Below are 124,481 nucleotides of genomic sequence, written 5' to 3'. Positions count from 1 at the left end.
ACCTTTTTGCTCGTCTCACTGGCCTTTTTAATTAATTGTTAAATTGCATACGAGCTTACCAGAATAGAAATTAATTATTTTTAAAACAGGAATTAATTATTGTAATTAAAATTATAAAGCAGCAAATTTTAATGCAAAAAAAAACGAGTTTCTCTGAATTGGAGAGGAGCAGTCCATTTCTTGTTTCCTCGGAGCTTTTATCCGCTGAATATTTGCCGAATTTTCAGCTATTCGGTTCATGACTCTGCCGAATGTTCAGTATTCGGTTAAGTGCCAAATGTACTATTCGTCGCATCTCTAGTAAAAATGTATATTCAGCTAATAGTAGTAATACTCCTTTAGCATCTACAATCTCTCATATTGCACATTTTAAAACCTCATGTTTCAATAAAAATATTATTACAATAATTACACAGCTACACACACAAAAAAAGTGTCATGTTCGAGAATTTAAACCCATGTATCCTTATGTATTTTGAGGCTCTGAAACCAAATCTGACCTTAGAATTGCGCCATCAGATCAGGATTTCTTTTTATCCTCAAAAAATTGCCAAACATTCCTTAAAATTATACGATCAACCTGGTAAAAAAAACCTTGTACATAAAAGAAGAACATATTAACGTGTCAGCTCAAAAACGAGTATTAAAAACAAACAATTTACTCAAAAATATTTATATGCATCCTCGCGTGTACTCGTCACGTTTCTTCGCAATAGACTGGGCGTGTTTGAGAATGCAAGAAACAAGCATAAAAATAACAAAACGGGCTAAAAATAATCCATGTAAAGCAATGTAAAAGCAATAAATTGTTTTTGTAAAAATAACCAATATGAGAAACATTAAAAATTAATCAAGATTATAACAGCGTAAATAAAGGATATTAAAAAAAAAGAACTTTATCGTTGATAACCAAAAAAATACTTTTTACACATTTTAAATTGATTATTTCAAAATCTATAGAATACTATTATAGAAAACTTTAAGTTCAGAATTAAACCTGCGCATACTTATAAACCCTCTATAAAATCTCAAAATCGGAACGTTAATCCACCCTGTATAAATAAATTTGAATTGTAATTTGAATTTTGCTCTTTCCTAAATAATTTTATAGCGTATTATGAAATATATGTACTACATATATTTTATTATCGAAAGCGTTAATTTGCTATACGCTCACGTCTCAAAGAGATTTCACGTGCGATTTCTTTCGTTACTCAACAATGTAAGATAGTTGAACCGTCACATTAACCGTGATACATTAAGAGGATGCTACAGTGACCGAAAAACTTCCTCAACGTCAGCAATGCAGATTATTTTTCGAGGGAGTCTAGGCTATCGCTCTTTGTCCAACGCATAGATCTGTCTTTATTTTTCGATTATTTCGCCATCTGCGAAAAGACCTATCAACTACAGTCACTGCTCTGCTTGGCATTGTTTACGTGCGCTAAACGAAATTTGTACACATACAGTTGTTTACATGTTAAACTTTTTTGTTAGGCTTTTGACTGGAATAACACACAGTCAGTGTTGTTCGTCAGAGAGTTTTCTCAAGTGCGGCCTGGTTTCATTTCATACATACGAGCTACAGACTGCTAGTAAATGACAAAAATTAACCTCGGTTGACAGATCCACGAGTCAAAAATAAATTTTTAACTTTTTGTTCGATTTTCTCATAAAATTTACCAGGCCGCACTTTGATTTGGTGCATACTTTTATTCTGCAAAAGGATTTTGTGATTTGTAGAGGCAATTCGAAAATTAATGAACACTGTAATGTGTCGGTAATTCCCGTCACTATAGCATCCTCTTAAACAAAATGCGTATTCCTTATATATGTATCACAGAAATGTGACCGTTGAATATGTACACACGAGTGACTCTCTATTCCAAAGAGAAAAATGTCAAATTGATGTTATGTCCAATTATGTCAAATTGATGTTACCACTGACCAAATTTATGTCATTTGATTATAATTGAACTTTTGATTTGAAATGACTGAAACATAACTTTATATATATTATCTTTCTATGTTTTTTTGATTTCTAGAAAATATAGTATATGTTTCTCCTCTGTACATATACATATTATTATGAAAATATATGATAAATACATCTTGAATGACTAATTTCAAACACCGTAAATTTTTTCACCGTATATTTTTTATCATAATTTTGTCACGTGTATTCTGAAATGCGGTACCAATTAATACAATTTATTTAAAAAATTGAAATTAATAAAGGACTCTTGAAATTTAAAACAATTAATACTCGGGAATTAGGCTAATGAGAGTCAGCGCAGATACAAGTGCGCAATCGTATTAATATTATACGAAATTTTTATTTATTCTTGAATTACAATTAGACGAACGTTTTAACTCGTTTTTGAGTCATCTTCAGCGCAATATATAAAGTAAACAGTTCTAGTCGTCATCAGTTAGCAAAAACAGAAGTCCTGAACTCTCGTTAGCCTAATTCCCGAGTACTAACAATTTGTTTAATTGTAGCTGTACAGAATGTTAAAAAAACACATAGAGTATATCATGAAATGCAAGACAAAGATCCAAATCGAAAAGTCCTGAGCCATTTTTTAATCTGAGGTTTCCGTTCGTAGTTATAGTATTAACCCTCAGCTGACACACTAAGTGTCATACATCCAGGCTGTTTACAAAAATGCTTGGCATTTATAAATTGTTCGTGGCATACTCTATGTATGTCTTTTTTAGTTACATTTTGTATATAAAACTGGATTAATTACAAGAACAATTTTTTATCAAGATTAAGAAAAAATCAAAATTTTATCTAATGAACAATTTTGATGTCGATTTAATCATATTTTGATCATATTAGAATTTATTAACGTTATTTTAATATCTTTTTTACTTTTCTATTTTTCTATTTTTCTAGAAACGGTGTTTAGTATGCGCAATGTATAATTGTTTATCGATTATGAGTTATAACTATATACATATTCAGCAAAAAATAAATTACGAGTCAATACAATTTTCATGCTTGTCTTTAATTGATCGCAATCTACTGACTTCCCTACAATATAATTTTTGCATTGTTCAACCATTTTCCAAGAATAGCTCTCTTAAGGTAATATAAGAAACTTCTCACTAGATAGTATAACATTTCACAAAAGTTGGAACGTTTTTGCGTAAAAAAGCATATTTTATTCATATATTTTCTTGGTGTGTTTTTATATTTGTAAAAAAGTTTAGTTCTATAATACTAGAAGTTATCAAAACATTACAGACTTCTTAGGTTTATTCTTTTCCTAGTCAGCGACAAAAAATTTTAGTTGAATTTGATCTTAAAACCAGTTTTGAAAAAGAAAACAAAACATTTGACTTATAGGTAATGGCTCATGCAAAATATGATTATTTTACTACAGTTTTACATAAATAACTTTTAAATGAATAAGTAGATTCAAATAAATTGTTGCATTAATATTGATTAAAGTTTTCTTTATCATATATAATAAATTTGACTTAATTCTTAATGTTACTTCTTTATCAAATTTATATAAATTTATAGATAAGTACTACAAAACGTAAATTTAAAAATTCAAAAGCAAACAAAAAATTAAATTAAAGAATAAGAATTTAAAAAATGAAAATGATTATACAGATCAAAAGTAAATTTAAGTGTTCAATAATCAAAGTAAATTTACAAAATTAAAATTAACGTTTTACATGATTCTTGTTCACTCACCTTAGATTAATATCGGCGAGAAACTATACTATGAAAATTCTTGCAACGTATATACGTTAAAATAAAAATGTTTTTCAATAAAATAACTTATAAAGAAATACACCTAACTAGGCGTGATGATTCGAGGCGTTGACATTCAAATTAAGTGTTAATCCTCAAGTTGGAGGTTTATTTGGGAGTTAATACTCATTTTAGACTACCAAATTAAATATATTTTTTATACGGTATATACCATTTGTAATCGATAAATCATATTTGTAAAATATACTGAACATATTTACAACCGAATTAAAATAAATATCTACATTTATGTATGAAATTATGTCAATGGAAATTTTCGGTATATTTTAGCACTGCAACAATTATTTTAAATATAAAATGCATTATAATAAAAAAAAACGTTGAAATAATAATATAACTCTTTTATATGTCATTTTTCATGCATACATTGTATGTGCACGTATAATGTGCATGTTTTGTGTCGATAACTGAAATGTGATTCATTTACTATTCCCTTATGAAAAATACATCCAACTATAGTGTCCAAAATAACACTCAAGTGAGTGTTAAATCCCAAATAAACCTCCATTGGAATTAACTCATTTAAGTGTCATTTCAGACACTATCCATTTTTCATAAAGGTTAAGTCACCAATGTCCACGTGGACTTGATAATCGAGCTTAAAGGTGCAGGAGCCTTAAAGAGCATTAACTATAGTTTTTAAAAAAAGTACTTTTTTTCAAAAAAGAAAAAACTAGAAAAATTCCGGTTTTTTCTGATAAATTACTGTTTTTATTATATAAATGATATACTATCTAACATTTTTAATACTTATTATATTAATATGATCCAGGAAGTTATAAAATTTTTTTATTAGGGGTTTTATTTTTCCTTCTACTTTCGGTCCATCTTACGGATCGGCAAGTTACAAACTCGAAAATAAATGTCGTGTGCTACAAATTCATATATCGTAAAATAAGGTGATTTTAGTACTGGTGAGATCATCACGATACAACACTTTTTAATTCTAAATTTTATAACATACTTATATTTACTGCTGTCACGAAAAACCGTGATCTAAAATTAATAAGTCGTGTTTTTCCGTGATAGCAATAAATATTAACCCGCTATAAAATTTTTGAAGTTTGAAAAATATTAGATCAAAGTTACCTTGTTTATTATATATTTTGAAAATATTATATACTTATCCATAATATATTTGTTGCGATTCTTTGAAGATAATGTTATTGCTTAACATCTCTGACAGCACAAAAATCTAAAAGCTGTCATAAAGATATTTCTTAGACGCCTTTTGAGCGTCTTTACAACATTTTTCAGATTTTTGTATCGTCAGAAGTATAATTAATTTTATTTAAAATTGAATTAAATGTATACAACCATTTTTTTTTTAGTAAAAGAACCATATATTTTATTAACACATTTAATAAATTTTTCCAATGAATTTCTACTTTTGGGAAAAAATCGAAAAAATCCGCCAAATTGAAAGAAACCATTTTCTTTCCAAGCCAAAACTGTAGTCTTAACCCTCTCACAAAATGTGGCAAAAATGAAAAGCTTGTATCATCACTGTTACCACATCAGTGTTACCACTACGTAAAAAAAAAATTTCTTAGATTTCCATTATAATTTCATTATTAAAGTTCTTGAAGTCTGAACATGAATATGATACCAAAATTTTAAAATTAAAAATGGCAAATGTAATATAACAAATAAAAATTTTAAAAATTAATTAAATTCTTATGACAGTGATTACCCTAAGGTTTCCGAGGTTGTTAAATTCAAAATAATAATATCAGAATTTCCAAATTTATAATGACGGGTCTGAAGTTAAAAAAAGATCAAAATTGGCATTTTAAGGATTCTAGGCGCGCTGAATCAAAATCTTATGTTAGAATATTAAAAGTTAAAATACATATAGTTCAAGGGTAAAATAACAATCTAAAATAATTTGAGGTAGCCGAGACAAACCAAAAATATGAAAAAAATATATCAAACTATAAAAATCTCTAATAAAAATCGAAATCGTTTTGTAAATAATGAACAAAAATAGATGAACAGCATGCGCGATACGATCGACTCGATCAACTCGAGTGACAGAGAAGAAGAGGGTAATATGGCACTCATTTTCATTTTATTAAATAATTTTATTTATAATTAATATTTTCTATTGAAACTTGAACAATTACATTCATCAAAGTGTTGTTTGACAAATTCTAAACTCAAAGTATTGAAATAATATTTATTATTTAGGACGTGATTTGTAAAACTTTAATCCACTGCATAATCGGTGGAAGAAAAAAAGTCGTTGTAATACGGTTATCCATAAAAATTTTTAAAAATTAATTTAGTTTAAAAGAAACACAGTACCCCATTACAAAATTATATATTTTTAATTTTCCATTGTTTAGAATTTTTGTGATTTAGAATTTTTCTGCATTCAGAAACTTTAGAAATTTTATTAGAAATATTATTTTATCCCTGTTTCACATTAAATAACTACTATAAAACGATGTCTCTAATGTTTCTAAACATAGCCCTCTAGAATAATAATCGATTTATCGAAGAAATATTTCAATATGAAATTTTTACTTAAAAACCATATTAACAAAATTCCATGTTATTGTTTTAACTTTGTATAACTCGAAATGTGTACAACTAAATAAAAACTTAAATAATAAAAAAAACATTCAATTGTACGTGCATTTGTGTCATAATACACTCAAAATTAAGAATAATGATGAAGTATGTGTAATTAAAGGTTAAAAATGTACCTTGAAAAAGTTTAGAAATGCTTAAAAGTAAAAATGCCTTATAACAATTATCAGTTATTCTGTATTGGCATATTAGCATCACTAAAAAATGGCGGGCTACTAAACGAATAACTCCGTAAGCAATTGTTAGAATATGTCACCTAATAACGGAGATAATAGGGACAGCCATATTGTCGATAGTAGCCATAATACCTTCTTCTCCTGTATAGCGACACATCGCGGCAAGAGGCAAGACGCGAGCGACACACCAACAATAAATCCGCGGTCTACTCGGATCTGCCTTATTATCCGAAAAAAAATAAAATTTAACAAATAAAAACATAATTAAAACTCAATATAGCCTAATTTCGTGATCTTGGTATGGCAGACAGTAGGATTTATAAATGATTGCTCTAGATTGACATATCTTTGATAAAATTTAAATAAATTATTATTTTCATGTTATTGTTTCAGCAATGTTAGATTTATTATTTAAAATAACAAAATTCTTATATATTTTGATTTAGTGACTTTAACAATTTCAGAATACTAATTTTTTATAAAAATCAAATTATTGTTCCAAATTTTAATCCGTATCGAATCCGTCATTTTAAATTTTCAAATTTTGATATCTTATTCGGATTCAGCGATTTTGAAAACTTTAGAATAATCATTTTTATAAGAATTCAATTAGATATGTTTTCAAAGAATTCTGCACAGTTCTTATAAAAATGTTACTCAAATTAACTGAAATTTTAATATGATGTAAATTTTGATTCACTGATTAAAAGTCACCAAGCCAACTAATCAATAGTTTTGGAGTAACGACGACTCGAATATCCAAAAGTCACCTCTCTATTGTCAGGCAGTATGACGTGATGACAGATGCACGCACACACATCAGTTGTTTAAAGAAAAATTATCTCGCCTTCATTGGCTGAATCGTCCTTCAATCTCGCCTGTTTCGGAAAAAACTCCAACTAGTGAATGTGTATGTGTTTTTGTATATAAGTGTGTAAGTGTGTATAAATAAAAGTGTGAATGAAGACTCACAAAGGGATAAAATGCGCCTTAAGCCAATTTTAATATCGTACAACGGACGGGATCCGACAGCGCACGGTGCGATAGTCCACCAACCAATCATCTTGACTTATCTAACCTAACCAACAAAAAACTTTATGCATTAGCTGCTGTGAGTGATGGTGTGCTGTCGGTCCCGTGTGCTATCGGGATCCGCCCGGTATACACCAATGTTTTTCTAATTACATCCTGTATACATCCTGTATATGCTACATATGTACGTACACACTGTGATGGCACTTTTTTTGTACACATATGCTACATGCACTGCAAAAGGGTTAATAAGATAATTAAGCTTAAATTTTAAGCAAATACTCAAACATAATAATAAAACAATCTATGACGTTTTTTTTATTTTTGGAAACATTATAAGATGTGACACACACACACACACACACACACACACACACACACACACACACACACACACACACACACACACACACATATATATATATATATTTAAATCTTATATAACAAATGCAAAACGGTCCTTTCAGTTTCTTGGTCCATCGTCATTCACCTGTGTATGCAGCGTGCATCTGCATACTCAACAACCATGCGCTATTTTACGTCAACAATTATCTTCCTTTAGCACACACATGCTGTCGCGGATGACATCTTATGACGTTATGCTCATTAAGGTAATAAAAACTGATCCCTGTGCGCACGTTTGTACAACAAATTACTCATCGCTTCACGAGCAGAGTTGACTCTTTTTATAGATATGTACTATATGATGGCTTCAAAGCCCATCGCGGGGGTTCGTTTGCGCACGTTCATTTAGCACACTCAGCGTTCTAATAATCGCTTATGAGCTCAAGCGTGCTCCTTCATTCATCGACGAAGGTGGATCGTTGACTTACAAGCTAGAAAACGAAAATATATACAAGTGAAAAAAGTGATTTGCGTCATTGTCCGACCTAACGTGATCCTCATTACTCTCATAGAGATCGCAAAGCGTGATATTTACATGTGCGTGATATTTACTCGTTAATCTAGTGCAAATAAAAGAAAAGAGGCAAGTTTAATTAATATGCACTATTAAAATTAATTCGCTTTTGTAATTAATACTGGAACGCAAGAGACTGCGGTGAAAATAGTATTTCACTTTCTAATAGTACACCGATCTGATTTTGAACATCTCAGGTATTCGATTAGCTGAAAATTAAAGACGAAGACATTCCAAGTAAATGACAGTCGAGGAACATTGCATAAAAGACAGAGATTTGACGAGATGAAGTTATTTGCGCGACCAAAATGCTTCTCCGAAGCAATAAGATTGGTGACAACCGTCAGATGTTTATTAGGACTTCGTATTTTTGAATATCCTCTCGGTCATCCAAGACCTGTACTCAGTTTGATCTATCTCTTGCTTATTTATGGCCTGTACTGCAGTGGCGCAATGCTTATGGAAGAAACGTACTTTGCAAACGTTAACCTGATGAAACTGGAATATGTTCTGTATCAATTATTGACACACGTCATTAGTACATCTATAATAGTCAAGATGTTGTTGGGCTGGTGGTTTACGAAGGTGAGCAAATAAAATAATACACAATGTCCGATAAAAAAGTTTACAGTATCTCCGTATAAGAAATTATATTTTTTTATCTCTCAACTATCACAAGATAGTTACATATAACTTACATATAATAAACTTTTATAGACTTATGCTTTTACATGTAAAAGTGTATGATTTATGTTGTTTAATACAAAATGCAACAATATTGAATAATGAATTTTTTACAAAAAAGGTTGAATATAATTTTTATTATTCTACATTTATTTTATTGAAATACTTTAATTGTCCTATATCTAATAATTTGCTTATTAAAAAAAATAGTTATACAAGCAAATTCCATTTGTTAAAAAATATATGATTTATTTTATCCAGCACTATATACTATTTACATATTTAAAGTATATATTTAAAATGTAACACTTGATTGTGTTTCCTTATCAGGTTGTATTATATAATATAACAGTATTATCAATATAAACACTTAAATTCAACTTGACTCATAGCTCTATATTTTTACTATAAATTATTGTCTGCTGAATTAATAAATGTTTTCATATATGCATTTCATTTATGTAAATAAATCAATTATAAATGTACATAAAGTTCAATTTATATATCCAAATCTTTATAATAAAATTGAGTCATCAATCAATTTTAGACAATATATTTTCTAGAAATGCTAACATTTTGACCAACATTTAGTTTGAAAATAACGTAAACATTACCAAAAAAATGAACATTTGTTCTGTAAGCAAGGTTGGACAAAAAATATTTCAAATACAAAATATTGACAATTAGTACTGACAATCTTTTTATTTGAAATACAAAGTATAAGTTTGTGTAAAAGAATCTCAATATTTTATATTTTGTAATTTAAATAATAATTACCAATATTTTAATACAATTAATGAGTGGAAAATAGGCTAATGAGAGTCAGCGCAGATCAAAGCGCGCAATCACAAGTATCGATATTGAATCATTTATTCAATTCAAAATTACAAAACGAACGTTTTGACTTGCTCTGGAGTCATTTTCAACAAATGATAGCAACAAAAAATAGTACAGCTAATCGAAATAGAAGCCGTCATCAGTCATCAAAAACGAAAAGCATCCAAGTCGCCAACGATTTGACAAATCCGTAGTGGCATTTTTAATCGTGAAAGTATTGCAAGAGATGACACTTAACTGTATAACTGTCGTATAATTATTTTAAATCTTGAAAAATTATTCTAATTAAGACTATATTTTCTCGTCGTCATGTCGCAAAAAGTGACACTTAACTACATAATTGTCAAATGATTATTTTAGATGTCAAAAAATTATTTTAGTTGCGACTGTATGTACTCGTGGATCCCCATTCGAGTTAATTATAATCGATTTAATCCGTTAAAATGATACAAAGTTAACTAATTTTTTTGTTCGACTCACCGTCAATTTATTCTATATATTTTTTGGTACTTATGTATTTGAATTTGCCTTTGTTTATTTTCAACTGCCTAACCTTCTGCGTAACGTTCAGGTAAGATGTAATGTTCCGGACAGTTAGTACGCATTCGGACTTGAAACCGTGAGCACGTGTTGGTGTGAAACAAGTAACATTTGAATGCTTACTTTGTCATTTCTACAGACAAAACTTATCTCCAGCATTATTAGTTGTCATCAGCTCGAATGGGGATCCACGAGTACATATAGTCGCAACTAAAATAATTTTTCGACATCTAAAATAATCATTTGACAATTATATAGTTAAGTGTCACTTCTTGCGAAACGACGACAAGAAAATATAGTCTTAATTAGAACAATTTTTCAAGATTCAAAATAATTATACGACAATTATACAGTTAAGTGTCATCTCTTATACGTGATACTTTCACGGTTAAAAATGTCACCACGCATTTGTCAAACTGTTGGCGACTTGAATGCTATCCGTTTTTGATGACTGATAACAACTTCTATTTCTATTGCTTGTACTATTTTTTGTTGCGCTGAAGATGACTCCAAAGCGAGTCGAAACGTTTGTTTTGTAATTTTATATTACAACATACATAGTAGTACATTTTATAAAATGTTTGTAATTTACTTTATGGCATTTATTTGTGTGTAAAATCTACGAAGGATTATTAATTTGTGATTATTTATAAATAAAAGTGCTTTTAGTAAGAAAATCGCATTAATTAGTAATATGCCTTATTTTCTATCCATATTTTCTCTTTTGTAAATTGTAAACTATATTTATATTCTATACACAACAATATATGTTTGTACTTTTATTGGGATTTTAACTATGGCCGTTTCACTAAGGATATTCCACGTCTATGTTCATACTACATACTCATATTTGAAAAACGTGGAATTTCCTTATTAGACGGCTATAGTTAAAATCCCAATATACCGAATAAATTTCTATCTACAACATGATTGATAAAACTTTATGGCTAGCAAATGTGTGTCCAGAAAAATTATATCATGTTAATATTTATTGAATTATTTTCAGAATACAAAACAATATGCCACTACTCTCTCTTTTTCTCTATATAAAACTTTTTTACTAGGTGTCTTATAAGCATTTATGAAATATAAAAACTATATGACATGTCATAGATACATTGTTATACAATATAGTTTTAAGAAAAACTACGCATATGACTTATAATAATATCTTATAAATTTTCAGAAATTCAAAGTGTGTCACAAAAAGATTTTCAAAATCGACGAAACATTACGACAGCTTGGATTATCAGTGAAATATGACAACTTATATTTTATTACGATTGGAACAATAACCATTTGGATTACAGGCACTTTCATTATGAGTATTGCAGTTTTTATTGACTTACAAATACGCGCAAACGTATTTACTTCAATTTACATTATACTTGTGTATTCATATTCAATGGCTGTCAATTCTATTAATATCTTTGAATTCTACATATTTGTAAGGTATGTAAATCGCATCTTCAAATTTTTCAGTTTGTATGTTTATAAAGGAAAAGAGGGTATTATGGCTACTGTAGATATTATGGCTATCCCCATTATCTCCGTTATTAGGTGACGAATTACAGTATTATAATTACTTAAGGAATCATTTGTTTATTAGCCTGCCTTTATCCTACGCAGCACAGGACGTCCCATGGACGTACAAATTATTGTTGTTTTATGTCGTTACATCCGTGGACATATCATGGATGTCTTACAGACGTTTAAGAATATCCGTCGGACGTCTAACAAAAGACGTCCTTTAGGCGTCTAAAACACAACCGTTTTTCATCGGACGTTTATAGACAAAATATGAACGTCCATTGCATGTCTTATGTAGGACGTCCATCGGATATCCACTATAGGATAGTTAATGAATCCAAAGTACATCCGTTTTACGTTAATACATCCGTCTTCAAAATATTGATAATTTTTTTTAATGAATCTGTTTCTCGGCTCTTATAGAGGTGTGCACACGTATAATAAGAGTAGACAAGCTACGTCAATTGTTTTTACAAAATTTTTACGAAAAAAAAATGTATTTACAAATATTTTTTTTAATATTGTAAAACCGTTTTTTTAACATTAAATAAAATAAAAATGTTTAAAAAAAATCGAGAATTCTTCTCAAGAATTTTTTCCGGAAATTTTCAAGCGGTCACCCATTCAAGTTGTAATCGTAAAAAATATAATTTTATATATGTTTATATAAATATTATATTTAATTATATGTTTTATCTTTTCAATAACATAGATATCAACTCGATATACATGTGTTAACACAAAATATTCACAGATCAATCATCAGGCATAAATTCGCAGCAGTCTTTTACAGGTCAAGCAACGTTTGGCGAGGTTACGACTTGAATAGGTGGCCACTCAAAAATTTTTGAAAAAAAAATTCTTCTCTGAAAAAAATTCCCGGTTTCTTTTACTTTAAGTAACATTTTTTTTTTATTTAACATTAAGAAAACTATTCTTGACAATATTAAAGTAAATATTTATAAATAAATTTTTAAATATTAGTATTTGTTTAGCGGACATCCATAGGACGTTCACTGGATGTCCAATGAATGTCCATAGGACGTCCTATGGTCATAACTGAGTCGGGCATTTGGCATAATATGGACATCTTATGGACGTCCATCGGACATCCGGTGGATGTCCAGGAAAGACTAATAGACATTCCACGGATATCTAATTTGAAATAATTGAACGTCCCTCGGATGTTCACGTGTTAGACAGGGTTGGGCAGAGGAATCTGACACATTTTAATAACCACTTGCGCGGCCGCTATTAATCGGAAGAGGTTGAAACTCCGGGAGAATAAACTAGACACTTGAAGGTTTTTTTTGTTTATTTACCAAAAATTATATCGGCTAAATGATGGCCGTTACAAGCAATACAATTTTCGAGGCGTTTTTCGAAATGTAACGCGTTCGGAATGTAACGGCTCCTCGACTATCTGCTGAGGGTTCTCCGTAGCATAATAACGACAGTTTTGTTTGTTTACTGTCTTGTTCAAATAAAAATGAGCTTCGTCGCTAATCATTAAAAACTTACGGTCAATTTCTTCGTTGTCCAACAACTCCTTCATTTTTTCTGCGAATCTTAATCGAGCTGCATAGTCGGTATATTTCAATTCCTGGGTTATGAGAATTTTGTAGGGATGAAAATTCATCGCTTTCAACATTCTGCTAAACGATCGACGAGACATTCCGAGAGCTTGAGCATGTTTACCGGCAGAACGGCGTGGACTTCGTTGCAAAGAGGTGCGAACGCGTGTCTCATTTTCAGGGGTTCTTACCGTTCTTGATTGCCCTGGAGGCTTTTGTTTCGTGGCTGTGGCTGTTTGTCGGAAGTTTTTGACCCACAGATTCACAGAATTACGAGAGGGAACCGGATCTTGTGGACGAAGAGAATATTCAATACGAAAATCGCGAATTGCTTGAACGTAGGACTGAGTTATGAAAAAACGCTCGCAAACGAACGCGCGTTGTTGCGGCGGCCACTTCTCCATACTGTTGTGAACTGTACTGATATGTAAACATAAACCTTCAACCATCTATTATTCGCTCCCGGAGTTACAGCGCCCTCTTTTCACTTGGAGGGGAATAACGATTTTTTTAAATGTGTCAGGTTTTTCTGCCCAACCCTGTATAAGTATGTAATGACGTTTATATGCTGATACACAATAACTCACATTTTTACTTTTGAGCACTTCTAAACTTTTTCAAAGTATATTTTAGCATTTAATTATACATACCATACTTCTTCATTGTTTTTAAACTTGAGCGTATTATCATACAAATGTGTGTACACTTGAGTGTTTTCTTGTTATTTAACTTTTTATTTGGCTGTACACACTTCGAATTGTTGAAAGTTAAACAGTAACATAGGATTTTGTTAATACGGTTTTTTAAACAAAATTTTCATATCGAAATGTTTCTTCAGTAAATCGATTGTTACTCTAAAAAGCGATGTTCAAAAACATTAGAAATATTATTTTATGTTTGTTGTTTAATGTTAAACAGGAATAAAATAATGTTTCTAATAAACATCTTTAAAGTCTTTAAACATAGAAAAGTTGAATCAGGAAAATTCTGAACGATGGAAAATTTAAAAAATATTTTTTTACAAAATACTATTTTATTTTAAACTAAACCGATGTTTTTGCTTATTTTTAGGCTAGCCATAAAACCACCACTTTTTTTCTTCTACCGATTATGTAATGAGTCATATTTTTATGAATCACGTCCTAAGTATTAAATATTTCATTACTTTAAATTTAAAATCTGTTAAACATTACTTTAATGAATAGAATCGTTTCAGTTGCAATATAAAATATTGATTATAAACAAAGTTGTTTTGAAATAAAAATGGATGCTATATCACCCTCTTTTCCTCTATTACTCTCCAGATTATATGCAAAACAGCAATATCATAAATATTAAACAGATCAATTAATCAATTTAATACTACTGATGTTGATATGCATCTATAATCAGTAATTGAACTAGCTAAAACTCCCGCACAACATACCGTAAGGTCCAAGGTCAAATCTTAGCTGAGATAATATTTTTTTCAACAAAATATTTATCATTATTTTCAAGGATGGGAAAATTAAGGGAAAAATTTTATAGATACTTGTGAACATCAGTATCTTAAAATAATCAATTTAATATTTGTGATATTACTCTTCTAATTTAATTTAAGAGCTGTACTTTCAAGACTGACAATGAAGATAATAGCGTTAAATTCGAAGAATAAGAAAATGTACATAAACTAATAATATCTCTAAAGTATTTAAACGCAGAAAAGTTTTAAATCAGAAAAATTCTGAACGATGGAGAATTTAAAAAATATTTTTTTACAAAATACTGTCTTATTTTAAACTAAACCAATTTTTTTGCTTATTTTTAGGCTAGCCATAAAACCACCACTTTTTTTCTTTTACCGTTTATGTAATGAGTCATATTTTTATGAATCACGTCCTAAGTATTAAATATTTCATTACTTTAAATTTAAAATCTGTTAAACAACACTTTAATGTACATAAACTATTACATAAAAATGTTATTTGAGCTTAAAATCCTGCTATAACAGTCGCTATAACCTTTTTCTTTTTTAATTAATATAACAATATGTATAATAATCTGTCTCATAATATTTTATATCTTCTCTATCGTTGTAAATGGATTTTGATTTATTGTTTGTTTACGAAAAAAAACGACATTAAATTCTTTTCAATTCATATTATAATATTTAACATTTAATATTATATAATAATGCAGATGCTTAAAAATGAAATTTGGATTGGTCAACCAACTGTTGTGTGATAGTTTATCAAATTTATCAACCAAAGAGAGGAAATTGGGCATCTTTGAAATGAAAGATTTTGCAAAACTCATAAATGTCGAACAACAAAAGCAAATTCTTTCCGTGGGATCGATATTTCGATACCGTCAGCAAATACAATCTCGCGGAATAAACATTTCTATATTAGAAAAGAATCCGGTTGTACCCCAGCTTCCATCCCAAATTGAAAAACAGTTAAAAAATAATCTAAAAAATCCATCTGGAAGGTATAATTCCACGATGACAATATGTCAAGAACGTAAATATTTGTTGCAAGTAATCAAGTGAGTATAAAAAATTATGAAGTTCTTTGTTATGAAATAAACACAAAAAGTACATATAGATTAAATTGCATTAGTTTTATCATTATTTACCACAAATTAAATCACACTCAGTTTTAAAAAAGTTTTTTTATAAATAAAGATCAATTCAATGTCCATTAATTAGGGTATTCAAAATTAGTAATTTTCTGTAGAATATTTAAAATATTTAGTAAAATTTTAAAACAATTTTGAGATACACAAAAGAGTTTTTTTTAAATAAAAATAGTTCTGATTATTTTTAAATGTTTTTAAGACACGTGCATCTAGAGTTATGTAGAGTATCGAAAATAATATGTACTATCCTTGGAGTACAAACAAGTTGGGAGATAGGAATAACTATTATGTTTCTCACTGGTGCTCTTTATAATTTATTCGTTCGATACATTCTGCAACAACATAAAGTCAAAGGTTTGGCAACACAAACATCTACGACGTTGGTAGTGTCTTTTCTTTACATTGTGAAAGCCGTTTCTTTGAATCGCATTTGCAAGAAGACAGCTGACGAGGTATTTTTATCTTATCCATTATTGTTTGATTATAAATTTTGACTAGGATAACATTTATTTGTAGGGAAACAGAACCATCGAAATCATTCACGCAATTTATGGATGCAACACAGAAATGCAGGAAGAGGTTTGTTTTCTGCAATATTAACGTAACCTATTATTAATATTAAGATATTATATATAATTATTGCCCTCAATTGTTTCAGATTCAACAGTTTGGTATTCAAATTTTACAAAGTCCGGTCACATTCACCGCGTTTGGTCTTACTTTGGATAATCGTGTCTTAAGCTTGGTTTGTATCAAGATTGTATACGTTAAAACGTTAATATTATATTAACAATTTCTCAATAAAGCGCCAAAATTTGTGTTTAATTAATTAATGTTCAACTAAAAAATGTCCTGCAAAAATCAAACAGTCTAGAAGGAGGTTAAATTTTCAGGAAATAGAAAAACTTCATATCTTTGAATCATTCATTGTATAAATATAATAATTTTTTCCGAACATATAGATACAAAAACAAAGTTGTAAAATTTGATTAATTCATGTATTTTAAAGAACCATTTAAAGGAAAAAATTAAAAACTTCACGGAAGAAAAGTTTCAGCGTTGCAGCTAATCATGGTTAACTGAAACTGTATTTGCTGTTATAACTAAAGAATTTGCTAATGTTGTTACTGTACAGATTTGTTAGCTAAGTACTTGTTTGCTATGATCATATCGATTACAAACTATAAGTTTGCTATCGTAGCTAACATATATAACTAACACAACAAAAGTGTGTAACTTTTGTTGCTCTCAGTGTCAAAAGTCGCGCCGAAAACAAGATGGCGGAGACGTCAAGAAGAGACACGTTAATGCGCGCTCTTCCTTTGTAAACATCTTTCGACCGGCCACAAGCCACATGCAGGAGCCTGTGGCCAATTGAAAAGAATATTCACAAATGCTCGTTTGTAGCAACTTTAACCGCCACCAAGTATTTGTTCGCGTACGAATTTGATTTCGGTTTTATGTTAACACTAGTCAACCAAGAACTACGAGGTTATAGTTTAGTTCCATCTGGAAGCGTGTTTATTAAATTAGGAATACTATTGTGTCATGGACACAATCTTAGCTCTGGATTCAAGGTTGGATTTGCAATAGCACCTAAAGTATTATCAGAAACATCTAAATTTGCGTCTTCTATGTAAAATTATGTGTTAATCATTGCAACGCGTTTTGCTATAGCTACTCGTTAAATTGACTGTCATAGCTAAATTCTTGTAACTCTTATCTACAACGTCTACAGCTAATTAAAATTGGCCATGCTGTTAAAATTTTAGGTATCCATATGTTACGACTGAAATTTAGCTAGCACACACAAAATCTTGCTGTTACAACTAATCTTTTTTTTCGCGTCCTTGTTTGATTTTTGTAAGAGAATTTTATATTAGGTTTTTTAGAAAGTTTGTTTCAAATTTTCTACGTAAGTCCAGAACACAATATTTTATTCTTACACTAACTATTCTCACACTTTATTGAAGCAAATATATTTCGTTTTGTTCAATGACCTTAGCCCACCTCCCAGGTAGTAGCATAATGACCTTGTTCCTAAACAAAAGGTTCTTACTTACTAAAAATTGATCAAGGAACATTTTTACGGCACTCAAAGACTCGATTTTTTTCACAAAGAAAATTTTTTAAGGAAAGAAATAGTAATAGTCATATGAGGCAATATCAGGAGAATACAGGAGATAAGAAAGAAAATCCCAGTCAAAGGCCAACGGAATTTTCGCTTCAATAAAGTTAATGTGAGAATAAAATATTACGAACTTGCGTAGAAAATTTGAAACAAACTTTCCGAACAACCTAATATTTACTAATTAACATATATTTCCCCACCCTGTGTATATATATACACAGGGTGGGGGAAAAATACCAAAATAGCAAAATATCTCAAAAACTAAGCATTTTAGAAAAAAGTATTTTAGATAAAAGTTATAGTGTTTCAAAAGATCTATTTACTAATATTATCAGTTTGATCTTGGATGACATCGCCAAGGTCAGATCAAAATCACATTAATTTTTTTAAATAAAATACCCTATTTTTGATTCCAGAATCTAATAGCTAGTGTCAAGACCTATCCAAAACTCTACAAAAAAGTTTATTTTTGTTGAGTAGTTTCCGAGTTGCGGGATTTGAAGGCTACAGTGTACTGTAACCTTCAAGCGTCATAACTCAAAAAGTACTTAACAAAAATAAACTTATTTATAGTGTTTCGAAAAGTTTTCGAAATTGACTATAAGAAAATGCAATAAAAAATATAGAATGTTAGGATAGTACCGATACCCTTTAATTAGAAAACTACCGATACTCTAATGTTATATCTTCTACTGCATTTTCTTATAGTCAATTTCGAGAACTTTTCAAAACACTATAAATAAGTTTATTTTTGTTAAGTACTTTCAGAGTTATGACGCTTAAAAGTGACAGTACACTGTAGCTTTCAAGCCTCACAACTCGAAAAGTACTCAACAAAAATAAACTTTCTTGTAGAGTTTTTCTTGTAGGGTTTTGGAAACTTCTTGACACCAGCTATTAGATTCTGTAATCAAAAATAGGGTGTTTTATTTAAAAAAGTTAATGTGATTTTGATCTAACCTTGGCGATGCCATTCAAGATCAAGTTGATAGTACTCATTATTGATCCATATTAATTCTACCGTATAAAGTTTTCTTTTTTTTGTTATAAACAAATGTTATAACGAAGATATAAATTAAATATAACGTAGTAAAAAATAAATATAAAGCTATAATAATATGAATTACGAAAATTAATAACCATTACTTATAGTTATAGAAAGTAAATTTTCCTTAAAATATTAGATTGTGACATAATCAAGAAAATTCTATTTCTGATCTAACTGTAAACAGAATACACAAACTGAGCAGTCAACTGTTGCAAACAAGTTACGTTAACAGTCCATAATAGTCTATATGACACACAACGTTATTTGTTCTATTCACTATGTAACTAATACTTACAATTAGGAGCAGCAAATATACCATATTGGGTATTAAGCTATTATAGGATACACTTTATCTTATATCAATATTATAAAGCGCATATATAAATATTATTTAATGTATAAAGTAATAAATCTTTCTTACTGTTTATTTACAAAATTTTACAAATTGCTCTTAATAAAAACATCTTTTTATATTGCTCTTACATAAATTTTACAAATAATTATTCTTCGCATATGTATAAGGTTTAGAAGAACAAAATTTTAGACTTTGATTAATATTTTGAGAATACGTTAAACAAAATTTTTAAAAATATCTCTGGGCTAGTTTGGTTTTTGTTAAAATTACATATATTTACTATCTACTTATATTTACATTTCTTGTATTTTTTTATCTTTGTCGGAACAAAATTATTCATGATGTGATGCTGTTAATAAAAAATAATTTGACACCATAATTACAAAACCATTTTGAAAAAATGGACTTGTTTGGTTTTTGTAGGAAATCCTTCAATTATATTTAATTAATTTAATTGAAAAAATTCAATAATGTCGTTGTTTCTATTTTTCTAAAAATGAAAAGTTATTTTCATAATTCTATCTCGACCACATTATTTCATAAAGGTATTACATTTATTGTTTGCTTGTTTATAGGTTTTTAAAACTGTAACGATCTATATGGTTATCATGATACAAGTGAGCAATACGCTAGAATCGAACAATGCTGTGGAGTATACACCTTTTTAAAGAATTGTAGATATTGTTAAATTATTACCTCTTAGAGAATTCTTTAAATTATTGATGTATTAAATATATATCCCATAATTGTAAAAAATAAATAAAAACGCATATGTAAAAATAACACTGCATCGTAAAAATAAAAGCTACGTGAAATGGAGCGATAATGCAGTGGCCTATAAATATTTAATTCTTTTACCGTCTCTCCCTTTAAAACCCTGACATATAAAATATTATACGTCGTAATTTATTGAGCGAGACCAGCATCACGCATATTTCTTCCTGTCTGTAAATTTTGCAAATAAAAAATTCTTACAACACAAAATAAATTACATTATACAATCTAAAAAATGCAATATGAAAAATGATGAATGTATTATTTAATATAGTGTCATAAACTGTTGATCAATCAATTTGATGAATTTATAATGAAGCAACAAGGGGATACCCTCGTGACACATTTCTACATGTTTAATTATTTTAACTTGGAAACGCCAACTGTGTGACTGCAAATGTCAACCATGACGAAGAAATATACTCGTATACTGAACGTGAAAACATTACGCGATCGTATAAGCATATACACATCGAAGAAATGTGTATGTACATCAGTTTATATACCTATTCTTCGTCCATCTTCATATTCACTACTCATTTCCCTTTATTGCTACAATGCCGATTGTGTTATCGGACTTTATAATATATTGGATTACACGACTTTTCAAACTTGAAGTTCTTTGCAGTATTTACGATAATTGCTTGTAATTATCATAAACAATAAATAATGAAGAAATAGAAAATTTATGCAATGATAATAATTATAAAAAATATTCCCGAGATTATTAATCAATTACAGAATAATTTCGTCAAACATAACAATATATTAAAAATCTTTCCTATTGCTCTTTCCCATTCCTATCGATTCTGCATTTTACAACTATGTGAATTATACGAGCCTATATTTTTAACCCTCGTACTGTCGTTAATAAGATAGCTCTTAGCTTGATACTTCGCACGATATCGATCTTCTCGATGAAGTCTCCTGGGCATTCATCCATTATGAGATCACGGACGCCCGATATATTTGTCACTTATTTCGCACCGCCCGCCTTGTCATCGTTTAAATTTATCATTATCTATTGCGTAATACTCCCGTGCTCCATCAATAATTGTAATTTCATTATACTTTATTCCCACACGTTAACATTATTGAATGAAGCTTGCTAATCTTTAAAAAATTTAAACCGCCTTGTAATAGTCGTAATATATGGCATCTTCTATATATGTATAGATTAAGAACAAATGAATTATGAATTAAGAACAAATTATAATAATAATGAAAAAAAAGTTTGATCAAGAGATAAATTTTTGCTTTCAATTTTAGTTATTTAAAAAAGATGCCATATGAAAATAATGTAATAAAACAAATAAGAAAGACGCAATATAATAAGAAAGAATTTAATATTGCATTATGTTTAAATAAGTATAGAATTTAAACACTAATATATCTTTTTAACGCTAGCAAAACTTTATTGAAAAAGATAAATAAATAATGCTTTTACAATAATATTTCTTCTGCTTGAAAATATTTTTATTTGATGTATTTTTATTTAAAAAGTGTAAGATACAAAATTACCGAGAATAAATATGACAATAAATAAATAACACTTATTATTTTCGAATTACAGAGGAAATTTTTATAACTTTATGTTTCGCAAACACATTTGAATTTGAAAATTACATTTTATCAAAAAATTTTTTTTCCTTTTTTTATAACTTGAAAAAAAAATTAAAAATTAAAAAAAGTCTGCATAATCTGATGCCAAGTGTTATTATAAACATTGCATTATTTCAAACTGATAAGATATGAACCATGTTTAAGTAATCGTAGCTACCGCTTTGTAAAATAATGTTTAAAACAAATGTATTGCAAATTTGACAACATTTTTTCAACGTAAATTTTATTTTTGAACGAATATACACATTTTTAAAACAAAAATACAAGAAAAATATTATATAATTATCTCTTTAAACAACAGTATATGATGTAAAATATCTTGTTTTTCGATTAGCTAGAGTTGCGTAATCTTTTAAAAATGTCTCTTTGAAGATTTAAAGAATTATAATTGCAATTTTTTAAAATAATTCTATTTTTAATCCGTCCTAATATTCTTAATGTTTTAGAAAAATAAAAGAAAGAAAACTTTGTTTTATAAATTCGATGTTTTTCGAAAAAACTATGATAGTAAGGTACTATTATTTATAATTTTACAAAAAAAGATTGAAAAAAATTCAGATTCTGTCCATTCTTTCCTAAAAATGCAGAAAAGTACAACTATGATAATGATATTGATGAAGTATTTACAATTAGAGGAAAGTAGAAGATAGTATTAATAAAGTAATTGCACAAATGGCTGTTTGTGCAATAACTTTATTAATAATTATTATTTTATATTGAAACTTAACAATTACATTCACCAAAGTGTACTGTAATAAATTTTAAACTCAAAGTCCTAAAATATTTATTATATTCAATATTATTTATAAAAATATAGCGACATAGCATAGTAAATCGAAGAGAAACAAGAATTGTAATATGGACTACTAAAAATTAAATTAAAAAATTGGTTTTGTTTAAAAGATGCAATATTTTGTTACAAAATTATATATTTTTAATTTCCCATGATTTAGAATTTTTCTGCATTAGAGATGTCATTATATCCTTGTTTAATATTAAAGGGAGAAAGTCATGTAAAAATTGATTTTTTTTCATTGCATATATATGTACTAAAACATTTCAAGAATTCAAATTTTAAGTCATTTTCCACCGGAAGGATTAATAACACTTGCAAAAATAACTATCCAAACTATTTTTTTCACATGATAAAAATGAAATTTTATGCAAAAATTCAACATTTTTTTCAAAATTGCGTAAAATTTTTATTTTAGTATTTTTTACTATCGGAATTTAGTTTTTCCGATGTGCAATTTTATCAGAAAGACATATTTATTCGATTTTTTATTTCAGGATGAGATAAAAAAGTACTGCATTGTACGCCATTTGACATCCTCGAAAACCAAGACTTGGAGAGCGATCGTCATTACGCCGCCATATTTGAACTAATTTGGTTTAACAAAATTTTTTCTACATCTACGAATTATAAGAAATATATCAGAAAAGTTATGGACAATTTATTAAAAGTCTTATGCCGCAAAAAAATTTAAGAAAATGAGCTTTTTTTGGCCTATTATGTGACTTTGCTCCCTTAAACAAGAATAAAATGTACCTCTCATGTTTCTGAACGCAGTATTATAGTAACAATCGATTTAACAAAGAATTAATTTAATATGAAAATCTTGATAGCCATATATATTACGTTTAGAAGATCGTATTAACAAAATTCTGTACTATTGTTTAACTTCGTAATACTATTAAACACTTTTGTATTTAACTCAAAACAACCAAATAACAAAATGTTAATTAACAAAAAAAATATTTGAGTGTAAGGGAGAAGAGAATAAGATAACGACATTAAAGTTTGTCAATTTTTCCTAATTTCTGTGATAATGTAAAAATACTCTTTTTTCAGATTCACTAAAGTCTTGTTTATTATTAATAAAAATTAGAAGTTGTTAACCCTTTATCGTATTATATGCCATATACGGCACAAACCAAAAAAAATTTATTTAATATTTTAACTCAATTTTTGTTGTAATTGCATTTTTATCTAATTTTTTGGACAAAAAAGAATTCATGCGGTAAAGGGTTAAACAAAATAGAATCTTTTAATTTAGATTTTCTAGAATATATTTATTTCATCATCTTGCCTCTATGTGCGGGTAAGATGAATTTTAATAATGGGTAAGATAAAAAACAGTCAAGTAAAGTTTAAAACATACTCTTATAAATAAAATTTATTATAATATAATAATCTTATTACTATTTTGGTACAACGTAGTTAAAGAAAAATGTAAATATAACAAAAATATTTATGTAATCTGTAAAATTAAAATTATTAAAATTATGATACACATTACCGTACATATTGCAATTAAAATTACGTTTTATATAGTTAGAATGCTGTGTTAAGATTAAAAAAACTAATGCACAAATACATTACCTTGCCGACGCTCGTCATCTTACCAACAATTTCTTTATTTATTTATTAGAAATACTGCAATATAAAAATGAAAAAACATGAATATGTTTTCAGGCATACAATATTGTGATTTCATATAGAGAAAATAAAAATATTCAATATAATTATTGAATATTTCACACACATTTCTTATAAACAAACACCATAAAATTACAATAATAACAATAGGTGCTTCCAAAACATATTTCTTATTATCCACTCTTGTGGATAGATTCAATCGAAATCAATCTAACTGCCACAGATTATTTATTATCATCTAAAGTTTCTAAACACTGGTTTGTTATTTGTTATTAACTTAAAAAAGTTAATAATTCGTTGTCTTACCCACTTTGTCTTCTTATCGCTCTTTCCCCTGCATACATTCGTGTGATAATAAGCTCAAATTCAAAAAAAATGGGAAAGTACATGTAATTAAATATTAAAATATACTGAAAAAGTTTCAAAATGCTTAAAAATAAAAATGCTTAATCACAAATGTCGGCCATTATGTATCAGCATATAAACGTCATTACATAAAGGCAGGCTACTAAACAAATGATTCCTTAAGTAATTATTATAATTTGTTATTACCTAATAACGGAGATATGGTAATACGAGTGGCCATAATACTTACGCGGTCCACAATACCATCGTTTCCTCTACTTATTAGAGCCTTTATATATATATATATATATATATATATATATATATATATATATATATATATATATATATGAAAGAAATCTTAAAACTATAAATAACACAGAGCATAATACAAATTACCTTAAAAGTATAAAGCTTAGAAGAAAACATTTTCCAAAATTTTTAATAATATTTTTGGGCTAGAACATTAAAAATAAAAATTAAGCAATGTATAAACAGCAAATAAGAGTCAAGCGCGGTAAACAGTGTGCGTAAGAAAATCTCAAATAATTGAGATGCGCCTCGTATTTGCCGTTTATACATTGTTTAATATACATTTTCACGAGTCTCACAATTAAAAATAAAGTCACAAAGACGTTACTTAATATTTTGATAATCTAAGAGAGCAAAATTCTGAAATTCCACGATATATTTGCCGTGGAACGAGAACGACTATTTACGCAATAAGTTCGCAGGCCGATATCGATCACGAGACACGCAAATGAATCCTTTGGGACACGGAAATTACGAAGCATCGTGAAACATCGTTCACTTGAATCGCACGTTCACCACTTCACCACAGCCGCCACCTGTTCGACCACCTTCAGCCGCCCACCTTTGTCGGGGATGACATTTAGTATTACGCTGTCTGCACGTGTGTAGAACACGCGAGGTGACGCAGCCACGACGCTCATCGTTCATTTCTCGATTACGCGTACGTGTTCGGCACGTAAAGAGCGGCGTTTTTCATTGTTATCGAAGTCAGCGAGTCCCCATCATCCGCGAAGATGTTCCAACCGAAAACTCTGCAAGAGATGATCATGCCACTTTTAGTGGCAAACATTCTAGTCGGTATGGGATTTTGGACGAGCAAGAAAGGCAGGCTTCTAAATATCGTGTACTCGGTGATCTGCCTTGTGACTTATTGCTCCCTGATGAAGCTGTCGATGGAATATCTAGGTGACTATTATCTGCACAAGGCGAACAGTCTTGGCAACATGACGTTCCAGGCGATCTTCTACGCCAACATCTGCATGACGTTGTGCCTCATTCCTTGTGGCTGGTTGAGAAGAAAGGTAATTTTTTTAGATGATTGCCATGGAAAATTACTTTTCTGCGTGTGAAAATTTCCATTTTCTAAAATCTAACGATTTTCATACATTATAAACTTTTATTCGTTAAAAGCAGAATCTTGATTTAGCAATCTTTTTATTCTCAAAGATTCTGCTAAAGAAACGTGAATTGTTATTTTTCTTCGATAGACACATTGTGTGAATATTGCACAATAACGGCATTATAAATTGAAAATTTCGCAATTACGATTAGATGATACGTCATACGTAGCAGTTTCATCGGAATAAAATTTCTAAATAATATTTGTCAAAAATTATATAAATCCGAATATTTCAAGTATAAATATTTTGCAATTATGTCAAAAATTGTTTTATTTCAAATTTTGCTGGATTAAACGAGAGAAAAGATTTTGTTTTTCATGGAAATTTTGTACAATAACTTTGTTAATTATCAATTTTTTTAATTAAAAACTTTACATTTACATTCGTTAATATGTTGTTTAATCAATACTAGATTCAAAATTATGAAATATTAATTATTTAAGTTGATTTCGAGATATTAACTTTAAACAGGCCGCATTAAGCCCATTACTTATTGCACTCATAAGCACGCTTAATTCTTAAACTGTAACGTTCAAAAAAAATCATACTATTGGTATAAACAGCAGTCTGATAGACCGCTATCATATTTCCGCTAATTGTATAAGTTCTTTATAATGAAAAATGCACTGTTAATTATTCTAAATACTTATAAATAAGGAAGACAGAAAAAGGTATTTTAATTTGAGCATTAATAAAAAATCTTATATAAGATGTCTCTAAAGTCTGTAGAACTTTACGCGAAGTATTTCGGAAACGCTTCAAAATTATGAAAAACCGCGATGTACATGTTTGATCATTTCGAGAGGTTCCTTGTTTTTAAGGAGGTTATACAATTTACACCTCACTCCCTCCCTTTCTCCCCCCCCCCTCTTAAAAATGCTCTTGTGGGCCTCCAACTTAAATATTTCAAATAAAACTCTCCCTACCGTAATATATTGTTTGAAATAGCATACAAAAGAAAATGTTTGGTGCAAAGCGGTTGACACGTCGACCCCTTTCAGGAGTAATTTAGTCAAAGTTCAAAAAGGTCAATTTTCAAAAAATTGTTACTTCCATTTTAAAAAATTTTAAGACTTCTAAAAAATCCTAAGAAAGTTGAACCACAAGAATTTTTCCAACATTAAAATATAGCATCATATCAAGAAATAAGAATTAAAATGTGTAAATGAGACATAGATGAAAAAATAGATACATGCCCAATACTGCGAAAAAGTAACGTAAACAATAAATGCCGATCTGTGGGACCGCTATTTTGTAACCGTTTCACATTACACATAGCTAATATGATAATGGGACCACTGTAATGTTTGATAAGTACACATATGAAAATACTATAAATTCAGAACGCTTTTTGTGGATGTCAAAGAAATTATTAACAATTTTTAATAGCGGTTTGTTAAAGCGACATTACAGTTTAAGGGTTAAGAGACTACTTAATAAAATCCCATACTGTTGTGGGCTTTATTCGAAATGTGTATGTACAGCCAAATAAAATATTAAATAACAAATAAACGCATAAGTGTACATATCTACTACAATTGTGTGATATTACGCTCAATTTAGAAAGACTGAAGAAGTATGTGTAATTGTAATACAATAAATGTTAAAATATTTGGAAAAAGTTTAAATATGCTTAAAAGTAGAAAAAAATGTCTTATAACAAACGTCGTCGATTATTGGGCATTAGTAAATTAACGCTATTACATAACTGCAGGCTACTAAATAAATGATCTTATAAGTAATCATTATAATTTGTCTTCTGATAATGAAGATATTAAAAATGGTCTATATATCTAAGGTACCTGTGCCAAATAAGGCTTATCTAACTTGTTTTTTGTAAATTCTATTTATGAAGATATTGAAATAAACTAATTGTAAGTTAGAATAAAATGTTGTATTTTATCCACTCACAAAAATAAAATTATCTTTCATATAAAACATTTGTAAATACACTACTCAAAAGAAAATAGGGAACACTTTCCAGACACCAAAAATTAGGCTATTTTCAAATGACTGTAACTCGGTGAAAAATCATCGTAGATAAAAAATAAAAAAAGCATTTTGAAGCTTGAAGATCCAACTTTAACGCTCTATCAGCAGATTTTCAAAATTCTTTTAACTTCCTTGTCTTATGCAGTAAAAAAGCACACCCTGTTTTGTTCCTTAAAATTTCGTATTTTTGACACTTTGCAGCTCGACCAACAAATTTTTTTCGAACAATTCAAGTAAAGCTTCATAAACTACAACATTTTGCCTACAAAATGCTTTTTTTAAAATTTCTCTACGATTTTTTTTTGACCGAGTTACGCTACTTTGAAGCTAAACCTGCATATTTTACAAATGATATCCGTACTCCGTGAAAAATCATCGTAGACAAAAAATCAAAAAACCATTTTAAAGCTCGAAGTTCCAGCTTTAACATGCTGTTAATGGTTTTCAAAAATTTTCTCAATTTCTTAGTACTATGCCCCAAAAAAGATACACTGTTTTTTCCTTAAAATAACGTATTTTTAACAGCCTGTAGCTCAATAAAAAAATTTTTCTCGACAAATCCAATGCAAGTGCCATAAAGTATGACATTTTCTCTACAAAATGCTTTTTTTAAAGTTTTCTCTACGATTTTTTTGACCGAGTTACAAGACTTTGAAGATATACATTTTTTACAGTACATTTTTCCGAAAAATGACGTCTACCGCCGACATTAGCATTACCCAATGTGCACCACGTGGAGGTTGTCGGTCGGATTTTTGCACATCGTGTGTGTGTGTGTGAGTGTGTGTGTGTGTGTGTGTGTGTGTGTGTGTGTGTGTGTGTGTGTGTGTGTATGTATCACAGCAGAGATAAGGACCCCGCAGTTCGTCACTTCTGCAGTATTTAATGACTCCAAACCCTCTCTGCTGTGTGTGTATGCGCTCGCGCGCATGAGAGTTCAATAGTGTGTATTTCCTCCTCTCTGATCAATTACTGCTTGCAAGCGTTCTCGCATATTTATACATCTTGCAATACGATCTTGCGGAATGTTGTGCCAAATTTCCGTTAAAATTTCTCCCAATTCTTCTAAATTTCGCGGCTGTTCCTCGCGACGCCTTAATCGTCGTTCCATTTCATCCCAAATGTGCTCGATTGGATTTAAGTCCGGGCTATTGGCGGGATGATTTAATAGTCTAATTGCGTGTCGTTGAAAAAAACGTCGCGTTATATTCGCCGTATGAGGTCGAGGGTTGTCCTGCATAAAAATAAAGTTCCGACAGGTTCGATTTAATAGCAAAACGTGTGGTCGTAGAATATCGTTGATATAACGAACACCCGTCATTGCCGGAGGTGGCAGGATCACTAGATCACTTCGTCTTGTAAGTGATATACACCCCCACACCATCACGGAACCGCCGTTGTAGGATCGTATTGGCATAACGCAACGTCGATCATAGCGTTCATTTCGTCGATGCCAAGTACGTATACGAGCATCATTGCCATAAAGGCAAAAACATGATTCGTCGGAGAAATATACATTTCTCCAATCCTGTGAACTGTAAACATATAGTCGTCTTAGTCTAAAAAAAATCTCTTTTTAGACAAAGATGACCATATGTAAACATTGCATGCTCAATACAATAAAATTTTGTTTAGTACGCCGGCGATTCTCGCAGTGTGATAAGCGACACGGAATTTTCAAAATGCCGCGTAGACATTTATCGGCCGTAGAAGTTGCACGCATAATTGCGCTTTTGCAACAAGGTTTTAGTATGCGTTATGTGGCGCAAGATATTGGTGCATCTGTGTCCGTAGTGAGTAGAGCTTGGTTACGATATCAAGACACGGGAAATTACACGAGACGTGAAGGTAGTGGTCGTTCTCGATTAACGACAAATAGACAAGATCGAGCCATTGTTCGTTATGCATTAGAAAGACGAATAATTACCGCAAGAAACATTCGTAATGACATTCATTTGCGCCATGTGTGCGAACAAACAATTCGCAACCGTTTGAGAGAAGCCGGTCTTCGTTCTCGTGTTCGTGCACAAGTACCAAGACTCACACTCGTACATCGCCAAGTACGTTATCAATTTGCGCGCGATCACATAAATTGGACCGCTAGGGATTGGAGAAATGTATATTTCTCCGACGAATCACGTTTTTGCCTTTATGGCAATGATGCTCGTATACGTACTTGGCGTCGACGAAATGAACGCTATGATCGACGTTGCGTTATGCCAATACGATCCTACAACGGCGGTTCCGTGATGGTGTGGGGGTGTATATCACTTACAAGACGAAGTGATCTAGTGATCCTGCCACCTCCGGCAATGACGGGTGTTCGTTATATCAACGATATTCTACGACCACACGTTTTGCTATTAAATCGAACCTGTCGGAACTTTATTTTTATGCAGGACAACCCTCGACCTCATACGGCGAATATAACGCGACGTTTTTTTCAACGACACGCAATTAGACTATTAAATCATCCCGCCAATAGCCCGGACTTAAATCCAATCGAGCACATTTGGGATGAAATGGAACGACGATTAAGGCGTCGCGAGGAACAGCCGCGAAATTTAGAAGAATTGGGAGAAATTTTAACGGAAATTTGGCACAACATTCCGCAAGATCGTATTGCAAGATGTATAAATATGCGAGAACGCTTGCAAGCAGTAATTGATCAGAGAGGAGGAAATACACACTATTGAACTCTCATGCGCGCGAGCGCATACACACACAGCAGAGAGGGTTTGGAGTCATTAAATACTGCAGAAGTGACGAACTGCGGGGTCCTTATCTCTGCTGTGATACATACACACACACACACACACACACACACACACACACACACACACACACACACACACACACACACACACACACTCACACACACACACACGATGTGCAAAAATCCGACCGACAACCTCCACGTGGTGCACATTGGGTAATGCTAATGTCGGCGGTAGACGTCATTTTTCGGAAAAATGTACTGTAAAAAATGTATATCTTCAAAGTCTTGTAACTCGGTCAAAAAAAATCGTAGAGAAAACTTTAAAAAAAGCATTTTGTAGAGAAAATGTCATACTTTATGGCACTTGCATTGGATTTGTCGAGAAAAATTTTTTTATTGAGCTACAGGCTGTTAAAAATACGTTATTTTAAGGAAAAAACAGTGTATCTTTTTTGGGGCATAGTACTAAGAAATTGAGAAAATTTTTGAAAACCATTAACAGCATGTTAAAGCTGGAACTTCGAGCTTTAAAATGGTTTTTTGATTTTTTGTCTACGATGATTTTTCACGGAGTACGGATATCATTTGTAAAAAATGCAGGTTTAGCTTCAAAGTAGCGTAACTCGGTCAAAAAAAATCGTAGAGAAATTTTAAAAAAAGCATTTTGTAGGCAAAATGTTGTAGTTTATGAAGCTTTACTTGAATTGTTCGAAAAAAATTTGTTGGTCGAGCTGCAAAGTGTCAAAAATACGAAATTTTAAGGAACAAAACAGGGTGTGCTTTTTTACTGCATAAGACAAGGAAGTTAAAAGAATTTTGAAAATCTGCTGATAGAGCGTTAAAGTTGGATCTTCAAGCTTCAAAATGCTTTTTTTATTTTTTATCTACGATGATTTTTCACCGAGTTACAGTCATTTGAAAATAGCCTAATTTTTGGTGTCTGGAAAGTGTTCCCTATTTTCTTTTGAGTAGTGTATTTTTTTTAATTTTGACATCGAGTCTTATTAAATGCATCTGTTTTTAATGAGACCTAAATCAAAAATAAATTGAAAATAAAGAAACTAAACTTTATCTTCCAAATCTTTTTTAAAGTGTATATTAATCACAAAAATCCCTTTAGATCTACTCTGATCATTAATTTTGTCTGTAATTGATTTGTCTGTATTTTGGAAATTTTTTTGAGTAAAATTTTAAATTCTTATAAGTTAACAGCATTGAAAATCATTATCCTTTGTTGCAAGCCATAACAATAAACATGCACAAATAGGCTTTGTTCATATATAATAAGTAAATTATTTATAAAAAATATTCTTATTTCAAAAAATCAATAAATTTATTTTTTTATAGAAAATTAAATAATATTATAATATGTTGTAATAAACCATAATATATTATATACTTAATAAACCTTGTAATAAATTTATATAAAAATAGCTCATTCATCCAAGTAACAAGTGTTTGTTACACTAAATATACGTGTTGCTGCCAGTTTTATTTTCTTAGCCTATCTTTATTTACTTCTTATGACACATTTTTAAGCATATAATTTAAGCATAAAGCGCGTTTTTTAGTAGTAAATTAAAAAATGAGCCTTATTTAATACACACCCTTATTTGGCTTACAACAGCCATAATATCATCTTTTCTTATAATATGTCATGTTGCAATATTTATACATTATGATTTAAGAATAATTGTGTGCTTTTATTAGCATTTATGTAAATTAATTATATTTCTAAATGTTGTACATAATAAAACACTTTTTTTAATTTTTAAACAATTTCTTTCCAAATTTAATTTTGCAAATATCATTAAAATGATTCGCCATATATTCGTCATAGCTTTGTTGAAATGCTATTTCGAAATTAATTGCGTAGTCAATATTTTATAAAATGTCCATATTTTTATGTTTATTTTTGTAGATGTATCTATTATTATATTAAGTTTTAGAAGAACTTTACGCGTTTTTCTGATTTAATCCTTATAATCAGTAAGTAATTAAAATTTTTAGACTACAATTTCTATTTAGAGATAAAACGAGTCATTCTTTTCAAAAATCTAGTTGGCGATGGAATGGGATATCTAAGAAAAAAGATAAAAGATTAAAATGGAGTAAAAGCAATGATCCCTATTTTTTTAATAACAATAAGTAATAAATGAATATGATTTTACCTTATTTTTTGTTAATAGAATAACTTAATATAATTATTATTTCGATAAATTCTAATATAATATAATTATTATTCTATCAAAAGATAAAAGAAATTATTTATTTGTTAAATATTTGTCAGTAAAGCTCTTTTATTTTTTTTTACCTCCATTTTTAATTTTAATAGGTTTTTCCAGATGTGACACCCCTATCTTCAATTTCCAGAAAAAGCAACTCTTTTTAAGTTAAGTAGTCTAAAAAGTTTGATTAAAACCCGAGTTATAAGAATTTAAAACAGTAAAACGTGTAAAACGGTCTTCTAAAATTAAATGAGTTATACATAATGCAGATTATAAGTCTTATGCAAGATTTTGTCATATAATTTAATAAATGTTCTATCGGGGGGGAATTCAATTTTCGCAGCATATAAAAGCGGCAATAATGCGCATCCTGATGTGCGAGAAAACCATGGAGCAAATGGGATTACAGAAAAACTATCGGAAATTGTTTCTGAGCCAGCTTTACGCCCTCACATTCGTCGTGGTGATATTCGTCATATTCATAGCGGTCAATTATGACGGAATGTTCCCGATAAATACACCTGTGCATATCAGACTCATTCTCATATGTGCCTCAACTTATCCTATTATTTTACTCTACGTGAGCGATGTATCGTTCTTGCACTGGGTCAGGTAAAATGATTTTCCATGAGTGTGTATAATAAACATTCACTAATTAGTCTTTTCTACGAAAAACTTGGCATTAATTAATAATAATTCTTAAATCTCGACTATTTGATCAAACAAATTTTTTCTTGACGTTATTATATTCTATGAATAAATTATTCTTTTTAAATTTATTTTTTTAATGTAATGTTAGCAAATATTCTTTAATTTTTTATTTTATTTTATCTTTATACAAAATTATTTTTTTAAATTAATATTTTTGTATTCTATTTATAATTATGCCATTATTTTAATCGTAATAATTACAAGCAATATATTAAATAATGATTGTTATCCTATTTTGCTCTTGCTGCAAATTTGCTTGAAGATACTCGAAGGTTCGATTCGAGCAGTTGAACGGTCTGCTGCAAGGCATGCTAACAACTACACCCGATTCACCGCAGCATAAGAGGGTCCTGAAAATGAAGGACGAGTGGAATAAGACTTTTATCGCATCCGCGACGCAGCAGGATCGTAGAACCAAGGACAACACTGACGTGATGAGAGCCGTCAAGTGAGATTTTTATTTTAGCACGCGTATAAATAAATTTTTACGTAATTTTGTACATTAAAAAAACTTTCATGCGCATTTTATACATCCACAATTATGTCACTCAGAGTTTGCATGGTAACGAGTCGTTTATAAACTACGTTAACGCTATCTATTGTACATTTATTTTTGAATAATTTAGAAATTAACACATTTATAGCCAATGCCATTTTAATAAAAATTAATGTTTTTATGTTTAATTTTGATTTATGCTGTTTTTATTTTACTATTTCTATTTCCTCATTTAATTATTTTAACACATTTTATTTTAAAAATCATTTCAAAACATAAATTTGTTTAAAAATCATTTTTATAAAAATTTATTAAAATATCTTCGCGACTAGGCGCATGCTTGATGTATTTTCCTAAACAAATAGCAAATTGAATGTGTGTATTACGAAAATACAATTACAAATACGATAATATTTTATTTATTATGTAACTCAGATCGCAAATAAGTTTAAATTGCGTTTTGAATATAATGATATAATAAATGCCTTTTATAAAGAGAGTTTATTTATTGAAATTCAACAAAAGAAAAGTTCAAAGATACAAGTAAATGCTATATTTCTGAAAATAATAAAACTAAAAATAAAAAATTTATCATAATTTTATTTTGAATTGTATTTTGACTACTTTATTATAACAAAATAATCATACTTTTTTTTAAATTTAACTAACAATGTTTTCCTTTTTATTAAAGGCAAGTTCATTTAGAATTAATCAAGTCAACCAGGAGTACAAATGAAGCGTATGGCATACAAATCCTCCTTTCCATGACGATATCGTTTGTGTTTATCACTAGTCTCCTCTACTACGCTTACTCAATTTTTTGGCTAAAGCTTAGTAATGAAGTATTTCGACAAGAGATGATACCGGTCGTCGGTTGGATTCTGTTCTACTCGTCAAAGGTCCTTGTTATAAATCATATGTGCGCAATGGCGAGCATTGAGGCAAGCATTAAAAATATTTTAATACTTATTTATAATCTTTTTAACACATATTTATAATCTTTTTAAATCTCTTTAAAACTTGGTTCCCTCACGACGCAATATTATTTGTATGATATCAAAAGCGAATAATGACATGTAAATTAATGACTATGTATAGACTTATTTTTTAGTTTTCTCTTAAAAATATGATAATTTTATAATTCTACAATCTGTTATATAATAAACTAAAATATTTATTCGATATATCAAGAAGTAGAAGTATAAAATAATAATTTGTCTCAACCGTCAAAAACTGTCGTGATAACAAAATTGAAAGACATATGATTATTTCAGGAATTATTTTACACTTCTTATATCGAACAAATTTCTCAATTTGCTATATTTTTTAGGATTACGAAATTATTAGCAATTAATGTATTGCATTGCATTACTTTTAACAGCATACATCATCGCACAGTAGCGAGTCTTAATATCAAATATCAAAATAATTATTATTATTGTAATAAATTAAAGTAATTTTAAATATTTTAATATTTTTTTGTTTGTTTTGAAATTAATAAAAAACAAATTGTTTTTAATATTTCTACTTTCTTGAGCAATGAACAAAATAGATTAGTTTGTACGTGGGGCATTGATCATGATATAAATGCATGAACTTTTGCAGGCCGCGAATACGGGAGATATAATCTGCGAGCTGTACGAGCCATCAACCAGCAAAGAATTTCGCGCAGAGGCAAGTCTATTTCTTTATGTTAATTAAATAATACGAAAAGCAAGCAAAATAGCAATTAATATGAACATTTTCTCCAGATACGCGACTTCACTCTACAGCTGATACAGAATCCATTAATCTTTACTGCGTGCGGATTCTTCAATCTGGATCACACGTTCATTCACGGGGTAAGCATTGATAATTCTTCTTAAATTTCACGTAAAGCAAAAGACATCTATTAATTTAATTTACTTGATTAATTCTTCGTGACCTTACGTAACACATAGTTGTGAATTCGCACCGCGCAATTTTGACAGTTCATAACTTCGCTTACAATAAATTAAGCTACTTTGAAGTTTTTTTTTTATTTGAAAGAAAAAAATAAAGAATAACATTGCTTCAGTGGTGTAATATCAAAAAAACATCATTATTTTAGTCAAAAATCTATTAAACTGCAACTATGTTAAAAAAAAAACAGAGCTACAAAAAAATGCTAGTACAAATTCGCGTCTGTGTGTAAACATAGGGTTAATTTCCATTCAAATAACGCTGCTGTTCACAAGTAGTTTTTATCTACTTTTTGTTACTTCATGCTTTATTTAATCTCAGACTTTCGCCATATAAATTTTATACCTTTATTTAAGTATTAAATATTAAAAGTTATAAAATTTCATGTAATGTGTTAACATAAATAAAACATGTGTCATGTGAGATTGACAGTCATGACCAATAAAAAACAAAATATTCATTTAAATAATTGTTTAGTGTATTCTCGTTCAATATAATCTCTTCCAAATCCAAGAACCTGATACATGTCAACGTTTTTCTTGGAAACTGATAAGTTGAATCTGATATACAGGATTTATCAAAAGTGTGGAAACCCATAAATAACTTTTGTAAAAATGAAAATATCAAAACACGGTAAAATATGTATTTTGATTTATCAAAAAAGTTACTCTTTGACATGGATACCAATCATTCCTTATCCGGTACGAAGGGATAAAAGGGTGATCCAAAATTTTAAATTAGACAAGGGTCGAGTGGAAGCTCATTTGAAAGGTCTTTTGATAACAAATACACTCCTAAAATTTCAAGTCGTTACGACACCCCTATTCAAAATGGCGGCCGCACAAATATCGAAATTTCATGCACTTAGCGTTATCCAAGATCAACTGCGTGGAAGTGGCATAAATCTAATTTCTTGTGTGTGCGTGTGCGTGTGCGTGTGCGTGTGCGTGTGCGTGTGCGTGTGCGTGTGCGTGTGCGTGTGCGTGTATGTGCGCGCGCGCGCGCGCGTGTGTGTGTGTGTGTGATTTTGTGTGTATGTTTATGTGTATGCATATGTAAACCCTGTATTATTTTGATTCTTATCAAAAACCGTTTACAATAAAAGATTTCCGCAACAGTTTTTATATTTTTCGAGCAAAATTTAATGGAAATATTTACTCATGTTTTTCATCTATCGTAAAAATCAATTTTGCAGAAAAACATGACTTTAGAAAAATAAATATAATTATTGAATGCAAAAATAGCTGAATCGTTTAAATATGTCAATTGAAATGTTACCAGTCAAAACCCTACCAAGAAATACAAAAATTGTATATACGATTCGTTCACATTAAATCAAGACTTGGAACTTTTTTACAAATAAGGAGGACAAAATATTCAGTCTTTATTAAAATGAAAACTTTTAACTTTTAATTATAAAAGTAAAATCTCTAAAGCTTCTATTACTTATGTTATAAATTTTTATAATTTTATTATATAAAATTACGCTTTTTTTCTTGAAAAACAGCTAATATGGATTCTACATAATAATACTGATTAGTAATATTAAATCAGTTGTGTATCAGTATTTTTACAACCTATTATTTCTGCGATTATGTTATCTATGATTGTGGAACTATGATGATCAAAATATTCAAACAGCACTGAAAGATTACAGAAACATTGCATAAACCTTACATTGAAACATTGTAACATTACGTGGATGTTGCGAAATATTTCTGCGATGTTACTACAAAGTTGCAGCAACGTTGAAATGTCCGCCCTGCGATATTATTATAATGTAAGATTACAATAATGTTACGGTGCAATGTATTTATTAAATTGAAATGCATTGCTATACATAGTAGAACGCTTCAAGTTTACACTTTGAGAATATATAAACTATCCAAGAAAAACAAGGAAAACTCGTTAAATTAATGTATTATAAAAGTAACAATATTTTTGGATCTAAAACTCAAATGTAAAAAAATTGTGAATTTACACAATCGCAACGAGCTTTCCTCAGATCTTTCTTGAATTTCTTTATATATTCTCAAAGTTTATCTATTTAAAAAACTGAAGTATTCTGCATATTAGAAAATTATTGTATCTTAATTAAGTTTTTATGTAAAAATGGAAAATATTACATTATGTTTTGTTATTAAATTAACATTGCTATTTCATTTGTTGACATATAATATATAAAATAATAATATTAATTAACATTAACACATACATATTAATATATTCATTATAAGCAGGAACCCTGCCCAAAATAAAATTTTGATCCGGTAACGGTCAGAGAATATATCCAATTTTCGGTTTCGGTTTCGATATTGGTTATGTTACTAATAACGGTTACGGTCACCGGTTAAATTTCAGTCTTTTTTGGTTACGGTTACAGATGCACAATTACCTACTGTAAAATTGAATAACGTATAAAAATGATAACATGTAAAAATAATACAAATACTATATAAATATCATATTATACAAAATTCTTATTTATTGTAAACAACATTTGTTTAATATAAAAGTGTTTATAAATTATTGGAGATTCCGGGTCTTTCAAAATCTCTTTTTTTTGTTTTTGTTTTACTTCAACATTCTCAGCAACATTAATGGTCGTTTTTTGACTAGTATTAATGGTAGTTTTTCTCTTTAAAATAACATAATAATCTTAATCAAATTATCATAATAAAAGCAAAGAAATAAATAAGTAATCCTCTGTAGACACCCCAGTATCGCTATTTATTGAGAACTTAAAAGTAAACATCTACGATTTTAAAAGTGCAATTAAAATTGTCGAACTTTTTTGGTGCTCTAAAAAGGCAGGAAAAATTGAAACATAATTTTAGATTTAAAAATTTAGTTCTAATGTTACAAAGATCTTATTTTTTTGTATTTTTTTATGTTCACAAATTAAAGAAAAAATTAATCTTTAAAATCAACAACGTATCTATGGAGCGTTAAAAATATTGTATTAAAAAGGAGATGAAATATAGATGCCGTGTATCTTCTTTTTTTATTCTTATCTTGTAGAGAGAGAAGTCTACACAGCACGCGCTTTGTCTCCTTTTTTACCTGATTGATCTTGAGTATGATCTTTAATAGCATTTTAAAAAATCTAACCAAAAATCTGACCAAAAAAACTGGAAAAATATTTTTGGTCAGGTTACGATTACGGTCGATTAGCCTGCACAATTAGCCTTCGTTTTCGGTTTTGGTCTGACTAAAATAACGGTTATGATCTAGTTATCGGTTTTGGTCTGGTCAGGGTTCCTGATTACAAGTACTATATCAGTATCAAATCGCTTGATATGCGCAGTACAAACAAGGATATTAAGTAATTTGGTATTAGTACTTAGCGTATTAAAATGGTATAAACCAACAAAATGTCTTTACACAAAGTATCTACACACATATTGATGTGTAGATATTCAACGCACATTATTATTATTTTGTATTTTTGAGAATTTTGTAATATTTCTACGATATTGATAGAACATTTTGATGAAATATTATATTGTATGTCTGAGACGTCTCCGCAATATTACATTGCAACTTGAAATGTTGGAACGTTTCTAAAATGTTACTGGAAGCTTCGGTGCTGTACGGGTACTACCACACCTTTACACAGTCAGTATTACTGTCAATACTCCTACCTCACAGTGGTATTAGTGCTCGAGAATCAAAAAATTTAGATCACTTTTTTATGGAAAAAAAATCGACTGCCAGGTATGTAGTTATAACTGGGAGAAAAGGAGTATTACGCTGCTCATGTAGTAGTTACTTATAACGACGGATCACACGACAGATATTACACTCTTTTGATTATTATCTGGCAGTATTACTGTTCGTGTAATAATTACTATCAGCAGATTATACAGAAGTTATTACACACCTTTATCCATGTGAATATCAGTACCGTATAGAAGCTACTGCCAAAGGATCACAAAATAAATATATACACCTATGGATATCACTGACAATGAGTGTATGACAACCTATGATAATTACTGTTGGTGTAGTAAAGTACAAGGCAGTTTTACTGCTCACTTATGAGTAGGTGTCTAAGATGCGCCTAAAAGCGTGGAGGAAAAAGCGGGGCGGAAGAGCGCGGGGGGGCGACCGTAGCGCCTGCCGTAAGCGGTGAGCAAGGGGGGCAAGATGGAGGGGGTGCCAGAACGTATGTTTGTTTCAGCGCATTGTGTATGAGTGCTGGTGAGCGGGGGGGAGGGGTGATGGGGGGAGCGTAAACGTATGTTCGTTTCAGCTCAGTGCGTATGTGTGAGAGCGTATGTGTTATAACGCCGGTTCTAGAATATTGTGCTTTCTAACGCATTGTAGCCGGGGATAGGAGACGACTTTAGCTGCCGCGCGGAAGTATGGTGCAGCGTGACGTGTTATCTGCGGTTAACCGCATCGACGCTTCTTGCATTTTGATAAGTGTGAGATGCAGTTTTTTTATCGCGATGTAGCGATCGCGATTTATTTTAACGATTTAGGTGTGGCCCGATTTATGATGGCGCGACTACTATTTTGCATTTAGAATTAATTGTTTAGGATGTGTGTTGTATAATAATGTTATTGAGTTCGTTTAGGTCGTGTGTTTTATAACGATAATGTTATTGAAAAAAAATTGCAAAAGATGTGCACTATCATTATTAAAAATTATTAATATGCACCGAAGCGTCAATAAGAGTACCCACAGATAACGCGTCACAATGCATCGTATACCTTCCCAAAAAGTATACTCTCCTATTTATTTTGAGTTAGAATTCGCCTATATAAACAGTGAAATAAAGATGCGCCTCACAATTATCAAAGCGCGGCGAGCATCGATGCGGTTAACCGCAGATAACACGTCACGCTGCACCGTACTCCCGCGCGGTGGCCAAGATTGTCTCCTGTCTCCCCCGGCAACAATGCGTTAGAAAGAACAGCATCCAAGAACCAGCCCCACCACCCCTCCCCCGATCACACACACACACATACACAGTGAGCTGAAACAAACTTACGTTTGAATACGCTTCCTCCCCCTTCCGTTTTGGCCCCCCCCCCACTCCACCCGACGCTTACAGCGAGCGCCACGGCCGATCCCCCTCGCGCGTCTCCCCCCCGCGGAACGCCCCCTGGGCTGAGGCGCACCTTTCCTTGCTACTCTTATATTAAAGTTATTATTACACTGAAAAAACGCGCGCTTATAACGGATCGTTTATTATTCATTGCCATATATGTTTATTACTCAAATAATTAATGCTATTATAAGTACATTATATATGTGTGCTAGAACGACATATAAAATATGCAGTGCATTAAACATCTTATTATTACTACAAATTGTAATTATTTTAATTCTTTTAATTTGGAAATATTTTTCCTGCAATTTTTTAATTTTTTAATTAGATAGATTTTTACAGGTTCGACAACCATATTTGATCATGACTAACCAGATTTTGCAATTTTGACTTGGTTAAGTGGCACGATAGTATATGGATGTAGATGGAGATAGAGTGAGACTGAGTATGAGTGTTTGTAGTATATTAGGAAGTATTAGAAAGTAAAAAGATACGAACTAAAAAGGTAAGAAGGTAGAGAAGACGGGTAATTGGAGGCGGATGTAAGGGAAAAGGAATTGAGAAGATATTGTAAGACATAGGTAGAAGGAACAGGAATAGGTTAGGGTGGACAATGAGGCGGGAGAATCCGGGAGAACCGGTAAGGTAGAAATTAAACATGGAAGGTAAGAAAAACGAAAAGGGCAAAGAGAAAGAATGTTAAAAGAATAGGTTAGAGGAATAAAAGGTTAGAAATAAAGGCAAAAACAGCTATAGGAAAGAAAAGGCGATAAGTAATGCAAGAAATCAGGCAGAATGGTTTATGGAGAATAAGTAACACATTGTAAATGAGAGAAGGATTGAATGAAAGAAAAGGAGATTGGAAGGAATGTATAGAAGTACGTTGAGAAGGATGATATTATAGGAAAGAAGTAGCGAAAGAAAATTAGAACGTAAGGTAGGAAATAGGACCAGGTATAGACATAAGTATAGATATAGATATTGTAAAAGTAAACGTAAAGGAAATGGAAATGTAAAGATATAGTTGAATTGTATAAATAATTGGTTAATTAAGGATCTTGGGTGGCTTGGTATATAAAGAAGAAGACCGAGAGAATTCAGATCACCGGCCGTTGGAGATTGAGGTTACAAAGCATAAAGGATAGAGAAAGAGGTACAGGAGATTGAGATTATGAAGCATAAACGATAGAGGAAGAGGTACAGGAAGAAAAAGAAAAAAAAAGAAATAAAATAAATATATAGGACAAGAAGGCGACAGAGGTGTAAGCAGAAAAAAAAAGAAACCGGAATTTTAGTAAGAATTGGAAAAAAAAGGAGGCTGTTGGATTAAAGGAGAAGGAGAAACAGAGCCGGATTTTTTGCCTTTGGAGACTGTGCTTACAGAGGTTGAAGAAAGATTGTATGGAATAAGACAGCAGAGGTGGATGCAGAAGGGATGGAAGTGCGCCGTGGATCTCCTTTGCAGCAACAAGTTCACACTGTGGGTAATTCTTGTCACGTTGTATTGGAACGATTCCATAAGATGCGTAATTTCTGCATTTCTGCGTAGAGATAATAAGTAATCTCTAGAAGGCTGGGTGAAAAGGAGGCTATAAGAATTATTAAAGATATTTGGTATAAGAAGCAGGAAAGAGAAGAGAAAGGAAAGAAAAAAAAGATGAAAGAAGAACCGAGAAGAAGGAAAGGAGGAACCAAGGAATGGAGGTACAAATAAAGAAGAATGTGAGGATACGCAAAAGAAGAAGTTAATTAGAAGTTAAGATGGAAACAGAATTAGGCATAGCATAGGCATAGGTATAGATATAGGAATGTTTGCGGTGTGGTGCTGAAGTTCGTTCGGATGGACAGACTTGCTGTATAGGGTACGGTGTTTATTTGCCTGGGCGGACTTTTGCGCTGTGCTGTATCAAGGATAGGTAAAAAAATAAGTATAGGGAGGTATAGTTAGCACCGCGAGCGCTAGGATAAAGAAAAAAATGCGTGTAAAGAGTAGGAACAGAGATAGGCTAATATGGAATAGAACGAGGTATGGATGGATGCGTAAGTTAACCCTTAAACACGTACGTAAGTGGATCTGAGAGATCCCATATGAAGTTTCGAACGCTTGTTTTGTGAAGACGGAATGAGATAGAAGGTTCAGACCAAGACGTAAAAAAAGTTTGAAATCTCTTTCGATTGATAGGGTCGATCAACTTTTTTGGTCAACTAGAATTCGAACGGCACGGCAGCAAAGTTTTGTTAGGGTCAATGCGACCCATATAGTGTGTAAGTGAAACTTTGTTTGTGAATATTTTACATAAAAAAGCTGGACAAAATACGTTTGAACAGGTCGGTTTGCAGATGTTACTCGCATATACTCTGTCTAAAGTTGAAATACTATTAAATGCTGTAGAAAAGGGAGTTTTTCCAAAATATATCATGAAACACATCAATTTTCAATTTTAGGTACGATGTAATCAAAAATACCTCATATTTGCCTTGTTACATAAGTACATTTTTTAATAGAAATGGCAATGATATAATTTTTTTTTAAGTATAAATTTTTAGCTTTAAAACGCCGTATTGTAAAATTCTTCAAAGTTTTTTGTTGAAAAGATATGATATTTTTTTTTAGTGGATTTTTAGATGTCCAAAAATACCTTATATTCTCCATATTACATAATTATACTTTTTAAAAGGATGACTTTGCCAAATTTTATTTTGAAAGTGTGACTCTTTAGCTTTAAAACACCGTATTTGAAAGTCCTTAAACGTTTTTTGTTGCGAAGATATGATTTTTTGAAGGAAAAGTGAATTTTTAACCAATTTCTAATTTTTACTTAATGGTTTTGCTTTTATAACTTCACAATAAATTATTTTTTGGCAATGCTGATTGTGCAGTTACACTCTTGAGATTTTGAACTTTTGTTTTAAAAAAAAATCGTAGAAAAATATTGACTGTAATCAAAGTTATAGCTTCTCAAAGTTGAAAAAGTCTGTCAAACTCAAAAATGTGTTTCCGTATTTTACAGGAGGGTTAAGGATAAGGATTGTAAACCAAGTCCCTTTATAGCTTTTTTGTAAGCTGAAGTAAATAAATATCTATCAGATTTTGCAATTTTTAATCCTGTCCAAATAATTCGCTCAAAATGTAAAACATTGTACAATTAGAAAACTTTCACAAATTTTTCATATTACTACGCGTGTAATACTGACAGTAATATTGTATTTAAGTAGTAAATATTACTTAAGTATTACTGACAGTAACATGCGCAGTATTACATTGTACAAAATCTGTAAAATTTTTGCAATTGCATAGTATTTCACATTTGGACGGATTTAGACAGGATTAAAAATCGAAATTCAAATCTGATCAAATACCTGCAGTTATTAAACCTGTAAAAATTTATATTTAAGTACTACTGCACATATATATATATTACTAATGCAATAATATTTAAGCAGTGATACATTTTAGTACTAAAAAATCACATATAACGACAATACTTCTGATTATTCAATTTCCAGTAATATTCTTAGTAATTTTCTATCATATTTCTATATAGCGGCTAGTAATACGTTGGCAGTCGGTTTTTTTCATAAGGGATGTCAATATTCTATTTCAATCCATCAATATTAATCATACACGCGATCAATAATATTGTCAGTTTTTGTTGATAATATTGACCATGTAAGATTACTATAAATGGTTCTACATGCAATAAATAGAAAGATATACAAAAATATAACAACAAATACATACACAAAGTGACAAAAAGTGATAAAAAAAGTGAATAGAAAGTGAAATTAAAGCAATTATTAATTAAATATTTTATTTCTCTTTATTTTAACTTTTTATTCTATTTCTGAAAGCAAAGTTCATATTAGTTCTATATTCTAGTATGTAATATCCACACACGCAGATTAAGATTAAAAATTTAATGGAGATACTGTAAAATCGGATTATTGTAGTGTTACAATTAATTTAAAAAATTAAATTAAATTAAGGGAAGAAAATTAAATTTTTCCATAACTTTCTTTTTTTTTAATTAAATTTTCTTCCAAAAAATGAAGAAAAAATAATTGCTAACATACGAGTACAAATATTTCTTTCAGAAAATAAAATTTAAGGAAAAAAACACGATTTTTTCCGAAAAATACAAAAAATTTCGGCTGTGATAACAACAGACTTTATTGATGAATTACTTATCTATTACAACTGTGAAATAAACCTTAAAATTGACATATAAAACAATAAAGAGATTATTTTAAGGGATCTTTCTCATTGCAAGGGTAAAAAAATTGTTTTTTTTTTTTATTGCATTTCTCAAGTTCTACTTATGCGTAGAATTAATTCCTAAAACAGTTTTGAAAAAAATATGATTTTGAGAAAATGGACATTTTCTAAAACATTGCGCAGGAAAATAGAAGCAAAAATGAAGCGAATAGCTGACAGTGTATTATGTTCAAGAGACCGGTTTCTAATTAATTATCAAAACTTTTAGAATAAATTGGGAAAATCGAAAAGAAGTTAACTTTGGCTCTCATACATAGCTCCATATCCGTAATACTTACTAATTTATCTATTGAATTTCACATATGATTGTGAACGCATTATATTTCACTTATTGTTAGTTTGATTATAATTACTCAAGTAACACATATACGTTTCAAAAACGTTTTATAAACATTTTTCCGAAACGTTTTATTACCAATTTCTAGAAACGTTTCTCATGCGTTAAAATGTCTACTCAGAAAAACGTTAACTGAAACGGTTTTTTTGCGATAAAATAATCTTTAAGTAACCATTATAGAAACGTGTTTTTTACGGATAAAAAAATTTTTTAATTTTTACTTTTTTTAGAATTTCTAATTAATTGTCAAAAATAGTTTTTTAATGTTAAATAAAATAGAAATGTTTAAAGTAAAAAAAAAATTGGGAATCTTTCTCAAAAATTTTTTTTTGAATTTTCAAGCGGTCACCCCCATTCAAGTCGTAACCTCGCTGAACGTTGCTTGACCTGTAAGACTGCTGCGAATTGATGCCTGATGATTGATCTGTGAACACTTTGTATTAACACATGTATATCGAGTCAATATATGTTATTGAAAAAATAAAACATAATTAAAGCATATTATTTACATAAACTTGTATAAACTTCTACTCTTTTACGATTACGACTTAAATGAGTGACCGCTTGAAAATTTCCGGAAAAAATTCTTGAGAAAGATTCTCGGTTTTTTTACTTTAAAAAATATTTTTATTTTATTTAATGTTAAAAAAACTGTTTTTTACAGTACTTTTTTTACAGTATTTACAGAAGAAACGTAAAAAATACGTTTTTTAAACAATGGTTTCAAAAACGTTCTGTTTAAATGTTTTTTAATGGTTCTTTACGGTTATGAAACTATAGATACGTTTTAAAAACGTATTTGAAACTATTATGTGCTACGTGTACATATCATCGCTTCTAAATGAAACGCGGAGTAAAAAGTGAAAAAAAGTTAAATCCAAAAAGAAAATTTTTTTGGAAATCAGTATATCCTTCAAAAGGACACAAACTTTACTTTTTTTCTGCTTCATCAAAGAAACAGAAAAAAGACAGAACAATTCACAAAGAAAAGAAACAAATCTTACAAGGTTTATAAGAAGTAGATCTATTTTGTCGCTCTGAAATAGTGGATTAATGATTGGTAAAAAAAACATTTGGATTATAAGAGAAGAACATCAATTTAAAATTTTAACATCGTTTTTCTCAAAACATTTTTAAAATTGCGGAAACCTCTTCAAAGAAATTGGATTAATCGATTAATTTAAAATGACGCATAATTATAATTATTGCTGACACTATTTTGCAGTTTGTGACCCATAATTTATTTATATTTATCAATTATTTAACTTTTATTTTAAAGGAGTACACGAAAAAATGTTGAGAATCAAAGATTGAGTTTCTCTCACTCTGTCGCCATTTTGTTAAATTTCAAATTTTTAACCCAAAATTGATTCAGCATCTTTATAAAAAAGTATTACTGTCGAAAAAATTACATAGAATCTGCTATTTTCTATGATTTCTTTAAATTGGCAGTAATATTATACAAAATGTACATATGTGTGTGTACACAAGCAACACTTTGACAAATATCCTAATCATTCAAGTTTCTAAAGAAATCACAGAAAATAATAGATTCTGTGTGTAATTTTCTGTGCGTAATTTTTTCAGCAGGGTAACTTATCTAAATACTTTTTCATAAGGATACTGCATTTAACAGTGTTAAATACAGGTAAAAAAGATTTTTTTAAATATTTTTATTACAAAACCGTCACAAAACCAAAATAAAATTTCCCTCAATTTTTGTGTTTTACTCAAAGCGTCAAATTTAATAAACCAGGAGAGGGAAATGGATAAAAAAATGTTGTTTCAAACTTGTAAGACAAGACTTTCTATTAAAACAAATAAAAAGTTACATTTTAATCGGTTTTATAAATTGTTCATGATCCACTTTCAAAAAATAATCAATTTTTAGGTCTTTGAATGAGCAAAATCCCTTAAAAGAAAAAAAAACTCGAAAAAATATGGTAATTAAGGAAAAGATTGGACAAAACCGTTTTTTTTTTCAAAATTTGTAGAATTTTTCCGAACTAAGAACATTAATTTGTTGCTACTTTTCAGGTCATTGGCTCGGTCACCACATATCTCGTGATTCTTATCCAAGTCGGAGATTTACCAAATGGAAATAAGTCACCAAACTCTACTATAACCTACAACGGAACAAATTTTACTATGTCAGATATGTTTACAACCGTAGGTTATCCATAAAGGCAAATTTCGCGTATTTTTCATTTTTCTATTGTTTTGTATGGATTTAAGAAAGATTTGATGAAGTACGTTATCGTTTTTGTGAATACATATATACTGTGGGTTTGCGTGATACGAAGACTAAACAAAGTTAATTCTTTCTTTTTATTGGATGCTGAAAGTCGTTCTTTAATATCCACTTTCCCCCAACGCATTACAAGCAACTAGTTACTGTTATTTTTATTTTTTTATAATAATGATTTGGTAATAACGTTGCACTTTTTTATAATGTTTATGGTATTCTGTTATTTGTCAAAAGTGATTAAAGTATCAGTAAATATCTGAGAAGAATAAAGTCCCCTTTTTTAATTCTATTTATAGGCATAATAAAATTAATTGAGAATAAAATTTTTATTTTAATTACAACAATAAAATAATTAATCTTCCATATAGAATATTTTTAAATAAACAAAAAAAATTTTTTTAATTATAACATTGGACCTTACATGCTTGTAAATAAGGCCAGAATAAAAAATAAAATAAAAATAACAAAGAAACTAAATATTACTTTTTAAATCAGTTTAAAAATTATTATTTTAATTATAAAAATGAAATTTTTCAGGATTTACTCTATTGTTAAACACAATCACAATTATCTTTAATTTTGTCTTTAAATAATCATTTAATCTTTTCAAATTTTTGTTTGACTTCCTATGACATATTTTATGAATATATTCTAGGCAAAAGTACATTTTTGTGTAACTTCAGAAGTCTTATTTAATTACTTTATTTGCAACGACTAAGGTACTTTAGTCTAATCCTGACCTTACTATAATCGTTATGAAAAATTGTAATACTATTATCAAATTGTTATTTAACAAAGTAATGGTAACATTAATAACGTTACTCATAACACTGATCACTTCCTATCCCCAATAAAGAATGTATCTCAAAGCATTATTTTCTTTTTCTATAAATATCATATCGATTTTTGCTTCCGTCAGTTTTTTAAGTAGAAACATAGAGTAGCGAGATAAAATTCTTCGTAGAGAAAAAGGCTGCGTTTAGCAAAAAATACAATTTTGCAACTGTTGTAAAATTCTATTGAATCTGAATGTATAAATTATATTAAAAAATTTTACAACAAACTTGCAAAATTACTTTTTAAACGCCATTGAAAGAACTGAAACGTAGTATGTTGAATGCTAAAAAATAAATGTTCTTTCAACATTAAATTTATATTGAATTTTCTTCATTAATTGTCATTGTTGCTACAACATTGAAATAATATTAAACAAATTATTATCATTTAAAAATTGAAAAAAATAATATATGTACATATTTTATTAAATAAAAAATAAATTTTTAATTAATTGGTATTAATTTTCTATTGTTTCCCAAGTAATAAGCTTTTCTTTAAACTAGTATACATTTGTTTAAATTAATAATATATATATTTTATTCTAAAAATTAAATCTAATTTTAGTCTAAAAATTAATAAAAATGTATACTTAAATTTTGTATGTATTTAAAACAATGTTAAATTAATAAATTTATTGTAATATAATATTTTCTACTGAATATCAATATTATCAAATCAATCAAATTTTAACATATTTACGAGGCATTAATAAATACATTAATTTTTCATGGTATATTTTTCAAAAAGAAGTTTGATGAACAAAAAGTAAATTTGACAATAAATCTGATAGTTTAATTGTTCTATAATAAGTACCTTAATATATATTCCAGTTTCTCGCAAAATATGCAAAAGGATGTGCAAAGATTAATTGAATAATATATTCAACAGTATAACAGAAATAATATCTGTATAACAACTTATATCATGAAAACATTATTTAAAAAACTTACTCTTATATATTGAGCTTTTACGTTTTATCGACATAATAAAAGATTTATTCAAGGACCATGGACCAAAAAAACGTTTTGGTTGGATTGTGGTTTATGAAAATAATAAAATAACTATTCCGATTTTGATCAATAAAGAAAACTGTAATTGTTTGAATTCTAGATTTTTTTTTATCTTGATTACAATTTTTCTATAATTAATCTTTCCTACATTTTTCATTTCTCTATTGAAAAATATAACTTTTTATTTATAATTTTATATTTCTATACTTCCTATTTATACAAGAAGCAAAAAAAAAATTAATATCATATACGTAGTATATAGAATACATTATTACATTATGCATATAAAATAATTTAGTATTTTTTAAGTTTTTTACACTTCCTATAATAATGATTTTTTTGACTTTTTTGACGTAAATCCTTGCGCGGTGTAAATACCAATTAATCTGTAGTTTATTATTTTTATTATTATAATATTTTATATATTTGTATTATTCTTTATAAAATTAAAGATCTAGTGAACGTGAGTTTTTCTGTACCAACATAAACATAGGCGTGACATTGACTGCATATGGAGTACGCACTATTAAATCATTCTACTTGTTTTACATATGACCAATAATAAAGATATAACGACGTAATAGTACTGATAGCACGCCATATGCATTCTGTTTCAAAAATATCAAAAATAGGAGAAAACAAATGTTCAAATTTATACAGGATAATTCAAATATATATTCCACACGAGGATTTACTTTACATATACTGTAGAAGTCAGAAAATATAGAACAAGTGAAGATAATTATTTTGTCACAACCATTCTGTTATATGCTCTTATGTTATATTTTGATTTTAGTTTTTTTTTTTTACTGTATTAACAAAATCAAAAATTGAATTAATTTGTCAACTTTGTGAATAGCACAGTAATGAACTACAATCTACGTAAAATTATTCCCTCTGTAGAGAGTATAAAAGACATTTAAGTTTTTTTTTTTTTCAAATATTAAAAGGTAAGTATTTCATACTTAGAATTTCCCTTACAGTAGGCAATATAAAATTTTTATTATATAGTATATATTAATCACTCTTAAGGAAAAACCTACAAAAATACGAAAAAATACATATTAAAAAAAAGTAATTGATATATTAAATTTTAGATACTTGCGACATATATACCAAACTCACTCTAAATTATGAATCAGAAAGAAAACTAAAAAAAAATCGTTAACTAATTATAATTTTATCAGATCCGTTATTTTTACAAAGAAGAATGTTAAACGGAGGCCATTTTTGTCCTAAACCGACACTTAAATTATTTATTAGAAATTGTTTATGGAACTCTTTAAAAACAAAAAATATAATTATTTGTCCACCAAATATAGAAAAAGTTATAAAAAATCAGGATTTATTACACAGATCTACAAAATTTAGGGGGCGAGGGGTACTTGTACTTTAAACTGTAAAGGATGTATCTATAGAATTTTAATGCGCTAAAAACGATTACGTTGTCCGTTTTTTTCCATCACCCTCCATTTTTTAAATAATTGCAAAAACAATTTTTTTTATTTGATTTCTTTATGATTTTTCTGGCTAAAGAAAAAATGATAGCAAAATCAGCTTTACGGTATTTTACGCAAAAATGTTCCTACAATATTGGAAATATTTTTTCGCAACTTATAAAAATGTTTTATGTGAACTGTAAACAAAAAACTTTGATAAAATCGTGAAAATATAATTTAAAAAATGATAACTTTCAAAATAAAACCAAGTAATTCAAAAGAAAAAAATCTTAAAAAATATTTGACCATTTAGGCTTATGGGTGCTATTACACGTGTCGTACGACAAATGTTTTAAACGTGTTGATTGGCTGCAGAATAGAACATTTCTCGAGTCTCTAAAAATTTTCTATCCTGCAGCCAATCAACACGCTTAAAAAATTTGTCGTGCGACACGTGTAATATCGGCCTATAGCTGTATGTTTTTAGTTTAAATCTTTTTTTGAAAAATTAATTTTCGACCATTTGTTAAAAAGTTATTGAATTTAAAGCATAAATGCATCCCGCACACAATTTTTTTACAGTGTAGACGCAAAAAAGGTGAGACGCTTTGCAGCGTCTGTTTAATTATCCGATCGATTAACGAGGATCCAATGAGATCAGATTCTATCCGACGATTTTCCGCCAATTAGAACGCCGACGGGGATATTGTGTCAATTACACTACCCCTAAGCACTTATCTTGCTCGGCTACTATCCAGATGGAGGTGTTAGCCCGTGAAATTCGGTCCTGCCTTAATTCAATAGCTTCTAACTCACGCAGAGCCTCCTACCCCAATCAATTACACGTACAAGTCGCGTAACGTACAAAGTTTCGCGAGTTTCTTTACAAAGACTTCTTTTCCTCTTTAAATCCTTTTTTGATTTCCTTCACATAATATTAGTAATTAAAACTCAATTAAAAATATTATCCTTATAGTATTCTTGAACAGAAATTTAATACCGCATTATATAAAGTGCAGTGCCAAAAATGCTTCTATTTATATATATATACATATATATAAGATATATTTTTTAAAGCTGTTCTAGCTTTTATTATTAAAGATTTATTTGAAAAAATATGTTATCTTATATAATCAAAATTATTTCCCAAAATTATCTTTTAATAAATTTTACACACATTAACTGTCACCATTATCATATGTTTCACCAATAAATTTTAATATAAACTTTAATATAACTTGAATTTACATTAAATTTATTTTTTTTTATAAATTACAAGTCTTTGACATTAAAATTTAATTAATTGATTTTTGCAACATTATTTAAGATCACGAAAAACATCGATTTTATATATTTATATAAAAATTATTATATATATTTTTATAAAAAGAGAAGAAAATAGAGATCAGCAGATAACGTGATAAAAATGAAAATAGGCAATTCTATTGCTGACAATATGTACTCTTTGCTTATTAAAATCCTATTATATGTATGGAACTTCCACTACCAAGTAAAATATAAAATAGTTGAATTTTTTAAATTATGCTTTATAGAACAAAACAAAACTATATGTTATAACTAATTAACTTTATTCAAAGTCCTTTAACAAAATAAAATTAAAGTATTTTGAGTTCCAGAGTTCAATTTAAAATATTTAGAGTAATTTAAAAATTTTTAAGTATCTTAAAATTAAAGTAGAGTCCCAGACAGCACATAGAAAGATTGCAGCAATAATATAGAAATATTTTTTTGCAAAATTACAACATTATAGCAACATTACCAAATGTTGTTGCAACCTTGCAGCAACGATAAAATGTCCACTTTTAGAAATATTACAACTTAATATTGCAGCAATATTATAATATAATATATATATGAGAGAGTTATTACTCGGAAAATAAGTGTACAGTGGACTTCAGGTTTCAAGACTTCACTAGACTTCAACGGACTACATGGACTTCATCGAACTACGTCAAACTTCATCGGACTTCCTTGGACTTCATCGGACTTTACGGACTTTGCGGAATTTGGACTTCCTCGGATTACACCGGACTTCGCCGTACTTCATCGGACTTCGCCGGACTTCGCCGGACTTCGCCGGACTTCGCCGGACTTCGCCGGACTTCGCCGGACTTCGTCGGACTTTGCAGACTTCGTGGACTTCATCGGACTACGTTAGACTTTATCAGACTACGCTGGACTTTGTCGGACTTCACCAGACTTCGCCGGACTTCATCGGACTTCATCGAACTTTGCCGGACTTTGCCAGACTTCATCGGACTTCATGGACTTTGCCAGATTTTATCAAACTTTATCGGACTTTACGGACTTCGCAAACTTTGGACTTCATCGGATTTCGCCGGACTTTATCGGACTTCAAGGAATTCAACAAAATTTAACGGACTTCTAGCGGGTTGTACACCTGAATTCAAGAATGGCTAACCCCTCATATAAATATTAAATATAATATATGTTAAATAATACTTTATAATGTAATAATAATTAATAATTTTTATTTAAACAATCAATAGAATATATGTACATATACAAGTGCCAAACATTAATGAAATAATTATATAAATAAATTTACAATGTATTTTCATTATAACATTATATTCTAGTATTATATGTAATTTATACTATATTATGTCAAATACGTACTATATATTATATAATATATATTATTAGATTAGTAATATAAGTATATATTTATATTATTTTCTTAATTTTTATGTGTGTGGCATTTGTAATCCCACAGATTACTTATTTAAATTATATTTTACTATTTAAAAAGTATCTTAGAATCACATTAAAAATTTAAATATTAAATCTTACAATTAATTATCAATATAATATTATAAACTTGATTTATTTTTAATGTAATTTTAAAACACTCTAAAAATTAAAACTATTTAACTCATGAGTCATTTGTAGAACTGATATATAAATGCTACAAACTAAAAAAAAATAATGTAAATATTGTATTTCCAAATAAAAAAAAACTTTCAAAAATTAAACACTTTTATGACAAATACACTTTTATTTTAAGTAAAATGAAATTAAATAAAACATTTTTCACAGTTCAAAACTAAACACTTTGTGGCGCTTAACACACATTTAAAATTAAAACATTTTTAACTCTTTGAAAAACTGAAACAAGAAATAAAATATTAATATCTTAAAATTAAATACCTACTTTGTATAAATGTAGCAGTATTAAATTTTTGCTTGTGTAAAGAATATTTTATATTTAAATAATACTCACAAAAAATGTAATCTTTAAGAAATAAAAATGTTTATTACTTCTCATCTCCGTTTTTAAATATTTTTAATTTTAAACGTTCAGATTGAACGTTTAGATTAATTTTAAACGTTAGATTGAAAACAGTAAATTATTTAAATCTAAAAATATTACATATGCTACAAGGAGTCGAGCTTTACCAGTCTCGACTGAGGACGATGTTTTCAGTACAAAGCGTAGCTACGCGCGCGAACGCTGCATGCCTTGGTTAAAGGTTATGAGAGATCAAGGGGACTATTACGGTTCTTAAAACAAAGTGAAAATTACCAAAGTAAGCAAATTTACTAGAATATTTATAACTTCATTGGTCAACAACTAGTGAATTTGCTCACTTTTGTAATTTTCACCTTGTTTCAGAAACCGTAATAGCCCCCCAGTGTGCTACCTTTGCTCATGCATTTCGACCCTACGTTCAGCGCATGCGTCAAGAAACATTTACAAGTGCGCATGCGCACCTTACGGAAATTCTATTTAAGATTACCCATTTACGCCCATGTTTCTGGGAGAACGCAAAAATGTGCTTCTATTGCATAAAAAATATTTTCTTATTATTAAATCTGTTTTGGAAAAGATATTTTAAATTCCAAAGATTTAAAATATTTTTAATTTTTTAATAAAACGGAGGCATGAAATAAATATTTTAATATGTATCATAGAAAAAAACTCATTTGGTCGAAATGGAGTTAGCACCAGATTCGATAATTAAAGACTGTAAGCTTATCATTTAAAACGTTAAATACTGCCTGTACTAAATAAAACAAGCACGTCACTGTGACGTGCTATTAACTCGTGATATGTTACGTTTCAGCAACGTCTCAGCTGGTGTCGAAACGTGATTGCCACGTCGGTGACACGTAACTAACATCCAAATTTCTGGTGACGTGGTAATGACGTGTATTTTGTGACTTATGCATTAATTGCGACTTGAAAATTATTGACCAATTTTGAAAAATTAAGATTGGTTTTTACTGTATTATGTACTTAAAATACTTGCTGGATAAAATGTATAATAGTTGTACATTGAGAGAAGAGAATGATTGCAATTACCATAATTAAACTATAATACATGGTTTTCGGTGCAAACTATAAATTATAGTGATTCTAAACTATAATATTTTACCTTTTATGTATAGTTACGTCTATTATGTTTATATGGTTCCAAATATTGGAAGTTTAAAAAGATTAGTTTTAATCATATAGTAAGTTAAAACATCTTCCACTTGATTTTATTTTCAAGGGAATTCACCAGAAAAATTATTCTACTATAATTAAACATTGGTAAAAAATCTCATAATGCTCCGCCTTTTACACCATTTACGTGTTTCCTTTCTTACGACGTATCATATTTTCTGCGACTTTGTGACCAAAACAGAAACAGCACGTCTCTATTTTGTTCGGTACAGGCAGGGAAACGTTAACAACCAAATCGGCCTTTGCTTATGATAATGTCACATATCATAAAGTTACACACTTTTTTTATGCTATTTTTTATTTATTGCCTAAGTTTATGCTATTTTTTATTTGTTGCTCCTTCAATGCACGGATGCCGGTAGTCTTTTTTGCTTCTTTTCTAATATCATTTACATCTCTATTTTCTTATTTATCTCTTGAATATACACTAACAAACGTCAATAACGGCACAATTTTATTTTTAAAAAACAAAAACAATTTAAAAATGAAAATATTGAGAATATGTCATTACTGTTGTATCGCGCTTTACCGTAATACCTGTAAACGACAATGTTCCATCGATGCTTTCGATGCATAAATTGTGAGGAAACATTGCACACTCGAACGTACAGTTTGGTGACCAAGGGGGACGTAGAAGGCGCACGTTTACATCGAGGATAACATTAATTGGGAATTAAGGGCACGAACGCCGGTGACTGTCAGGAGCCACCTGCTACTACTGGCACTCCTCGTCGAGCTAAGGGGATTGATTTATTGTACCCAGGGGAGAAAGAGGGTTTGCCGAGACCGTTTCGGAACGATCCAACCAATGTCGTACCCTTCTGTTAAATAAAATTCTTAAGAGGCGGATACGTTATCAACGATATTGTTTTCTATAGCTATTCTTCTCCTCCGCAAGCGATCGTATCTTCTGCTTTAAATTACATATGATCATACATTTTATACAGTAGTTTGATGATCAATTTTACTTATTTCTTAACATTGGCTAAATAATCATAAAATATATAATATAAAAAATTATATACGTCAAGTCATAAATCGAAAAAAATACAAGCCAAATATTGAAAATTTAAATATTGGAAATTTAAATCAATATTTTGAGCGTGAAAAGATATTTCTACGAAATCTGATAAAACAAAACATTCAATAAATAATTTCTTTGAATAAATTTATATTTAAATAAATGATTTATTTATCTAATGTTAAAAAATAAGTATGAACTTCAATTAAAATATTATTTTTATTTTTTGACAGTCTCAAATTAATTATTAAGCGAAATATTTATGCTTCTAGAAAAGTAAATAAGGAAACTGTAAAGTTTCAAGAAAAATTATTACGTCTTACACTTATTTTGTTTGCATTATGCATATTTTATGGAACATTAAAATCATTATTAACGGCAAAAGATATCTATTTTTTATGTCAAATATTTCTGTTACAACTGTTTTGTAGAATGATAATTATTATCATAAAACATATAATATAAGAAATATATATTTTAATTAATTCATAAATCAAAAAGAACATAAGTCAAAATATCTATACATTGCAATAATGTCACAGGCTTGTCAGAATTTGAAAACATGTTTTAATAAAAAGCATATAAGCCTTGCCATATGCCGTTGCTGTTATGGTTTATATATTTATTAATAATAATTTGTTTACATTGTTTATCGAATCCAGACGTTTCGACCTGCTGCACCGTTTGGGTCATCTTCAATGTTATTTCAAATTTTAAAACGCTAATATTGCAATCAAATGTACAGTAATTACAGTACATAATCAATAATCTTAAATAAAAAAACAATTATACAAAATTTTTGACCGCAAAATTATAATAATAATATAATAATAATATATTGAAAGTTTAAATTAATATATAATTAGAAGCATGGGTATATCGCTTAAAAATTATAATCTGAGACTATTGGCAATAAAAATTATTGTTTTGTTTGAAATTCATATTTGTAATTAATATATTGGTCAACATTTTAACGGGTCAGAAAGAAAAGAGAATGTAAACGCGAAAGACTCGGTAAGTGAAATCCGTAACGCGCCGGATCAATAGGATATTTCTTTCTCGAGTAAAACATACGGGCTGGATTAGAGATGGAAATTGTGGAAAGGCAAACACAAACAGCAGTCTACGATCCTAATAATCCGTAAACGTCGTTTATCATCCAAAAGCGGATCCGCCCTAACTCGAGACCACTCCTATTCGAGGGTTGCGCGCAGTCGCTAACTGCTGTTTCTTATTCACCCTTATACGTGATACATGCATGTTTGTGTACACATGCATATCTTTGTATTATTCTTGGCATACTTATATGTATCGAAACAAATTCTTTTAGTTTTTTGCCGTAGCTCTCTGCGAGGTGAACAGATCTGATCACATCGCAAAGTTAATTTTATACATATGTATATGCATAAAATATTGCCATATATCCCGGTAAAAAATGTTTTATATATATGGTATATACACTACTTAAAAAAAATAAAGAACCCTTTCCAGACATCAAAAATTAGGCTATTTTCAAACGGCTGTAACTCGGCGAAAAATCATCGTAGATAAAAAATGAAAAAAGCATTTTGAAGCTTGAAGTTTCAACTTTAACACTGTATTAACAGATTTTCAAAATTCTTTTAACTTCCTTGTCTTATGCAGTAAAGAAGCACACCTTGTTTTGTTCCTTAAAATTTCGTATCTTTGATATTTTTGCAACTCGACAAACGAACTTTTTTCGAACAATTCAAGTAAAACTTCATAAACTACAACATTTTGCCTACAGAATGTTTTTTTTTAATTTCTCTACGATTTTTTTTCACCGAGTTACGCAACTTTGAAACTAAACTTGCATTTTTTACAAATGATGTTTATACTCTGTGAAAAATCATCGTAGACAAAAAATTAAAGAAGCATTTTAAAGCTCGAAGTTTCAGCTTTAACATACTATCAATGGTTTTCAAAAATTTTCTTAATTTCTCAGTGTTATGCCACAAAAGATACACTGTTTTTTTTTAAATTACGTATTTTTGACAGCCTGTAATTCAATAAAAAAAATTTTATCGACAAATTCAATGCAAGTACCATAAAGTATGACATTTTCTACACAAAATGCTTTTTTTTTAATTTTTGTACGATTTTTATTGACCGAGTTACAAGATTTCGAAAAAATACATTTTTTACAGTACATTTTTATAGTACATTTTCCGAAAAATGACGTTTACCATAAAAACGTTTACAAACAATAATTAATCAGAGAGGAGCAAACATAATATTAAACACACACACACACACGCACACGCACACGCACACATGCACATACGATGTGCAAAAATCCGACCAGCAACTTCCACGTGGTGCACATTGTGTAATGCTAATGTCGGCGATAAACGTTATTTTTCGGAAAAATGTACTGTAAAAAATGTGTGTTCCTTCGAAGTCTTGTAACTCGGTCAAAAAAAATCGTAGGAAAATTTTAAGAAAAGCATTTTGTAAAGAAAATGTCATACTTTATGATACTTGCATTGAATTTGTCAGGAAAAAATTTTTTTATTGAACTACAGGCTGTCAAAAATTAATTTTAAGGAAAACACAGGAAAAGTCATTTTAAGGAAAACACAGTGTACATTTTTCGGGGCATAGCACTGTGAGAAATTGAGAAAATTTTTGAAAACCATTAATAGCTTGTTAAAGCTGAAACTTCGAGCTTTAGAATGCTTTTTAAATTTTTTGTTTACGATAATTTTTCATGGACATCATTTTTTTTTAATGCTGGTTTAGCTTCAAAGTTGCGTAACTCGGTCAAAAAAATCGTAGAAAATTTTTAAAAAAGCATTTTGTAGGCAAAATGTTGTAGTTTATAAAGTTTTACTTAAATTGTTCAAAAAAAGTTTGTTTGTCGAATTGCAAAGTATCAAAGATACGAAATTTTTAAGGAACAAAACAAGGTGTGCTTTTTTACTGCATAAAACAAGGAAGTTAAAAAAACTTTGAAAATCTGTTAATACAGCGTTAAAGTTGAAACTTCAAGCTTCAAAATGCTTTTTCATTGTTTATCTACGATGATTTTTCGCCGAGTTACAACCATTTGAAAATGGCCTAATTTTTGGTGTCTGGAAAGTGTTCCCTACTTTTTTTTAGTAGGATATATAAATTACATATATTTAAATAATTATATATCAAATATATAATTATATATTAAATATGTCATATACATTAAAATATATATAATAATATATGTATAATAGTATATAATTATGCATGATTTATTTTATAATTATATACAATTATATATAAACGTTTATAATTATAAATAATTATATTATAATGACTACATGAAATTATATGCAATTATTATGTAAAATTGTATATATTTTAACCCGTTGTGGTTACACCTCCAAAAAATAATGTAATGGTTACACTAGGTCCAGTTGACCCGACGCAAAAAAACAGTTGCCATTTGCGTTCCTTTTGATGAATCGACTCAAATCCTTCACGAAAATGAAGTTTAAGACTTCTTCTTCGTAATCAAATCGTTTATGTATCCTTTATTAAATTTTTTAATATTGAAACGACACGAGGAAAAAAAATTTTGAAAAATGCCATTTTGTACTAAAAAATTCCTGAAAATTCTAATTTTTGAGTAAAATCAAAGTTATTACCGGGGTTCTACTCCAGAAGTAGTATATATACTTTTAAGGAAAAAATAGTATAATATCGAGCTTTTCAAAAAGTATATTTATTTTGAAGATTGAAGTTGGTAATTGTAATGAAAATCACGAAATGACATAAATCAATGTTGAAGGAGTAAAATAATGTAAAGAAATTTTTTTTTGCGTCAAAAACTATATATATATATATAACTATATATGGCCTTGGGTCATCTAGATCCAGTGTAATCACAACGGGTTAATATATATGAATATATTTGATATATAATTATGCATAACTTATATATAATTATATATAACTATATACATTGCAATTATGCATGAAACATTTTTTACCGGAATATGTGATCAAAGTTTGATGGTAACTATCAGTTAAAAAGTAATCTAATTAAAAAGTTGATCAATATTAAATAATTAAAGTTGACAACAATTGAAGTAATAAAACGATAAGCTCCTTTTTGATACTATCAATAATTAATACATATGTGAAAGATCAAAACGTCGTTAGTCATTAAATTGTAAACATTGCGATTTGTTATTAAATTGTGTATTTTTATTATGCCATTACTCTAACCGGTCTGGCTCACTTAGCCGTTATACACTAAAGGTAAAAAATTAACAACTTTTAACTTAAAGTTAATTTTAAATGATTTAAATTTTTTATTTAAATTATAACTAATTTTAAAAACATCAATTTTATTTTATTAACTTCTTTTCTAAGTTAAAAATTTAATTACGTCAAAGAAAAAATTATAAAAGAAAATGTATATTCCTACATAAAAAACAATATTTCTTTATTTCATATAATCTTAATTTACAAATAAAACATTAAATTTGTTTCATGTATTTCATCATTGTTTTAAGTAATTTAAATTAAAAAAATTACAAATTTTTAATGTAAATTAAAATTTTTAATCAGAACAATGCTTTTCAAAATTAATATTTAACTTAATTTAATCTTAATGTAACTTTTAATCAAATTAATTCATATAACTTTTAATGTAAGTAATTTTATAAGCGATTAACTTTTACTTAATTTAAAAAAATGTATTAACTTAATATATTACTAAACCTTGTATATGGCCATTAGTGTACAGTATTAGACATCTACTATATATTTTTTCCACGTACACATTTATCTGGACTTTTATCCATTTGTTATTTCTTAATTATATCTTCACTAACATTATAATATACAAGGATTCTTAAAATAAAAAATTAATTGATATTTAAATTTCTGTTAAAATTTCTTCCAATAAAAAACTTTTTTTTTAAATAAGTATAGGACGTAGATGTACACTATAAAATTTAACATAATGCAATTGTTATTTGAATATTTTGTGTAAAATTAATAGTCAATATTTCTTAACATTAAAATAACATAATTTATTGATAAATAAACAAATAACATAAAATGTAATTATAAAACATAAATTCTTAAATGAATATCCTTATAATGAATAAAATGTAGGTACGTATCAATATATTATACATATACATTTACTTAATTGAAAAACTTTCTACAATTTATTTTCAAATTGAGCCAAAGTGTCATTTTTCATAATATCTATGTTAGTGTACAACATACTTATCTATTAAATTAACACAAAAATTTGAGTGGATCGTTTGATACGTATCAGAAAAGTTTCTGTTATATATCAGAAGATTCAATTTTTTTATCAAGATTTGAAAACACTACAAAAAGTAGAATTGTATTGAATCAAAAAATGCTTCCTCATTTTAAGCTCGATGCAAGTTTCAATACGCTAGTGTAAACGCGTAATTATTTATGTAAATGGATATTTTATTGACGCATTATAAAAATGGAAAACAGAAATTTTGAACAATGGTATACAATTTTGTATACAAATGTATGAAATTAAAACACAACGTTATCAAAATATACAAAAAATTAAAAAAGCAGGCGGTGATGATTTTTCATCTTGCACTCAAATCTCATAGGCAGAGTTATTCTCGTAAGGTCGAGAAACGATGCGAGATGAACGCCTAAATCTTTGCAAGATTAGATATTAATTTTTTCATATGGTTCGACAACATTCCGTTTCAATATTATACAAAATTTGAACGTATACTATTGTTTGTAAATTTCTTTCTTGTCCATTTGTGTGAACAGAACATATACTTACATAAATAATTGCAAAATTATACGCGTTCATGTACCGTGTTGAAACTCGCATTGAAAATACAGTGAAGACATGGTAGAAAGACAAGGGTATGCTCTTGCGCATCGTAAGACGGCTAGCCAATGAGAAGCTGTATCTTGCTCACGCTAAGTTAGGTCACATTAAGCGGCAAATTGAACTGTTCTAATAATGGGAATTTTCCAACAAGCGACACAATTGATACAGCATAACACAGAAAATCATTTTATCGTTGTTGTTCAGTAGTAAACTTAATTAACTTTTTTATTAATTAACTTTTTTATTAATTAACTCAATAATATTAATAAATTTTGCTCAGTTTAATATTAATTCAATATTAAATTACGGAAAAGTGCATATCTTAAGATATTTGTTAACTTTCGTGATTTTTATTTATAACTAAAAATTTATTTTTAATTAATTAATATATATTTATACAGTGTAATAATTTATTTTAAAATAATAATTTATACATTTAGACTAAAAAGTGTTAAAAAACAAAATTTTTAACAATATATATTTTTACAATTCACAGTATTTATATATTATAACGAGAAATCAATGTACAAGCAATAAATGTTTAATAAATATTTAAGAAATACTATTTTCGCCAGGGAGATAATAAGCACGAGTGACATTGTTTTGTTGGCATATTATTTACATATTTTGCAGTTATTAATATTTTAAAGAAAACAAAAAAGTTAATTCGATGTTAAATTAATTAAATTTACTTATCATTTTTTAAATCATAATAATACGAAAAATTAAATTTTGGCAAAAATATTCAAGTACATATAAGAGCATCTAATAATTATACTAATCAAATAATAGTAAAGGTAAATAAATTGGTCTTTAACAAGCAGATTAAATGATGTGGCAATCAATACATATTTATTTTGAAGAAACAATATACACAAGTATAATAGTTGTTGCTTGTAAGGCTTACAGAAAGAAACTGACCTACTAATCAATTTTTTTATTTATAAATTTAGACATTTTTTTTTATTTTTTTTTTTTCTGTTTTGTAAGGCAATGGTTCTATTAATTTCTCGTACTCGAATAAATGTTCGAGTACGCACTAAGCACAGTATCATCTCCTCGGGTATCTTTATTGGATGAATTAATGCTTCAATTCTTTTTTTCTTTTTTCTTTTTTTTTCTTTTTTCTTTTATGCATATTTCTTATGATACAACTTATTGTACTAAAAATATTAAAACGCCATAAATTCTACATTTTGAAATATTATGTTACATATAAACTGTTAAGTAAACAAATACTTATATTTCATAAATTAATCTGAACGATTGAGCAATTAATTTCCCCCAAAAAACATAGAAAAATAAAAATAATGTCAATTAGATCAAATTTGTTATTTTTTGGTCAAATCATGATGAAAAATTAAGTTTAATTAATTTTACATTATTCAAATTGACATTATTTACTTTTCTGTTCTCCTTGGATTTTTAATGTGTTAATGTAAATCAATGTCATCTTACCGGTCGTAACATTTATTCCATCTCTGCATACTTTACGCCACTCCTCAGCAAACGGTGCATTTTTCGGAAATGAGAAATATTTAATCACTAAACCTTCTTTTTTAGTTTTCCTGTATGAATTAGTGCAACCTTTTATTGCACAATACATTTTTTCAGAAAAGTATTAATGCTTTCCGACAGTAACTCTACAACGTTATTCGTACCTGCTCCTTGATTTTTCGACAATAACATATGTCATATGTATCACGCATGATCACGCTTTCGATAGCGGACAGCCACATGTTATCGACTTATAGAGTCGAAGCGTTCGTTCAATTTTCGCGCGAATGTGACGTCAGCTTGATACATCACGTGATGCGCAGAGAGGTCTTAAGGCTGATGGCAGAAAGCGAGATGTAAGTGCTTATGTCTAACGATAGTCTGATAATATTTAGTTATAACCCATTAAAATAATATTTTAATATTACTCATCTTGTCTGTTCGCGCATTTAATAAATGAAACATTCAACATAACACATCTTACATCCTTACGGCTTTTCTCTGCCTTACCCAACGTCACGTTACGTTACGTCACTTCTCTTACGTCTCGTTCTCTGCCATCAGCCTAAGGCTCGAACCCCGGAAGAGCATACCCTTGTCTTTCTACCATGGTTGCATCCACTTCAACGATGTGGAACGAAAATGGCGGCGGCCATAGAACAGCTGATTAATATGTAATGTCAACTCAATAGTAGGTTATTCTCGTTTTAGACCATAGGTTAGATTTGTAGGGAAGAATGCTAGGAATTGTTTTATAAATAAATGTAATAAACAAAAATGTTTAACAGTTTTTTAATAATATAAAGAACCAATGTTAATAAGTATAATAAAACGAAAGAAAGTTATATTATATATTTGTTTTATAAATAAAAACATAAATATATACTTTTTAAAATATATTAATATATATTATTATTTAAATAATCGATTGCCTATGGGCACTTTTTGATCCAAAAGACTTATTTTTGAATAACCGTATTTCCGTTTTTTTATTATTTACATAAATAATTTGGCGAATTCGAATATATCGACATAAAACGTAATAAAAGAAATTGCACGGTTTCGTACGTTCTGCACATATTTTTGAAATTTCTAAGTTTTTATAAGGCGCCCATATTTCTATCATTTCTAATAAGTGCTCAAATAATTGAGGATGCAAAGCACATCTATCAAAATGTGCTTGCAAATAAGCTTCAACCAAAGTAATATACGTAAAAATATTGTTAGAAGGATTCTCCAAAAATCCAAACGAAAGTGCTTTAGTATAAAATGAGTTAGAACCATTGTCGTCAACAGTAAAGGCCTTCAAACAGTTATTGCAAATGAATTTTTTTCTTAATACATAAGATATTGCACTTCTTAAGACATTATTAATTACATTACATTCCAATCCATTTGTTATTGGCAAAATATCCGAATAATCTTGATTATTTTCGTATATGTGTGAATACATGCAATCTTTGGCTGAAATAGATGTATTATTTACATTCTCCTTATTCTTATTTGTTAATGAACTCAAGAAATCAATATAATACTCGTTGTCATCATCTGCATAATTTTTTTTCTCTTTCTGGGTATCTATAAATTGGCACAATGTAACGAGGCGGAGACAACGTTCAGCTTGTAAAGCTGTTGGATTTATATTTCCTTTTCGACGCAACGTGGAAAATAAATTTTCAATGGCATCTTGATTTAGACGAGAAGTTAGAAAGAAAAGATATCCATTTTTAAATAAATATTCAGTCAATGTAATAGTGTTTAAAGCTGACATTTTTATTCCAGTTTGAACTGGTTTCCACGAGTTACCAATAATTATATTTTCGATTAAATGTAAAAAATCGTCAATAATACCAATTTTTAAGTTTCTATTACTTGGAGTAATTGCTTCATTTTGCTTTCTGCTGTTCATCGCATCAAACCAAGCCCGTACTTTTCTAAGAAACCAAGCTGTAGTTTTAGCTTCATTATCTATTAATTTCAATTCTATCAATGTCTCCAGAGCAGCAGCTGTTTTTACGTTGAATATATGTGCTGCAGCTGCTACATTCATTTTGTTAAATCCTGTTGGGTTCACAATGTCGGTAGTTATTTTTGGAGCTAATTTTAAATTTTTACGTTGCTGAATTACATTTAATTCTTCGAGATATTTAAATCTAACTTCATTGCATGGCAAATTTTCTGATTCTACAATTGACAGTGCTATTGTAATAATAGAATTGTTAGTTAAAGCCATCCGTAGGTTTTTCAATAAATGTAGTATATCCGGAAATATATAAAAATTATCATTAGGCCGTATCGAATGCATTACAAACGGAGTGTTGTTATTTCTCGAAACTTTAATTCCTAAATTGCGCCATATCGCTTGATTTTTTGGACCCATATCACAAACTAATCCATGGACCTTGTAACCTATTTTCTCTGCTTCTTCGACAATTTCAAACAGTAATTGAGTCATGATATCATCATTTGAAGACTTAGATGTAAGATGCCATGAAACAATTTGTTTCCAATTTTCGTTTAAACCTCTGAGCATAAAAACAACAATAGAAGTGCTTAACTTTTCTATCTCATCACACGTCGTTTGTCCAACAAATGATCCTATGGCCAAAAATGAAAAATATTAAAATGTTTATTGATATGTGCAACGTTAATTGATAAAAAATAATCATTTAATAAAGAAATTATTAGGAAATTACAAAGACGGAAATTTGGTAAATCAGGAAGGTAATTTATGTAAATATATTAATATGTATTCATATGTAACAATGGTAATCTTTTTATAATTATATATAAACAATTTGTACATATTTAATATATATAAACCATTTTTCCATACACTTAAATTATAATTAAAAACGATTATTAAGATATATGTACTTCATAATCATTTTTTTACTTTAATATTTTTTAAAAGCTTATGGAGAAATATTTTTTAATTGATATTTATATATATATATATATATATATATATTGTGTAAACGTGTTGTTTGATAAGTAGACAACTTCCATGAATCCTTTGTTATTTATAAGTAAGGGCACTCGTATTTACAACATAATTTATATGTACAATTAAACGGTAGCAGATCATTGTTGTCCAGTTTACAGTTGTCATTGCATACTTTCTACAGAAGTTATGCTAAGACAATGAATTTTAATTAATTTTGTTGTGTGTAATATATATATATTACACTATAATAACTGAACCTCACTTGCCCAAGGAACACAACATAGTCAAAATGACGTCATTTTGACGTCAAAATTACATCACAGCAGAAAACATCAATATGATGATTTTTGGTTACAAAATTTGACTATTTGTTGACGTCTAGAGATCGTTTTTGTAACATGGCGATCTAATGGCAAATTTTATTTAATTATAAGAATTTTATTTAATTATAAGAATAAAATTAAAAACATGATAATTCTTCAATAAAATATGTAAAATTTATTGGAATATGTGATATCATTATAATTCATATATGTATATAAATACAATAAGTATAATATATATGCTAGCTTTAAATATTAATGGCTCTACAACAGTGTAAAAAAATAATATACTCGCAATTTTTTAAAAATTAAAAAAATTAAAAAATGAAAAATTAAAGAAACTAAAACTATAATATTAATTATTTATCCATACAGCATACATATCTAAAAGACGTTCAAAAGACATTTTGAAGATCTCTAAAAGATATCTTCAGAATGTCCTCTAAACATGTTTTGGATATACATGTTACACTGTGGGTAAATATTAAATAACCAATCGAAATATATCGTAGATTATGCTTGCTTATATATCTATTTTATATATAGTTAAATTGCACATTATATAAATTGCTGCGTAAAACAAGTACTAATAATATATATGTATATATATCACATTTTAGCAATATCTATTTTTATGAAACGCATTTACACCACTCGCTGAGCACTTGTGCTAAACCAGCGCTTCACGTAATTTTCGGGTTTATCTAGATCAGCTGTATTACCAAACTTCAGCAAAATAGTGGCTGGAAAGAAACATATTATTCGATCAATTATAAAATATCAATCAATTACAAAAAAATAATTAATAGAAAAAATCACTTTAAAAGACCAATTCAAATAAATAAAGAAAATAAAGAATAATTAGTGTTAATACAGAATAAACAATTTCAAATAAAGTAATATAATTTTATTCAAATTTAGAAGATATTAAAATTTTTGTTAAAGTTAAATGATATATAAAATAAATTATAAATTAAAAATCAAATATAATCTAAAATAATTTTAAAAGTTAATAATTTAAGATAAAATAATTATAAAAGTTAATTATTTAAGTTAAGAATTTAATCGGATTATAAAAATTACCCTTAAAATTAATTTATGTCAATTGTATGATTCTTTGGATTCTTTTAAAACGTGAAATATCATTTTAGATTTTATTTATCAGTTGTAATAAAATAATGATGCAAAACTAAATTACTCACCTTGAATAGCCTCATATGTTTTGCTGCTATTAAAAGCAATTTTGGTCTTCTGAGTGCCTCCCCAGCTAATACATCTGGCAAGGGAATTTGTAATTATTTTAGGGAGTACAGACTGTACAGCAGCAACCTCTGATTTTAATTTTTGCCGCGAAGACATCTACCTGTACAATATTTCACAGATTTAATTTACACATATAAATTAATTGTGCCAAAATACATAGTAAAAGATGCAAATGGAAAAATGTGTAATTTTAGATAATTAAAAATAGAACAAACTGCTGAAATATTTACTACATATGTAAATGTATTGTCATCTGCGAGAATATTTTCCAAAGTATTCCACTCTTGTTCAGTTCGTAAAGGAAATGCAGGAATTCCGCGTGGTCGCTTCAATTTTACTTCTTCTGGAAAGAGCTTCCTTAAGATACGATCTAATTTAACTTCCATATGGTCAAGCTTGACGCGTATTTCTTCTTGAACTTGAACATTGTTGATAATACAATTGTCAATAATATCCGATGTGATATTATTATTGTCAATGTTATCATTTCTTTTTTCCTTCTTGTGGAAAAAGACGCCAGAATCTGAAAAAAAAAAACTGAATTATAGTTGAAAACAAATTAAATAGTTTACAAATTAAATAACACGTTCTCACTTTCCAAAGATGATTTTACAGCATCTTTTTGTTGACTGTGAAAGAATTTTTTCTTTACACTATTCGCTAACTGCATATTTATTACAAATTATGTATCACAAATCGCGAATACGCGTAGTCTGGCGCTAACATAATATATAATCTAAAACCATCACGAATAAAAATGAAAAATACCTTGAAAACAAGACGGAACACGTTGAGTCGGCTGTTGCACGTTATGGGTTATGGTTATGATCTGCACAAAGACTGGCCGGTCCACGGCTCGACGCCCGACCAATGCGCCCGTCATATGACGTCGCTTGATCAACACGCGGTAAATTCAAATGTGATAACCTTATATCAGTGTATATACACTTTGTATTTTTTATACGGAGTTTTTCTAATAAGCTATATTGTTTGAGAAAGTTTCATTACAAAATTAATTATACATAATACATACCATAAACAGAACTATTATATATACAAAAGTAAAATATACTATATATACTGCATATATAAAAATTATATGCTGAAAAGATTACTACATTGTAAAAACTAATTTATTAGTGCATTGGAATCATATAACGATCCATATTTGCAAATCATCAAACTTTTTACCATTTCTAAAAAACTTTCACGCATAATATTTTGCGAATATTTGGAGGGCCAAAGCAAGTCATCTTTCCGTCATTAAGTAACATGCGCTGTAATCATTTTTTCGTCATACAGAAAACGCGTGACTATTTTAAATCAAAATAAAATCATTTTAATTTTTTGTTGACTTTAGTGTGTTCCTTGGGTGTGCTAACATCATATTCTAATGCTGGTTAAATATCCATCTCATCCATTAAAATAACACAGTCGTCTTGATTCGAAGATTTATGACTTTCTCTTTTCTTTGCCATTAATGAAAAAACATTCCTTAACAAACCAGGTTGAAAATCAATCTTTCTTGTATATCTGCATATTGTAGAATAAGATGGCAATGGTAAACCCAGATCTTTCGTTAGATATAGATAAGCCTTCCATCCAACTGTAAAGAGTAAGTATTGAGATTAGTATATTAATTTTTATATAAAAATGAACAATAGTTTAAAAATTATGGAACTTACCAGCATATCTTATCTGTGTGGCCAATCTTAAACATTGCGGAGTCCAATTAGTCTTTCGCTTGGAAAATCCTGATATAAATTTTTTGAAAATTGGTGATTTTTCTACTTTTTCAGACAATATTGTGTATCTTTTCTTATACTTTTTCATAATTTTTGTTGTCTTAAATCGCAATACTTTTTCATTTTCATATTTGGATTTGAAAGTACTAGCTTTTACTCGTTCTTCCTTTAATTGTTTGAGCAAATACTTGATTTGATTGGTTTGTCGAATCGTTCCTTCTTCATTTGTCATGAACATTGTTTGTAAATTCTGTCCACTTATCTCATTATCCGTTTGAACACTTGCATGTACGGCAATTGGGACTGATAGAGTCTGTTGTTCACTTGGTAAATTCTCAGTAGTAACATTTTCATTATATCCAAAATTGTCATTACATGATAAATCACAATTAAATAAATTAGCACAATTTTCTGGTTGAATATTATGCCCTACAAACAGTAAGAATTGTGTAAAATTATATATATATATATATACATATCTGTTTATAAATTATATTTATGATAATACAAGAAAATAATTGAATTATTTTGGAATTATTACCAATTAAAGATTGAACATTTAATACATCAGAATTAATTTCGTTGCTTTCGAAAATAGTTGGAATTGCATTAGGTTTCAATTTCCGCCATCTATCCTCTCGTCGATTTTCGAATTGCAAATCATCAAAATGATACTATAGAAGAGAAAGCATTTTTTAAATGTTTAAATATATTCTACTTAATATATTCTAATAATAATAAAAAAACCGATAACATATTTACATACCTCACATAACCTAGAATTCTGTGTTGGATTTTTACCACATTTCTCAGCCCACAAATGTCTTCGTTTCTCATCCCGAGGAAACAAAAACATTCGAAAACCATGTTCGCTTCTATTTTTGCAATTTATTGCACAACAACCTGGCATTGTATATACTTTTATTGCACACTCGCTCACTCACACAACTAATAGCTGTAGCACCTACGTACACTAACACTGACTCGCTGTCTCGAAAATGGCGGCCATGCAACGACCTTCTTCCCCTCCAACGCCAATCCACGGACCTTGGTTTAGCATTTCTGTTAGAGAGTACATCCAAGGACTTTGATTCTGTCAATGGGGAAATTTTTCAAACTGAGAAGTCACTTTCTACATATTTGCAGTTCATGATTAATGAAACAACTAGAGCTTATTGGTCGTTACGTTAATCATAAACTGTAAATATGTAGAAAGATAGCGACTTTTTAGTTTGGAAAATTTCCCCATGGACAGAATCAAAGGCCTTGGGTGTATATACATACAAGAGAAATCCTAATCAGCAATTGGTTGCATTAAATACGCATTTCTTGAAATTCCGCGAAATACGCTTCATGTGAAAGAAGGCTTTTAAAATGGCGTAACGTATTTTAGAAGTTACTAAGGGGTCAATCATGTAATTTCACATGGAACTTTTCACGTTTCACTTTTCACTTTTCACTTTTCACGTTTCACTTTTTACTTTTCATTTTTTATTTTTCACTCATAAAGAGTTCACGTGAATCTTTTCACGCACAACGATTATGTATAAATAATGCGCGGAAGTTTAGTTTGCGTTCCAAAATTCACCATTAGAGGCTCTGTCATTGCAACTATCAAGCGATCGTGAAAAAGGTTTCTACCTGCTTTTACAGTATAATTTTTACTGTAAAAATTTTATTATATAAAAAAAATTGTAAAAAAGATATTCATAAATAAATAACAATATTTCTTAGTTATATTGCATAAACTTAAGCCTGCCGCAGACGATACGTTTTTTCTTACGGGATTGCTTACGTGCTCCTATACTGGCAGTCTTACGTGCTCCCGTACTGGAAATGGGTACCCTAACAGCACAAAGTCGACTTTAAGTCGACTATGAGTCGGCCATAACTGCTAGACGTCTGGAAAATGGACGTCCATAAATCGACTTTAGACGACTTAAAGACGTCTATAAGTCATACAATGTCCCACTTTAATCGACAACTATAAGTCGACTTTTAGAGACGTCTTTAAGTCATACATTTGAAGACAACTATAAGTCGACTATAGTTAGCCATCCTACAGACATTCTATGCAGTTGTAATTGAAGGAATATTGAAATTGGGAAAATATGTTATAACATTTTTTACTTGTTTGATTCGTTTTATTTAAAAAAAAAAAAGAAAATTGTTATAATATGTAAAGCAAATATAAATGTGTATATCTGTGTATATGTATTGTGCGCATTTGTTTAACTTTGTGTGTGTGTATATGTATATCACAATAACTTAATGTATATAAAATTATCTCGCATAATATTACTATTGTATACAGATGCATTTGTTAAGAAAAATAATAATAAAAATAATAAAAACTTTTAACTATATTATATTAATGGACGTCACATAAGAAAAAAAATCTTTATTTCTCACCTCTCGTTAAATATCCTGTATACATGTATAGATTCTAAATTTATACAATGTCAATGTAAAATGTTCTTTCTATATAAATTATAGAACTTAGCTAACTTTTTAAGAAATGGATCCTTTGTTGTAGATGCTGCAAAGATAAAATATTCTTTTTTATTTTGCATTCTGCAACTCGAATCTCTAGTGGATAAAGAATGTCACTTTGTTTTACTCAAGATATTGAGGAATAATTTGTTTATCTTGATTGCTGGTACATTCCTTGTGTTCTTTTCTGCAATTAGAATGCACAAATTGAAAGTGATATTATTAAAAAAACAATTGAATCAATCATTTAAAAAATAGTTCAACTTAAATAAAAAAAAAATTAATTGAGCGTCAAAATCAAAATGTTAATATCTATAACAATATTTAATTAATATCAATTTTTAATTAATTTTAGTGCTGCAGTTGTAAAAACTAAACATCTTTAATTCTCTAAAAGTGAGAGTTGTTGACGTATGTTGTTTTTCAAATGAACAAATTAATTTTTGTTTTGAAGACAAAGCTCACTTGTAGTAAATATGTTCAGTTGTAGCTTCTTTTCTCCGTCACGTAAAGTTCTTTATGACTCTGCCAGTTTTCGTGCCACTCAACCTCGACACCGACATAAATACCATGGATTGGAAATGCTTTGGCAGAGAAATCTCGATACACATATGTCCAGTGTTTTTAACTGCTTCGGCACCACTGATCTCAAAACTAAAATATTCGCAATTGATCGTTTAAATATTCGGATTTATATCTAATTGATATGGTTTTACAAAAAAATACATACTATAGTCCTACTTCACGACTCGTCTGTCCCTCAACAACGGCTCACAATGGCAATCGCATATGACCGGTATGGCTGCACACGCTCCGATGGATAATAAAAAATAGCGGAGAGTACAAGAGAATTTTGTATGTCCGAACGGCTGCAGCTAATAGTCTTTATTCAATAAGCACAAGACCCGACAGCACCCGACAGACGGGTAGGATTACAACAACGCGGATTGACTCTTGCAAGAAACTTGATGACTCTCGCTTGGCGCTACATGCAGCAGCGGTGACAGCGGTGCTCGCTTACTACAGTGGCGCTCAGTCGAGTCGATTTCAAAATGTCTTTTTCTAGACGTCTTAAAGTCAACTTTTGAAAGACGTCTGCAGACGTCTATGCAAAGTCGACTTGCAGTCAACTCTGAAAGCCTGACTTAGAAAAGTCGACTTACAGTCGACATATGAATGGTTTTGCTGTTAGGGTAGCTTACGGGCTACGCTACTGGCTCGCGTACTGGATTTTCGTAATAGATCATGTCCTATTTTTCTTACGTGATTCTGTACTGGTTTATTGTGAAAGCCAATCAGGACGCAGTCTGTATAGGTTATACTGCGTTATACCAGCCGTTTGTTTTCTGTTCCTGAACTCTCTAAATAAGTGTACACTTAAAATGAAATAGATAGATGTTTCAAAGTTAGCGAAAGCAAGAAGGAACGTTCCAGTGCAGTCTAGTGCAGGAACAGAAAACAAGCCTCAGGTTATACTGTCGAAGTGTTGTCAAAGTTCAAACGTGAATTCACTTTGCAAACATGACGTCGTGCAAAAATGAAAAGACTTCAAAATAGTTCAAAAAAAGTATTTTATGTTTAATAGAGGCCTACTAATAGGAACCATGTTTATATGCGATAAACAAACCAAATTACCATAATAAGCACAGTAAAAATGAGGCATTAAAGAATGTATTGACTGTTGACTCCATAAACCTCGGCGATATTTATTTTGTTGTCGCAATTTTTCAATAATTAAAAATAATGCAATAGCAATTTTACGACAATGTACAACTGTTGCAATAATTTCATCCATCTCATCTATCTCATCCATATTTAAGCGTGCCGCTTCTATGAAACAAATTTCAGTTGCTCAGCCCGTACGAAAACTCGCACCGTGTGAAGCCACGGCCAGTAGCACTGCCAGTACCATTGCCCGTACGGTAGCAAGTAAGAAAATCCAGTTAGAAATCCAGTAAGAAAAAACGTATCGTCTGCGGCAGGCTTTAATTTACAAATATAATATATATTACATTTATTTTTAATGATCCATATATTGTAACAACTATTTTATTATGTAGTAATCTAATACTCAAAATTACATTGTAATTTAATTCAAACATTGTTTTTTAAAATTAATTTTAATTAGTTTTTTATGTGTGCAAATTTTAAAGTAAATTAATTTCATACATGATCGTGCAGTTCACGTGAAACTTTTCACTTTTCACGTTTTCGCCGTAGGGGAAATGTTGCATGGGCTGTGTTCCGTTTTTACTGGTAGTACTGAAAATTTATAGTTCACGTCACATATACTATACATTTTCAGTACTGGCAGTTAATATCGGAACATAGCCATGATAGACCCCTAGAATACGCAAATTACGCTATGCAAGTTACGCCCCATGTGACGGCACCCTAATCACTGTTTGCAAAAGAACACTAGAAAGTTTGCTCTAGCCAATCAAGGAAGGAAAGTCTGCGCTGCGCGATACGATATCGCGCAGACTTTCGCCGATACGTGATACATGCAATACACGTAGACATGACATAACCCTCCTTAGGCGACGTCGTCGTTGTCGTGTAATACTCTGCCATTATTTTTGACAATGTAAGGTGTTTCTAAAGATTTTGTACACAACGTGATCCTTGACGAGCACCCCGCAACAATAGCTGTCGCACGATGAATCTAAGTAAGACAGAGAAGCTGTTAGCTGCTAAGAAGAAGGTAATCCCGTATTTGGGATCATCGTTGACAACTGCTTTCGCAGCTGTCACGTCACGCGTTCCGTATAATTATCATATGTCGTATGGATTAAATAATGCGCAGCAACACAATGCAGTTTTGCTGCGAAATGCTCCTTATCCATATAATTAAAATAATGACATTACGAAGTGATGATGTTAATTCTTTAAATGTTACAAACTATTGGAATACAATGTTAAAATATTTTACTAAAAACGTTTGTATTAAATTTTTGACTCAGTAAAATTTCAGTTATTAATAAAATTTGAGTAAGTTGTAACTTTATGTGATTGTTGTTACAGCTGAAGGAATTCAAATTGCAAAAACAGTTACAAGTGCAAGGGGCTTTGAATAAACAGCAGGACTCAAATGTAACAGATGAATCTGTATCACAGGTAATTATTTGATAATAATGGAGAAATTTGTATATTTCATACTTTCGAATGTATAATATTAACATAATATTTTAATAGTGCCAAACAAATTGCCAAATTGAAAAGGTGGATGAATTCTATAATCAAAAGGATCAGAATGAAGTAAAGTATATGGAGAAACAATATGGGAAACATATAAACAATATGGATGTTATACAGAAAGAAGAAAATATAATAAATAATTTTCATGGTGCTAGTAACTTTCAAAATACAATCGAAATTAAAACAATGGATAATAATGAGATAGCAGAGAAAAGCTTACCTGTATTAGAGAATTACACGGAAAGTACTGCATTACATGAAAGTGATAATAAAGATGTCATGCATTTGAGTCTTCAACCAGATTTTCAACAATCTCTGGGAGATGAAAGATATAACTTAAATGTTGCTGTGTCTAATGGACCATCGACAGTGCAGAAAGAATATTTGCTAGAAATGGCCTCAGAAGTTGCTCATGCTCTTACTGACAATACAGATCAGAACGAACCACCAAGTTTGTTTGATCTTGATCTGAAATGCCGCAATCAATTTTTAAGTTCATGTCTTGAGGAACAAAAGCAACTTGTAAGTGACTTACATGTTCAAGTTAGTCGTTATGTAAGTATATTATGTACTATGAAGATTGAGTTTTTTTTTAGAATTTACCCTTAAAATCTCAGAGTAGAACAACATATACATTGAAGTATTTTGGTACAATTTTTATAAGATTTACTACAATTATTCAAATTTAATAAAATTTTACTTAATTTGAATAAAATTATAGTAAATTTTATAAAAATTCTTCATTGTAAATTTATACTATTTTATTACATTCAGTAATATTGTATTAAATTTTATTAAAATTATAAAGAGTAAGTATGACCCACAAAAGTGAGTCATGTAGGTATTACGGCCACTTGTATTATTTCAATTATTAAATGATGAATTCTAGCAATTGTTTATGGAATCATTTATTTAGTAGCCTACCTTATGTAGTCGTGCTAATATGCCTATACATAATAATGAACATTTGTTACAAAACATTTTTACTTCCAAGCATTTTAAAACTTTTTCATGGTACATTTTAACATTTAATTACATATACTTCATTCTTCTTAAACTTGAGTGTATTATTATGTGAATTTATGTACATTTAAATATTTTTTTTGTTATTTAACATTTTATTCAGCTGTATATATTCCAAGTTATCCAAAATTAAACAACATGGAATTTTGCTAATATGGGCCTTTACTGAGTTAACAAGCCAAATATGACCTCTTTTTCAAAGTTTTCTTATCGGAATTCGATAAATTAATTGTAGTGTTACTGCTAACCTATAATTTACGTTATATGTATTATAGATAGATTTTTAGTGTTGCAGTCTATATGCAAAAGACTTATGTACATACTCGTACATTTGCACATATTCTGCAATTTTCCTTTACTTTGAATAAATATATAATTTTATAACATAACATTATTTTTTCAATAAAAAACAATTTTTTTAATTTATTCTTATAGTGGATTATACTACCACTTATTTCTCTTTGAGTTATGTAGTGTCACTACATTTTGTACATTAATTTTGAATCTAGAATTTATTGAAAAAGTTCAATAAGTATAATCATTGAATTTTCAATTTAAAATATTAAATATTAACAAAGTTATTGTATAAAATGTAAATGGATGACCACCTTCTCTATTAAATTTCACTAAAGTTATAGTAAGATTTTTTGGTGTTTATATTGTTCTACCATAATTTTAAGAGATAAATTTTGAAAGAAGATTCTCCATATGTATCTATATGAATTACGTCTAATTTCGTTCTTATATGTGAAAATAAAATAGCATAGCAGAGTGGCCGAATTGGAAGGAATTTTAGCCACAAAGGATTCTGAGTTTGATGCCAAACTCGTTCGCGAGATAAATCCTCTGAAGGAGCAGTTACAGGTCCACGCGCAAACCACTGGTATTTTAATAGCGGAAAAGGCAGAGCTTACTGCAGCTTTAACACAGAGTCAGAGGACTGCAAAACAAAATTCAGGTTAATACTTATAATTTGCATTTATAAAATCTCTGAATGGGCAAAATTTATTTTGATATCAGAAAATGTTATTACAATTAAATCTCTACTATTTAGAAGAAATAGAAGAGATGAATGGAAAATTGAAACACAGCCAGCTTCGTATTAATGAGCTTGAAAAAGATTTGGTTCAAATGAGAAGTAATTCTACTGACACCCAGAAAAACGCTCAGCAAGTGCAACAAGTCTATGATGAGCTTGAGAAGAAATATTATGAACTCAGGTATTATACATATAGATATTAAATATGCTTTTACATTGAAATTGATTATTTAATTTGAATGTGTGGCTTTAAATATGTATTATGCAAAATAATTAAAGTTTACATGTTTTATCTGTAGAAAAGAAAAAGAGGATTTGGAATTGGAAACATCAGAATTAAAACAGAAGCTAAATTTAAAGAACACCGAATTTATTACACTGCAACAGGAATTCCAAGAGAAAGCAGCCTTACTTTCCTTAAATGAATTAAGGATACAACAGGTAATTTTCTGTATACAAAACTATTATTACTGAGAATTACAGTTATATGTTTTATCCAAAACCTAACTCTAATTGATTGTAGCTAACTGATACATCGCAAACGTTAGAATCCCAGCATCAAACTGTAACGATATTAGAGCAACAATTGGCTCAAATGAGAGAAACTTTGAAGTTGGTGAATAATGAAAAAGACGAAGCCAGTAAACAGTATCAAAATTATGTTAGACAATTAGATGCACAGCAGGCAAAATTGCTTAATGAGGTACATAGAAATGTTTATATATAATCCATTTATAAAGATAGATTATTTTATATATTGAATAATTGCAGATTGAAAGCGGAAAGAAAATAATTAGTGATTTAGAAAACAGAGAGAAAAGTTATATACAACGTTTATCGGATTTGGAACAGCAATTGCAACACGAAAAAGAGAAAAACGAAGCTATACTTTCATTGCAAGATCACAATGATGAAATTGCTAACTTAAGAAACATTGAGGAACATCTGACTACACAACAGGAAAGACTTCAAATCGCGTTATCCGACAGGGTAAAAAATATGTATAAAGAAAATAACAATTTAGAAAGTATTGCGTTATATGACAATTAGAAACAAAAATGAGTTTTTGTAACAAAATAACACACTTTTAGGATGCAAAAATTGAAATGTTAATAATGGAAATACAAGAATTACGGAATACAAAAGATGATGGAACTGATGCAGCAAAATTAGTACAGGCTCTTGAAAGCGAAAAACTTGGTGCATCCAGAGCTGTTTCACAAAATCAACAGTTAAAGGAACAACTAACTGAAATGGAAAATGCTTTTGTTACTCTTGTGAGTAATAATGCGACACAGTATATATCGATCTAATGTTATTATATTTTTTTTTTTTTAAATATGCATGTTACAGTATTTGTATTTTTGTAAAAATTTATTTAAAATAATTTGAAACAGAATAAAATGGGCTTGTGGGAGCCATACGCGATTATCAATGCGCTAATATAAATATTTTAACTTATATATTACAAAAACTAAAGTTACATAAATGTGGTTGAGGTATCTTAATTATTATTCCATGCCATGTTGTCAAATTAGGATCACATTTATTGAAAGATTTTTTGTTTGAAGTAAGTGGTCTGAAGATGGCTCGAAAGTGAGCTGGAACCTTAGGCTTGTTTCCTATTTCTGCACTAGACTGCACTGGAACGTTCCTTCTTGCTTTCACTAATTTTAAAATATATATCCATTTTAAGTGCACACTAACTCAGGGAGTTCAGGAACAGAAAACAAACGGCTTATAGCGTTTTTTACTGGCGAAACTAGTGCGCACTGGGTGTGCACTCACTGCTGGCAATTGGACGTTTCAGTTCGCGCGATGACGGTGCCAACGAAAATGCCCAATTACCTGCAACGAGTGTACAAGTGCGCACTAGTTTTCTCAGCGAAAAACGCTATGAGAACATATGTACAATACAAACATACATATACATATATATATATATATATTTTTTTTTTTTTTTTTTTTCCTAAAGTCGGAGCATGTAACTTTAGCTTTTTGTGAAATATACAAGTTAAAATGTTTAAATTAGTGCACTAATAACCGTGCATGACTTCGAAAAGCTCATTGTTCTGTTTCAAATTATTTTAAACATAAAAGTCCTTGATGTTTTTATTTTTGAAAATTTATTGTTTTTTAAAAAAAGTAATTATTTTCTTTTTAGAGTAATACTAAGTTGGATTTGACCGAACAGCTCCAAGCTGAACGAAATATTGGTCGAAAATTAAATGCAAGATTGAATACTGTTGAGATGGAAACGGATAATCTCAAAGAAAAATTAAGGGAAAAGGAAACATTATTAGTAGAATTAGAGAAAGAAAAATTGCAAAATGCACAAATTGCAGATCAAATACAACATTATCAAGCACAGTCTCACCATGCTCACACACTGCAACAAGAATTACAAAATGCTTTGGTAAATTTCTAAATGACTAGTAATTTAATAATTTTAATTAATTTATTTTATCAAAACACAATTAATAATTGGAAAATAGACTAATGAGAGCCAGCGCAAGTAAAAGTGCGCAATCACAAGTGTTACTATTAAATCATTTATTCATTTCTAAATTACAAACGAACGAACGTTTTGACTCACTTTTGACGGCTAAAATTTTTTATTTTTTACCTTGAAAATGACTCTAAAGCGAGTCGAAACGTTCGTTCATTTGTAATTTAGAAATGAATAAATGATTTAATATTACTATTTGTGATTCCACACTTTTACGTGCTCTGACTCTCATTAGTCTATTTTCCAATTATTAAATTTTGAGAGTCTGGATGTGTAAGAATATAATCTGTAGTTTTAATAACATAACTTTATTTAGTAATTATAATATATATATATATATATATATATATATATATATATATATATATATATATATATATATTACAGGTATATATAGAAAATTTAAAAAAAGAAAATGAAGATCTCGCGAAAAAACTGGAGAATAAAACACAAGGAGAGACACATTTATTCGGAGAAGCTGTAAACCTTAATAATGGAGACCAGTCTATAACAAATAATGAGCAAAATTGTAATGATATTGTAACAACGCAAAACTTACCACTGCCAGAAGATAGAAATAGTTCAGACAATTTTGGACCTATTGCACAATTAGAAAAAAGGTTTAAGGAAACGATGGAAAAGGTTGCCGAATTAACTGATGAGAAACAGAAATTGGAACATCTTGTTCTTCAGCTTCAAGGTGAAACAGAAACTATAGGTAAATTATACTGTTTTTGATTATATAAACTTCTTTCTAATTTTTGCAAATATTGTAATTAGTTTTATATATTAATTTTTATTTTATAAATTTTAATATAAACTGTATCTTGATATGACGGGAAGTGTATCAATTACATTTAAATAACGAGAACGGTTATACCAGAGTTACCCTAGCAGAGATATTTTTCGCAATAAATTCTTTAATTTTCAGGATACGGAGAAGATAGTAGAGATGCTTGTAAGCATCAAAATTATTAGATTAGCAGTTTTTTTGTGATATTACATTTCTGGATTTTTCTTAAAAACTATGTTTTAAGGCTCCTGACTCCTCAGCCGAGAACTCCGCGTTGACGGTAGCGACATTTCGTCGCGGACAAAATTAGAACTAATACACGTGAAACGTGACAGAATGACGATGAAATGTTATCGTGCATGTCATTTTGTTATTATGTGTTTCATTGTAAAAACATGACTTGTCTCGTATTTACCAAATTCGTAAAAATGGACCGCGAGTAAAGTTTCTTTGAATTTTATACATAAAAGTACATTTTTCACTCCTTTTAATAGCTATCCGTGTGTTTTCCTGTCTGAATAGACGTCACTTTACGTGCTTTTTACGACTATTTATTGACTGCTAGGCGAAAAAAGGATAGTCGTGACCGATATTTAGAAGTGTTTTAAAGCCATCTGATTAGTCTGTTTTATCCAAATTGGCATTATTTACAAATGGCATGTCGGACAAAATTACGTGTCATTTCACGCAATTTCTCGCTTCTGACGTCACGACTTCAATATGGCCGCGGCGAGTACTCAGGAGCCTTAAATCCGACAAGTATGCGGCGTGCAGTTTGAGGAATTTTGTAAATGTTTGTAAATTTACTTAAAAAAGAACCATTGAGCACTAAGATTTGCTTTTAACTGGTATATCCGTTTTTGTTATTTAAATGTGTTTATAAATTTAATATAATGTAAGTTTTTGTTTTAATCCTGTATTTTTTACTATATATATATATATATATATATATATATATATAGTGTATGCGCGTACACATGCACACTCATACTTACGTAAATTCTTCATAAAATTTCTTTTTAACTGCAATTAATAAATTGTAGATTCTAACATGTATATTGACATACGATACATTTTTACAGGAGAATACATTACTTTATATCAAAAGCAACGAGCTATTTTAGGAGATAGATGGAAGGAAAGAGAGCAAACTTTCCGTCAATTAGTGGAGCAACGTAATCAGCAACAGGAACAATTGCATAAATTAAAAGTATTAGTTACCGAGTTGCTTAAAAAACACCCCGAAACACTAACAAGTCCCACAGAAACCTGTATGGATTGTCATAAAGGTAAAAATTCACTTGTATTTATTATTTTTATTAAATATTATTCTGATAATTTTTAAATAAATGTTTAATTATATAAATTGCTTTGATTATATTAATAAGAATGAAGAAAAAAGTAAAATGTGATACATTTATATATACAAACACAAATATGCAAATTTTTTAGATATAAATGCCGACACTCCCACGCTCTCGGAAAATGAAACCCAGAAAAATGCGGAAATACCATTAATAGAAGACAAAACTGCATCAAATATTCTTGATCTTCTTACAGAAATCAAAGACTGTAGAGATACATGTATTATAGAACCTAACTTTCATCCATGCCCATGGTGCTCTGGAAGGCTCATCACTGTGTAATCACGAATGATAAATTGTTTAATCTTTGTTAAAAATAAATTATATTTATAAGATAAATTAGTTATATAGAAAATAGTAATATTTGTATATAGAGTTCTTAGACTTTTTTAAACCTCTGTATCTATTTCTGTAAAAGTGTGGACTAAGATTTTTATCCAAGGAAAGTTGCTTTATAAATATACAGTGCCTTGAATAATTTCTCAAATAAAATTTTTGTTTTTTCTCACACCTATTAGTTAAAAGGCTGGGTAGTTGTGAATGATCATAACACTCTATCACGAATAAACACTTGATATTTTAATGAAATTTTTATTTTGAATAGCATGAAAAATGTACAATACTCTATGCTTTCAAAGCATACTTTCTCAGTGGAAACGCAGAGCGTTTGCGTATTTCTTTCAACGTTTTCCTGCTGGCTTGGTAGGGGGTGAGAACACGACGTAGAGCCCTTGTTTTCTTGGGCCTCAAGTCAAGAGGCTTGTACTTTTTGTTCTTATAAAGAAGGCGCAGATTTCCCTTTTGTTTCTGGTGCATAATGATATACACTCGCGCGATAGCCTTTCTCACAACACGACTGGAAAATAACAAAATTAAAAATTCATAGAATATATGTTGGTAAAATCACAGAATTGGATAGTAACTAATTTAATTAAAAAATAAAAAGTTATAATAAAGTAAAAAAGTTAATAATTTTTAACTTGGTTTATTTTAAATATATTAATTTTTAACTTTAATTAATTATTTTTAAAGCACAAACTTATTTCACATACTTCAAAATACTTAAAACATTTTTAATACATGAAAGAGATAGACAGATGCATATTCAATACTTTATATAACTTTAGAAATCATTTACATTATAATTCAAAGTGCCATAAAGAAACATTGCTTCTTCAGCTAGGACATACTAAATGTTAGACTGTGTTCCACTGTATAAGGTTTTTGTTGGACCTGAACATAATTAGAGCTCTAAACTTAATTTTTGATTTACTATACATACATTTCTGATACACAGTAGTACACAACATTAATATATCCTAGCTAAAAAAACAGCTACATTTTACATGCTCATACTTAGTTTTTTACAATGTTGAGCAGTGTAACATTGTCACAGTTGGAACACATTGTATTGGATTGTGTTATTAGGGCAAGAGTACAGACTCTTGGTTAATGTACAAGATAATTATCTTAGAAAATCACTCAAAATTCATTACTTCCCTTCCTAGGATAATAATAAAGGACTCTAATTAATAAACTTATTTTTTAGGCGACATGCATTATAGAAAAATCTGTACTTCCACCCTTACACTGTCATCTATATTTGTTGGAAAAGTCCTTATAATGAATTATATGAATAGCAGACTTACATTTTAGACAACTTGGATGCAGCTCCTCCAGTTACCTTGGCCACTCGCAAGGTGGTCAATTCTGTCTTGAGCTGTTCAAGTTGCTTCATCAGCTCTCGTTTATCTTTGGTTCTTAACTCAGAACACTTTACTTTCGCCTAAAATAATTTAGTATATGTATTAAATACATTCACGTGCGTGTATATTATTCAACATAAAATTCGAGCAACCAAGTATCCTCTTTATGACTTTGATTTAATATTAATTTTATTTTTGCCGAGACACAATAAGAATACGTGCAACAGAGTTTTCTTTTATTTCTATATTATAAATTTCTAGTTCATAACAATTTTGACGCTATCGGTATTCAATTCAAAGAGGTTATGTGATATAAATCTGTCTTGTGACCCTCAAATTCGGAACTTTCATAATCCATTAATTAGCTTATAGTAATGACATAGCTTTTATCACATAATTAGAATATTAAAATTGTTGATGTACTAAATAAACTTGGATTATAATTTCACGTATACACTAACCATCTTGAAGCGGCTATATTTCAACAAGGAAAAGAAAAGCAGAGGAAGAAGAATAGAAGAGGAATGGCAAAACTGATAAAGCACTATGACCAACGTATATTCTGGGGGTCTATTCTCGACAAATATCGCATACGATATTTCACAGATGTCACTAGAATATCACATTTGGTGGAAAATTTGTATTCTGGGGGTGTTTACGATAACTAATCGGATCTCGGATTGGATTGAACAATAGGCCTGTTCGTGTTGCTGCCCTTTTTGAATTAATTTCTTTGTCGTCTCTCTCTTTCTTACGATCGAATATATATTTATCTCATCTCGAATGCAAAAATTTTTGGGGATTTCAAGCAACTCGAACAAACCTAATGGTACTCAACGTAGTATGCTCAATGCACACAACACGCGTCAACGCGTTACGCGTGGCGAATAGCCAATCATTCTTTCGCTTTCTTATTTCTTGTCATAAAAGCTTAAAATGATTGGCTACCTCGCCACTCGTAACGCGTTGACGCGTCCTGTGTGCATTGAACCATATGCCTCGTGCCCACAGGACGCGGCAAGGCTTACCGCGCGGCAGAAGTTGGCTGAGGAATATTTCGATAGCCAATCAACGTCTCGTTCGCCTGGATGTAATTTCCGCCTCGCGGCAAAAGTTGGGTCGAGTTCAACTTCATGATTGGCTACCATGCCAACTTCCGCCGCGCGGCAAGCCTTGCCGCGTCCTGTGTCCTGTGGGCACGAGGCAGTAGAGTCCTATATAAAGAGAGAAGTGACATCGAACCCCCACCACAACCTTCAGTATTCAATTGAGTCCTCCATCGCCATTTTGGGACCGCTCTAACGTCATCAAACACCATTCGTATCATTCTGCAACAGCTGTGTTCACAATATGGCTGCTCGCTTAGCCAATCAAGTATCAATCAGATTACCAATCAGAGCTTCGGACATCAATGTCGCTTCTCTCTTTATATAGGACTCTACAACGTAGGTATAGAAAATTTCCCTAGGCTAATCGGATTGACGATTGCTGTCTCAAATGTAATCCGATTGATGACGAAAGCGTGGAGACCGAGAAGCATGCTTGAAAAGTAAGTCTCTTTATTTTTTTAAATAATAACACAAAAAATCAAAGATTAAGTTAAAAAAAATGATTTGAATTTAGATTTATTGTAATTTTTTTTGTCTAAACACTGGATTTCGTTTAAATTTCTGTTTGTAAAAATTAATTAATCTATTCTAAAGTTTGTGGTTATATCGGAAACAAATCAAAATTAATAAAACAATTATTAATTATTAGGTACATATTAAAGCATATAATATTTCAAGCATATCATATAGAATTCCTGTTTATTATAAACTTAGTAAACATAACTTTGAAATTATTCAACTACATTATACGTTAATCAATATTAATTTATATGTTAAAAATCAATAATGTTTCTAAAAATGTTCTTTTTATTCTTTTCCAGATCGTAAATAAACTTCAATTCCATGAATAAATAAAAATTACTGGAAAATGGATTTATATGAAGAGGGCATTATTGAACAATATCAATTTGTGCTAACTTAAAATTTGTAAAATCTACTTTTCTTTATTAGTTGTTTATTAGAGAGTAATAATATAAAAATGTAATATACGCATCATATATGCATACAATTATTTTAATTTTATTTATGTATATTCCGTTCTTATATTATTACTCTCTAATGAACAACTAACAAAGAATAGCAGATTTTACAAATTTTAAGTTAGCACAAATTGATAATGTTCAATAATGCCCTTTTCATGTCAATCCATTTTCCAGTAATTTTTATTTATTCTTGGAGTTGAAGTTTATTTACGATCTGGAAAAGAATAAAAAGAACATTTTTAGAAACATTATTGATTTTTAACATATAAATTAATATTGATTAATGTATAATGTAGTTGAATAATTTCAAAGTTATTTTTACTGAGTTTATAATAAACAGGAATTCTATATGATATGCTTGAAATATTATATGCTTTAATATGTACCTAATAATTAATAATTGTTTTATTAATTTTGATTTGTTTCCGATATAACCACAAACTTTAGAATAGATTAATTAATTTTTACAAACAGAAATTTAAACGAAATCCAGTGTTTAGACAAAAAAATTACAATAAATCTAAATTCAAATCATTCTTTTTAACTTTATCTTTGATTTTTTGTGTTATTATTTAAAAAAATAAAGAGACTTTTCAAGCATGCTTCTCGGTCTCCACGCTTTCGTTATCAATCGGATTACATTTGAGACAACAATCGTCAATCCGATTAGCCTAGGGAAATTTTCTATACCTACGTTGAGTACCATTAGGTTTGTTCGAGTTGCTTGAAATCCCCAAAAATTTTTGCACTCGAGATGAGATAAATATATATTCGACCGTGAGAAAGAGAGAGACGACGAAGAAATTAATTCAAAAAGGACAGCAACACGAACAGACCTATTGTTCAATCCAATCCGAGATCCGATTAGTTATCGTAAACACCCACCGGCCTGAGCGTCGGCATCTTTGATGTAGCGGGTGACAAGATCACGTGATCGTAGCCATATTGAGAATTGTACACGCGCTTACATTTAAATGCTTTATGAGCTATAGATGAATTATGTATGTTCCACAAAAAACAAATTTACCCAGTGTAACAGTGCAAATTATTTCATCCTTGTTCAACATTAGTAAACAACAAGGATAAAATGATTAACTGTTTCAAATTATATCAAATTATTATATTATTGTTAAGATACATAATTTTTAAATAACATTAAAGATTATTTTGTCTTATTAGCATACAATAAATTAATTTATTACTGTTTTATTTAATTATCTTTAACAAAAATTTTAAAGTTAAATATTTCTATTAATTTTTAATTATAATAATTTATAATAATTTATATAACACGTTTTGTTTAATTGATGTTATTTTCTTTATTCTTGTGCTTTTGACTGTAATCGAAGTTTTTTGAATTTGTTTATGTTATACCATCGACATACAGAATGGACTGCTGATGACCGTGGTGGGGGTAGAAAGACACATAGAGTGAGAGGCAGACAATACGAAAAACGTTCGTTCTCTGTCTACTAAGTCTGATTGGTTGCTGGGGCCACAACAACCAATCAAACTTAGTAGACAGAGAACGAACGTTCTTCGTATTGTCTGCCTCTCACTCTATGTGTCTTTCTACCCCCACCACGGTCATCAGCAGTCCATTCTGTATGTCGATGTGTTATACAGTTATAAAAGCAGCCATCTTCTCGGCTGCGTTCAGATTCCCCACCAGGGTGCACCCAGACATCATTCTATCCTTGTTTAACATTTGGTAAACAACAAAGATAAAACGACATCACGGTGCACCCGGGTGAGGAATCTGAACGCAGCCCTCTGTGGTATAAACTGACGCATGCGCATTGGAAATTTGTCCCATCGAAAAAAGTAGAGTGTCGGAACTGGTATATGTAGGCTGTGTTCCGTTTTTACTGGCAGTACTGAAAATTTATAGTTCACGTCACATATAGGCTGCGTTCCGATATACACTGGCTGTGTTCCGTTTTTACTGGCAGTGCAGTAAATGTGACGTCATGACAGTACACTGTCACAACTGTTCCAATATTACTGCATTACTGCCAGCACTGCTATAGCATCGTATTTCGGAACAGCATAGTAGCCATATTGCACTGTAGCTACCTCACCTTGGAAGCTGCAGTAGTCACAGTGGCAATATGGCTACCATTCATGACGTCATTGATGTTACTAGATGCTGTCGCAGTGCGCTGCGTACCAATAACGGAACGGATTTTTCACCACTGCCAGTACTGGCAGTTATATCGGAACACAGCCACTGCAAGTACTGAAAATCTATAGTTCACGTTACGTATACTATAGATTTTCAGTACTGGCAGTGAATTTCGGAACGCAGCCATACTATACATTTTCAGTGCTGGCAGTTAATATCGGAACACAGCCCTAGACTGTGGTATACCGTTTGTTTTCTGTTCCTGAACTCCCTGAATTAGTGTGCACTTAAAATGAAATAGATATATATTTGAAAGTTAATGAAAGCAAGAAGGAACGTTCTAGTGCAGTTTAGTGCAGGTATAGAAAACAAGCCTATAGTTATAGTTCAATGTATAGATTCGATGATCAAAGAACAAGGTTAGGTGAACGGATGGGGTCGCTGGTTGGCCGTGTACCAGTAAGCGTGTTTGTAATAGAGTGAAAAAGCGCGGTCAGGATTGCTGATGCAATCCTTTTTATTTCTTGTGCAAGCATATTCTGTATTCCTATTTAAGTCTTTTTGTTTCCCATATAACTATTGAAAACAAGATAAAAATACCTTGGTTACTATGGTCAAATCGTCCCCGCCACGTTGTTACACTGGGGACGGGTACCATTAACGTTGAGAAGAAGAAAGAAGAAGTTAGGTGAACGACTGTGGAGGAAGCGACTAGAGAAAGTGGAGAGCATATATGATATTTCGAGAAGAGAAGATTGGAAGAAGTTTAGAATCATCTATGATTATATCAAAAAAGTGAAAAGAGTAATATAGAATTGGGACTTGTGAGTATAAGCTTAAGATTTGAGGCACTCAGTACCACCGCCTTCGCGTTGTATAATCGCAATAACCATTTCGATTAGGTTGAATACGCGTGTCCCGTGGACACAAATAAAAAAAAAATATTGTTAATTTATCCCTAAAATACTACGTCATGAAGTGATATTTATAATTTAATAATATGTTGTAAAATATTTATAATCTAAATCTTTATAAACATAAATAATGTAATTACTAACCTAAAAGAAAAAAAGTGCGAAATTAAGTATACTATTGAATTCAATCTGCAAGTTTAAATTTATATTTGATACCATTCTAGAATTAACAACTTATTTTTTACAAGCAATTTATAGTTAGATATATTTTAAATTTATGATAAAATTAGATTTTAAGGATAAATGCTTAATGATAATCTTATTGCAGGCTTCAATCTGAGCAAAGTGAAATAATGGGTAAGCATGAAGTTGGCACACCAAAGTACATTGCCAATAAAATTAAAGCCAAAGGCTTACAAAAGTTACGATGGTATTGTCAAATGTGCCAGAAACAGTGTCGCGATGAGAATGGCTTCAAATGTCATACTATGTCAGAGTCGCATCATCGTCAGCTATTGTTATTTGCTGAAAACGCACATCGGTATATGGACCAATTTTCCCGAGAATTTTCAGAAGGATATTTGAATCTGTTAAAGAGGCAATTTGGCACGAGACGAGTGCCAGCAAATCGAGTGTACCAAGAGTACATTTCTGACAGAGGACATATACATATGAACGCTACTCAGTGGTTGACTTTGACTGCGTTTGTGAAATGGCTTGGACGTACTGGACAATGCGTGGTTGATGAGACTGAAAAAGGTTTGTACAGAGCTTGATAGAAACTAATTAAAAAGTTAAAAATTAAATAAAGTTATAAAGTCAACTTTTAATTTACAAGGGAAGATTTTCAACTCGGAAAGTTAAAAGATTATACAATTTTGACAATACATAGAGAATCGTGATATGTAATAATATAACAATAATATATTTTTTTGCTGTTTGATTTCACTTTGGAGAGAGAAAATCAATTTTTCTAAAATTGGCCTATTTTATTTTATTATTAAGTAATTACAATTAAAATTACGAAAAGGAAAATAATGATCATAGCAAGATTTTGAATATTCCAGTGATTTTATATACATTTCTAGTTTTTCAAACTGCACACCATTACTTTCGTTCTTAAAATATAGCTCTTAGAGCTTCTTTCACCAATATAATCTTTCATCAATCTTAGTCCATTGAAATTGACCAATCGCATTTGTTATTTCACACAATAGGCAATGTGAATAGATAATTCCAATGGACCAATTCGATTTGGCAAATTTTTGTTATGTTATCGGCCATTAGCAAATTAATTATGCCACTCAATCGGCATTAAAAGTTTCTCTAAGTACAGGCTTCAAGCTTGAATTTTGTTTTTGAAACATCCCTGTATCTTAAATATTTCCTGTTTTACAAGTGTTTGAAGTTTGGTAAATTTTTCCTAAATTTTTATTATACCGCTTTCTTTGCTGGGTAGTGATATGGTTGGATTTAGAAAAGAATAACTTTTAATTTGGCTGAAAAAAAATTTTTTTAATTTGAAAGAAACGTTGTGTGATGGGGATTTTGTTAAACAAAAACATTTTTTTCTTTACAACTTTAAAGTACTCTTTAAACCGTATAACTTTTGTTAAAAAAGTTTCTTCTATCTCTTATACTTTCGACGATATTTGCCCCGAAAGAAAAATACCGCTTTTTTTCAAAGGGTTGTTTCACCCCTTAAACATAAAATTCTGCGCATATAAAAAAAATATGAGTGTCTTTAATTTTCGTGTTTAACAACATATTTCAAGGAGAATCAAATCGGCGCCGGACCCGTGACAGTTCATAACGACCTTTTCTCAATTTTAATTGTTACACACATCACGATTTTATTCAAATTATTGTATTAAATAATTACATTTTTTCTAATCAATAAATCTCGTTAAAAGAAATAAATGTACTCTATGAAATTTTATTTTATTTCCTTTTGTTAACGAATAATGAAACAAAAAAAATGAGTCAATTTTCAGGGATTGATTTTACTTCCCTTCTTTATAAGATAAATCAAGCAATAAAAAATTTGTTAATAAAGGTTTTAAAAGCAAAGATTTATAATTTTTTGAATTTTTAAGTGGACGAACCTTTTCTTGTTAATCAATTTCGAATGAGTTAATTTTAACTTTAATTAGTTATTTTAAAAATGTTTAATCATTAACTTATTAATCTTTTTTCTTGAGTTAAAATTTTATCTCTGCAAAAAAATTGCAAAAAAAAAGAAAAAGTACATTTCCATATAAAGGACAATATTGCTTTATTATTTTTCATAAACTTAAGGCTCCTGACTCAGCCGAGAACTCCGCATTGACGGTAGCGACATTCCATCGCGGACAAAATTAGAACTAATACACGTGAAACGTGACAGATTGACGATGAGATGTTGTCGTGCATGTCATTTTGTTATTATGTGTTTCATTGTAAAAATATGACTTGTCTCGTATTTATCAAATTCGTAAAAATGGACGGCGAGTAGTTTCTTTGAATTTTATACATAAAAGTACATTTTTCAATCCTTTCAATAGCTATCCGTGTGTTTTCCTGTCTGAATAGGCGTTACTTTACGTGCTTTTTGCGATTATTTACTGACTGCTAAGCGAAAAAAGGATAATCGTTACCGATATTTAGAAGTGTTTTAAAGCCATCTGATTAATCTGTTTTATCCAAATTGGCTTTATTTACAAATGGCATGTTTGACAAAATTATGTGACCGTGTGTTTTTCTGTTTCAATAGCTTCACTTTACATGCTTTTTACGACTATTTACTGACTGTTAGGCAGAAAAAGAATAGTCGTGACCGATATTTAGAAATGTTTTAAAGCCATCTGTTTAGTCTGTTTTATCGAAATTGGTTTTATTTACAAATGGCATGTTTGACAAAATTATGTGTCATTTCACGCAATTTCTCGCTTTTGACGTCACGACTTCAATATGGCCGCGGCGAGTACTCAGGAGCCTTAATTTACAAATAAATATATTAAATTTATTTGGTAAAGTACCTAATTTTTTTATTTTATTTAGGGTAATCTAATTTTTCAAAAATTACAATTCTAATGCCATGCTTTCCAAAATTAACTTGTAATTTGTTTAATCATAACGTAACTTTTTAATTGAATTATTTTATTATATTCATGCAGCTTTTAACATAACGAAATTAATTTTCTGTTAATTTTAACTCAATTTAGTTTAAAAAATATTAATTTATTCAATCTTAAATTTTTATGTTGTCAAAATTCTTTACAATTAGATAATTAAAAACAGATTTATCGGTAAAATTTTAAATTTTATAAAAAATGTGTTATATTGTTTTAGGTTGGTTCATAACATATATCGATAGAGATCCTGAGACTCTCGCTGCACAGGAGAAAAAAGCAAAAAAGGAAAAAATGGACAAGGACGATGAGGAGCGACTGATGGATTTTATTGGCAAACAAATAGAGAAGGCAAAACAAGATACAAAAGAAGCTGAAGGCGAAACATCTAAGACGCCACTGATGCGTCCCGAGAATGATACACCTTTGATTCTCGATATAAAGCTAAAACCAAAACCAAAGTTGCTTCCTGTACTTGAAATAAAGGAGAAGAAGGTAAAGAGTGAAGATGATCAGAATAAATCGATTTCAAGTAAATCAATTAGTGAAAAAGATGAAAAACTGAAAAGATCCAATGATGACGAAACAAAGTCTATCAAGAAATTAAAAAGTGACAATTCTCCTGCGACTGAAGGTTGGCTCAGAGAAGGTTTAATGGTCAAGGTAACTACGAAGAGTCTGGGCGAAAAATACTATAAAGCTAAAGGTGTTGTTCAATCAGTTGGAACAGACAGTTTTGTTGGTAAAGTAAAATTAAAGACACCGGAAGAAGTTAACGGACATATTATACGACTAGATCAAGAATATTTGGAGACAGTGATTCCTGCGATAGGTAAAAAGGTTCTAATTCTTTGGGGGAAATATAAAGGTGCGAGAGCAATAGTAAAGAAATTGCATATAGAGCATTATAGTATAGACATTGAACTCGAAAGCGACAAGAAAATTATAAAGAAACTTCCATATGAACAAGTGTGTAAATATATAGACTGAAAAATAATTATGTATGGAGAAAAAATAATAGGAAAAAAATACTGTATTTTAATATTAGCAGTAACATCCTATTGTGGTCATTGCCTATCTCTAAGAGCACCTGTGTACAACTTTAATAAGTGTCAAGTTTTTGTATATAGAGTATAGGCTTATTCAGACAAATTTGTATAGCCACAAAACCGATAGTCTTATGAGAGTTTATGTGATGTTAAAATTTAGGTTATTAGCTAATAATATACCAATTTTATGATTTATTGTTATCTTAGTATTTTTTAATATTATTATCTTGATGAGGAAAGTAAAAAAAGTAATCGGTATCCTTATGTTAGACATTTATTTAATCTATTTTTTCTATGCATATGCATTGTGCGACTATGCAAATTTGGATAGGTTCTATACACATAAGTTAATGTAAATTAATATTACATAAGATAATATAAACTTTACATGCAATCTGGGAAACAATTTTTTTGTGAAACGTCAATTTAAAGCAAACTTTTTTTTATTGAATATACATTATCGATTCTATTTTACATATTTTATTATACATATCAATGTTTGTACATACAGTGCATATGTAAAATTAGAGTAATTATGGATTTTATCATTCACACAAACAAAATGTTATAATTTAAACATCAAATTCTAAAATAATCGTTTTTTAAAAATTGGATATCAACCGTTTGCTAAGAAATAACAATGTAAAAAATAAAGTCTTATTTAAGAAATAAATGTATATATATTATCTTTTTTTATAAGTATGTACATATATCAGAATTTTTTAATGCGTTTTTTTTACAAAATTCTGTTTGTATGTCTTGTATATATCTTTGTATATCTTTTATATTATTATATATTTTAAATAATACAAACATTAAGTATTTATTTTATACCCAATTACGACATATGAAGAAATACAACTTTTAAAAAGAATTTCCTTATTAATCAGGGATTATTTTTTTCTGAATTACGATATTAACGATGAATCAAGACACAGAGACAACCCGTAAACCTCTCGGCATTCTTGAAAAATATATTCTTCAAAATTGTGAAAATTAGTGGAAAGTGGAAACTGTAAAAACATAATTTTTATTTTTTTTTTTTTTTTATTTTTTCTTTCAACAAAATTATCGTAATGATGTTACATTCAAGGAAAAATTGCAACGTTAAAATAAAGTTCAGACAAAAATCTTATTTATATCATGAAATCATCATGTATTATGCTTCAATAATTTAAAAGAGGATCAAATATATACAGTGTACAGAGTGGACTCAATTACGACGGATTTTCATCTATTCCATTGAAGATGGAAAGAAATGATGGTATAGGCAAAAGTTGAATAGTAATTTCTATTTTTTTATTGACTAATTTTTTTTAATTTTGTAAGTGCAATGGTACATAAAAGTGCATTTGCACTTATTATATTTATTTGATATTTTATCCAATTTTAAACTAATTTTTAAATTATTGAAACTTAATGACCAATGATTTTATTACGATATGAATAAGAATTTTGGGGACTTAATTCCATTATAGCAATGTTTTCCTTTGAGAGTAGCATCATTATAATTTTTTGTTTAAAAAAATATATAAGAAAAAGAACAAACAACCCGTGAATGATATCGAAATCTTCTTTAAAGATTGTACTTTTCTTTTCCAAGCTTTTATATTGCATATATAGTTATAAAAAAATGTATATTTTATTTACTGCACAAGAATCTATGTAAAAATTTATATTATCTAAAAAAAAATCAATATTACATATCAATATTTACATATTAATGTCAGCTCAATTTTGTTTGCAATATTGAATAGATAAAATGAGCAAATGATATCACCGATGACATAAGAGTCTAAAAAAATGATATTATGATGTAAGATGCAATAATACATAAATACAAATAGTTCTATTTTGCAGTAGAACTTTTGCAGATCATTTGCTCACGTATGTACGGCACCGGGAAACATTCTTTATCAAGTAGTATAGTGCGACCATTGACTTTAAATAATAAGTCTCCTAGATGTTTACGACTAAATATGGGTACAGCTGTACCTTCGGCAAATGTTTCTATTTGTTTCTTACCTAATATTCTACTTACAAACACAGCCTTAAATATTTTTTCCGCAGAATCGTGATAAATTCTAAACGGAATTGTTCTACTCCCTACTACGAGTAGTGTGGATAAAGCAAAACTAACAAATAACATGAGTACTCTTTCTGCAGCAGTCAGAGGTCTAAATTTCTGTCCAGCAGCCGGATCTTCTGGTTCTTTCTCTCGTACCGGTGGTTTTTCATATATTAAATATGCCAAGCCAAATGTGCTAGTAAAAAAACCTAGCCATCCAACATGATATGCTGCAGTGGTTACTAAGTTGACAAGTGAATGTTCCCTATATACGAGCCGGTAACTGTTGCTTATGTCGTCTTTTTGTTTATATTTCTGCTCTGCCCAGGCATTCGTTTTGTTAGTAAGTTGTTGATAACTTCTTGCAAAAGTGTTTTTATTGATAGGACCAGAAATTATTTTTTTGCAAAACACAGGTCGACACAAAATAGTAGTTTTACTCATGATGTAAGCCATTCTTGTGAATTACTATTCTGTAACATTAAGTGCAAAAATGTTTATGAATAATCAAAAAGGATAAGATTCATTAAATTATATTAGATTTATTACATTTATTACATTATATCATTATTAAATCAGATTAAATAATATACATATAATAACATCTCAGTACTGTCATTATTTTTTATTTTTATATATAAGATGTTTGACGAGTCAAAAAATTTTTTTAAATAATTCTAAATAAAATAAGATAAAAATAACAAACTTACAATCAAGGTTTTTTGAATTATAAATATTGAAATATTCACATAAAGTGTTTAAAACATTAAACATTATAATTAAACAAAATCTTTCACCAAAATTTTGTTCTTAACTTTATAATTCAGAATATTTAAATATTCATGTAAAAAGTACTTAAAACATGTAAATATTTAAATATTTATAATTGAGAAACAAAGCTTTTTTGCAATTTTGTTATTTTTTCTCCTTATTTTATTAATTATCTAGAATCACTTAAAATTTCTTCAGCCTATTGCTAAACATCTGAATACTTATTCCAAAAAAATTGACGTTTTTTTTAATGGTTAGGAAATAGAATAATATTATATGTTGTAATACATCATAAAAAAATGTCTACTTATTGTTAGTAAATTTTATAGTTTTTTTTAAATAAAAAATGGCTTATTTATCAACTTCGTCACAAGTTCTTGTTACATTAAATAAACATGTGGCTACTGGTTTGAATTGCTTAGCTCCTCTTTATCTACTTTTTATAATACATCTTTTAAGCATATATTCTAAATATAAAGCAGATGTTTTTAAGTGATAAATTAAAAAATGAGCTTTATATAATGCTGGACTCAAATACCTTATTTTAGAATTCAATGATTGAAATAAAACTGTGATTTGTGTAACAAAATTAAAATTAAGAAAAAATCGATGATAATGACAGCAGGATCTTAGTGCTCAAATATTTCTTATGTGATTATATATACATTTTCTGATTTTTCAAAATGCGCATTGTTATTTTCAGTCTTAAAAACACGATTTTTTTAATTGAACCAAAAGAGTAATATAAAAAATATTAAGTTAATAATATTAATATAATATCAATACTGAATGTTACAAGCATCTATAAGAGTTCTTCCTCTGCAAACAAATGATAAACAATTAAATATCTTTCTTATGATTAATTTATGTTCGTTTCCACCAATGTAAATTAATTCTCAGTTTAATCTATTCTTTGCCTATTTCTAATTCTTAAAACTGAAAAAGATATATAAAGAGTAAATTAAATCCAGATTTAATCATTTAAATTAAATCAAGATTTAATTAAAATCAGGATTTTTTATATATATGTGAATTTTAAAAATAAATTCAGAATTCATATATATAAAGAAATCTAGACAAATGTAGGCTTTCTAAAAATTTATAAAATGTTCCAATTCATATAAAAAATTTTAGAAGTTTTTTAAAAAGTTATAAAATCATGCAAAATTTTTACAAATTTTAAAATTTATATAAAAATTCTGAAAAGTTATATAAAGAATTTCAAGATAAACTTTCATCAGAGTTTATCTTCCTTAAAGCAGGTAAGTTTGAATACTAAATATGAGTAAGCATGTTTTTTTATATATAAAAATTATACATAAAGAATTTTATTATAAAGAATTGTATATATAGAACTTCAAGAATTTTATTATATAACATATAATAAAACATAAAAATTGAGTATTGTTCTTGTATTTATCTTTATATTTATCCTTCCCAACATAAAATTATCCTGCTTTGAATTAGTAAATATCTGATCATATTATATGCATACTACTTCACAATAACAAATATACAGTAGAGTTAATAATAAAATAATATTATATAAAATAATCACTTTATATTTCGATAATACAAATAAACAAACAAGTTAGTGGATATCTAACGTGATAAAGAGGTTATGTTTCATTCTAACATGCTCAATTATAAAATTTTGAATTTAATGTTGATTAAAGTTCTTTGGAACTGATTTGGTAAATATCTTTCGACAACGCAATAAAATTCTTTTAATTTTTATTTAACGCTTTATAAAATTGATAAAACCGTACCGCGTGGAACATTACAGACACACAACTATACTATTGCATTGAAATTGAAATTAGGTTAGATCGTATTTACATACTTCCGGCTTTAGTTCAATTACTGCTGTTTGCGTCGTTTTATGATCTCCACGTTTTACCTGTGAGCTCAGTTAATATGTCTCTATTATTCAACGGCGATAACTCCGACTCAGATGGAGAATTAAAGATAAACGCAGAATATGCCAGTATTTACGACAATTTCCGTCAAAAAGAGGAATTACATAAATGTAAGTCATCCTAACCTATACCTTTGCAACTGTGATTTATGGTTCCTTGTAGGAGCCGTAAATCATAAGGAGGAACTAAGGAATTCAAACCACTAGCTATTTGACTTCTGGGGTGCGTGTCACTTTAATGCTTGCAACGCTTTCAGAATTATCTCAGCCTTGTTCCGATTCATATGTAGTAAAGGTTAAATAGAATTTGTCAATTATAAGTCGACAATCTCTTTTATAAGATTATCCCACAACAATGGAATTTCTGTCCAAAAATTAAAATGACTTGATTATAATTCATTTATATACATACAGAATTGAAATGTTCAATAAAATTTGAAAAAAATGCTGTGTATAACGATTGCAGTGTATAACGATTAAGATGTAACAAATAGCAATATTCTTGGAAATATTCTTGAAAATTTTAAGAAAAAAATGATATTTTTCTTGTTTTTATTTTGCTGTATTTTTCTAGATTTTTTTAACAAAAAATTCAGATTATCTTCTATGTTAATGATTTTATGATATTTTTCACATTTAAGAGTCCTAATAATTAAATAATTCATCAATGTAGTTTGATGCCATATTTTTCCATATTTTTTGAAAAAAAGTGGATTTTTTCTTGATTTTTTTTTCTGGAAAATTAAGAACTCTAGCAAGGAATATACAATTAATGTTAAATTATTGCATGAAATTTTTAAAATATGTGTATAATTGAAATGTTCCTTATTTTTACTTTTTTTTTTGTAGTGAAGGCGAGGTATGGAGAAGATGCAGTACTGTCGGAAGATGAGTCTAGTGATAGCAGTTCTTCAGATGAAGATGAGAATGTATATTGATTGTTGGATTGGATAAATTATTTATTGCTCTTATGCATATTGTTACAAATATTGTGTTAGATTTTTTATTTTACTTTTTTTTGTTTCATAAAAAAATTCTCTCTTAACATATATATATATATATATATATATATATATATATATATATAAACTTTTATAAAACAAAAAAGAAGTAAAATAAAAAATCTCTTAACATACATATATATAATAATAATAATAATACTAATAAATGCAAAGCAATAATTGATTCTTTTCAGATTCAAAATCCAGAATTTGATAAACAATTTTTTCTAACATTGGCTTGTTTGAAATCTAAGGATCCTAGCACATATAATGAAAAAATTAAATCCTGTAATGATACTAGCAAACCTGAAACATCAGAAAGTGCTAAAGTGAAGGGAAAAGAAAAAGAGAAATCAAAGAAGGAAAAGCCTCTTTCTTTACGCGATTATGAACGCAAGATAATATTAGAAAGAGATGGACGGTTTAGTAGCAGTGAAGACGAAGATGAAATAAAACAAAAAGTTAAATCTAAAATTCCCACTTATGTAGAGGAACAAAAAGAATTGAAAGATAGTTTTAGACATGCTCTGAAAGATGAGGATGATGATGGAGATAACGATTTCTTAAAGATAAAACAAAAAACAGAAGATGAGAAGCACAAAGTACTTTTAATTCATACATAATAATTTTACATGTATATATGCGTATTGCTTATAATGCTATTATTTCATTTAGGAAGAAGACGCATACAAGGAATGGTTGAAAGGTCAAGAAGTGGAAATAGATTCCAACGACAAGGAAATGCTTAAACCATTGCGTGATTTTTGGTTAGATCCTAATTTAGATCCAAATGAGAAATTCTTGAGAGATTATATTCTAAATAACAAGTATATGGATAAAGAATCTTACGGTGTTGACTTAGAGTACAATCAAGTTGTTCATGACAGTGATGAGAACTTGTCGGAAGATGAGAAGACTATCCAAAAACAAGAGGAATTTGAATGGAAATACAATTTTAGATTTGAAGAACCTGATCAAGAATTTATCAAAAGGTACAGTTTCTTCCTCAATGAATAAATGATAATTCTTTGAATAAATATACATCTGAAACAAAACTTGTAACTGTAAAACCAATATTTAAAGCTAAAAATTAAATATTCAATAAATAATGTTAATCAAAATAAATTATGAAATCATTATCTACAATGTAGATAGATGTTTCATGAATTTTTTTAGATTTTTTTAAAATACCTTAATATTTAAACATTTTTAATATTTAAAAATTGAGAAAATAGTATTGTAAAAATAACAAACTCACGTGTTCATTGAAAAAGTACCGGAAAAAACGTGTTTACTCTGAAAGTTAATTATAATATGAGCTATTGTATAATTTTATATCTGTTCATGAATTTTACGTTTTATTAAGATATCCACGGACGATGGAAAACTCAATGCGGAAGAAAGATACCCGCAGAGCTCAGAAAAGAGCAGAAATTAAGGAGAGAAAGGAGCAAGAGAAACAGCAAAAGAGAGAGGAATTAAAACAACTGAAGGTATTGAAGAGAAAAGAGATAGAAGAAAAGATAGAAAAATTGAGAGAAATTACTGGTAACATAACTTTCAATTTCCAAATATAGAAAATTTATATCAAATTATTCGGCATTATGTTATATCTGTATTAATTGTAGGAAATGATGATATGTGCTTTGATAATGTTGATTTTGATTCTGATTTCGATCCAAATGAACACGATAAAAGAATGAAGGAAATTTTTAATGACACATATTATGCTGGTGGTGAGGATGAGATGCAGAAGCCAGAATTTCCAGAGATCGATGAAGAACTGGGTATTGAACCCAAATGGGACACATATGATCCAACTACAGATAAAATTGACATGGAAGCTGCATATGAAGAAGAACCTCATTGTGAAGATCCAGATTTTAATGTGCTTATAGTGTATTATAAAAGATGTTCGGCAATAGATAGGGAGAAAATTTTTAAGGAGTGATTTAAAATGATAAAATAAGGAAAATTAGAAATGACAAAATTGCGATTAACGCTTTGTTTTTTAATTGTAAAAATTTAAATATTTACATGTGTATTTAGGCACTTTTTATGTGAATATTCCAAATTATAGAATCAAGAGTAACAAAATTTCAAAATTTTATTTTTTTAATTATACATAAATATCCACGTGCTTTAAACACTTTTTTACATAAATATTTGAAACAAAATAATTAAAATAAACCCATGATGTGATAATACAAATGATGTGTATAATACAATTAAAAAGAAAGTCAACAGCACAAGATATAGTAAGAGCTTATTGTTATATCAAACATTTTTTATGGGATTTTATATACACTAGTTCTTTGAACTGCTTGTTACTTTCAGTCTTGAAACATAATTTTTAGGTTAATCTGGAATAGTAAAATATCACAATGTTAAAGTGATAACTATTTTAATAATACTCTGATACAAAGGACGAATTTTTTAATTCATCGATTGAATTGCATTATGCGCAAAATGCAGCTTTTACAGAATAAAGTTGCATTTGCGCATAATGTGATTGATCAATCGATAAATTAAAAAATTTGGCCAAAATGTTAAATATTGAAACAATTTTATTATTCTTGATTTTTGTTATTGTATCACCTAGAATCACTCCTTAAATTATCTCTCACCTATTGTCGGACAGTCTGTATATTTTTGCTAATATATATTGTATAAGAATTTCACTAGTTGTCTGATTATAGATGGATGCGGATTACGACCCAGAATCTCGAGACTTACAATCTGAACTTATTGAAAATACGAAAAAGAGAAAACGAAGGCGGCGCTCTAAATTCGCTGAGCTTATAGCAAAGGAGAAGCCCAAATTTGATCCCAAACAATATCCTTCGTATGCACATTATTTTGATCAATATTACTCATTGGATTATGAGGATATGATCGGAGATTTGCCTTGTAGATTTAAATATCGTAAAGTAGTTCCAAATGATTATGGTTTAAGTATTGAAGAAGTACGTGTCAATTATATGAAATTTTACTATATATTTTAAGAATAAGAATAGTTTAATTTAAAATTATTTATAACAGTAATTTAATAAATATATTTCTACATTTCAAGATTTTAATGGCCGATGATAAGGAATTGAATAGATGGTGTCCCTTAAGACAAACTCTTAAACATAAACCAGAACATGTAGAAAAGAATGAAGTTCGAATATATAAAGAAAAAGCAAAGAATGAAGCACATAAGCGAAAAATTCTTAAGAGCTTATATACGTAAGTATTAAATGGAAATTAAGAATATATATAATATAATATGCTGCTACACGTATGTACTATATGATCGCGTACTAATGTTGTATGTTTAGTGAATTGGAAGAGAAAGAAGAAAAAAACGAATTTGGAAAGAAAGATGAAAAAAATAAAAGTGAGCAAGAAGGAAACGTAGTAAATAAGATAAAAAAGCAGAAACGGAAAAATAAATTAACAGCCGATGGCAACGCTTTGATTTCTAAGAAAATGAAGATAGATAACGCAACGAAAAAAGATTTTCAAATAAAAACAGAGACTAATATTAAAGAAAATAATGATGAAAAAATTATCAATAAATCTGCAAGCCGAAAGAAAAACAGAAACAATAAAAGCTCTCAATTTAATCAAATAAATACTGGAAAGCACAAACCAGATGATGATCCAACCATGTCTTTGAATGCAGATAGATTGAAAATATATGGAATAAATGCTAAAAAATTAAAAAATAAATTAAAATACAGTAATAGACAAATGTAAATATTAATGTTGTACTTGCATAATTGTAATCGTAGTAAATATAAAATTATATATGATTCTATAACATTTGTATAAAATTCCTATTGATACACATACATAGTGTTAAAAAAGTAATGAAATTTAATTCTTTCTGGTAACATTTTGAAAGCTGGTAACATTTTGAAAAGTGAAGTATGCCGAATTAAAAAATACTTCGGGGGCTTTCCAGCTACGACACAAGTCGACACTGTGTAACACAGTCAGTGCTTTCCAGCTACGACACAAATCGACACTGTGTAACACAGTGTCCATTAGTGTAAGAGAGAAAATTTTAGTTGTTTCACTCACACTAATGGACACTGTGTTACACAGTGTCGACTTGTGTCGTAGCTGGAAAGCACCCAGTGTCCATTAGTGTGAGTGAGATAACTAAAATTTTCTCTCTTACACTAATAGACACTGTGTTACACAGTGTCGATTTGTGTCGTAGCTGGAGAGCACCCTTCTTCACTCATGGTAGAAAGACAAGGGTATGCTCTTCCGGGGTTCGAGCCTTAAGACCTCTCTGCGCATCACGTGATGTATCAAGCTGACGTCACATTCGCGCGAAAATTGAACGAACGCTTCGACTCTATAAGTCGATAACATGTGGCTGTCCGCTATCGAAAGCGTGATCATGCGTGATACATATGACATATGACATATGTTATTGTCGAAAAATCAAGGAGCAGATACATACGAATAACGTTGTAGAGTTACTGTCGGAAAGCATTAATACTTTTCGGAAAAAATGTATTGTGCAATAAAAGGTTGCACTAATTCATACAGGAAAACTAAAAAAGAAGGTTTAGTGATTAAATATTTCTCATTTCCGAAAAATGCACCGTTTGCTGAGGAGTGGCGTAAAGTATGCAGAGATGGAATAAATGTTACGACCGGTAAGATGACATTGATTTACATTAACACATTAAAAATCCAAGGAGAACAGAAAAGTAAATAATGTCAATTTGAATAATGTAAAATTAGTTAAACTTAATTTTTCATCATGATTTGACCAAAAAATAACAAATTTGATCTAATTGACATTATTTTTATTTTTCTATGTTTTTTTGGGAAATTAATTGCTCAATCGTTCAGATTAATTTGCTTTCTTATTTTTTGTCATAAAAACGAAAAAATGATTGGCTATTCGCCACGCGTAACGCGTTGACGCGCCCTGTGTGCATTGAGCCTTAGAATATATTTTTTTAAAACTACTAATTCAATAAATCATAATGCTTTGTGTGTTAAAAGATTGTTGAAGACATCGTTCGTATAATAAATTCTCTAAGACTTGAGTCGTCTTAGGGTGCTTTCCAGCTTCGACACAAGTCGACATTGTGTAACACAGTGTGTATTAGTGTAAGAGAGAAAATTTTAGTTGTCTCACTCACATTAATGGACACTGTTACACAGTGTCGACTTGTGTCGTAGCTGGAAAGCACCCTTAAAGTAGTATAGTAGCATTATATGTATATTCATCATTCCAAGATACTAATTCTAATTAACACAAAAGTACTAATATTAATATTATAATTAATAGTTTATTAAATTAAAATTCAATTTTGTTTTGCTTATTTAAGTTAAGAATACATGTGTTACCAATACATGTATTACTACATGTACACAGCGTTTCTTACGCAGGAAATTGGATTCAACCTAACGATGTCTGTTCGAGTTGCTTGAAATCCCTAAAAATTTTTGCACTTGAGATGAGATAAATATATATTCGATCGTAAAAAAGAGAGAGACGACAAAGAAATTAATTCAAAAAAGGCAGCAACACGAACAGGCCTAATAACGTAAAAAGCGTAAAGTAACTAGGTGGAAGCTGAGTTCACCCAAGGACTTTGATTCTGTCCATGGAGAAATTTTCCAAACTGAGAAGTCGCTATCTTTCTACATACTTACAGTTCATGATCAACGTAACGACCAATAAGCTCTAGTCGTTTCATTAATCATGAACTGCAAGAATGTAGAAAGTGGTGACTTCTCAGTTTGGAAAATTTCCCCATGGACAGAATTAAAGTCCTTGAGTGTTCCAGTAAAACGATATCATTGGTCGGCGCAAGTTACGCTTGCGCAAGTTACGCCCCATGTGACGGCACCCTTAGTGATGGTAATAATGTAAAGTTTGTTTTACAATAGAATAAACACAAGACCGTAGGCCTGTTCGTGTTGCTGCCCTTTTTGAATTAATTTCTTTGTCGTCTCTCTCTTTCTTACGATCGAATATTTATCTCATCTCGAGTGCAAAAATTTTTGGGGATTTCAAGCAACTCGAACAAACCTCGTAAAGCCCGTATCAGACCAGGCATTGAAAATTAAAGATTGAAGATTAAAGATTGAGCTTTGGCCAATCAAAATAAAAGGAATTAAAATTTCCTTGTTTTGATTGGTCAAATTTCAATCTTTAATCTTCAATCTCAATTTTCAATGCGTAGTCTGATACGTTAAGCCCGTATCAATAATCTTAAGCCCGTATCAGACTACGCATTGAAGATTGAGATTGAAGATTAAAGATTGAAATTTGACCAATCAAAACAAGGAAATTTTTACTCCTTTTATTTTGATTGGCCAAAGCTCAATCTTTAATCTTCAATTTTCAATTTTCAATGCATAGTCTGATATGGGCTTAAGAGTCGCGCCATCAGGCAATTTTGGCAAAATCCAGTGAGCAAGAAGTATATATACTCTTATCTCTTTCTTTTTTTAATCTAGGTTAAAGAAGTAAAAACGACAAATGCGATTAGTCAATTCCGATAGACTAATCAGCGATTAAGTTAATCGGCGTTAGTGCAAGTGGCCCTTAAGATTGGTTTATGCAGGCCGTAACCGCTAAAGGTTGGTTTATGCTGGCCGCAACCGCTAACTTATGCCGGAATCTGTAAGAAATTGGCTAATCATAGTTGATTATTCTCTTATAAGTCGATTATGATTGGTCAATTTCTTATAGATTCCGGCATAAGTAACGGTTACGGTCTGCATAAATCAACCTTTATTATAGGGTTTGTACCTTTGCGTGTGCGCTCTAATAGCCTATTGGCTTGCCAAACCCCGTGACCCGAATTATTGAACGTTATTGGCTCTCCAGGCCTCGTGACTGCATGTACGGCCCCGAATTGGGCGCTTGAGATAGTGTATCTGCCATCTGTCGGCAGACACGGCCAGCGTGTCGGAAGAAGGCGCGACTCTTCGTGATGGCGGTTTTCATTCGCACGTGCACGAGATTCGTTTTGAGTTATGTTGTAACCGTTGTAAGATCTCTCAATAAAGTGATTTGTACGAATACTTGTGTACATCCCTTCGCCGTGCAAGCGATTGATCGGTCACTGCGCTGCATTTTGCCGCGCGGCAAGCGTTTCCGCGTCTAGTGTGCAGCTCTTACGACGATGAGAAACAAAAAAATGGGGGTGAGTAAATGTTAATATAGAGAGAATTATTACATGTTTAATATAAAAACTATATTCTCTATACATAAATTAGTTAGGCGAATTTTAAATTTTAACATATACTTATTATATACATTTATTATTGTCGGCAACGGTCGTTGAGCCACGTTAGCTAGGCGCTACCGCCGCTGTCGTCATTGCCCCTGCTCCTTATACCCGTATTCATAGCCCTTAAAAAAATGAGGATTTCTTACTTCTGTCTGTCTTTGTTTTACATACGGTAAAACATAGTACGCGAGACAAAGACAGACAGGAACAAGGAATCCTCGTTTCTTGAATGATTATGAATACGGACGTCTCTTCCCACTACGCCCCTGGCCAACCCTAGCGCTACCTTACACCGTATAACCTTACAGTAGGGATGGGCGATTCCGTTCAAAAGTATCGATGCCTAAGAATCGATTTTTAAAAAACATCGATACCTAAGAATCGATTATTTTAAAAAAGAATCGAAAAATCAATGAAAAAAAATTATCAATAATAAAATCAATTAAATGTGAAATAAAAAGGATTTTTATTGAAAATAAATATATATTATAATTAAAAGAGGTTTTTATTGAATAATTGTACTGGACAATATATAAATATACATTATATAACCCTTTTTAAGAACTTTATAGTGTATACATCTATCTCATTTTTATGTACCATATTTTTTATATGCAATTGTAGTTTATTTATTATAATTTAGAACGCCTGATTGCCATTTCTATTTATAGAATCTGAAAAATAAATAAAAGATTATAATGCAAAAATTCTTAAAAATACAAAGTGCGTGTTTAAAAACTTAATCATATCATGCTTGTATTTTATTAAATTAAACTTTGATTAATAAAAAATATGAAATAATTGGCAACTTACCTGTTAAATATTTATATTGAACAGACTGTGTTATTATTAGAATATTTCAAATGCAGATGAAAATAAATGATTATTATTGTTAATCAATATTGCAGCCTATAACATTTTCACTTATTTTCATTCGCACAAGAAAAAAACTTGAATAAATGAAGGAAAAAGGAAAAAAACACAACCTTACTATCAAATATGTACATTTTGATTATGAAACCACCTTAAAGCAAGTGCAGTATATCATTCTCACATTCCATGGCAAGCTGATGATACCCATACCATAATATATCATAAAATTATATAAGTTAGATAAATAAATCATGTAATAAATCATGTAATAATGTATACATGTAAATTTTTTTAAAGTGAAAAGACGAAGGATTTATTATGTTAGTTAGAATATTAATAATAATACAAATAGTATTAAAAACCAAACAGATAAACAAAATTTGAATGCAAAATCATTTTAAAGCACATATAAATGTTGACTAAAACACACCAGTCTTCTAGAGTAAGTGAACTTAAAAATACTAGCATATTCAAGTGCCTACCAGTTAATCTGTTGCGATTATCGCGCTTGATGAGTCCTGCTTTTGAAAACAAACGTTCAGATGGAACGGACGTTGCGATTACTGACAATTGTTTTATAGCTAGTTTGCTAAGCGAGAGAAAAGTTGTTTCTACTCTCTTCCAGTACATAAATATGTCGTCTTTTCTCGAAATCCTTTTTAATTGTAGGTACTGCTCAAGTTCCAGATCCTTTGATATATTAGAATCTACATTAGAAATAGATTTTTGATCTACTTCTAAGGAGTCGTGGAAATCCCATATACTATCCGATATTTTTGTTTGAGGTTCAGGTATATGTTCAGGCGTCTCTGACTTAAAAGCTTTAAGCTTTGAGTTGATCCGTTTTATAGCAGGATAAACAGCTAATGGATCTTCGAAGTGGACTTTTTTAAATCGAGGATCTAATATAGTAGCCATTGCTAATATCGGAAAATGCTCAAAGTTTTTAAATCTGTCTGATATAGCAACTTGAATCTTTAATTTACATTTATTTCCAATTTCTGTTTGAGGATTGACGGCATCTATTTTTTTTTTTCATGCAGTGGACGATCGGTATAATGAAGCTGTAGGTAGGATACGAGTCCCCACTTATCTCTCTTATAACATCTCTTATAGGCTCCATTATTGGGAATACATCCTTCAGAATTTTTATTTCTTCTCTACTTAACACGTCAACAGGATTTGCACAGTCAGACATAGCTACATAAACATATTGTTCCAATTCCAAGTACCTTTCAATAGCGTCAACTTTTGTTGTCCATCGAGTGGGAACGTCTTGTATAAGGCTAAGCACAGTTCCTTCACTCTTTCCTGCTTTTAATTGTAATTCTCTAAGTTTATCTGATGCTGGGATACTTCTTTTGATAAGTGTCACTATAGATTTCATTTGATCAATGATACTAGTTAATTCTGGAAACTTAGTTAGTGCGTCGGGTAGAAGATGAGCAACAACATGAGCAATACAGACAATATGTTTATCTTTTCCAACTATTTCAGTGCAAGCTTTTTTAATAGCTGCTTCGCCATCCGATACTATAGCTGTAAGTTTTTCCGTTGTGATATTAAATTCTTCTAATAATTGTTGCAAAGATTGTTTGAGGTACTCAGCTGTATGCCTCTCGTGAAGTGGAAAGCATCCAAGACATCCACTTTTCATTTTAAAAGACTTCTGAAGGTAATGAATTGTTACTCCTAAATAGCTCTTATTAGAACAGTCTGTCCAGTTGTCACAGGTTAAACAATAACAATCTGCATCTTGAAGTTCTTTAACGAAACCTTGTTTCATAACGTCGTATCGGGATTCGAGTTTTTTTGTCATTGTTTTGTTCGAAGGAGGCTTGTAAAGGGGTGCCAAAACCTTGAGTAGTGTTAAAAAACCTTTATGTTCTACCGTAGAAATAGGAAGTAAATCCTTGCATATCATAAATAAAATTACATTTGTAATTTTATCTGACATAGAACCTTCTTCTTTGAAAGAATCTATATGTTTGAATGCTTCTTTTATTCCATAACTACCAGATGAATCAGCACATTGTTTCTTTGGTGGACTTAATGTTAGTTCGATATTGTCGACTTCTTGAAGTGGCCTTTTTACTGCTGCTTCCTTGATTTTGGTATTACTAGAATTGGTACTTTTTGGAGGCATTTGAAAAAATAATGGATGTTGTGTCTTCAGATGTTTCAGCATGTTTGTAGTGTTTCCACATGCTCTATATTCCTTTTTACAATATATACATTTATATACATCCTTATTCTTAACTTTTTCAACGTGGCTCCATATTGGGCTTGGTTGAATTTTACATTTTGACTTCTGCGAACTTGAACTGCAACTAGCTTGAGAAGCATCTATTAAATAAGAAATAATAAATTCATTAAAAATGATCAATAGTTAAGAAGTTTTGCTCCAAAGACTATGCATTATAAATATCTGAGGAATTTTTAATATTTATTTGCCATACGTACACGTGAGAAAAGTATTTAGTTAGATTAACCAAATATTTGGTGAAATATGGATCATCAAAATCATCTGGTTATAATTTCCAATATTCTAGTTGCATCCACCAAACTATCTGATAATAGATACCAAACTATCAAGCGTATGCTAATTACAACCAAATAATTTTGGCGATCCATATTTTACCAAATGCTTTTTTCAGTGTAATAATTACTTGAGATAAATGCAGTATACATAAACTGAAAAAAGGATTTGTTTGATGTTACCAAACATATATTTATACATTGCGAAATAAATATTTGGTAACTATAAAGAAATATTTAGTTTAGGTAAATATGAATTTTTAACTATAACTATATCATATTCACCTAAACCAAATATTTCTTTATGGTTACCAAATATTTATTTCGCAATATTTAAATATACGTTTGGTAACATCAAACAAATCCTTTTTTCAGTGTACCAACGCTAGAGATATCTATTTTCTCTTATTACTGGAAACAATATTTCGTTGAGTAGCCTTACTAGCACTTTCAATACCTTTTGACTCTATTTCTGTAAGACCTTCAGTACATTTTCCCTCCATATCAATATCAGGAATTTTGACTCGAGTATAATCCACATCATCCAGTGATCGATACATGTTTTCAATTACCTCATTCTCATCGATATGATAATTTTGGCAATACTGCAAGGCATATTCATCATTTCCTTCAATCAGACAATTTTAATCAAAATAGTAGGTTAATTTACAGTAACATATAAATATAATTTAATATTCAATTATACGTACTTTTAAATTTCAAATATTCTGAAATTTTTAAATCCGAAATACTAATTGGCTCATGACTGTTTATTTGAAAGTGTATCGTAAACCTTCTCGCATCCTCTTTTGGTGCTACATTTTTACAAATAAATTTTATTTAAAAAATGTAAATATTTATTATTGTAAGTTGTCAATTTCAACTATTAAATTTATTATTACGATAAGGAAGTATATCAAGAAAAAAACAAGCAAATAAATTGATTTTATGTTTCATACTTTGAATTAATGTAATTATATAAATCACTGAAAAGGGAATTCATTCTTAACTTACGGTCATCCTCATCCATGTGTAAGATGTGTTGGTCATCCATAATTAGACAAACTTCTGGAGAATTCTGAAATAGTGAATAATGCGTGTAATAAGTGAATAATAAAAAAGTGAATAATATTCATTTGAAAAAATATTATAGCATTATATTCATTAAAATTCAATTCTTTATCAATTAATATTAAAGAATATTGGCATATAAATTCTATCTACATAAATTTGTCCATTTGGAAAGATATTACATTTGAAGGTTATGTTACCTTTCTTAGCACCTTATTCATAAATAAAAATCAAATTATTATAATAATTAATGCTTACCTGGACATGAATTTTCGGGCACTGACTGCTGAGCACTTATGTCTTATGTCATGTATGCTAATAACCGCTAATAATTTCCATAATAGTTTCCTCAATCACATTGCGCAGATAGGCAGTTTCGTATTTCGTATATGCTATGTATTAAGCCTTGTGTCCACGATGCTAGAACTCGGCCCGAGATCTCGGTTCGAGAAACGTGTAACCAATAAAATTGCCGCTTTTCCGTAAAATCTGCAAGTTGATTGGTTACATATTTCTCGAATCGAGATCTCGGACCGAGTTCTAGCATCGTGGACACAAGGCTTTAAGCTTGGTTTACATTGGACTTAAACGTAACGTAAGGATTGAGAAGAGAGAAGAGGATTGGTCAATTTCGTTAGATCTGACAGATTTGACCAATCTTCTCCTCAATCCTTACGTTACGTTTACGTTTAAGTCCAATGTAAACCAAGCTTTAGAAAGACCAAAGACATAAAGACTAATGGTATATTCACACAAACTTGCATAAGCGCATAAGCATATGCATAAGGAAATTGATTGGTCCATTTCCTTATGCATATACTTATAGACCAATAAATTTCCTTATGCATATGTTTATGCGCTATGCAAATCCGTCTTGATAGGCCTTAAAAAAACCTCGATTCTTTGTCGATTTTTGGTTAGAAAATAATCGAGTTATCAAGAATCTATCCTTAAAATAATCGATAAAATAATCGATTCTGCAAAAAAAGAATCGAATAATTTTTGAAGAATCGAGAGGAATCGCCTATCCCTACCTTACAGTGTAAGTAGCTGACTTACCGGCTGCCCACTTCATCTGATGTCTGATCACTAATTCACGAAATGGATTTTTCTCCATTAATTTGGCACCCGTTCCCTGAAACCAGTCAAGATGGGGACGATTTAGTCATTAAACAAAATTTTCGGCTTTCAATGCTCAGAACGACAAAGACAATGACAATTGTCGTTCTAGCGGCCGATTGTGATGCAATCGACAAGCACAAAAATACCGCCCGAATGGCGAATAGCAGTAATAGCACGTGTAAGGCTTACTTACTAAAACGCCGTTATCTTTATCCTTGTGTAATGGTGGGCGCGCATTGAGCTGAATGTAGCTAAGTGGGGAAGTATTTCTTTCTCTTGGGCTGCGTTCAGATTCCTCACCCGGGTGCACCATGATGTTTTATCTTTGTTGTTTACCAAATGTTAAACAAGGATAGAATGATGTCTGGGTGCACCCTGGTGGGGAATCTGAACGCAGCCTTGCATTGAGACTATTGAGGGATGTCTTGTTCTCTGTCTCTTTCTATTAGTTCATGCATTCATGGCTGGCTTTTCCATTCTACATATACAATTTCTTTGCTTAAATATCTACATATGAGTGAGAATGTATACAGAAATAATCACGGTTCGTTCGTGTATGTATTCAAACGTGTTTGACCGTTACAAGAATTTTTTTCAGGGTTGCTGACGCAATCATTAGATATTGTGTTACTCACTGCTAGTTTTTTGATTCCTTTTATATTTCGAATATGGCCGTATCGTTCCTGTATTACACTAAGGGACAGATCCCTGGTGAAAGTATTGGAAAGATTTAGATACAGATTTCGGATAAAAATGCATTCAGGCGGATAGAAAAAAAAGAGAAAAAAAGAATATGAAATATAGTTACAGAAAGTTTTTTTTTTGGATTGTTATCGGATTATTTATTCCGATTAAAACTCCAGTTCGGTACGGATTAAGGATTGAAACGAGTCTCGGATTTGTTTGAATTGGATTGACGGATTGAGAAGGATTGAAACAATTATCAGAATAAGTTTTGAGTTCATTCAGATTGGACTTCTTGATTTAAATGGATTGAATGACTTTCGGATTCATTCGGATAGAATTTGAAATTGATGCACGGATTGAAAAGGGTTACAAATTGGAATCGGTTTAGAACGGGCACAGATTTTGGAACTGTTTGTAAAAATTTGTATTAAAATCCTATCCGAAACTTCCACCAAGGATACCAATTATTGATTAATTATATATTAATTATACGTTTTCAAGAACATTTCTCAATTATACATTGTGCGATATTTTGATTTAATAAAATTCATTTGAATTCGATAGAAACATTTAGTAATATTTCTATCCAATCATGACTTTAATATACAATCTCTTTAATAAATAACAAGGGACTAAAGTAACAATATAAACGGCTGAATTTGTTATAATTACTGTAACATTACCATTACTGACAAAAAAAAGTAACGATTGTTACCATAAAAAAATAACAAAGATGGTAACAGCATTACAAGTAATGCATTAATTTCAAACTTTGATTATTATTTACATAGATAACACGTAGTTTACATTGTATTATGCTGATCATTTATATTTTATGTGTAAAAACTCAAATTCTTGATCAGGAGTGAGGTGAATTACAGTTAGAAAAACACAATCGATCTGACGGATATTTATTTATCTAATCTACTTCATTTCTGCACTACCTATGGCAATTTAGACATTGTCAGAATTTATAGACGTTCAGTTATATTAGCGGAAACGGATATATTTTATTTTAGTTAATTAGTCAATTAATTGTACAAAATTATCGAATTAATTTACTCATTCGTTGCTGCTGCTGCTACTGCATTTCCTTTACAAATTCTGAAAATATAAATATTAAATAATAAGTATTATAAACGTAAACAAAATTTTATTTATTGGGCTACCATTTTATCTAATTTATAAACATGAGTTTAATAAAATATTTTTATATAATATAGATTTATTACTTCTATTAAGCTGGATCTTCTACTAGCGAAAATCAAATTTGTACCCAAAAAAATTAGTGCTATTTATGTGTTAATTTGTTATCCTCGCTGGATTTTTTTGCTCAAGTCGTTTAGCAACAATAAAAAAAGTGGGGGGGAGTGCAGCTTAATGGCAAGCCATACCTAAAAAAATATATACAGTAGCCCCTAGGCAAAAACAAGTACGTTAGAATTTCGTGCTAATTTATTGCTCTCATACAAGGTCAAAATAAATACAAAATATAAAATTGTTTCATAAATATCATTATGTGTGAAGCGCGCGGCCGTGCTATATCATCCGTCATCTGATCTCTAAATAATTTGGTGCTTGCATGTATTATATATTAAAATGATGGTCAGAAATCCTACTACTAAAATAAATGCGTTTCGGAATTTGTTGCTAATTATAACTTGTAAAGAAACTATTTTTTTATGTGCGCCGCACGCTTTCCACGCACAAAGTAATTATTTTCATCAAGTTACAGCTAGCAACAAATTCCGAATCGTATATTAAAATGATTGTTAGACATCCTACTATTAAAAGAATAGGTTTTTGAATTTGTTGCTAATTATAATTTGTAATTATAAATGTTACTACTTTTTCTCTTTTTTTTTATATAAATATGATTGCATAGTAACAATTGCAGTTCACGATATGAATTTTACTGTGAATATTACGCAAACGCTATTTGAAAATAATAAATGATAAATACATAAAGAAGCTATAAAAATAACAAATGCAGATCACAAGTTTACAAGATCATTCCACGAACGCATAACGTTTTCGTTTATTAATATGCATATGTTATAAATATCCATAATATATATTACTTGTTCTATAACCGTTCACGTTCTCATACGATTATTGCACGAACGATTTTATATTCTAACATATTCTTAATTCAATTTTCAAAGTTATTTACATAAGTTATTTACATTTTTTTAGATAACATTAAAAAAATTGTAATTAAGTTATTAAAAATTTTGTATTTTTATAAAATTTATAAAATTTTCTAAAATTTACTGCGCAATATATGAACTAATATGAGGATTAAATATGTAATTATCACTTAAAACCTTTTCTGTATTTTTGCAGTTATCATTTTTTTATTCATTTGTTATGTCGATAACTAATGGCAGTATAGTGGCCATCTTTATCTGTCGAGTGCCTAGTTTGCTTGATTTAAAGTCTATGATTTCGGCATAATTGTATTCCTCCATCATAAAAGAAAATTGGATTGTTTTTGGTATGTGTTTAAGTTGGACAGTATACTATTCTCTATCATTAGAAGCAGAATACGTTTCTATTAAAGTAAATTGTCCTGAAATTTAAAAATATATAAATTTAATTTTTTAAATATTATATGAAAACAGTAGTATAGAATATAATTAAAGCAATATAATTTTAAAAATATAATTAAAAACCCAATAAATTATTTAAATACATTGAGAACTATTTTATCAAAACTTTAGATTGATATGTTTTTGTAGAACATTTTTTTGAAGTAAAAAAAGAATTAACGCTAATTACATTTTAAACTTATAGCTTATAAACGAAATTTAAAGTGTTTATTAAATTTTAATTAAAGTTACTTTCATTAAATCTAGTCTTTAACAAAAAATTACATTACAAATTGAAACTTTGTGTCATGTACATGTATTAAGTTTTAAAATATTTTTAATAAGCAATAATAAATTGCAAATATAATAAAAGAATTTTAAAATATTGAATGACTTGAAAATTTATAATATATATTCCAAAAGCTGTAATAAATGTACATATCTATATCAAAAATTGTTGTACTCTAATCTATCACAATTCGGTTGAATACATCTATGAAATCCTTGAATCATAATATCTTTTCTTATTTTATTAATATTGTTTCCCAATAATCTTTCCAGTTCAACTTGAACTAATGGTAATGTTTTTAATCTCGCAAGCCAATCTTTTCCACATTTGGATATTTTCTTGAATAATGGATATTTCTGAAACAAATTTCTGCACAAAAAGCTAATTGATACCTCACAATGAATCAGAATACAATTATTTGGCAATGCTTTGCTTGAAAATATATCTTTCAAAATTATCGCACGAAGTCTATACGATGATTTTTTTTACCATGAGATACCATTTTGTTAATTAATTCAAAAAATTTAAAATTTGTTTTGCTATGTACAAGAAAATTAACAGTCTCTGTATCAAAATAAGCAACAATAAATAATTGTAAGATGCTATCAAATGCACAGGTGAAAGAATAATTATTTTTTCTAATTTTAACTGGTTTTAAAGATATGTTACTTCCATTTCTTATTATTGGTATCTTATGGCTATTAGCATGTAATCAAAATTCACTTTGTATATTATTTTTTTATAAATATTTTTCTTTATACAATGTTGTGGCAATCCGTGCATATCTGTTGCTGTCTGTATCTTTCTCCAACTGGTATAGAACATTCATCCAGAGCATGCACAAATTTTTTGCATACATAACATATATGTCCACTAGTCGGTTCATGTCCATTTTTATAAGTTGGACATTTTTTTAAATTTCTTTTTTCATTTTTTAAGTTACTTTTTTCTTCGAAAAATTTGTTACCATCATGAATTGAAATATTTTTTTTTTCTTTCTTAAATCAAGATCTTCAGTATTTTCAGTATTTGCGTGCGTTATTTTTAGTCAACTGCTCATGTAGTTTACATGCTTTATTACAAATTTATCTGTACGCATAGATGTTTATCCATTTAATATAATATTTTTTTATTATATTAAAGTCACTTTCCACTGAAGCATTGCTAGCTGATATTCTGCAATTATCTCGATATACGCAGAATCATAAAGGTGGCAATTTAATGTCTTTTATAATATAATCGTCTAATTTTGGTATAATATAATCATCTAATTTTGGTAAATAATGAGCATTTTTTGTCTCCCTCATTATCAGACAATAAAATTGTGACACTATTAGTATTTTGTGTCCAATCATTCCACTTATTAAAATTATTTTCTTTGTCTTTGTCTTCATCATTATAATTTTTTCTATTTTCAATAACATTTTTCTAATATTGTATGAAAAAATTTTTTATTTTTATTTTATATTCTTTACATACTGTTTTTTCATTTTCGGTTGTTATCTTTTGTTTCGCTTTAAGAAATAATTAGAATTTCTTTTAACATTTCAGCAGCAGCCTCAATATTTTGACATAAAATTAATTGTCCTATCATAGGCAAATAAAATTGTTTTTATGCGTGGACGTAAATCTTTTAAAAAGTTTGAATATTTTTTTATAAAGTGCGCTACATCGATACGATAGGCAGATAAATTACCTTTTTTACACTCGTTTGCATTCTTCAAGCGTTGAGAAATTGGTAAAACTTCGTACAGCTACTGTTAATAATGTACGTGAAAAATCGCATACAACTTTACGTGGTCGTGGTGCACCAGATCGTATCCATTCTATCAACCAAAACTGAATGGAATTCGTATTGTCTTTCAGACAACATCTGTGTTACTGGAAAAGGCCACTTTTTTTGGAATTTACTACGTAGTTGTATAAAAATATATGCCTTGTCTTTGAATTATTAGGTTTTTTAATCTTTTTTATAATACTTCCAGTTGCGCCAATATAAATACAAACTGTCTCATCTAATGTATAAGTTCTATATACATCCAACTGATACCTAGCCCAATAATGGATTTAAGCTAATATTGTGAATTACATTTTTTAGTGAACCTAACTGCATTATTTCCAATGCTTTTATAGGATTTTTATCGAAATAACTTTTTTCTCTAATATTATGTTTAGCGACTCGCAAAACATTTGCATCAAATAAATGCGGAGGTTTAAGTTTATCTTGATTTTCCATTAATTTATTTGTCATTTTGATTCTACATTTTATCACACTCTTTCCTTGTAATTCATTTATAACAGTTTGTTTTACTGGATTTTTTAAATACGTTTTCCACGACGTGTCTTTCCTTTTCTCCTTCAATAAATTTATATCTTACTTTAGTAATTAGTTCATTCGTGTTATTAATCTTGCATTTTATTAATGAGCCACATTTGCATAAGCATATTCTGATTCTCCATTGCTCATTAATTTATGATGTTTGAAATTAAATCCACATGGTAAGTTTGCACTTTCCCAAATTTTTTTAGTAAATGCTTGCTGCCACGTGCCGGGTTGCAATATTGTGCAATATTGACGCGTTGAAGGAGGTTGACCTTTTTCTCTTTGCCCGTATATTCTTTGAATTACCATGGCATTAAAATCAGCCTTTGTAACAGTAAATGATAATACACCATTGACACTATTTACATTGATATCAGAAATATTTAACGAAGAATTATTTATTGTCGAATCGTTTCTAGAAACAGTACAAATGTTCGATATCTTTTGAACATGATGTTCGACATTCATTGGCTGATGAGGGGATACAGAGGGACGATCAATTAACTTATCTTTTACGCTATATCTATTGCAAGAAACAAATGTATAAAGAAATTGGCGTTACCCGATTATCTAATTTTTTTGCTATTGTTATTCAAATAGCATTAATTTTCGAAATAATTTTCTAATTGTCCAATCACACGGTTTTTATAATTTATTAATACATTAATTAAAGTATACTTATCTATACTTGTCGGTCTTCTACGTGTAGGCATGATGGTAAATTCAAAAATGGTAGTCCTTGACACAATTTATAAAATAAATCAATCACGTACGAGACGCTTTAAGAAAACTAAAATAATAAACGCAAAAAAATTAAAACAAAAACGTCCGTACAATAAAACACATACGATAAAAAAATAAAATAATAAATAAAGAAAAAAAGAAATAAAGTAAAGAAAAAAAGAAAATAAACTAAAGTCTCTAAAGCACTCTGATAACGCTTCCACGAAAACCGTAAGTGAACACGAAGGACGTCTAACGTCTATGGTGGTCGCAAAAAAACTGATGGAATTGTCCTATCTATGTTGTAAGAATATAAGGTGAAGCATTACGTATAATGGCGACCGAATATGGGAATAGCTAATGAAATTGTAGCCCGAAATGCAGTGTCAAACAGCGCCGAATTTGAATGTATTATTAATTAAAATGTGAATAAGAATTAAACAAGTGTAAAATAAATACAATAAAAATTAATTTTAAATTTATTTAGATGAAAGATAAAATTACCGTCTTTTCTAGATGATAATATGACTTGAGCAAAATATAATTTAGAATATGAAAATAAAAAAAAAGGAAGAAATTGTAGAATACCATTTTGTTTGTGCAATGTTAAAAGCAATAAGAAACCACGTAAATTATTTAATTGCCGGTGATATTAAGGTAGCATTTATATGACTTATTAATGCAATTAAAAACTAACAATGATATTCTCAATGTAACTTAACATTTAATGTGATTTTAAGCTTACCTTATCAACACAACATTTTCTGCAATGCTTTGACATGAATCTAAAAGATGATTTTAAATAATCCATAATGCAAAAAAGTAAATAAAAAAGTTATATTAAGGGGTATATTAAAATGATCACAAATAAAATAATTTATTTTGTAAAGTTTTTTTATTAATTGTTAATGTTTTTTTATCATAAATTTTTTTATTTTTTTGGGGGGGATTTTTTCTTATGCACATTATTTTTTACGATATCTTTATTCATTTTTTTTTTTTTTTTTTTTTTTAGTTTTATATACGTTCGCGTATGTATCGAGCATGCGATTACAGCATTAGGAAAAATATAATTTATTTTCTGTAATATTATAGTGTTTAATTTGTCGAATATTCTATCTTCCTTGCTAAAGAAATTGCCATGAAATTTTAAAAATTCTTTTTCCATAAATTATGTTGTTTTTAAAAAATCTGTAGATGGATAAATGAGATTTTCTTTGGATAATGTTATTATCCAATCATTAGATACAGAAGGTAATTCTGATAAATCTTTTGTTGGAACTCCTAAATTAGTATAACGATTTCTAAATTTATGTGCTACATGGCCAGTTATGTACAACAATGTATTTTTTTCTATAATTTCTTGATCAAAGCTTGTTCAAAATTGTCGATTAATTATAACTCCTCATAACTAGGCTCATAATTACTTAAGTCGTGTGCTAAAATAAGGAATAATTAATAATTAATAAATTAGATCTTTATTCAGCTCTGAGAGCTTTCAGAAAGATTTTAACTTTTTACATTTTAAGTGCAGCACTTCTCGAAAGATTCTGCAACATTTTATATAAAATGTTGCAACAAAAATGTTTCTATCAGTTAATTTTAAAATTAATCAAGTTTTTTAAAATTTTACTGATAAATTTTTCTGATAATATTTTAGATTTGAAATATTTTTAGTAAGTAACCTTTCAATATATTTCTGCAAGATTTCAAGTGCATCTTGGAAATTTTACTATTCCAGAAATCTTTTTAAAACGTTGTAGAGATATTTTGAAACTTTTCTGAAATATTAAATTTTTTTTAAGTGAAAAAGATTCAGAAATACAGAAATTCTGAAATTTCTGAGACATCTGTGAAATATTTTAGTGCTGTATGGATCTGTTCGTGTTGCTTCAAATACTCCAAAAATTTTTGCACTTTAAAGAAATTAAAGATGTTGAATGCAAAAAGTGCAAGCAACAAACAGACGTTTCCATAAAATATGGCCCAGTAATATTGTTATCGTGTACTGGAAAAAATAATACAGCAATGAAAAGTTATACAAGCATGATTTACAAGAAAAAGTTTCAATTTTCTTTCATACCTTCTATAGTTTCTTTTGGTTTACAATGTTCAAATACTTCCTCTCTGATATTATTACAATTTTGCCTGACTTGTAGAGTATTCAAAAATATATTTTCTTTTTCCTCAGTCAAGCGGTTTACTAAATAATTTGAATCTGATGTATGTACATCAGCCATATTAATAAATATGTCACAGCTATCATCTTCGATATTTTTTCGTTCAGAAAGTACGTGTTCCGAATGCTTCCCGAGAATATACCACTTTAAATGATTTTTTATTTCCACGGGCGTAGGATGGTCATATCCACTTCCCATGGATCTTATAAATGAAAAAATGTTTTTAAATATATATCTTGATTTAATCTTCTTGTTAATATATATTGCATATCGAATTTTCAGTAGAATAATATTTTTTTAAATATACAAACATTTCTTGCAACGATTTGTTACATAACAAAATTCTTTTTTGGAATTGCATCAGACTTTTCCGTTGTCCTACTCTCAATAAACTTATTCATCTCATTAATAATTTTATCTTGTTCGTTAATACTGATGCCGTAAGCATTTGATATGTTAGATTTGCCATATTTAAAAATGAACTGTTAAATATATTAAATCAATCATTGAAAAGTTTTTTAATATGTTATTAGATGTATTTTTCCATTCTGTATTACCAAGGAAACCTTTTTTTCTACACCATTTAATGGCTACTGCATTTTGTATTAGATAAAATTTGAGCTGATAATTTGACGTTGTGTCCTCTTTGCATCGAGATGAGTTGGGCTTAATTTATGACATATTTTCAATTAACCATTATTTAATTTTAATATTTTTTCTAATCATGTTTTATCAACTAGGATTCTGTTAATTTTAAACCCAGAATTGAGTAAATTATTCTTTACTAATTTTATTAAATGTGGAGGGTCAGCACAAAAAATATCCTTAAGGATTCATTTGTAGGATGTACAATAAAACATTTTTTTTTTTTAATTTTTGGAATGGTCTTCTCTTTAGATTGATTAGGAATCTCAATTTCGATATGTAAATCTTTCCAGAACTTTATATTAATTGGACCCATATTATTTGTAACTGCAATAATAATGTAGTATTTCGTATAAATACTGTACGATAGTAAAGAATATATTTTGGGACATTGGTGTATCAAAATTATAATAAATAGGTTGCCTCCAATTATTAAATAAACCACGAACCATAATAAACAGACAAGTTTTATGAGGTCTATATACTTTCTGTTGCTTTTGATCTATATCTAACTTATTCGAAACATACGTCATCAAATGTGAGTACAGTTAATTTTTCTTCTGTTGAAAGATTGCGTCCTTTATTTAACATAATATCGAAAACCTCTTTTAAAATTTCAGGGAAAACATTAAAATTTGATATCTAATTACGCAAAGTACTAAAGCATGATAATGGAATTTTTTTTACATTTTGTAAGTATTTGTATGCTTTTGGACTTAACGCTTGTAGTGAAATGACAGACATTATGTCTTCTGATGACCATTGCACGCGACTGCTTGTTGACATTAACATGGAAATTTGTCTTGGTGTAAATACTTTACCTAAAACGTTGATAGCTATTACTTTGGCTTTTTTTTGTGTATTTTTTTATTTTATTTTTGACATTTCAGTTTGTAACTGTAATATTTGCATATTTAGCTCTTCATTTTTCTGTTTAATTTTGCTACTGATTTCTGCGGTTTTCTTCTGTGTATTCTTTTTTATTTCTGATATTTTAGCTTGCAATTATGATATTTGTATATTTAGTTGTTCATTTTTCTGTTTAAGACTTTGAATTTCTTCCAGTAATTCTTGTTTTGTAGAGTTTTGAAGTTGTGTCATTAATGTGTCTCCTAAGATATTATTTCTATCTTTGTTGTTAAAACAATGTTTTTATGAACATATAAATATTGCATATATATATATATATATATATATATATATATATATATATATATATAATGTATAGCATTTTTAAAAATAAAATTCAATTACATACATGTCTAAATTTTCCATTTCTACAGTGTAACAGGATCTATTTTCATATTCTCTTCTTCTGTCATTTCTTTACTTTGTACAGCTTTCATGAACAGTTTGAGATAAGTATGTCTCTTGTGTATATTGCACAAGTTGCATGTATGTTGATATACCAGTTTTTATTCTGAAAGAATATAAAACTATTTATATACACAATATACACATATACATGTAAAAATATTAAAAAATGTATAAAATCTAAAATACTTACGGTACATTATTTACTTTATTCTGTTTGTTTTCTTTTCTTTTTTCTGTTGCATTTAATGTTAGCATTTTACAAGCAACAGCATCTTTTTTCAAACGTCTTAATTCTTTAGATGGATTTTTTGATTTTGGTTTAGTAAATTTGAAATTAAAAGAATTTGAATCAAAATGCTTGTTGCATATCCTTGTTAAAAGTTTATCATAATATTTTTATTTCAACATATAGATTTCATATAAGAATTGACTTTTCAAATCCAACATCTTACCCAAATAGCATAAAATAATTATAAAACATTTATTAAATATTTATAATATTTATTTTAATATTTTATAAACATTTATCATAAACAAAGTATTAAAAGACTCTCAAGATTTAACACAAAATAAACAGCTAAAACAGGCTAGTGAGAGTCAGCGCGGGTTTAAGCGCAAAACACAATCAGTGTTCAAACAATTATTTATTCATAATGAATCAGAAATAACGAACGTTTCGGCTTTCTTTGGAGCCCTCTTCAGCGAAATTACAAGTAAAAAATTATTTTAATTGTTATCTTCAACGCAATTACAAGTGGAAGCTATTCTAATTGTCATCAGTCAATTACCGGGAATTAAATGAG

General features: G+C 29.3%; 11 protein-coding genes and 1 long non-coding RNA gene across 17 annotated transcripts; 6 read left to right on the top strand and 6 right to left on the bottom strand.

The window, feature by feature from the left end:
- The first annotated feature begins 11,597 nt into the window (after window positions 1-11,597).
- On the top strand, window positions 11,598-16,363 carry LOC120358496. The gene is made up of 2 exons (XM_039452910.1): window positions 11,598-12,028; window positions 15,859-16,363. Exons 1-2 carry the CDS (start codon window positions 11,898-11,900, stop codon window positions 16,208-16,210), a joined length of 483 nt encoding a protein of 160 aa, XP_039308844.1. The 5' UTR covers window positions 11,598-11,897; the 3' UTR covers window positions 16,211-16,363.
- Window positions 16,364-16,456: 93 nt separating this feature from the next.
- LOC113005034 (putative gustatory receptor 28b) lies at window positions 16,457-20,594 on the top strand. Its single transcript, XM_026139929.2, has 4 exons — window positions 16,457-16,751; window positions 16,816-16,878; window positions 16,958-17,044; window positions 20,409-20,594. Exons 1-4 carry the CDS (start codon window positions 16,488-16,490, stop codon window positions 20,499-20,501), a joined length of 507 nt encoding a protein of 168 aa, XP_025995714.2. The 5' UTR covers window positions 16,457-16,487; the 3' UTR covers window positions 20,502-20,594.
- Window positions 20,595-25,724: 5,130 nt separating this feature from the next.
- On the top strand, window positions 25,725-49,606 carry LOC105197994 (putative gustatory receptor 28a). The gene is made up of 7 exons (XM_011164617.3): window positions 25,725-26,349; window positions 33,731-33,999; window positions 34,361-34,546; window positions 35,286-35,535; window positions 36,200-36,268; window positions 36,346-36,435; window positions 48,246-49,606. Exons 1-7 carry the CDS (start codon window positions 26,062-26,064, stop codon window positions 48,390-48,392), a joined length of 1,299 nt encoding a protein of 432 aa, XP_011162919.1. The 5' UTR covers window positions 25,725-26,061; the 3' UTR covers window positions 48,393-49,606.
- An 18,774-nt stretch (window positions 49,607-68,380) lies between these two features.
- On the bottom strand, window positions 68,381-71,879 carry LOC120356844. 2 transcript variants are annotated; one of them, XM_039452661.1, is made up of 8 exons: window positions 71,651-71,879; window positions 71,426-71,558; window positions 70,825-71,313; window positions 70,331-70,745; window positions 69,908-70,120; window positions 69,370-69,662; window positions 69,079-69,239; window positions 68,381-68,619 (listed from the first exon to the last, which is right to left on the bottom strand). In XM_039452661.1, exons 1-4 carry the CDS (start codon window positions 71,792-71,794, stop codon window positions 70,540-70,542), a joined length of 972 nt encoding a protein of 323 aa, XP_039308595.1. In that variant the 5' UTR covers window positions 71,795-71,879; the 3' UTR covers window positions 68,381-68,619; window positions 69,079-69,239; window positions 69,370-69,662; window positions 69,908-70,120; window positions 70,331-70,539. The 2 variants fall into 2 exon arrangements, with proteins under 2 accessions (XP_039308595.1, XP_039308594.1); XM_039452660.1 differs by having other exon boundaries at window positions 69,908-70,745.
- Window positions 71,880-73,270: 1,391 nt separating this feature from the next.
- On the bottom strand, window positions 73,271-74,474 carry LOC120358455. Its single transcript, XR_005575410.1, has 3 exons — window positions 74,108-74,474; window positions 73,843-74,031; window positions 73,271-73,564 (listed from the first exon to the last, which is right to left on the bottom strand). It is a non-coding gene; the product is annotated as an uncharacterized LOC120358455 (long non-coding RNA).
- Window positions 74,475-75,837: 1,363 nt separating this feature from the next.
- LOC105204924 (golgin subfamily A member 2) lies at window positions 75,838-83,790 on the top strand. 2 transcript variants are annotated; one of them, XM_039452571.1, is made up of 13 exons: window positions 75,838-76,081; window positions 76,402-76,494; window positions 76,573-77,130; window positions 78,361-78,556; window positions 78,653-78,818; window positions 78,937-79,078; window positions 79,161-79,340; window positions 79,409-79,627; window positions 79,729-79,914; window positions 80,802-81,053; window positions 81,534-81,864; window positions 83,022-83,228; window positions 83,392-83,790. In XM_039452571.1, the coding sequence occupies exons 1-13, from the start codon at window positions 76,037-76,039 to the stop codon at window positions 83,583-83,585; spliced, it is 2,769 nt and encodes a 922-aa protein (XP_039308505.1). In that variant the 5' UTR covers window positions 75,838-76,036; the 3' UTR covers window positions 83,586-83,790. The 2 variants fall into 2 exon arrangements, with proteins under 2 accessions (XP_039308505.1, XP_039308504.1); XM_039452570.1 differs by having other exon boundaries at window positions 76,039-76,316.
- Window positions 83,791-83,860: 70 nt separating this feature from the next.
- Window positions 83,861-86,157, bottom strand: LOC105204919 (60S ribosomal protein L35). Its single transcript, XM_039452879.1, has 4 exons — window positions 86,038-86,157; window positions 85,471-85,629; window positions 84,953-85,089; window positions 83,861-84,159 (listed from the first exon to the last, which is right to left on the bottom strand). Exons 1-4 carry the CDS (start codon window positions 86,155-86,157, stop codon window positions 83,928-83,930), a joined length of 648 nt encoding a protein of 215 aa, XP_039308813.1. The 3' UTR covers window positions 83,861-83,927.
- Window positions 86,158-89,539: 3,382 nt separating this feature from the next.
- On the top strand, window positions 89,540-94,886 carry LOC105204920 (DNA/RNA-binding protein KIN17). Its single transcript, XM_011174201.3, has 3 exons — window positions 89,540-90,050; window positions 90,469-90,899; window positions 93,471-94,886. The coding sequence occupies exons 2-3, from the start codon at window positions 90,494-90,496 to the stop codon at window positions 94,238-94,240; spliced, it is 1,176 nt and encodes a 391-aa protein (XP_011172503.1). The 5' UTR covers window positions 89,540-90,050; window positions 90,469-90,493; the 3' UTR covers window positions 94,241-94,886.
- LOC105204923 lies at window positions 94,725-104,091 on the bottom strand. Of its 4 annotated transcripts, XM_039452511.1 has the most exons (3): window positions 103,898-104,091; window positions 103,695-103,754; window positions 94,725-96,840 (listed from the first exon to the last, which is right to left on the bottom strand). In XM_039452511.1, the coding sequence occupies exon 3, from the start codon at window positions 96,821-96,823 to the stop codon at window positions 96,149-96,151; it is 675 nt and encodes a 224-aa protein (XP_039308445.1). In that variant the 5' UTR covers window positions 96,824-96,840; window positions 103,695-103,754; window positions 103,898-104,091; the 3' UTR covers window positions 94,725-96,148. The 4 variants fall into 4 exon arrangements, with proteins under 4 accessions (XP_039308445.1, XP_025995498.1, XP_011172506.1 ...); XM_026139713.2 differs by lacking the exon at window positions 103,695-103,754; XM_011174204.3 differs by lacking the exons at window positions 103,695-103,754; window positions 103,898-104,091 and adding an exon at window positions 98,982-99,166.
- LOC105204922 (protein KRI1 homolog) lies at window positions 98,880-103,865 on the top strand. Its single transcript, XM_011174202.3, has 9 exons — window positions 98,880-99,167; window positions 99,906-99,985; window positions 100,252-100,659; window positions 100,733-101,049; window positions 101,424-101,605; window positions 101,686-101,945; window positions 102,757-103,023; window positions 103,131-103,288; window positions 103,381-103,865. Exons 1-9 carry the CDS (start codon window positions 99,056-99,058, stop codon window positions 103,799-103,801), a joined length of 2,205 nt encoding a protein of 734 aa, XP_011172504.1. The 5' UTR covers window positions 98,880-99,055; the 3' UTR covers window positions 103,802-103,865.
- Window positions 104,092-108,306: 4,215 nt separating the features above from the next.
- Window positions 108,307-112,214, bottom strand: LOC105194409 (E3 SUMO-protein ligase ZBED1). Its single transcript, XM_039452596.1, is given in 6 exon segments — window positions 108,307-109,169; window positions 109,171-110,538; window positions 111,188-111,358; window positions 111,441-111,545; window positions 111,745-111,808; window positions 112,060-112,214. Coding segments are annotated over 5 exon segments (2,307 nt in total). The 5' UTR covers window positions 111,785-111,808; window positions 112,060-112,214; the 3' UTR covers window positions 108,307-108,546.
- LOC120358399 lies at window positions 112,119-113,668 on the bottom strand. Its single transcript, XM_039452595.1, has 3 exons — window positions 113,117-113,668; window positions 112,861-112,936; window positions 112,119-112,290 (listed from the first exon to the last, which is right to left on the bottom strand). Exons 1-3 carry the CDS (start codon window positions 113,234-113,236, stop codon window positions 112,151-112,153), a joined length of 336 nt encoding a protein of 111 aa, XP_039308529.1. The 5' UTR covers window positions 113,237-113,668; the 3' UTR covers window positions 112,119-112,150.
- Window positions 113,669-124,481: the final 10,813 nt, after the last annotated feature.

Source organism: Solenopsis invicta, chromosome 8 (assembly GCF_016802725.1).
Source record: "Solenopsis invicta isolate M01_SB chromosome 8, UNIL_Sinv_3.0, whole genome shotgun sequence".
In the NCBI taxonomy this organism is placed as follows: Eukaryota; Metazoa; Arthropoda; class Insecta; order Hymenoptera; family Formicidae; genus Solenopsis; species Solenopsis invicta.
Note: the sequence above shows the minus strand (reverse complement) of the source record. Positions and strands in the feature narration are given on the sequence as shown.

What these genes read in the sequence shown, in the direction of transcription:
- LOC120358496 (XM_039452910.1), top strand. Translation starts at nt 11,898, where the DNA reads ATGAGTATTGCAGTTTTTATTGACTTACAAATACGCGCAAACGTATTT. An exon ending in GAATTCTACATATTTGTAAG is followed by an intron (nt 12,029 to 15,858) that starts GTATGTAAATCG and finishes ATAATAATGCAG; the next exon opens with ATGCTTAAAAATGAAATTTG.
- LOC113005034 (XM_026139929.2), top strand. Translation starts at nt 16,488, where the DNA reads ATGTTTTTAAGACACGTGCATCTAGAGTTATGTAGAGTATCGAAAATA. An exon ending in GCAAGAAGACAGCTGACGAG is followed by an intron (nt 16,752 to 16,815) that starts GTATTTTTATCT and finishes ATTTATTTGTAG; the next exon opens with GGAAACAGAACCATCGAAAT. An exon ending in ACACAGAAATGCAGGAAGAG is followed by an intron (nt 16,879 to 16,957) that starts GTTTGTTTTCTG and finishes CAATTGTTTCAG; the next exon opens with ATTCAACAGTTTGGTATTCA.
- LOC105197994 (XM_011164617.3), top strand. Translation starts at nt 26,062, where the DNA reads ATGTTCCAACCGAAAACTCTGCAAGAGATGATCATGCCACTTTTAGTG. An exon ending in GTGGCTGGTTGAGAAGAAAG is followed by an intron (nt 26,350 to 33,730) that starts GTAATTTTTTTA and finishes CAATTTTCGCAG; the next exon opens with CATATAAAAGCGGCAATAAT. An exon ending in GCAAAGAATTTCGCGCAGAG is followed by an intron (nt 36,269 to 36,345) that starts GCAAGTCTATTT and finishes CATTTTCTCCAG; the next exon opens with ATACGCGACTTCACTCTACA.
- LOC120356844 (XM_039452660.1), bottom strand. Translation starts at nt 71,794, where the DNA reads ATGCCAGGTTGTTGTGCAATAAATTGCAAAAATAGAAGCGAACATGGT. An exon ending in AGAATTCTAGGTTATGTGAG is followed by an intron (nt 71,559 to 71,650) that starts GTATGTAAATAT and finishes TCTCTTCTATAG; the next exon opens with TATCATTTTGATGATTTGCA. An exon ending in CACACAGATAAGATATGCTG is followed by an intron (nt 70,746 to 70,824) that starts GTAAGTTCCATA and finishes TACTCTTTACAG; the next exon opens with TTGGATGGAAGGCTTATCTA.
- LOC105204924 (XM_039452570.1), top strand. Translation starts at nt 76,176, where the DNA reads ATGCGCAGCAACACAATGCAGTTTTGCTGCGAAATGCTCCTTATCCAT. An exon ending in AGGCAAAATTGCTTAATGAG is followed by an intron (nt 79,341 to 79,408) that starts GTACATAGAAAT and finishes GAATAATTGCAG; the next exon opens with ATTGAAAGCGGAAAGAAAAT. An exon ending in AAATCGCGTTATCCGACAGG is followed by an intron (nt 79,628 to 79,728) that starts GTAAAAAATATG and finishes ACACACTTTTAG; the next exon opens with GATGCAAAAATTGAAATGTT.
- LOC105204919 (XM_039452879.1), bottom strand. Translation starts at nt 86,157, where the DNA reads ATGGTAGCCAATCATGAAGTTGAACTCGACCCAACTTTTGCCGCGAGG. An exon ending in CAGCCAACTTCTGCCGCGCG is followed by an intron (nt 85,630 to 86,037) that starts GTAAGCCTTGCC and finishes CACCAAATGTGA; the next exon opens with TATTCTAGTGACATCTGTGA. An exon ending in AATATAGCCGCTTCAAGATG is followed by an intron (nt 85,090 to 85,470) that starts GTTAGTGTATAC and finishes AAATTATTTTAG; the next exon opens with GCGAAAGTAAAGTGTTCTGA.
- LOC105204920 (XM_011174201.3), top strand. Translation starts at nt 90,494, where the DNA reads ATGGGTAAGCATGAAGTTGGCACACCAAAGTACATTGCCAATAAAATT. An exon ending in GGTTGATGAGACTGAAAAAG is followed by an intron (nt 90,900 to 93,470) that starts GTTTGTACAGAG and finishes ATATTGTTTTAG; the next exon opens with GTTGGTTCATAACATATATC.
- LOC105204923 (XM_039452511.1), bottom strand. Translation starts at nt 96,823, where the DNA reads ATGGCTTACATCATGAGTAAAACTACTATTTTGTGTCGACCTGTGTTT.
- LOC105204922 (XM_011174202.3), top strand. Translation starts at nt 99,056, where the DNA reads ATGTCTCTATTATTCAACGGCGATAACTCCGACTCAGATGGAGAATTA. An exon ending in CTTCAGATGAAGATGAGAAT is followed by an intron (nt 99,986 to 100,251) that starts GTATATTGATTG and finishes GATTCTTTTCAG; the next exon opens with ATTCAAAATCCAGAATTTGA. An exon ending in AAAATTGAGAGAAATTACTG is followed by an intron (nt 101,606 to 101,685) that starts GTAACATAACTT and finishes TATTAATTGTAG; the next exon opens with GAAATGATGATATGTGCTTT.
- LOC120358399 (XM_039452595.1), bottom strand. Translation starts at nt 113,236, where the DNA reads ATGGTGCACCCGGGTGAGGAATCTGAACGCAGCCCAAGAGAAAGAAAT. An exon ending in ATAAAGATAACGGCGTTTTA is followed by an intron (nt 112,937 to 113,116) that starts GTAAGTAAGCCT and finishes GACTGGTTTCAG; the next exon opens with GGAACGGGTGCCAAATTAAT. An exon ending in TCAGATGAAGTGGGCAGCCG is followed by an intron (nt 112,291 to 112,860) that starts GTAAGTCAGCTA and finishes ATCAACTTGCAG; the next exon opens with ATTTTACGGAAAAGCGGCAA.